This window comes from Oryza sativa, chromosome 3 (assembly GCF_034140825.1).
Source record: "Oryza sativa Japonica Group chromosome 3, ASM3414082v1".
In the NCBI taxonomy this organism is placed as follows: Eukaryota; Viridiplantae; Streptophyta; class Magnoliopsida; order Poales; family Poaceae; genus Oryza; species Oryza sativa.
The window spans coordinates 22470256-22582417 of NC_089037.1; the positions used below are offsets into that span (position 1 = coordinate 22470256).

Here is a 112162-nt window from a genome sequence, read left to right on the forward strand (position 1 = left end):
TCTTATTTGATATTTTTTTTGAAAAAAGTAACAAAACATAATTCATGCATAAAGGATTATTAATGTTTTATCATCTAACAATAGTAAAAATACTAATCATAAAAAAATTTCAAATAAAACAAACAATTAAAGTTGGACACGGAAACTCATAACTACGTTTATAATTGAGAAAATCCATAAAATGACATCGACAAGCACCCTAATCCCAAAAATGCCATCTACAAAGCCAACTTACTAGAAATGCCATTGCACAAGCCTCTTTCTCCCAAAAATGCCATCACCGTCAACTCCAAACCGTTAGAACCGTTATTTTTTTTTAATAATGACCATTTTGCCCTCGGTGCAAAATATACCCAGTTCACTGTCAAAGAAAAAAAATTATAACCTAACCCTACCGCTACCGATCCCAATCCCCTGATCCAGCGTTCTGCCGATCCCAATCCCCGGCGGCGTCTCGGCGAGGGCGGGTTGGTGGCGGTGCCCGTGGCATCTCTATGCTAGCGGTCCACGGGTGCGGCGCGGTAGGGCACGGCGAGGAAGACTAGGGCAGCGGCACGGCAGGGCGCCGCGAGAAGGTCCACGGCGATGGTGGCGTGGCAGGGTGCGGCGAGGAGGAGCAGGGCGGCGACGCGGCAGGACGCGGCAAGGAGGAGCAGGGCGGTGGCGGGGCAGGGCGCTGCGAGGAGGTCCACGGCGACGAGGTCCAAGGCGGCGCGAAGGTCACAGGATGTGGCGCGGGGGCCGTAGGCGCTAGCGAGGGGGAGGAGAGGCCCACAGCTAAAGTCGCTGAGGTCACTGAGGTCGCCGAGGAGGCTGCAGTCCTAGCAGGTGGTGCAACTCTCTGATTTGAATTTTTCCCCTTTTGTTCGATTTCATTTGAAGACTTTGCCGGCAAGGAGGGGAAATCCCGATCCGGCGAGGAGGCCCGGCGGCTGCTCAGCGACGGCGGCTCGGCAGTGGTCCACGGCGGTGGCACCGCTATGCCGGCGGTCCACGGGGGCGGCGCGGCAGGGGAGCACAGGGCGGCGTCGCAGAGAGGAGGCCAAGGACGGCGGTGCGGCGAGGAGGCCCAGGGCGCGGCGAGGAGGCCCGTGGCGCTGGCGCGGCAGGGAGCGGCGAGGAGGCCCGTGGCGGCGGCGCTGCAGGGCACGTCGACGTGGTTCACGGCGGTGCGACGGTCGCAGCCTGCAGCGCGGGGGCCGTAGATGAGCAAAGCCCCATTGGTGCCGGCGAGGAGGGTAAATTTGTTTTTGCTTCTTTTGATGAATTTGAAATCTGCAAGAGATGAACTTTGTGCGTGGATAGTAGGTTGATTCAGTTGTCCTTCTGTTTCCTGATTATTGATAGCAAAATTTCTGAAGGAATTGCGATGGCAAAATGTGTGAAATTATTTTGTGAATTTAATTCTGAAATAATTTGATTGATAACAAAATAACGATGTCTGTGAATTTAGTTGTGGACAGAAAAAATATGCATGAATGCAAAATAATATTGTGTGAGCAAATAATATAGAATGATGATGTGTGTGCAAATGGATGCCTAGGGTAAGATTGTCTTTTCATATAACTTAATGGAGATGAGTTAACAATACTTATGGTGTGATAGTATTTTTGGGAGAAAGAGGTTCGTGCAATGGTATTTTTAGGAAGTTGTCTTTGTCGATGATATTTCTGGAATTAGAATGCTTGTCAATAGTATTTTATAGATTTTCTCTATAAAATTAGACGGAGTGAGTAAGACAAGCAGTACTTTAGGGAGATAAGTGAAATTTAAATGGTGGTTGGACAACTAATTTGGGAACAGGTAGCCAACAGGCGGCAAACGACAGGGGCAGCCATCAATTCCTCTGGCCGCTCCCTCCAACAGCAGCACGCGTCTGCATGCGTGACAGATTCTCGGCAGCGAAGCAAGCAACTGATCGGTCTGTCGCTAACAATTAATCTCGCTAATTAAGAACCGATCGATTTGTCCCCGTCCATTTATTTGTCCAAACGGCAGGTTACCATTTAAGGTAAGGTAAGGGTGATCAACTGATCGATCATTACTAATCCCGTGTATACTTGGAGAAAATCAAGCATCCACATTGTTGTATCGTATTACTGAGGATAAACACTTACACTACAGAAGTAATTTTTTCAAACGGTTAAAATGAATTATGTCAGGTGCATTCACCAGCCGCCTGGGAGTAGCTTTACGTGAAAATGATGATTATCACGGGTGGGCATGACGACCGCATACGAAAAATCAATTTTCGCAGGTGACTATTTAAGACGACTGACTAGGGTAATGATTTTTATGAAAAAAATAAAAGAGTGAATTTTACTTTGGATTACCTTTTTTATTACTGACGTTCCTTTTTACCACCATCTAACAAATAGTTTCACTTGGGACCGGATAATCTTACCTTTACTTTGGACCATCTCGACTATCTTCTCGCATATGAACGATGTCGAGTACGTCGCCTTCTGTTTGTCGATGAACTCCCACAGCTATACTTAGACTATTGCTTTGGCATATAACAAGTTGATGCAGATAGATAAAATAGTTGAGGGTGGCCCAAAGTGCCACAAAGGTAAATTTACCCGGTTCAAATTGAAAATATTTTATTAAAGAATGGTCCAAACTGAAACAAATAAAAGGCGACCCAAAGTAAAATTTACTCAAAATAAAATCACCTAATCCTTGCCGCTCCCTATAACCCTAGCTCTCTAGTCAAAATCCACATCCACATGATAATCATCACACACAGAACCAGAACAAAACATAAACTTCATCACAGATACAGTCATCTACATCCAGAACATGAACTTGAACTAGAATCACAAACAAACATGAACTTGAAACAAATCCATGCGTAGTGATCCGGCTGCTGCCTCCACCACCGCATGGAGCCGCCAGTCCGCCACCTCCACCTCCCCCGTGAGGCGACGACACGCATGGCAATGGGAGGTGTGGAGGTGGATCTGCCACCACCACCTCCACTGGGAGGCGATGAGATGGCCGGGAGGCGGCTCTGAAGAGGCCCGTGTCGTCTCCCTTTGCCAATGCAGTCATCGCACCTCCCCTTTTGCCACCACCACGACGGATTCACCTTCCCTATAACCGCCATCGCCAGAACGACAAGGAAGGGGGAGAGGCCGCACTAGATCCGCCACCTCTGGGCTAGCAGGAGACAGATCGCTGTGGTCGGGGCCCTCCTCGACAGATTTTTCCCTCCTGTTGTCATCGGAGGGAGAGGCACCACTAATGCCATAGCTACCTACCTCTACCATCGCCGCCAATCTCTGACGCCATCATCGAAAGAGAGAAGGTGAGTAGACTAAAGTGAGGAGGGAGAGAGAACTGAGGGGATAAGAGAGGACGGGGTGAGGGTTATCTTATGTAGTCACGGGCGGGCAGGTTGTGGTCCTGTATTTCCTAAGTGGGCCTCTTAGGTTTAAAAAATATGATTTTTCACATGTGGTTGTCTTAAGAGTGTCACTTGTAAAAGCAAGCCGTAAAAATACGCCTACTTTTACAAGCGGACCTGTTAAGATGACCGTATATGAAAATCATTTTTTGTAAGTGAGCCTTGACCGGACACCTCTTACATATTTTTGCAAACGAATGCCTTTCTAGCCCGTTGGTAAAAATACGGGGGTTCATAAAAATCTTTTTTGTGGTAGTGAAAGTTCGAATTACCCCATTAAATTGTTGCATTAGTTTGATTTACCCCATGAACTACATTCAATATCAGACATCATTCTCTAATTTTTGGCACCAAACGATTTAACCCCTTGAGCATTATTTTTTTATGGTTTTGGTCCAAGTTAGCACACATGGCACCAATGTGGCAATTCCCAGTCAAATAATAATAATAAATTTATAGCACCCACTTGTCATCACCTTCTTCCTCCCCATCTCTCTCCCCCTCCAACGGCGATCCGGCCTCCTCGACACAAAGATCAGCAATGGCTAGTTTGTTGCCATCCTATTCACCATCGACCTTCTTCTTCTTCTTCTTCTTCTTCTTCTTCTTCTTCTTCTCTCTCTCTCTCTCTCTCTCTCTTGATCTCGATGGTGGTTGCACACCAAGGAACGCAAGCTAGGCAAGCGATGATGAGGTTGAGGGTGGGTGGGGAGGAGGACACGCGATCGTGTGGAGTTAGTGAATGTGACTCATGGTGGCGGAGCTAGTGGAGGAGCGCGACACCAAGGTACAAGAGGTGATGCGTGGCGACGGAGCTAGCGGAGGCTAGTGGTGTAAGGTCATGGAGCTTGTCATCGGTCGTGCGGCCTCCACTGTGAGCTTGAAGCCGCCCATGCTACCTCCACAGTGAGTTCACCGTCACCCGCGCTGAGTCCTCTGCGAGTTGGCTCTGATTGCTACAAGAGCCAACAACTAGTCTTGCCATTCTCCACGGTTAGGGATGGCAATCGGGCGCGACGGGCACGGGAAGTGCCTATCCATACCCATGCCTGTGAGATTATTTGTGCCCGTGGGTATACCCATTACTACATGACGGGTAAGGATGGTTGCCCATGCCCATTGCCCGCGGGCGCCTTATGCCCACGGACGTGCCCGTTTACCCGCCACAACAAAAGCAGTGGAACAAAAAGTCTACAAGCTACTAAGTTCGAATCGAACTTAAAACATCAAATATTCTCCGCCTCGGTGTCGTGTCTCTCCTCTGGCAGCGATAGAGTAAGAGGAGAGAAATAATAAGGGAAATAAAAGGGAAACCGTAGAAAAGAAAGAACGTGGCTTATGTATTCTAGTGGATTTTGCTCCTAGCCTACATGTAAGTTAGATTTCGCGGATAAACGGGCAAAGCGGGCATGGGTAGTGATTACCTATACCCATGCCCATTTACCCATCGGGCATAGCTTTTGACCCAATAAGATACCCATGGGTATAAAATGGAGAACAAACCCAACCCTAATAGGGATTTTACCCGCAGGTAAACGGGCAAACGGGCACAATTGCCATCCCTATCCACGGCCCTCCGCCACCTTATTATTTTAAGGGGGTAGCCCCGTGATGGAAAATTCAAGATCCAACAACGGTTGGGGTAAGAACATGGATATGGAGTAAAATATAAGGAGTAAAAAAATATGTGTTGTTGTAATTCAATAGGTAAATTACACTACAAGAGTAAAAGTTCAGGAGATAATTCAGATTAGTTTTTCTCTATCATTAATTTCTAATCGATTATGTGACTTAGCCGCTAATCTTTTTTAGACAAGTGTTAGGACACAACCACATGGGTGTGTGTAGGACATGGATGTGTCACGTGTGCATTTGCATTGTACTTCCGCGCTATCCTTTCTTCATCGATGGCTCAAATGCTTTTGTTGGTCCAAAAAAAGCATTTTCCTTTTCTCTACCTCGAATGGGATCTTTTTATCAATCTACAACATCTACCTGGAGGATAACGACACGGATGATGGATCTCTCTCATCACAAAGACGTGAACAACAGACCTCCTCCATCCACATCAAGGATACTAGCCAGGATTATATTAGCTTTGAGTTTATGTCAGAACTAGCCTAAAAGATGAACTAATGATACACCATATCACGATTCAAAATGTTCATCTCTAATGGAGTTAATGTTATGCAAATTGCAATCACATTCTTCTTGGAGAGGTATTGAGTTGCACGTGAGATGTGTAGTACTTTCCATGTCTCTATTAGGATTTTTTTTTACTATTTGCCATACAAATTCCTCACCCATAGTTTGTCGAGGCGGGGCCCTAAATCCAAGGGGGGATGAGGGAAGGTTGAAAGTTTCACCTGTGGGCCCCCGAAAATTGTGAAATGTGCTCTAAATAGTTAATAGTTCACTCCAAAAGAAACCCACCAAGGCCCGTGCAGTGGAGGAGTAACCATACAAGTATCAAGAAAACCCTAGGCCTTCGATTGATCCCTTAATCGCACGTGGCACGCTGCCAAGCAATGCTTCTACTTCTCATGACTCAGCTCGCAAGCCACGAATTGCTCATCGTCGCAGTCCTCCGCTAGCTGTGCTCAGCACATATTCATATAATCTCTCCTCATAGCAAGCCCTCTATTGCAGCTGGTCCGCACTGGCGCATGCCGCCTCTTGCCTCCCTCCCGGTGCCCCTTGCTCCAACCTCCCACTCATCGCCGGCTGCCTCCTTCCACCTCCCATCGGTATCGTCTGTTTGCTCACTTCCCACCCGGCGTCCTCCTGCATCTCACTTGCACCAACAGCTGTTGGGCTACTCACTGATTCCATACCAAAGGTAATAATTTTTTTGGTTAGGTTTAATTTCCATATATTTGAAAAGGATACTACAACTTGAGTTTTTGTGTGTTTTCAATTTCATAAGTGGGATTAAAGGAAAAGAAAGGAAGTGCAAAAGCATGCATGGAAAATAAAAAAATGTTGATTTGGGGACCAAGTGACGGCCTTATACAAGTCTTCCTTGGTGCCACCACGTCATCCATGGCTGAAGCAAAGAAAGAGTTCAAGCAGGCCATGTTATGAAATCTAGATCGACCTACAAAAGACAATTGTGACTTTGAATGACCACATACAAGCTCTATTTTAGGTCCTTGAGTACTTGATGCAAATCTGTTGGAGTCCTCTTTTCAATGGACCACCTTAGAACCAAATTTCATATAACTCAACCGTAATGGAGGAAACAAAGTGTTGTACCACCAATCATGGGTCTACGGGCTTATGACTTCGTCTGAAACCCCAGAGGAGTGTGCCTAACCCGGTGAAGTATGGCCCTAGGGACTCGTTGGTAGTCCTCACACCTCCTTAAATAGCTAGATACCCTTTCAGGGTTTCTCGGGTTTTGTTTAGATTATAGTTTAGTCATTACTACTTTCTTTGTAATTGTGTGTTTTGGCCAGATCATCTAGTTACTCGATTTCTGAAACCACCTTTGGGAGTGTTTTATTCGTCATGAGCTTTAATTCCTATTTGCAATTTAGACTGTGTTTATCTTGTTCTTGCTTGTTTTTCGATTTTTTTGTAGGAACAAGGTATCAGGGGCGGGCCCAGAATTTTAAGGTTGGGTATTCAAAATAAAGAGGGGGAAATATTTCTACACTCAAAAATCCTAATAATTGGCTTATATAATAGGCAAAATTTATTACAGGACACTCAAAAAACGTGTAATTGGCTGTGAGACATCGCAAAAACGTGACGCGGCTGATAGACACTACAAAAATTATGTAATTAGCTGTAGGACACCGGAGGCAATATTTTATAATTTCCGAGTCAAAAGAGGTAAGAAATTTTTCAAAATGGCGAGATTGCCCCTGGCACCTCACCTCTCCTCTCCAGCTCGCTCGCCTGTCACGGAGCGCCGCCGCTGCCTCTCGACCGCGGGCGCCTCCTGCTCCCACAGCGCCAGCTTGCCGCTACCGCCGTTGTCACGAAGCGCCGCCGCCGCCTCGCGCGCGACCGCCTCCGCCTTGCCTCCGCCTAGCCTTGCGTCCTGCAGGAGAGCAGCTGGATGAGGCGGTGCCAGAGCTCGAGCCGCTCCGTGTGTGAGACCTGATCCGCATGGACGACAAAACGCAGTACATCGCCAACTACAGCATCGGCGACCCGCCGCAGCCGGCGGAGGCCATCGTCGACACCGGCAGCGACCTCATCTAGACGCAGTGCTCCGCCTGCCGCCTTCCCGCCACCGGTGGCTGCTTCCCTCGTTACCTCCCCTACTACAACTCCTCCCTGTCGCGCACCGTCCGGGCGGTGCCGTGCGACGACGGCGCCCTGTGCGGCGTCGCGCCAGAGAAGGCAAGGTGCGCGCGCGGCAGCGACGACGTGTGCGTGGTCGTGGCAACCTACGGCGCCGGCGTAGAGCTCAGCGTTCTGGGCACTGACGCGTTCACGTTCCCGTCGTCGGGGACGACGGTGACCCTCGCCTTCGGCTGCGTTAGCCAGACGAGGATCTCGCGCCGGGAGCGCTCAACGGCGCCTCCGGCATCATCGAGCTCGACAGCCAGCTCAACTCCAAGTTCTCCTACTTCCTGACACCCTACTTCAGAGACACCATCAGCCCGAGCCACCTATTCGTCGGTGACGGCGGCGCGGCCTGGGCGCTGGCGGCGGCGCTCCGGTTACATCCGTGCGGCACCATCTGTATCCTCAGCTCCTCGCTCAACACGACGTGGATCCTTTCACGGCAGTAGTTCACCACCTGCACAGCAACACAATGCCACGGAATCAGTCAAATTAATCCTGAGGTTGGCTGCGCCACCAGTGACCAATCCGGACGTTTCGGATCGTTCCAAGCACATGCTTACCTCGGCGTTGCCGTGGCCATCGAAAACGCTGAAGAGGTGGGCCGGCAGCCGGAGTGCGTCGGCGTCGAGGCCCAGCCCGTCCAGGTCGCGCACCTGCGCCGGTTAGTGAGCAGCCGCACCGGCACGTCCGCGAACCGCGGCACGGCGGCGCACGCGTCCTTCATCTCCGCGCTGCGGCCGCGCGTCGACGCGTGGCCCCACACTGGCGCGCAGTCCATCAACTAAACGCTCCTCTACCCCGCCCCCGCCGCCGCCAGCACCCAGGCCGACACGATGCGAGATTCGGCGTCTGGGGTCGTGGTCAACATGTTCAACGCCTTCGAGGCGTCAGAGCTGGGCAAGATCGAGGCCAAGCTGTCCAAGTCAACCTTCGCCGTCGGGCCGCTGCACAAGCTCACCACGGTGAGGACGGCGGCGGAACAGTACCGCCATTTCGTGTGCCTATACGGTCCGGACCGCGCCTGGCTGGACGCGCACCCGCCGCGCTCCATGCTGTACGTGAGCGAGCTGGAGAGGAGAGGTGAGGTGCCAGGGGCAATCTTGTCATTTTAAAAAATTTCTCACCTCTTTTGACTCGAAAATTATAAAATATTGTATCCGGTGTCCTACAGCTAATTACGCAATTTTTGTAGTGTCTATCAGCCGCGTCACGTTTTTACGATGTCATAGCTAATTACACGTTTTTTGAGTATCCTTTAGCAAATTTTGCCTATATAATATCACAAACTAATAAGACATATATAACACAAAATTGAGCATAAGTTCATGTATATAGAATTTTTGGTTGGGTAAAATGGAGTGAATCAATTGTGCTAATGGGCCAACAAAGAAGGGGAGGACACGGCCTAAAAAGGATGGTTTCTTTGCTTGATGGGTTGTTTGATGTCTTTTCTTTAAATTTTTTAATATACATATAAAATATATAGTATATATATATCTATTTTTTTGCCAAAATTCTTGGGTATTTAATTTGAATACCCTTGAATTGTTGTAGGCCTGCCCCTGCAAGGTATATCTGTTTTTGTAAAATCAACAACCCATAGAGAGATGTATTAGTCACTAAAGCGCAATACAACATCTAACATCTAGTACGATTATAGTTTGGTCATCAACTTCTCTCTCTCAAATAATAGTTATCTTTAGCTCACTGTAAGGTCGGGCCACCCCTACTCATATCACAAACCCGAAGGATGGTAAGGGTGGTGGTGTGTAGGAGTGACGGCATGGGCTTGAAGGTGGCAAGCACCTCCTCCATTGTCGCATGGATCTAGCGTACGCACCCACTATGATCGGCCTGTCACCACCCCTCATCATCATTGATTCATCTCCTACCTTCTCATCCTGGTATAGAGAGGGAAATGGGTTGGGGAAGCGAGTCAGAGAAGAAGGGCAATAGTAGTGCCATGTCAACAAAGTGGCAAAAATAGAAAAGAAAATAGCGGGACCAATGCTTATCTTAACTACTTAATCTGGTAACTTTCCGATCGTTCTAATATGCTTATGTCCGTCTCAATCCTCTTTTGCTCCCTTCGTTTGTCCCAACACTTGCAAGGTGTTTTTTCCTCACACGTTATCCCCACATGAAGCGTTTCCTTTGCATTCTCTGAATCGGAGACAGGAAAGCAAGATGTGTTCATTAAGTGATAACAACACAATAATTCAATAATCAATCTTATAAAAGAACTTCCCAAAATTAGAGTTTCATAGCTTGAATACAACCAATGAAGCAAATCGGATACACCACACCACAAGACAAGAACAATAAACAAAGCCAATAAAAGACAAAAGTTGAAGCATAAACACATGAACAGATTCAAAAAAAACTCTTTAAAAAACCCAATCTTTGGCCTACCTCGCAGCAAACACATGAACAAATCCAAAAACCCCTTAAAAACCCCAATCTTTGGCCTGCCTCGCGGCAAACCAATAGCGATTGTAATCCCCATGGCGAGCAAATTGGAAAAGCACAAAAGAGGCAAAGATCCCCATGAAAACCACAAATTTTCAAGAAGGACAGATCCTCTCACAACCAAGGCATTCAGGGAGAAGGAAAGACTGCGACCTATTGTTTTCTTCTAGCCATCTCGCCGTGGTGGGGAAAGAAGAATCATGGGAAGCTCGAGGTCAAGTGAGTGCGAGATGAAGGGAAGTAAAAGAAGGAAAACCGGATTCAGGTGATCTGATGGCCACGAGCTCGACTTGAAGGACGGCTCGGCAACACCACTACCCCTTCCTTCCAGCGGAGAAGCTTCAATGAGGAACACGTGGGAACGCGTGGCAAGTAGTAGGTGTTTTCCTACTCCATTTAGAGTGGAGGCTTGAAGGCTGGAGCACATGGATGATTTCAAAATATAAAGAATTTTAGGATTGAACACAAGTATTAAGGAAGTTGATGAAATTTAATTGAAAAATGTTACGATTGGTTAAAATGAGAAAGTAGATGAAAATGTAGCCGCGATGAAGCATCCAGTTATCCACTCGATTACTCGTGATTTGGAGGCAGAGATTAATCTATGCCCATTGCAATTAACCCGTCGCCTGTGATCCTTTTCTTTTTTTCCCCCTTGGTCTTGGGAGATAAGAAAATGATAAGTAGCCTTGTGGGATGGGAGGGACCAACTACTGAAGGATCTGAGCCATAGATCGGCAATCGGGAGCACGTATGGTCCCTTCTCCCTCTCCAAATCAGCTTGTGTTCCACATATGGAACTTCTGAATACTACTGATTAGTTCGCATAAATAATTAACTTTCACACAAGAAAGTATGGAGAGTTAGGAACGAAAATACCCTTTTATGCTAACTAAGTACACAGCCAATAATGATGCATGTTTACTCCTTTTCTGTACCAGCCAGATAACTGTCAAACAATCAATTCAGGCATTTTGCATAAAAAAGCTATCTTCTCCTTTGAAGCTAATGTCTGTATGAACTATGAACATAGCGCAACAGTTCTGAGTCAAAGTCATTATCTACAACATTATCTTCACAAGATGAATGGACCACGGTTTATCAGAGATCTGTGTGAAGTAAGAACAGAGCAAAGGATCACTGATCGACCATAAGTGAATCAGCCTATCAAAGATCAGAGCTACAAAACTGATTGCCATTTGATTTCTATTTCCTTCACAGTAAGCAGTCAAGAAGAATCAATTGGATTTCCAACAGGTAGTGACTGCTATGATAATAGGAGTTAATCTGTAGTAAGGAATCTATCTTGCCTTTGAATCAAAAAATAACATCCGTGATTGTAGTTAGCCTCATTCCTGTACCTCCAACCAAGGTGGATGGTCCTCCACCTTGGTCTGTGGAGGAAGGGGCTTCCAGCCTGGTTTCTCATCCCAGTACATGTCATAATATATGTGCCCTATTTCACGGAGCTGCACACAGCACCATAGGCCCACATATCTCTTTACTCGATTCCGAAATTTCGTGTCCACAGCCTGGTTTAAACAATAAAGTTACTATGCATCCTTTTATTCAGAACTAGCACAAAATTGTTGAAGACTGGAAGCTTACTGCATCAGAAAAACCTCCGAAGGCGTTAACCATAGATGAGAACTGTAAGATTTTGATATCCTTATATGGTTTGAATATATCCAAAAGCTGAAAAAAAAATAGCAACTTCAGAATATGATTTTTCCATAAGATACCAAAAGATAAAGCAGACCTTGCAATAGGCAATGGCTGCTACTAGGAGTATAGGAATCCTACTCTATGTTCCACAGGGTATGCCGTTTCCTCTTATCTGAGGTGTGTATATGTCTCGATATACCTTTATGTTTAGTGATTTTTAATGACGGGTGTGTTCGGATGTGATTGCTGCAGCGGCTTTCAACTACTGCGGCTGCAGCAGCTGCAGCAGCAATTGCAGCTGATCAAGGCATGATACCTCTTGTCTGGTGACTTGTTGGCTTGTCGCACACATATTTCTTAATAAAATTGGAGTCTTGTCTCAAATAAAATGTTCATGTTTGCGAACTTCAAAATTACAGCATTAATTCTGAGTTTGCATGATATGCCTTTTGCTCCAGTTCTCACTTTAGCTTGAGTTTCCTTTTTCTAAAAATCCTATAATCTGGGTACTAGTATAGTTCCCTCATGTTGTGACAAATAAGTATCCTCTAATCTAAATGTTGTATATTTGTATGCATGACCACATGAGAGATAAATTAGGCATGCATAATGTGCAAACAATGCCATTTACCGTTTGTTCTGTGCTATTCCTTGGTAAGAGAACAGGCGCGCCTTTATTGGTTCTATTAGTTGTTGAGCATCTGGTGCTATGCTCATTGCAGAGCTCAACCTCAAGAAATGATTCTTTGACCTATGCAAGATGCAAAACAATAATTATTAGAAGGCAAACCCACCTTTCTTACTACCAAATATTCATAGTGAATTGTTAAAACAAGTACAATAATAACATTACCTGTTTAGGCAATGATGGATTCTCAAGAAACGAGTATTCTCTAAAATCAATGTGTGGGCCAAACTCCTCCTTAGGTAAGTCCTTTAGCATAACATGTACCTGTAGAATTAAATCATCGTAGTAGGAATGTTAGCTTCATACTGGATCCACCTGTGGACTTCTCTGGCCTGTTTATTATGTAGTGCAAAATACAAGACAACTTTATTTGTGTTGCTGACCAGTTGGTATGAAACGCCATCATTAACACTATTCTATCTGCTTATAAATATCTAGCATTTCACCAAAGCTTTGTTCACATATTTGTCCTTTTCAACTTCCCTATGCAAATTTCCCACAGTATCCATGCTCATTTTACCCACAAAAAACCATAAGTTGACCACACATCATTTGTTATTCCTGTGATGGTAATCCGGTGGTACTTTTGCTATATTTATGAAAAATATTAATGGCCCGATATGTCAATTTTTATCTGCACATTGCCACATTCTGAGGGTGGTTGCAAAATAATGAATAACGCATATCAGTACAGTAACCAGATCAGCAATAATATGTTGAAAAGAAGTTTTCAGTACATAGCACTGTGGTCTGGTCTAAACTCCAAACCACCAAAGCTTGGACAATAAAAAGCATGGCAAGCTTCAGCCACCTGCCACCTGGATACATCTAAAAAAAATGACATCTAAAATTCTAAAACTACAGAGAATTTCCAAAAATCTAAGGTATGCTGACACATATAACATGAAATCCCAGTTATATAATTTACTTTAACTTCACTAACCATATATACTTTTGAAAAAAAAAATGTGATGAATTTCCTACAAAATATGATTCATACAACTAAGGAAACTATTTCTCTAACCAACTAATAGTATGTCATATAATATGAAAAATAGTAAATAATGTTATGATAACAGAAATGAAAAAAATTCCCAGTGTAATCACCTCAAAAACATGATCCATTGGACAGAGGAAAGGTTGTCTGGTCATTGTTCCTTCCAAAACTCCAGGATGTCCAAACCACATCCTATCAAGCCTGCACCATAATGGAGGCATTACCTAAAAGTACAAACAGTAGTCAGAAATTGGGTGTCCACAAGTTTGAGCACAATACATCGAACAGCGTAATTCTGCTCTCAAACACCTCCAGAAGTTATCTAAGATAAAAACTTATCCTCAAAAAAGCAAGCATGAAGCACCTACCATACATTACTACTCAACACCTCAATACTCACTAATTAGCTGCAGCTTACTCATTTAAGGATAAATGCACTTTTGCAAGTTGTAAATTTTGTATCAAATTAAGATGGTGCACACATCATCAGTAAAGACAAAATTAACATCTAAAAGATAAGAACATATTAATAATCATTTCAACCTTTTAACATATAGAAAGTTTATGGAAAGAGATCACATTCAAGAAATCGAATTGCAGGTTAAATCAATCTCAACTAAATGTTTACACTTAATGATCTGCATGTCCACTACCTCACAATCACGAATAGTAAGTGTGTAGTATTCACACTACCATCATGGAGTTCAAATCAAACTAGAAAAAGAATAGAAATTCCACTGACCAGGGTCCTCTTTAATAGGGAAGCAATAGCGAGTGCAGTTCTTATTTGCTTCAACTGAAAATTTTCAAGCACATGACTAATCAGGAAAAAGAAAAGGAATAACCATCAATAACAGAAGTGCAGCCACAAATTTGCAGAAATATATGTGTAGCTGCAGATACCTGGTAATTGACCAATGCAAAATGAGATTTAACAGTATGAGCGCCATCTAACAGCAAGCTTTTAGGAATGTTGGGTCTAAATGATAGGAAACCTCCTGCATCATAATACCAGGTAAATTATGGACATGATGAAAAAAAGTAGTAAGTAAAGATTGTAGGATTCAAATCCGAATAATGTTATATGCATGAAAATAATTTCATGTGACCATCTTTTCATTCTTGGATCATATATGGCTACAGCCTACATGGTTTGTTTAACAGTGCTCCATTGGTAATTCTGAGATAACCCATACAGACGAAACATTTTAACACTAGGGTACATCATGGTCTTCAAACATAAAATCAGAAGGCATTTGTACACTAGAACACATCATGATCTTTAAACATGAAGTCATGAACCTCTGTCCCAAAGAAGTTCCGTCATGATAGGGTCAGAGAATAAACATACCTGGTGAGTCATAGTATGATGGCTGATCAAAGAAAAGCATTGCTTCACGCAATCTATGACGCTTTCCCACAGTACCTGCATACTGGAAAGTAGTATGCACAGCATATGGTTCTAGCCGAAGCTGCTGATACATGCCCTGGCAACTCAAGAAAAAAATACATTTCAGGTATAAACAACCCAAGAAAATTACAGAGAATTTTAGACGAAAGGGACAGTATAAACAAGATGCACAAAGTGTGTGAAACAAAAGAACAAGAACCAAACATATGCAGGACAACAAAGATAAAAAATGCAATTGCTAACTAACTGAAAATTTACTCACCAAAGAAAAATTTTGACATGCAAGATATTTAATTTGCCAATTTCAAACAAATAAGAGCAACTACCTGCACAAAATATGTATGACCACTACAGAATATACTTGCTGGTAGGACTCCAAGCTTCAGTTTCCCATCATAAGAATATACAAGTTCATCTTCTCCAACAACCGGGTATCCAAATTTTTTGTGTATAAGGTCATTAAAAGCATTCTGGTCCCACAACGTATCATCAGATAAGAGTAAGTCTTTCCAATCTTTTGCCAGCCTCTTAGCTGGTTCAGTGGGTCGCCAATGGAAAATACCGATATTGTATGCACCAGTAACTGTGCATAAGAAAGGGGGGGGGAAGGCAATATGTTAGGTTCAAATAGTAACTGCAATTGATGGTAAACAGAACAAAAAATCTTATTATACAGGTAAACAGGGAAAAAAAATATTATACAGGCAAACAGAAAATATTGGAGCAGATTTTTTAAAACATCAGAAAAATACAGTAACAAGAACATTAGTTCACATCAGGTTCTAATTCTCTAGGATTTGCTATTGCTGATACATATTGGAAGCTATATTCTACAGCAATTGTCTTCACCAACAGAAGTCCAATTCCAGAGTCATTCCACTGTAAATATTTAAAAATTAGTTCTATTCTCATAAGTTGAACTAAAATTAATTCCAAACTTTCAGAATTTAGTATCAAAAGGTCAAGAAAATTCATCTCAGTATTGTGCAGTTCTGATTTCCTGATCTTACAGCAGGGCAATGATTATTGTAGATAGATTAGCACTGGGAAATATCGAAAAATAGAGAATGCATCACACCATCTATCTCGTCACAACATATGACTTAGATAAGGTGCATTATTGCAAAGTGTAGATAATTCACCTTCCCTCCAGTTCTCCAGGCTGTCATCGGTGACCGTGGGAATGACCTGGTCGCTGGACGTGAGGAGATCCGCGTCAGGGTAGCGGGCGAGGTAGGGCAGCGGGTTCTTGAGCCACACCATGTCCGTGTCGCACATGAGCAGCTCGTAGCCGAAGGGCAGGAGCGCGTTGATGAGCAGCACCTTCTCCCTGCCCATCTTGTGGAAGGTGGGCGAGCCCCAGACGGCGTCCTCGGTGGCCATCCTGCTGCCCATGTCGAAGACGGGGACGCCCCTGAGGTAGAGCTCCCGGAGCAGCTTGGTGTCCATGGCGCCGACGAGGAGGCTGTCGACGCCGAGGTCCGTGAGGTGGCGCACCCAGGTGAGGATGAAGTCGAGGAAGGCGTGGTTGCCGAAGGTGACGACAATGGCGCCGCCGCGGGCGCGGGCGCCCACCATCTCGCGGGTGAGGCGGAACGCGCGCGGCGCGGGCATCCGCTCCCTCCGCGGCGGGGGCTTCCAGATGGGCCGATTGTACATGGTCTCCGGCTGCGCCACACCGGAGACTGCGCCCGAGAGGTTGGCGGCGGCGGCGGACGCGGGAGGGATGGGGAGCGGGGGCGCGGCGAGCGAGGAGAAGGAGGAGAGGAGGAAGAAGAGCGCGGAGACGGCGAACCCGCCGATGACGGCGCCGTAGATCCCGACGAAGACCGGCTTGGTCGAGTCGGCGGGGCACCACGGCGCCATCTCGCCGGCCGGCGGCGGCGGATCGTGGTCGCCGGAGAGGCAAGGTCAGCGGCTCACCGCTGCCATTGTCGGGAAAGGGGACTAGGGGAGGTGGGGTTTGAGACGAGACGGGAGTGGGCGGCGCCGGCGGGTCGGGGGGCCCACCTGGCGGTGGCTGCACGGTAAGACCTTACTACCGATGATCCCGTTACGGTGAAGGAATCACGATGGAAAAAGCACGCTCCCGTTTCGCTCGCCACTGTCGTGCGGGGCCCACTTGACAGTGAAAGCAAGTAGGGAGTGGATTTGTGTCTTCATTTCCACATGTTCATCCGTTGTAGTAGAGTATGACTGTCAACTCAATCAAGTACACTGTACGAGTGGTGTGTTTATGTAGGGCAAATGGCAATGTCCAAGCGTACGAAAAGGGAAAGATAAATGGATATTCATCTATGGGTGTGTTTGGAAGAGATTTTTTTGGCAGCAGCTGCGGCTGCAGTAGTTTAAAACGGCTGTAATCTGTAGCAGCAAAAATGGCTGTCAAACGAGGTCTATTTCTCTGTGCAGCTATGCTTCAAACGTCAAATAGGGTAATTTTAAGCTTGTCTAATCATCACGGTTTGCGCATTGAACGATTGAGAAATTCTTTTCTTTTTAGAAATATAATACAAACGCAGACATCCACAATGCGCGTACACTCACCCCTATGAGCACGCGCGTATAACCTACCTCTAAGCACTTCTGGAAGATTGGATTAGCATATCTTGAGATTAACAAAGTCACCACGAACCGGCGCCTCATTGTCGCCTATTACTGAAAGAACAATTAGCCATAAATACGAGCACCCGTGTTAAATCTAAATTTTAACTCTGGTGAGCTAGTTTCACCACAAGAAACCTAACCAGTTAAGATACGCTCACTTCGTGAAAACCTAGATAAATTTGGTGCGTCGTGGAATATAGTTTTCACCTAAAATATTGTTTTCTTTGAGCGGAATTTTGTTCATATTTCAGTACTAGTATCTTCTGTGGGCCAATTATTAGAGCTTATTAATATCTTTACGTTAAAAATACTCTTGAAAATAAGTTCTAGTTTTTAAAGTCCTTTTGAAGTAAATAACTATATTTATAATAATTAAAAAAACAGCCCTACAAAAATTCCCCATGTCATCTAAAACTAATCTAAATTCAAGCCAAAGTTGAAAAATGCACGATATTGAAACTTAAAAGTTGAATATTGTCTGGTTTAGAGTTAATTTTAGTGTTATTACATTTTTTTAAAACAAATATTTAGGATTGTAAATGAACTTAATTTTGTCATTTATGTCTTACCTGGTATACATTGAGATATACACCAAAATATTCGTGTTATTAGAGGGAGGGGAAATTTGCCAAGATTGATATGGACTCACTTCATTCACAAATTATCATCATATAAATTTTTCAGTGTTATTCAGAAATGATCAGTATATTTGGTACTTCCTACATGTGACTTTTTGTTTTCCTGTGCAGTATAAAATAATCAGTTGCATGTATTGTTCAATGTACTAACTAATTGTAATTGTGGTGCATGACTGCATGCATGCAAGCAATATCATTGGCGCATATTGCCCTTGAAGCATATATATAGGACACAAGAAATGGTGTTGCATGTTAATCGATGTCAATTTAAGTGACATGTGTAAGTGTGATGGTATCGATACACAAACCATATATGCTGATCATTTGTGAATAGTGGAAGTACAATTTATCAAGGATTTGTCCTTTTGCCACCACATTAAAAAAAAACAGAAAGTTCTAACTAGCTAGGTACTACATCTCTTTTCTAACTAGATACCAAGGGAGCTGCCAGAGATTTCTGTCGGGATAAGGTAGTAGCACTTTGTAAATGACCACCATCGAGCCATTCAGACACGCATAGATGAAGAAGATTTTAGCAATATCGTACAAACAGATTGGAACAGTCTATTCCTTAGACAGCTCTAGTTTTTTGTCTCCCATTTCTCATTCTGTTTGATGTGGAAAATTTGCAACAAGTCTTGTGGCTTTGTTCATCCGCAGATGATGCAAACCGGAATTTTAATTAAATTATCTGAAAAGCTACAAATTTTTTTTTGAATTTTATTTGTGCAATTTAAGAAATTCTAAACAAACATGGATGGACCGTGTCATTGTAGATTACTAGTTATCGTGCACATGTAAGGCATGTTTTGGTATTATGTACAATAAAAAAAATAGAATAATAAATGTACCTTTTTTATATAGAGCACTCCATACAAATTCTAAAGGTAAAAAAAGAGTATCATAGACCCTAGTAAAAAGCATGTGTTATGTGTACTCCTGGAGTGCCAAGCTGTGCACCATGTAAATTACTACGGGAGAAGCAAAGCAGCAAACCTTGTGTCCAAGATTGTGGATCTAATTCTAGACAATTCATTCAACATAGGAATAAATGTTTTTTCAAGAAGGTCCTCAGACCTACCCCGTAGCTTATATTGAAAGCCACAACGACAGGTTCGCTGGGATTACAAGGTTTACATGAGCTCAGAGCAAAAGGGAAGTCTCACATGGTCACACATCCCGACCAGCTAGGGTCACTTAAAGGATAGACAAACTAAACAAAAAGGGGTAAGAACTCCCATAGCAGAAATTGACAACTCTTACTTTAACACGGACTTCAAACTTTTTTTGGTAGGAAAAACATCATCCAACTCTTGATCTTGGTCGCAGCCTTGCTATTGCCCCTTCAGACGTGCCACCAGAGCCTCCATCTGCTTCTCCTTGGGGAAGGAGAGGTTTCCACTACATCAGTTGAGAAATAATTTGAAAAAGTTAAATTAGAAGGGAGTAAGCAATGTTATCTCTAAACACCATATCATTCCTCGTTAGCCACCAGGTTCACACAATTGCAGCTAATCAGCAAAGACACAACAAATTTTGTACAAATTTAAGGGAAAGAAAATTGTTCACCAGTTTGTTTTATTCGTTATTGTCCCCCAAAAAAATTGTAATAGATCTCTGATAGAAGAAATAGAGGCTTATATCATTTTATTTTGGTCTTAACCCAATTGTTAAAAAAATTACAGTTAGCATGATTGAAAACGACATTCTTGTATGTTTTTTCAGAAATGAATCTTAGCAGGATACCCAATTAAAGCTCACTAATCCCATGCCTTGAACTGCATATGGTAACATGCATGCTCCATGTCCCATGCAACACGCTGCATCTGGCTGACTATACAAAAGGACAATATGAAATTTGTTAAAAAAGTGTTTTTTAAATAGCACAAATAGAAGAGGCACAATCATCTGTTGTTACTCTGCAGTTGCTGCTAAATAGCCCTTCTGATTCCTGTACATAGCTTCAGATCCATTAAGCTTCATTTTTTATTCAGTACAAAAACGATTTTGAAAGAACACTTTAGATAGAAACATTGGTTTATCCCATGCGGCCTCTCGCCAAAGCTGAGTCGTGTAGCCAAAAAGATTGACCGTACAGAAAAACATGGTCACAAAGGTGATGTTTTGCGGCAAAGGGAAATTTAAAATGTTTAAAGAAGATAGTGTCACCAGAGATATGTTGCATCATAAAGTAAATCAGAGAAAAAAAACTTACAGCAATTCACACAAAATGAATACAATTTCCTCTTTTAGACTCCAAAAATTCTTAATGCTTTTTCTGCACTTCACGTTTGCTCAATCTTTCAACACACAAGCTCTTTGAACATGGCTCTGAAGCTGAAGCACTCACTTCGCTGTGCAAAACAGGAGAAAGTGCTTTAGCAAATCACTGGGCAACAGTACATCCACATAGGAGGCCATTAGAGCAACTTTGCACATAAGGGATCAATAGATGTGTATATTCCTAAGCATTGTTGTTGGCACCCAGCTTGAACCAACTATTGTGCTAATTTAGCCAAAAAAGGATTGATCCTTGGGAATCAAAAAGTCTATCAGGCTTGATAGGTTTGTCTGAATTAGTCGAGGGTGCAGACTGCAAGTTACATGATGTTATGATGTTGAGGTGAGATCGATTTAAATTAATAATGAGACACAACCTGTCCTGAGTCAACTGCTTCTGAAATTCATCCTCCGTCACTGCAGAGAAGGGCAGTACCACCTGAATAGTTGGAGTTGGCAAATCACCTGCATATACACTTATTTTTTTATTAGCCAAATAAAATCTTAATTGACAACAAGCACAGTACCATTAGAATCAGAAATGCCATAATCATGCCTTGGCTGCTCCTTCGATGTGAATAAATCAAACTTTGAGAACAACATGAATATAATATGGTTACCTACCTTTTTTCGAGGCCAAGTTATACTGGCCGCCGCAGCTGCCGTTCTCCTTCTTAGGAAGGTTGAACCCAGTATCACACTGCAAACCACTCAATTCCCCTAATCAAACACCATACGCCACCAACATCAGATAAAAATCTTTAGAGAAGGGGAGGAACATCACCTGAACTCCTGAACATGACAAGGTCATCCATCGTGTAGATGCGCTAGATCCGGCAACATCGCCATATACTGCAAGTACCAAGTAGAGAGGGCGGGGCCATGGCGGTGTCCAAGCAATGTGCCATCACCACCGACCTTGCATTCACACGCAAGCACCACCTCCTCTACCTGACGTGGCGGCGTGCACTGTGGGAGTCGAACTCATGAGGTGCCTGAGGTGTTGAGGGATGGCCTTGGTTCCTCCTCCACCTGACGTGACGTGGTACCGTAGGCGGTGGGACAGCTGTAGCAGTGCATATACACTGGATCTCCTCTTCTCCACTGCCCGACGACGGCAGTGAGGCGAAGACTTTGATCCAAGGACGACGGCTCTCGATCCAAATCCAACAGCGCCTGCGTGCAGGGAAGGGGAGCTGGCGACGGACGCCGCTGCGGGATACGGGTGGTGGAAGGCGACAACGGCGGGGGAAGGGCGAGGGCATGAGGGGCTGAGGGGATGATATACTTGCCTTGGCAGTTATTGCGACGATGCGGGGATTGCGCCATCAAGGAGGCGAGATTGACGATGGCGATGGGGATGAGAATGGGGATGGGGCTTTGGGTGGATGATGCAGCGATGGATTTCTGGCCGATGATTTCACCGAGCCGATTGACGGATGGAGAAGTGGTGGATCGAGGCGGAGCGAGTAGAAGCGGCGCGTGTTGGCGGCGGCGGCGGCGACGCCGGAAGGGGACGACCCTCCGAAGGCGGCGAACGGGGAATGCGAGGAGGAAGAGGGCGGAGGAGGAGGAGCGCCGGCGGGAGCAGCGGTGGGGCGAGGAGAATCGGCGCGTGATGGCAGCGGCAGCAAAAGCGCTGGGGAGGAGCGCGAGTCCCGCGTGTTCAGCGCACGCTCATCGCGCGAGGAGGAGGAAGCGGACGGATAGGAGAGATGGCGGACGGACGATCTGGATCAGGAGAGACGCAGATGAACGGTAGTGATTGATTCGGATGATTTCACCAGTAGGATTGGAGGGGGCAACTCCTCTTTTTTATATTAGTATAGATATAGAAGTATAGATGTGCAATACTGTGATCACTTAGCTACCGTGGAGAGAAATGGATATTTTGTTAAAAAGTAAGAGAAGTTCTACACATGATTAAGCATTAATCATTATAAACTTGAAAAAAGAGATTAATTTGATTTGTTCAAACATCTTCTATATAAAACTTTTTTTACTAGAAAAAACACACCATTTAGTAGTTTAAAAGTGTGCTAATGAAAAACAAGTAAGTTAAAGTTTGGATTCGAAGGAAAAAATTCGAAATTAATCTTTTTTTTAAGTTTATAACGATTAATGATTAATTAATAATATGTTAATGAGTTTTATCCTTTTATGCGTACGATGAATCTTTCTTCAAACTCGCTAGAAGAAAGCAGTCTTACTACAACATACTCTATATATCGAACATATTATTTTCAAAATTTTCTAAAGCACACAAAATATAATCTGAAAGGGGTTGTAAAACCAGCTCTCTCATTGTGAGATATTTGTACGCAAAAGGCCAGATATTTTAGCGGCGAAGGAGATCTTTCCCGCTACAGGGCAAAAGCTAAAGCGCCTAACAATGTACTTGAGCCTCGCGTTCTCTTGTCCCATAGCGAAGAAAACAGAGGCGGCTGGCAAGAAAAATGAAAAAATAACAAAAAAAAAGAGGGAAAAAAATCAAGGCAGAAGAATACTCATCCAATCCAACCACACGCCCCGGCCAGCTCGTCGTCGCCACCTCACCACCACACACGCGCAGCCAAGCCCCTCACCTCACCTCACCTCTCCATCCACGATAATATCATGATCCATCCTTATATATGCCTCCTTCGCAAACTCACTTCGGATTCTCTTCTCTTTCTTTCATCAGCTATCACAATTCACAAGTGTAGACTGTAGGATGGCCACGCTCTCTTCCTGCAGCCGCCTGAGCACCGGCGGCGGCGCCGTCCAGCGCCGTCCCCGGCGGCCGGCAAGCGCTGCGACCATCACCTGCCACCGGAGCTCCTCCTCCTCCTCGTCGGCCAGGGTAGTCCGCACAGGCGCCGCCGCGGCGCCTGCCGCGGCCACGGCGCCCGCCGTGCCGCAGACCAACGAGTGAGTAACTCACAAACTGAGCTCTCCCCTTTAATTTGTGGCTGATGAAAAAGTTGTGTTGATTTAAAAAAAAAAATTGGTTGTTGCAGGTGCTCGCTTCCGACATGGGCGGAGTTCGAGCTGGGCAAGGCGCCGGTCTACTGGAAGACCATGAACGGTCTTCCTCCATCGGCTGTAAGTTTAATTTCTTCACAAAAAGAAATACTTTCACTCATCATACATGTAACAACTACTCCTTCTGATTTATATTATAAATCATTTTGATTTTTTTTTCCTAATCATTTTTTTAAAAAAATTTGACTATGTTTTTTTAAAATAATTACCAACATGTACACCGAATTAGTTTCATTAAAATTAACATTTGATATATTTTGATAATATGTTTGTTTTGGGTTAAGAATTTTGTTATATTTTCAAACTTTAAAAAATAATAAGAAAAAGAAAGTCAAAAGCAACTTATAATATGGAACAGCGGTAGTACTAGCAACCTGGCAGATTCATCATGGAAATAGTAGCTAATTAAGCTGCCGCTGTGTTCTTACCAGGGAGAGGGCCTGATCCTTTTCTACAACCCGGCAGCGACCAAGATGACCCCCAACGCTCAGTTTGGCATCGCGTTTAATGGTAATTGAGCACCCTCTTAATTCTCCTTTTCACCCACCCAGTGTCCGGGAAAAATTCAGGCTACAAATTGGTTTGATCTGAATCTGATTCAGGAGTTGATAACTGAGACTTTATTTGCTGCAGGTGGTTTTAACCAGCCGATCATGTGCGGTGGTGAGCCGAGGCAGATGACGCTGCAAGAGAGGGGATCAGCTGATCCTCCCATATACACCATCAGGATACGTGTGCCGCAGCATGGTCAGCAGCTGATTGTTTTGTTTCGTTGAAGATATGAATGATTCGCCTGCAATTTCTCATTAACTTAAATTAAGCTTTTGCATCATGCTGACACCATATGTTCAAGTGATCGTTACTAGTACTGTATGTATGTAATAGCATGTTGTCATCTGAGTGGCCATGGATTCGTTACTAGTACTGTATGTATGTAATAGCATGTTGTCATCGGAGTGAGATTTTGTCTGGTTGGTTTTGCACTCGCAGCCATGACCCTCGTCTTCTCCTTCACAAACGGGGTGGATTGGGATGGACCGTACACCCTCAAGTTCAGGGTCCCCAAGCCATGGCTCAACAAGCCCTTGAGCTTCTTCAACGAGGTAAAATTTTGCTCCGAGTTCGTGTTGTTTTCAATCAAACAAGCTTGATTTGTACCTTGAATCCAATTTTATTGTTAATTACCATTTCTTGATAGCTTATGCACTGGAAAAGTTGAAACTCCTCTTTGGATCAGTGTTAACTTTTAGAATGCACCTTTTGTGCTAATAAAGAGAGTTATTTTAAAAATTATCTGTGACGACGATGCAGGGTCTAGCAGACGAACTGAACAGAGAAGGGGCATGCGACAGAGCCATCTTCCCAGACGAAAACGTTGTCATCACAAGCTGCGAGATGGGCAGCTACTACGAAGAGGGGGTAAAACTTTTAACCTTTATCTCAAATTCATGATTAATCCTAGCCAGTTCTGAACCGTTGCTGCATCCCCTGGCACTGGCAGGGAGATCGCTGCAAGCTGGACATTGTGTCAGGGTGCATGGATCCAAACTCGCACATGTTTGATCCACTCGCCACCGTGGATGACGGATCATGCCCAATGGATTCCGATTCCGAGGAATGAACTGAACTACAGTCTCAGCGAGTTTTATTAGCAAGGAGAAGCTGTAATTAGTGGCCACTGTTGTTCAATGTAAAAAGAAAGAAGCGACACGGTATGATGTACAAGAAAGCACAGATGTGTGATAGAATGGTATTAGGGAATGATGTGTGCTGCATTTGGTGAAAAGAATACACAACTGTAGGCCTCATACAAATGTGGTTGTTAATTTGTGACAGAACTACTCTGAATTTAATAGAGATCAACCTATACAAATACCATCAAAGAAAGTGTCGGCACGTGACCAAAAGTTCCAAAAACACGGGATAACTCCTGATTAAACAAGGAGAAAAAAAAATTATTTTCTGATTTATCTATATAGCCTTCAGTTCAGAGTTTGATACTTATACTGGAAAAGTGGAAATGGACCCAGAACACGAATCAACCGGAATTTAAGTTCAGTTCCAGCACAATTCCAGGCATCCGCCCGTTTGTCTGATGTCTACGTACTGCAAAAATGTCGCTCATGTCTGCTAGACGACTACCAAATTAGGCCAAGAAAAAAAAAACCAAGCATTAAGCCTTGAACATTCACAGGACAAAGTCTGCAAATGGTCCAAGCAAACTGATGCAACCATGCAAATTTCAGTCACAGTTACACTGCGGAAAGAAGGCATACATGTCAAGGCAACATGGCATGCCATCATCACGCCAGTTCACTGATACAGCATCCAGTCATAATGGAGTTGCACAGACCATATTACTACAAGGGCAAAGTCAACTTGCAGCACATTGCTGTTCGTTTTGAGTAGCCTCAGTCACAGCTTAGCCGCCTCCAACCTGGCGTTTCCAGGAGTCCTCCACAATAAGCTCGTCAACGCCCCAGTCCTCATAGCTATATTTGAACACACAGTAAACTATTATAATGAGGTTACAAAATCAGGAAACACATAAATGTCTTTTATTCAAATCTCACCTTCCGTCAGGTAAGTACCGCCTAATTGTGAATGGGATCTTGCGTGCTCTCAGCTCTTTCATGGCAATCTAATTTGCACAAAGACAATAGTTTAGCATAGCAAGTAATTTGAAAGATAGAATAAAATCAACTGACAATTTCTGACAGAAAGAGAGAAGAAATCTAAGTAGTATTTATAATGAGTTGTTGATAAGTGCAGTCAACATTCATCTCATCTTGGTTTTGTGGGAGTACTCTACCAAAATATTTCAGTTACCATGCCTAAAACATACCAAAATAATTTTTTATCCGGGAAAAGCAATCTAAGACCCTTGTGGAATTCTAAAAACATGTGAAAATTTTTCATGACATGGAGGAAGAGGGACACGTGTAAACATACAAAATTTTAAGATTGAGAACAATATGGGAGTCAACAAAAATTGTATTCATATTCCGGAAGAATTGATTTCTTCTATCTCTTCCTTTTCTCTGTCCATCATGATAACAAAGTTTGGCATGAACAAAGAAAACCCGGCACCTGCCTTTTCCTTTTCCTAGAATTTTTAAAACCTCCGGTTAACTCTTCCGATTTAGATATAATAAACCTTCTAGAAGTTGGAATAAGGATGGAACTAATGCGTATGAAAGTCCCACTTCAGGGATAGCAGTGGCATATTTACCAGCCAGCAGCCATATAATATATCAAGTGTTACAACAAAACCAATCTTTGGTATTGGACTATCAAACACTAAAACATAATACAGAATTAATCAATTGCCACTTGTTCTCCACATAAACTAGATCAATTTCATGATATTTGAAATGCCATGAAAAACAATGTATAAGAGCCCTGACTAATAACTTCTGTCTGGGTAGAAGAACTAATTCAAATAGACAAGTCAGGGTGCTTGTCAACATTTGTCCTATCTGTTTTTATATTGTGGAAACAAATCACAGAATCACAAGGCTACCAAATAATAGTATCTAGAGCCTTGATGAAAGAAATATGTGTACAAATACAACCTTGTGCATACTAGTATAATTGCAGACGAAAACTTATTGTCAGTCACATATTTAGATTTCAAGCTGACTCGGCGTGGCAGCCCTCCATGACGAAAAAAAGACATTCTATTGATTGAATTGCTGGCCTATGTCTATACACAATTACATACAGCTATCAAACATGTGTACTTTGTTGAATTATATATTCAAACGTTAATTTTATTAATTAGTTGGCAGTCAGGTGTTGTATGCCTAAACAAGAAAATTCCATTGTTCATTTTCATTCTTCATGATGGAAACAGATGTTTATTGTAAAAGGTTATTTAAGTTGTACAATATAAGCTTGGTATATGGAACTGGCAAAAATCAAAATAATGAATATGTAGAGGTTATCGCTTGTTTGAACAAATACCTATTGCATGTATAGTTTGGAAAAATAGAATTTACCTCAAGAGGATCAGTTTCTCCCTCAAGCTCAACCATAACTGGAGCATTCATGCTATAAAACAACAGCAAGGGTTATTAATACTGTATGGTAAACTATTAGCCATCAAATTGGCAATACTGTGCAATATGATATATAGAAACATACCTTATCTGTAATGCACGTGTACCCAGGATGCGGGCACGCTCATACTTTGTCATATACTTTGACGTTTTGCGTGGGCGCTGAGTTTTTTCTTGTTCCTTATCTTCAGCCTCTGCCCCTACAACCTCATCAGGGCCATCCTCGTTATTCTCAGGTTCCTCTTCAGCCCCTTCCTATTATTGAACAGAACTCCATCAGTTCTTTTCCATTAACAGATAACATCACTGCATGAGGATAGCAATGTGTGTACCTCAATCTCAGGTTCTGGTGGCTCATCCTCATACCTGCAGAGGAAAATACAATGCCATTCCTAAATCAATATCCAACAAAACAATCCTTTAAAATGACATATAACAATCAGTGCTTCAGCAATCATATAGTTGTGCAAGGATAATGGTAGATATCTCACTAGGATGAAATGTAAAAGAAATTCAAAATTTTCACTTCTACCAACACTAATGAACATAACTTTGGTCTGTGTAATTTAGTAATTACACTAAAATTGAATATTCCTGAGAAAATGGACATATAACTAACTAATTCATATGTTTTAACCGCCAAGCCACCACAGTAAATTAAGCAGAAAAGAATGAAACCACACATTCTTGTTCCAATTAGAAGCAAGATGTTAGAGATCCTCTAAGTTTTTAGCTAGCGTGACAAAGTTAGGATTCCATATTAGTACAATGACCATCTATCTTAATATGTAATAGATTTTTTCCATTTTTATCTTTCATTTTTCTCCTTGTTTTCCTTATATGCATATATATTTTTCCCCTTTCTTTATACTGCTGCATAAATGATTTGCACCAAGCCTCCTATTACATCAATTGCATAGCTCCCCTGACCTATATCGGTCTAGCCAATCCCTTCATGTCCATGTCACCATAGAAAGGAGCAAGCAGGAGGTACGCATGAGAACCCCCCATCCCCGACTGCGTTCAATGTTCTTTTCTCTCAAACAAAGCGGTATAGAATCATCAATGAAAATTCCCATAATTGGTGAGCGGGATTGTCGCATTAACCCAATTGATTCATCCAAGCAAACCTAAATTTCAAAGAACCTGCTAAACCTAACCATAACCAAACAAGCAGGGAAACAGAATATCACTCTTTACAGTATCCCCTTCTGTTGCTGACAAACTAATCTCAGACAACTTCTAAGAGCCATTACTCGACTCAACGAACGAAACATGCCCTAAGAATAATACTCGACTCAACGATCAAAACATGCCCCAAGAATAAACTCCAAAGACACCTTTTACCCGTGAAGACCAGTACGCATCCAACATTAACACCTCTCGTTTTCCAAAAACCAATCGAGTGAATCGCGGCAATCGCCATAACTAGCTTCGACTCGAATCAACGAACCCACCACCCCAAATGCTCCCCATGGCGATGAGGAGCGCCAACGAATCACCCAGCACAGACTCCTACCGGCGCAACATGTTACACAGAGAGCTGGTTCGACCGGTCTGGGATTAGAAATTTATTAGAACAGGCGATGCCTATCGAAACCCTAGATTGGATTCCCATGATCATACGGAAAAAGGACTAGAGAGAGTGAGATAGTAGAGAGTAAGGCAAACCCCATGTCCATGTCGTTGTAGTCGTCGTCCGCCATGGCTTCCGCCGCCTCTGATTCCGGCCGCTACAATCGCTAGGGTTTCGCCGCACGGCGGCCAAGCGGTGCTCGACAGGGAGAAAGGGGGCAAATGGGACTCTGGGAGAGCGCAACGGACGGCCCACCAGCCCGGGAAAAAGAACGGGGACAATCCCCGGAGAATCGTAGAAGGATCTGGACCGTATGATCCGTATCTGCAGAAATTTCAAAATATGGCATTCAATGCGCCCTGCAGAATTTATCAGTCTATCCGTTGTTTTCAGACTATGACATTAGGAATTTAGGATACGAATTTTTTTCGTTCTACGCCACTTTGTCCGCCAGCGTCGGTTGCGTCGTCCTAGTCCACCAACCGCGCTCGCGTAAGCCACAAGTCATTGTTCGTCTGTTCACCACTCGTATCAGTCGAGTCACCCTCTGTCCGCTGGCGTCATCGTTGTCGACATCCATCATCTGCATCGCCATCCATCTGTGGCACCGTCATCGTCTGTTTGCCACCATCACTGTGTCGCTATAGTCCATCCATCTGTGGCACCGTCATCGTCTGTTTGCCACCATCACTGTGTCGCTATAGTCCTCTGCAACGCCAGTTGTGCCAGGACACCATCGTCCTCTTCCTGCTACATTGCGGGCCTACCTCGAACCAAAACCTACGTGCGCTTTTGCCGTCGTTTGCCTATGATGGATTTTGGCATCCATCCGGACCTGGATTGGTTGATTCATCAACTGATGACGTCATCTTACATGCTTAGTTTGCTTGGATTGCTTCTCTTTCTTATCTCGCCCCTTTATATTTCCCTCTTTAACTTTTTCCTTGCTAATCAAATTTGGACAACGCCGGCAGCACCGACGGATGAACGACGGCAACACCGGGCGGATTAACAAGGATGGGGCAACCTATGCTGGTAGATGGAGTGGCACATAATGAAGAAAATTCGCAGCCTAGTGTTGTATTCTAAAAGAAAAGTAAATTGGGTGGCAAATTCTAAAAGAAGTGTGTATTGGTGATGAATTCTAAAACTTTGTTTGTTGGATTTAAGCTCAGTTCTAGTGAGCAGTACTCCCCTTTCTCCGAAATATAGATATTTCTAGATAATTTTGGAGGGATTAAGGAGTGAAGGCGAAAAAATCATAGCACCCTTCAGAGTTGTTCGGAGAATCAACATGCTGCAGCGCTGCACCTACAACTACAGCCAGGGGCGGATCTATAGTACTAGGACCGGTGTCAGGCGACACCGACGATTTTCGGCAAAACCTATAGCAAAACTGCTTATTCATATGTTATAACACTGTGATCTAAATATAATTAGTATACTATGACACCGATAGACACGTTATGACACCAATGAATCGATTTTCTGGATCCGCTACTAACTACAGCGGCTACAGGAGGATGGGCTGTTCCCTGCTGCAACAAAATAGTTGGGCTTTGCAACACAGCCCAAACCGCTACATCATGGGATACTAAACAACCCCTTCATTGATGCACGTAGGACTTATAGTCTACAGAAAATAGGGTGGTTGATGGGTTAAAAGAGAGCTATAAATAGTTATATATGGGGTAAATTTGAATCCTAAAAATTAGTTATATATTAAGATGGAGGGAGTAGCAGTTACCTTTAATTTCCACTTGCATGTAAAATGAGGTAAGCCATTAGCTTATGATTAATTGAATATTGATTACTACAAACTTAAAAATTGTGTTTATTTGAATTTTTTTAAAAAAACTATTATATAGAAAAGATTTATTTGAAAATGTGCTTAAAAAAGAGAAAGTTACAACTGCTAAACAAGAAAACAAACAACGCGTTAGGGTTTTTAGTTAATTTGTAGTGATTTAGAATTTTATATTTTCACAAACAAAATAATTCATTCAAATTAATATTATGAATGTAAACACAAATCTAGATATAGATTTATAAATCTAAGAATATCCAACTTCAATAATATTGGCTAGAGCTGTTTCAAATAGGGACAATGTGGGTAGAATTTTGTTCGTCAATTCGTTCCATTAAAAAAATAAAAAAAATTCTTTGTTAATTTCCTCTAGGTTTGCTAAATGATTCCTTACCGTTGTCTATTTAATTAGTGTTTTTTACTGGCTCTGTTATTTTAGCATTTTAATCTCTATTTTATTTCCTGAACGTATTTATATCCGAATCTAATGTGCAAACATACTCGAACACATTCAAATCGGGCTCGGCTTTAATTTTTAGTGTAAAACGATTTACGTATGAAAACTTGGTATATATTAACTTTTCCTAAAAAGACGATTCTAGACCACGCTTGCACAAACAGCCCATTTCAATTTGGTTCTAACATTTACATGAAAATTTAAACAAATGTGGGTTAAAAAATACGGTTTGCTGAGATGAAAAACGCGCCTAGCTAGGTTGGTACATGGGTTGATTTGAGTTTCAAAATTATTATGGCACGTGACGCATGGGTTGATTTTGAGTCCAACTCCATATCTATACATAGTTACAAGCCTACAACGTGTTCACAGGCCTATTCAGAAGTCTTCCTGGATAACAGTACGTGAGCTGGTTGCGTATTTGTAGACAGCTAACGAGCATGTATTAGACGTACCTTTTTTTTTTTTCTTGAATACCCAAAAGATCCGTTTATCATTATATTAAAATAAGAGAGGGTATAACCCCGAGTACAAAACAAGATACACCCTTATTAAATTATAACAACCATATGTGCCACAAGCTCGACAATGAACACAACTAAAAAACGGCCACAACCACAAACCCGACTATAAAACTAACCACCCGGCTCTCGAGCAAGCTATAAGAATAGCTCCAAGGCCCAGCCAAACAACACAGCCATTCTTTTGCCTTGGCAACAAAGACCACCTGCTAAGTTAGCAGCAACCCCCTAAATGACACATTAATTTCACCAAAATGACTACAAATTGAGCCCGTATTGCACTGGGTCATTAGTTGCCTCATTGGTCTTGTTTCATAACTCCTCCCTTTTTCACCATCAGGCCATTAGAATGACTATAGACGTACCACATTTACACATTTTCTCCTCTTTTAGTATGACAGGCATTTTCCTTGACAATAGGTGCTATTCTCAAACATCGTAAAGATATGGCTCCTAGTTAGGGTGGACAATGGATGAAACTAAATATTATTTGAGGGCACAAATAAATAAATTAAATATTAAAAAGTTGAAAAATGTCCCATAATAAACGTCGATGAAAAAATTTTTTGTGAAAACTGTAAAGCTAGGAACTTGGGAAGTGTGGCGGTATGCCAACCATCTGTTAGCTCACAAGAACGGGGCCTCTGTTGCCGGATTTGGATTTTACCATAGCTACTAGTCCTGCTTAGAATGATTCTAAACTTGAATTTAATATTTGAAATTCAAATTTGTATTTAAACTCACATCCTTCTTCCCCGTTAACTAGGAGTACTGATTTTTGGAAACTGAATATTGTACCAGTATAAGCAGTAGTGCATTATTACAGTTTTTGGCAGGATTTCTTATATATTTATTTAACAAAGTTCGATAAAAAAAATTAAATGAAAGCACACCTCTAACAAATTTGCCAAGAGTGGTACGGTTTGAAATGACATTGATCTTAACAACCCCGTATTTCTTACTAGGTGATTCTCCGTATTTTGCTGTGGAAATTACTAAGTAATTTTTAGAGTGAAGTGCATGGATAGTCACTAAACTTGAGCAGGTATGTCACTTAGGTCCCTATTTTTGAGTCCCTCAACTTGTCTTAGGTGCCATATAGGTCCAAACGAGCTCTAACCCACTTCGTGAGATGACGTGGCATGCCATGGTGACACTTACGTGTCAGTGCGATCCACATGTCAGTCACATAGAAAAAATAAAATTTAAAAAGAGAGGAGAGAGAGTGAGAGAGAGAGAGAGAGAGGAGAAAATAATGTTTTTAATTTTGAAAAATAAATGAAAAAGGAGAGGAGAAAAAATATGTTCTTAATTTTTTTCTATATGTGATTGATATATGGTTTCTACTGACACGTAGGCACCACCATAGCATATGCCACGTCACCACCATGGCATGCCACGTCAGTACACGGAGCGGGTTGGAGCCCGTTTGGACCTATATGACACATGAGATAAGTTGAGGGACACAAAAATGTATTTTGAGAGTTCTAGGACCTAGATGACACACCCACAGAAGTTTATGGACCTCCAATGCACTTTACTCAATAATCGAGCTAAGAGTGAAACGGATATTAGTTTGCCAAACTGAAAGTGCATCTAGGACCCCTCATTTGTTTTGGTGTTAATGACAACACAATTAGAGGATAACTAATGCTTTTTGTTGAGATGTATGCAAGGATGAAAAAGGAGTGGAACTTAAGCATAGAAAGCTTTGTGGCAATTTGTGTGGTAATCACCTCTCTAAACCTTGTGTATCATGTGTTCTTGAGTATTGGGATGCCATACTATTAAGAGGGATACCACATGCATATAATTGGTAGAACACTAGTGCTCAAAATCCTTTCTTTGAAGTGTTCCTGTTTTATTCCTGTCGGACTATCCGATCTTGATCAGACTATCCGATGCTCAGACTATCCGAAATTTCACAGAACTTTGCCCTCTGTCTTTGGTCTTAGTGTTGGTCATAAAATATCGGACTATCCGATATAAGGTCGGACTATCCGATACATCGGACTATCTGAAATTTCTCAGAACTTCACTCTCGGTTTTGAATTGCTTTTTATTCCTCTTGAGTGAATTTCAAATCAGACTATCCGATGTGATCGGAGTATCCGATGACCCAGAGACTCCAAAACTCAATGGAACTTGAGTCTATGTGAGAGGATGAAATTCATGACTCAAAAATAACGGAATATCCGATATGACATCGGACTATCCGATCGATCGGATTGTCCGAAATTCTCCAGAATTTCGTTCTCTGTCTTTGGCTTGCTGGGGGGGGTCAAAAACATCGGATTATCCGATGTCACCTCGGACTTTCCGAGGTGGGATGAAAAGATTCCCTTCCCAACGGCCACATTTTGGGGGATCTATAAATACCCCCCACCTAACCCTTTTCTAGGGTTACCCAACTCATTCATTCACATTCACTTTAGGGTTGAGCTTGGTGCTAAGGTGCTTTGGATCTTTGAACTCTTCCTCCCTCACTCAAATCCCTCCTTGTTCTTTGTGTGGTGGATCTTGGTGGTTGTGGATTTGGTGTTTGAGGGCCTAGTGTGTGTTTCACTCGATCTTGAGCACTAGGGTTTGACCAAGAGTTGTGTGGTGTTTGTTATTCTTGGAGGTTGAGGACTCCTAGACGGCTAGGTGTCACTCCCGAGCCACCGATCTACGTGTGGTTGGCCGGGAGAAGTTTGTGAAGGTTGGATCTCACCTCCACAAGGAAAGAGATACCCCTTAGTGGAAGAAGGAGTGCTTAGTGCAACCTCTTGAGGAAAGGGTTAGCAAAGACCCGGCTCTTAGTGAGCTCCTCAACGGAGAGTAATATCCCCTCAAAGATTTGAACTCCGGGAACAACTCCGTGAACTTCATTGTTGGTGATATCTCTTCATCTTCTCTTTAGCTTTGCTTAATTGTGCTGCTATAGATCTATTCGCTGTTTGCGCTATACTCTTGTTTGTGTGCTAGATCTGCTTGTTGTGACTCTTTAGTGGATCAGACAGTCTGATCCAACATCAGACTATCTGATATTTTCGGATAGTCTGACTGTGGATCAGACTTTCCGACCCTAACTCAGTTTTAGCTTCCGTATAAAGTTTTAAATTAGCCTATTCACCCCCTCTCTAGGCCTAATTGACCCTTTCACAAACTATGTTCAAAGAGAAATAAATTTAAGACCGATAGGAGATTACAGATGAAATATGATATCTCGCGCTTTGATTATATGGATAAATATATGTTAAGTATTATAAAAATCATTCATATTTATGTTGAAAATATTGTGAAAATAATATGAAAAGGTGATTATTTGATATGCTTAAATATTGATTTGTAGAATTCGATGAATTGTAGATGATGTTGCATGCATGAGCTTTGTTTATAATTATTGCTAGTAGATGATGAAGTAGAATTATTGCTTGTAGATGATGAAGTAGCATATTTACATCTTAAATTTTAGACCTATTAAGTTACAACTATATAGAAAATAGAAAGTATAGATTTGCTCGTGCAAAAGAAAAATCTAGGAATATATCACGCTTAGTTATCTGGATGTATATTATTCCAATTTTTAAATTTATGCTAGTGTGCGGATGACGGTTCACCCATATAGGAGTATATTCTTTTCGAAACTTTTCCTATATATATTTTTTACAATGTACTGTACACTTGCATAATACAGCTCGTATTACAATATCCGTATGTGGCAACAGTTTTGAGTTACTGATAAAGAAGCAGACAGAACAAGGATATGCATATATATAAACAAATTACATAACATTTATTGCAAAATAAACGGAGAAAAACAAAACTAGTAACCTCAGCTATGTTCCTCTACAATTTAACCTCGGAATTATATATACATCCTTGCTGGTGCCAATTGGCGCCAACAAGTCTGGTAAAATGTCCTACGAACTACTCCTTTCTGCCGGTTCTTATGTTTCCTCCTTCCTAAGAAATTATTTCAGCCCTATCTTCCTCAAGTCCACGAACTAGCAAGCTGTTCAATGATCCAATGGAGAGATAACTCATATATCTATTTATCCAGTTTTAGATTATCGCAGAGATGGCCAAGTTCAGGCCTGGCCTCCATCCATGATGCAAATGTTGGCTCACGCAAAGATGAACAGTAGAGGTAGGATCGGAAGGTGATCAGGAAGAAGTACCGCCTGCAGTTAAACAGTTGAAATCATAATATTAATAATTTGGAAACATATTGGGAAGAGATTGACCATCTGGAACTGGAAACATATACTCCTAGGACACAGCCTATAGGATACTGTAAACATGTAGGACCGACCGTCTAGGATACTGCTACACCCAAACACAATGCTATACATATAGCTTGTATTTATTCAGCTCAGAAAAACCCAACATATTTCTTCAAAGAAAATGTCTCTTAGATTTTTTGTTACATTCCACAGGACAAGTGCTTTCCCCTTAATTTTGTGCAGTGTCATTCTTTTTGATCAAGCAACTGTTTAGCATTTAACTAAACCGAGCAACCTCCTGAAGTGACTATATCTTGGGTGCCCAAAAACTAACACTATTTTGATCTAAATATGAATACTTGTGCAATTTGTTTTCTAGTTTTTAAATTTTAGAAACTATGCTATATTTGTAGACATCCACTGCACGCATGCAGAGTGCTTAGTGTTGAAGAAATACACTTAAAGAAAGTGGTGGTTTTTGATCAGCCAAGTCGAGATTCCTTTTTCAATCCCTGAATATGAGTTCTCTAATGCATTCAAACTGCATATGAATAAAGTATCGTGATCAATTTTTTATGCGTGATTGTTCATATAACTGTTATGCTATCTACATACGAACTATGAAAATTGCAGTAAATACAGTAAGTACTTTGCATGATGCATAGAAGATTCTCATGAAATGGAGTGTGCACTCCGAATAAATTGCCGAAGCAGGACAAACTCTATCCATTAACAAATTTGCATAGTCAATTACTCAATACAAATGTAAATGCAAGGGGCGTGCACATTTAAACTACTGTGGCTTTTCTAAGCATGAAGAGAAAGCAGTGTAATCGAGAAAATCCTATATGAAAATTACCTCAAAGCTTTAGTGCCCATATCCATTAGATATGACCATGTCTCATCATCATCAAGTGAACAATCTTGCAGTGCCTTTCTGTAATGCATAATATCCTCCCGCAAATGCCCAGCACCAACACACCTTCATGAGAGATTGGTTTTCAGAATATGCATAGCAATAATCACACGAGTAACATCTATGACTAAACTAATATAAGTTCCCCGTTAGTTCATAACTATGATTCATTGATTAATTTACATAAATGCCTGAATGAAGTAAAAACCTGCACAATACCTGTCAATAACAGTGTCAACCTCTTCTTTGCATTTTGGGCCATGTACCAGTACCCTTGTAAGGTTTAATATGTCACGGTAGTCACCTTGCTTGAGAGCTATATCAGCTGATGTTTTGATAGACACACTTTTTGTAAGAGAAGTTGATATGAAGTGTGTTTCTGCTGTTTGTTCCATGATGAACTTTTCATCTGCTCCCAGTCCCAGGCATGTAATGGCCATTGCATAAGCAACACCACCATATCCTGTGTGTGAAATAAAGAGGTAGTACCTAGCATTCCTGTAGAGAAGCAAATCATTCTTATAGCCTGCAACTGAGTAACACAATTTGTCAAGCTATATCAAGTTGTGGATTAGGGCACATACTCATCAACCGACGATTGTATTGCATCTACATCAGAAGCTAATGCTTCTCTTTCCCTGGTGAGAGGTATTCTTTTGTAGTCGATACAGTACCCCTGATTTCTCAGTACACTATATACTTCAGCCGGTGTCATCACATCCTCCGTACCTATATGTTCCCAAAAACCTACAACACTACTTTGGCCTGTTGACGAGTTAAATTCTTCTTGGTGCAGAAGTAGCCGACCACCTTGTTGTTTAACTTCGGAGAGTATATCCTCCTTTAGTCTTGCCTCTATGTTTTCAACCTGCATAGAAGATCATTTAAGGTTTGCCATGAAAATAATATTTACATTATTGGAGGAAACTCACCATTGGCCCACTTATGCCAACATGCTTAAGAGTATCAACAGGCTGATCTAGTTCTCTCAAAACAAAAGGTGTTCCCTTGATGTAAACAACCACTTCCTCCCTAAGATCCGTGACAACCACCTTTTGAGGAATGCTTCTCCCAGTATCTTTAGAGCCCAAATATGACAGAACTTCTTTTGCTCCATCAACAGTTGGTGTCGCCATGCTATACACAGGGTATCCATCAACCTGAAAGGAATATTAAAAAATATAATAAGGTACATGACTAAGTAATCCTTTATTATAAAATCAGTTTTCTAAAAGTGAAACTTCCATTTAGTACATGCACTACCTCTGTTGCCAGAAGAAATGCAACTACTAATTTTCTTTACAACTAGTATAAGTAGCACACAGAAGTGAGAAATAGTATAGGTTTTCACACCCACTGCACGTAAATGAAATGAATGTTTAATCCAGAATTTCATGATGTGGCTCTGACATCAAACATCTTGAAATGCAAACATTACCAATCTTTTGGCTAACATCATCGCTCTTTATTGAGATAATGTAATAGCCATCTGTTCACAAGTATTTCTTTGAAACTGGATAATAAAAACAAATCTCAGTGGGATTAGGTTGGAATTGGTAGCATTTATTTTATTAGAAGTGATTTTCTTACTTCATCACAAGAACCATTGAAATGAGCCATGACAGTTATAGCAGTTCAACTGTGGTGTTGCATGATGTTAACTAGGATCAGCCTCACATTCTAGTGGGAGCATTGCATAGGCACTAGCTTGATGCAAGTTCATTTAGCAAACAGTAGCCAATAGGGATGGACATAGAAGAATGCAAGCAAATCGCATGATCCTGGCCTGACCCATGCTGTGGCTTTGGAATTGGATGGTGCAAAGGCAAGGTGGTGCAGGAGGGACAAATTACGACGAGCATGATGCTGTAAAAACCACCAGGGCAAAATTCATCCCGTTCCTTTTCGCAAACAAAAGTTTGCACTTTGGCTCTAGACTCTAGAGTCATCTAGAAATGGAATTGTACAACTCATACATCACCCATGATTGGGATGGTAAGCTGACCTTTACAGCTGGGAGGATTCGGTGAAAAGTAATGGAACAAGAACGATATTGTCCATAAATTAACACTTAAACACTGGAAGCATGAAGAGCGAAAATTCCCAGAATTTGGACTTTGAAGTGCAGGTGCTACCAAACTAATCTTTTGTCTACATCACTAAGACATGAAAGCTCTACTAAAGTCATGTGTCATATAAGATATAACATGAGTAAATTACGCTGGCGATATCTGAATTTGTGAGGTGGGGGTAAGTACACAAACTTATAAAGTGTTCATTTTGGTGTAAGAAGTGTAGTGCATGCAAACCAACTAACCAAGGCCAAAACGGCATACCGTAGCTAATCTTGATGAAATGGGTGATGATTAGGGCGCCATGTCATGGCCCACGTGCACATGTAAGGACCGTGTGTTACATGTTATATCAAATAACTCCTTGTTTTTGGCTTTTTTGTCCTTCATCTATTCCTATCCATACATTCTTCAATTATTTCTATACAATGTACTATTTTATTGTACAACCATCATGCATTATCATACGGTTGATTGAACATGTATGTTCCTATGACTCTTCCTCATTTATACATCTGCATGGCATCCTAATCACTGTCCAACTCCACAAAATTAACCATGGTGTGCAGCTTGGCTTTATTCGCATGGACTACATAAGTTCATGTACTAGAATGGGCATTTTGCAAGTCTGTAAACTAAATTGCAAATCAAATGGTCGAATGATAGAAGATCATAAAGAAGGCCAAACAAACAAATAAACTATTGCAATAGCATGCTTCCACCAAAGCTGATGCTCCATCAAAACATACTAAAAATATCTTTGCCACTGTTAGTGTTAAGCAGGAGGCACAACATCAAAGCTCCAAAATTTGGAAATCCTGTTTGTTACTGAGGCAGAAATATTGATGACTCAATTATGTTTTTGCAGAAATAACTGCACCATGGAGTGTAGACAGAAATATTTGTTCGCTACTACCAATTACCTATGATGGGTCAGAAAGTTCGAATGGCAGAGTTTAATTGGCAGAATTGATCAATAACATGAATAACTAGATTAAAAAATGCATATGCATTGAATAGGCAACTATTAAATGCAAATTTTTGTTACAAATAAAAATACCTTGAAAACTTGTGGTGCACCACAGAAGTTAATAGTGCTTGACCTTTTCTGTCCAGGAAAGAAGTACATTTTGAGTATTGATCCCTTTCCCAAAACAGAACCATTACGAGCTTTGACAATGGCTTCCATCATTACGTCACCTTGTGAAGGCTGAAAAGATGCTTTGGATTCATCCTACAAATAGTAAATTATAACTAATGGTGCCATTTCCTCAAAGGTGCAAAAATGATATTTTTGGTTAGAAGAGATGAGGATATTTACATTAACAGTGAAAAAACGCCCAGGTCGTAACCGTATGCTCCATTTCATGCTTTGGATCTCTGGCCTCTGGTGTATCCATGCTTTAAATGACATCTTTGCCTCTCCTTGCCCGCAGAAACCATCAAATGCTTCACTCCAAAGATATGCTGAGAATGCAACTAATTTCAAGTACCTCTCCAAATATTCAGCACCACGATTTAATGCAACCCTCTTAACTCTTTGCTCCACATGCTGTTGGTTAATTACTTTTGTGTACTGCAAAACAGCCTGGCGAATATTCTGTAAAGCCGAGCATTTGTCAATAACATTATCCAAAGTTTGTCTACACTCGATTCCGTTGTCAAATAATCTTGTAATCTTCCGCAAAACAAGTATGTCATCAATTCCAAATCTAGGATGTTGTTCTGTCACAGTATGAGGTCTTGGTGAACTTGAATTAAGGTGACCATTGTGATCCGTTGTTTCTTCTCCACTTGAGTAACCCAATTCATTTGGATCTTCATGGTTATATTCACAAGCTGGCAATCTAATAGGTCTGCCATGATCAATTCGCAATCTCAGCAGACAAGCAATCACAGTACCTGTAGTTGTTCTTCCCCTGCCCATCTACAAAAATCAGTAAGTTAAACTCAACCTTTGTAGCCTTTCATATAATTCAAGAGTTGCCTAACATAGAATTCTGGACTAATAAAACAAATGAAGTGCAGTACCTGGCAATTAAAAACAAATGCAGTATCCTTGTGAGCAGCTGCCACATTTAAGGTTATTGTGTCAAAATCTGAACTTTTGGGGGCTTTGCCATCAGTGATTGGCACTCGAGCATACTTGATTGGAAGACCTTCAGACTCCAGAAGTTTGTACACCTCCAATGGAGTCAGGACAGCTTCATTATTTACATTTTCCCATGCATCAAATATCTCACCATTGTCAGTTTCATGAATAACCATTATGGCCCCACTATAGCGTTCCGCTTCCCGTAAAATATCCTCCTTCAAACGAGCTTCCATTCGTTCCACCCTATCACGATCAATTCCCTGGTGTTGGTGCATTGTGTATCATTTAGACCAACAGAACAGTTTTGGGAATAAGCTCAACAGAGCACATGCTTCAAGTATTAGTTTATTAAGCACAACGAAACACAATAGTAGACAAGTATACAAATTCCAAAAACTGAACAAAGAACTAAAGTTTTCATAAAACCAGAATTAGAACAAGTCCTTTGGACAGTTACTTCAGATTAAAAGTTAAGTAGTTAAAAGAAACAAATATAGTTAGCTTAGCTATGGATATTAATATTCAAAATAACTTATGAGAGTTTTCCCATTGGTGCACTCTGATACATCAGGAAGGAAAAAAATTACAAGTCTATGTTAGATCAGGTGCAAAATTAACCTAGGGTTAGAGCAAATAATCTTGAGCATCCACTATGTTACAAATCTGTCAAAGCAACCAGACATGATGCATACCGTGTACTCCAGCATATTCTTGTATGGTCTTTCCACTTCACGTAGTACAAATGGCTTCCCATTTATATAAATAACTGGTTCTTCTCTCATATTATGCCACAGAATTGGTCGCCCTCCCTTGCTTGTACTAATACGCTGAATAACAGCTCGAATGCCATCAACAGTAGGGTTTGCAACACCATAAACCGGAAATTCAGGAATTTCCCTAAAATTAGGTGCACCCTCCACTCTTTCGGGTAAATGAAGGTTGTGACAACCTGGGCAGTGGTCACTTTTTAACACAGTTTGGCGTCCAAGAACTTCTCCATTTCTCATGGCAGCAACAATATCCATCTCATGAGGGCGTCCATCAGCATATTCAACAATTTTTGCAAGAGAGGGTTTCGAACTTGAATAACCAAGAGCGCCCATTGGATCTCTCCTCAACAGCCTGAAATTATCAAAATGTAAAAATATGAGTTTACTGGTTATGCCAAAAGACAAAAAGTTACTGATGCTCTTACTAAAATGGATAATTTTATACGGTGTCCTTGAATATGCATCATCATACACACTTTCCAGTGTTTTAAAAGCATGCAGAGTGTATGGTGGAAATAGAGTAATATAACCTTTCTGCTCTTTACCCTTTGACATTGTATGATTATAACATGAAATTTGCATCAGGACTCCACATGCAATGCATGGCTCATATGGAATCATGAAATGCCTTTGTACTCATGTGCTGCTACACGCTATAGTGGCTAAAGCAGGTTTCCGTGAAGCAACAACCATATGAAACAAAGCTATAGAAGCCAGTACATGTAGCCACACCACCTTGTCCTCTATGAAAACAATGACCTTTTAAACTTTAAGTAAGATTTCAGTTTACAGTTAAATAGGTGCATATGCACTATGTGCATAAAATCCATTTCCCAATATTTATATGGTATATTCATGCCTAGAAGATCCTTGTGATGAATGGTAAAATGCAAAATGCCTAAGTTGGAGAAGGGATCTGTTTTATCCTTCATTTCCTCCCTTATTTTTGAAGGACAGATATGGGAACACATCAAAGAACGAAGATGAGAGCACTTCTCTAGTGTCATGTATACAAAAAACCGTTTTAATATTAGGGTTCGCACAGTAAATTGACTGATTACATTTAATTAAAACAAACGCGGTAATTCTTCAAATACACACAGTAAATACGCTGTAATATTGAGCTATAAATCCATACCACTTATTGATCTCCAATATAAATTTCACAAATTACTCCTGGATTTTGTTTTCTTTTAATGTGGTAATCCTGTGCATGCTATAGACTAACTCCTGAACCACAAACTTCACCAATGTTGTGATTTCTCATGTGGTGCAAGGAATGGGTTGTCAAATTAAGGTTGAGGCCTTGTGACAGCTCTTGCTGTTATGAAGAGCTCAATAAATACAAAGTGTGAGAAGCAAAGATAAACATGGTCTCTGGTTACTGTAGTGATTTTCATATATCAATCATATCATATCATATAACTTGGATGAGATACGGCAGAAGTTATGATGATGACTCAGAAAGAGAGCATAGTACACTCATCAAGACAACTGTTAAAATCGAAAGTGTGCAAAGTATGACCTTTTTATCCATGCTTAAATTATCTCTTCATAAAGTTGAATTTGTAATGAATTAACCAATTTTCAAAAAGTTAGTCATGTCAATATTCATATTTTCAATGCCATATAGACTCGATAATAAAACTACCATTGTTGTTTAAGTAAAATTGTTTGTTCCAACTTGCATGTTGATCAAGAGCTAAAAGATTAGCTCATCTTTTACTATTTACTTCCAGTTCTCCAAGCCATAAAGAGGTGAGTTCAAATTAATTTGGATAAAACCATGATGGTAATGCTTATCGAAGATTACAAAAACACACACAATACTTTGAGAAAGATATTAGAGAAGGGAAAAGGAATAGGCAATGAGCCTAGCTCCATGAAATAGCCAACGACTACTTTTTCAATCCATGGTTTTGACACCAGGATGACCTGATTCAAGAAATGTCAGTGACTAATATTTCTTGGACACAAAGGCTGCCTAGTATTAATGCCTGTGTACCCTAGTAATTAGTCCAAACAAAATATTGAAGAAGCATTGAGATCTTATCTAAAACAAGATCTAAAATGAAAGTCCAGAATGTGTTACAAGGAAAGTAAGTACATATTGGTACACTGAATATAAGAATTCCACCTTACTTGTGAATAGTATAGTGATATAAAACAAAATGGACATGTTAATTTTTAAGAGCTCATCTCATGTATAAAAAACAGAACCATGTTTAGCCTGCATACACTCTTACAAGCTGTACATGGTACTATTTTTATAGTAAGGTGCCACGGCTCACCTTCGAAGAATGCTGTACAGTTCAGGCCTTGCTCTCATCCAATCAGAAAAACTAACTTCTTCTGAAAAGTTTGATTGTTGAGCAGAGCACACTGAATGAACATAGACAGCAAAGCATATGAGGAAGTAATAACGTTCCAAGTACTCAACAAAGAAGGAAAGTGATGCCTCCCGTTTCATCTCATCAGGTTGTCGAAGAATACTATTGCGGTATGTAGCAATAGCCTCTCTTAAGTTCTGCCATAGTCACAACAAGTCATAACAACAAATATATTAATATAGCTGTATTAAGTTAGTATCATGAAGAGCATAAAATGGTATACCTGCATCGTGTCACATTTATCAATAACTTTGTCAACTTGCCTTTTTCCTTCAACACCACCCTGAACAAATGAAATCAAAAAATGACCACACTAAGTGTCTAATGTAAAAGGGATATGAATTAACAGATCCAGGATATTACCTCCAGAACTCGTACCAAGCTCCTAATGACAGAATATTCTCCTCTGAGGATAGCTTCTTCTGAGCTAGGCATATAGTCATCTACATCATTTCCAGAATGGAAGACTTTCCCGATTGAACTTGTCCTAGGGATACCTGCAGCCAATAGCACCCGGCACAACTCAATATAAGAAAATTCAAACACGAACCTACAGGCACAAAATGTAAGAATATAATGCAAAAGATATCTATGATGTGCATTTAGTAGATTTGTACTCAGTAAATACAAAATCACCACATGATGGTTCAAAATAGGCAACAGTCTGTATGGAGAATTCTGTTTATCAATCAATTGTACATATAGGTAGAAGAAGCAACAATATCACCAATCAAATTACAGTCTGTACTTACCTGATGATCCTATCCGGTTCAGATAAATCAATGTTGCTATAACCATACCAGTGGTTGTCCTTCCCCTCCCCATTTGACAATTAAATATGATTTCAGTTTCTATATCAACTTGGGAGATTCGGCGTACCTGTTAGAAACAGTGGAGTTCAATGTTATGCAACTATCATATGAACCAAATTTCAGTATACCATATTAATCACAAGGAGTCTATAGATGATTGAACCCTGGTAAATGTGGATCCTATCAACTGTGCAAATTAGTTTAAACCTTTTCCAACTAAACATAAAAGCTCGCACATAGGGAAACAACAGTAACATGCAGAACTAACAGTTCAAAAAAAGCATACAGAACTAACCAGATTGTCAAAATCTCCTTCTTTTGGGGCCTTTTCATCAGTAATAGGAACACGCTCATAATCTACAAGGTATCCTTGATGCTGCAACTCCTCATATACCTATACAAAGGAAACAAATTCTCAAAGGGACTAAAAATAATAAAACAATATAACCAAACCTTGAATCTATTCTTACCTCAAGAGGGGTCTTGACTGTATCAGTTACCACTGACTCCCACTGGTCCACCATCTGACCATTTGGCAGCTCATCAGTGACGAGGATCTTATTACCATATCTGCTCCATCAAATATTCAGGTAAAACAAACAAACAAACCTCTTAAGAGTAAATACGGGTAGAAAACAATATTGGCAGCCGACGTACCGTGAAGCTTCCTGAAGAATATCTTCTTTCAGGCGAAACTCCATCTGTTCCACTCTTTCCCGGTTAATTCCCTACAGTAGTAGTACATATACCAAAAAAAAAAGTTAAAATGGAAAAATAAAATGATAATAGAACAATAGTAACTTCATGTGGAATCAAAGTTGTTTTGAAGGGATAGGCCTTCTCAATATGGTTCATGTTTCTATAGCCTTGAAAACATATCTAGAATTACCCAAATCAAAATGAGATTTAACAGGAAAAGCATTCCAAGTCTGCAATAGCACTAATGCATCATCATTCCTTTAAGAAACAGAGCTATATATTTTCCTGGGTCTCAGGACATCTGTATCATAACTTCTGCTGTGGATGTTTAGCAAGAAAAAATATTTTTGGTTTAACACCTTCATGGACTTCTCATACAAAAACAAGAAACATAGAGACATACTGCATACACACTCTAGGCATGACTAGAAAAATTCAAGACAAACATCAAAGAATACCGTATATTCAAGGTTTGAGAAGGGCCTTTCAACATCTCGCAGAACAAAAGGGCGACCATTGATGTAGATAACCTGTACAACATTGGTGGAAATTACAACTTACTAAGTTCCTTTTTTGTCAAACATAAAATAAAAAAGATATAAGGTACTACTCTATCCTATTATAGGGAGAAGTAGTATTTGTTGTAACAAGGAAAGGGTGTAACCTGTTCAAAGGACACTTACTGCAAGCTAAGCAAACTGGTCCAGAACTCACTTGAAATTTGAAATTTACATACTGTTAAGGCATGCATGTCAAGTTATGTAATTTCCATAAGTACATATTACTTAGAAACCTTTTCATATATTTTTTTAAGAAAAATACACACCCTCTTCTCTATGTTTTTTTATTTATTTATGCCTACCTACTGAGAATTGGAAACGGATGTTCTAGACAGTTCAAAATCCATTGTTCATTCCAAGTTTCCAACCTTTTGTAGTTTTGAAGTGGTGAGCATAATTTAATGTTCTTATGCTAGAGATGCTTAATTTTCTATCAGTGACCAGTGTTCTTACCGGCTCCTCGCGAAGACTATGCCATAGAACCTGGGTTTGTTTTCCTTTCTTTTGTGCTCCAATGTGATTTAACACATTTACAATTCCCTTCATTGTCGGCATTGCAACACCATGAACTCGTAAAGAACCCGCCTGAAAAACAGTTGGCAACAGTGAGTAAATGACAGAAAATTATAGATGATTGAGAACCCAGGCTGTTGCTGAATCTTTACTGGATAAAAAGGACACAAGAAAATTACAAATTGGAGAACACATTTTGTAGGACTATTCATTCAAGAGTTTATAATAAACACGTCAGATGGATTGTTTAGTTCATACAAAGTTCCATGCGGCCTTCACATTGTTTTTCTTTAAATGTTATATCTTCTATCATCGAAGACTATGATGCCTTAGCAGAAACAGCCCAGATAGATATGCATTGGAAGTGTTAATGCTCATGTTCATCAGTGTGATCAACAAAAATCATCAAGAAATCCAAATGCAATTTGCATAGCATTAAGTGTTAACATTCTTGTACTAATTTATTTTGAGATTTACATTTACTATTCTGAAAACAAGTAAAGGCACTTCCGGAAAGAACACCAAAATTATCATAGGATGCGCACATAAGAATCGGTCATGCTGCACAAGGTTACCGATAAAGCAGACAATCAGCGCACAAAACATGTAAGAGACATAAACAGGCAAGGCAGGTTTCTTCCGTGGTCGTGAAGATTGGAGCCAAAAATTGCTGCAGATTCCCGTCGCGAACGCATGGAATGGGGGGGCCAGGGAAACCAAGGAATTCGCGGCGCGCGGCGGACTGATCCGGAAACCATCCAGATTATTACTAGATTAGGAACGAGGAGCAACGCACCTGGCGATAATTGGGCGCGCCGTCGATTTGCGGCGAGAGGCGCTTGTTCTGGCAGCCGGGGAAGTGGTCGCTCTTGAGGATGGTCTTCTTCCCGAGCACCGAGCCTCCCCTCGTGCTGATGACCTGCTCCGGCGCCACCTGCTCCTCCACCGCCTCCATCCGCCACTCCTCTCAATTCCACGCGCACCCCTCTCCGTCAGCCCCTGCGCCGCGGCGCATGCAACCAGCACAACAAGATAAGCGTAGGCGGCGGCGGCGGCGGCGAGAAGCGTAGGCGGCGGCGGAGGAGGAGGCGGAAGGCGATAACGCGGCGAGATGGGAGGATGCGGGGAGCGGGCGGCCAATAGGCGAGGCGAGACGAGGCGAGGAGATGAAACGCGGAGGCGAAAGGGGACGGTTGGGGTAGCGAGGCCTTGCCTTATAGGAGTACTACGAGTTGGCCGCAGGCCGCAGCTGCAGGAGAGGCATGTGGCGATGGGGATGGATAGATAGGCTAGGCAGCAGTGCAGTGCAGTACAGGCTCTCTCTGTCCCTATCTCTATCTTCTTCTTCTCTCTCCCTGGCTGCTTGCCATGTGTTGCAGTACAAGTTTAGTACTGCTACTGCTGATGCTGCTACTCCAGTTTCCGGATTTGCGATTTTTGCTCTTCTTCCTCCTCCTGGCCACACGAGATACGCGTGCCTGATTAAGAACGGCTACTAATCATCAAGTTGTGTGTTAGTAGTTTGTTAGTTTATTACTACTACTACTAATTAACTCCCTGTGTGTTCATTGATTAGTAGTGATTATAACAAGGTAGGACGACTAGTTGGGTGTATGTGAAACCGAGAGCCGTTTTCGACGAGATTGCAAAAGGGATCTCGAGTTCGAGATCGCGTACTAAAAAGCAGCGGTCGGTGGCAGAAAGTCCAAACCAAACCCCCGCCTTTTCTCCATCCTCGTTTATCGATAGCCACCACCGCCGTGGGCATATTCCCGGGCCTTTTCGGGTTGGCTGCCGCGCTCCCGCGTGATCTGCTCGCGGGCGACAGAGGGGAAAACGGCATATCCGGGCGGTGCCGCGGCCGTGCGCGCGGCATATCCGCCCACCGTGGCCGTGGCGTGCGGGGCCAGGTCAGGTCAGGTCACGGCGCGTGATCTGGGCCCGGGCCCCGCGGATGGGGGAACTGATCCGGTGGTGGCGCCCCCGCGCGCGGCTGGTGCTAATTCCGGGGGGCGCGTCACGACACGGCGCCGCGTCAGCGTGCGGGCGCGCGTGCATGGCTTGCTTGGTTGGTTGTTCGGTTTCGCTTGCTCACGTTTTCCTCCTTGCGCTTTTCGGATTGTGACGGGCGACTTCCCCGGACCGGCCGTCCGGCCCCATCATCCTTCTTCTCGGGCCTGTTGTTTAATGGACAGACGATTTGCGTCCTACTGTACAATCCCGTTTACTAATATATAAAAAGTGCTCCATTTCAACTAGTATGGTGGTGTTTGAATCTTACGAAGATAAAGACGAAGATAAAAATTAAGTGTTTCACGTAAAACGAGGTGGTAATAACATATAATTAATTGAGTTTTAATTATTATAAACTTGAAAAATGGATTAATCTGATATTATAGAACAACTTTCATATAGAAAATTTTCGCACGAAACACACTGTTTATCAGTTTGAAAAGCGTACCACGAAAATCCAAAACTTTATCCACTGCTTGTAGTGGAAACGAACTTATAAGAGCAGGTACAATAGCATACTATTAGCCATATTTTAATGAGATAAAAGATGAGAGAGAAGGCAGTGGGCTATAGATTTGTAGCCAGCTGCAGCACGGACTCCAAGACGCAGTGTGTGTATGACAGGTGGGACCATATATTAATAGTATAGTAAGTAACTATTGTATTAATTGGCTATTACATTGGCTATAGATGAATTGGAGCTAATAGTGGGCTATACTATTAAACTTACTCTAAGGCTGTGTTCAGAATACTCTTCTACTCCCTCGTTTTGTGTGCGTGTTTTCCCAATTGCTAAGAGGTGGAATAATATGTTTTTTTAAAAAAGGTCTATAGAAAAGATGCTTTGAAAAATCATATTGATTCATTTTTATTTTTAACTTATACGTAACTAGTTACCCTCTCCGTTTAAAAAAAAAACAAACCTTGAACAGGATGTGACACATCCTACCACTAGAATACTCCCTGCATTCTATAATATAAGACACAACTACTTTTAAAAATTGTTTTCATAATATAAGACATGCATGCATGCATGTCATTAACTAGCACACATTTTCCACTAAAATATTATTATTTAAATCCTCCACCATCAAGATCTCTAATTTTATTAGGTGCATGCGTTCTATTTATTAGGTAATCTAAACGATGAGGTGATAATAATTATTTCTTGATCTTTAGGTTAAGGGTGGTTATGTCTTATATTTTGAAATAGAGGAAGTATGTCACAACATGTTCTAGTTTTAGTTTTGTTTTTCATGAGACGGAGGAAGTATATGCTGATTATTTTTTTAAAAAAATACATAATTTTTTAAAATAAGATGGATGGCCAAACGTTAGATAAAAACCCAAAAAATAAAATCTTTATGGGAAGAAAGGAGTAATTAGGCTGCGTTCAGGAGGAGGGGCTGGGAACCCCTCCTCTTTGGCACGCAAAACGATGTTCACATTAACACGTGATTAATTAAGTATTAGCTATTTTTTTTTAAAAAAAGATCAATATAATTTTTTAAGCAACTTTCGTATAGAAACTTTTTTGTAAAATAAAATTTGAAAAGCGTGCATGCAGAAAACGATGGTGGGGAGTTGGGAGTTCCCAGCAAAGAACGCAGCCAAAAGTTATCTTGTTCTCTATGCGGGATGAATGTGTTAGGTTCACATGCATGCAACTAGCAAGACCCGTACGATCGACCGGCAATCCGGCATGGACAACAACAAGCTTGATGGACAGTGAGGCATCAAAGCTTGATGGACCGTGATGCGAGCTGCATGATCGATCAATAATAGGACCAAAAAACACACGCTGAATAATGTTTTTCCACGAGGAGATGAGACAGCCTTCGTAACCGTGAAGGAAAGAGCCAACCGCGAATCCGCAATGTGCTGCGTGTCAGAGAGGCCACTGGGATCGAATTATGGACAAGAACGCTTTTTCTATGGCCCTAGCTACGGATGGAGCTTGCACCACAAGTTCTGCACCGACAAATGAGATCTCCACTTCTCCGGCCACTACACTTGGCAGTTGGCACCTTTCTCCTGTCCCCACGCCCAGAAAAGCAAGTGCAAGTCCTTCCCTGTATTAACAATTATAGACTTTGGGGTAATCAATGTGCACGAATAATTTGTTATGATTAATAACCTATCCTAAGAGCACCCGCAATGGTAAAGTAAGTTGCTATCTATAAAACATGTACATCTCAGCAATAGACTAGATTAATAGTAAACCACTTCAATGGTATGTCTACAACGGTATCTATAGCTCTCTAATCCATTGTCTCGTTTTTCTCTATAGACTATCTCCAGGTTAGTAGATAGTTTTGCTCTCTCTCTTCATTTAATCTCTTCCAAGTAGAAAAATATGCTGACATGGATCTCTTGTAGAGAGCCTATAGATAATCATTGCGGGTGCCCTAAACAGTTAACACTTTTTATGGCTAAACCAAATGTGTTAGTAAAATAATTGGTTGGTTTGAGGGCCTTTTATAGGGTGGTCACTTAACTCAAAAAGGCCTAGTATTAATTAATTAGAACACTCTGATTAAGACTGATCCTGATTTGCATATATACTAGAATATTGTAATAGTGGAGATCAGTATATCATCACTGACATAAATTACAACAACCATGTATAGGTGCTATTACAAAAGATTGCTAGTTGGACATACGAAGATTAGCATTTGTTCTCTGCCGATGAAGCATCTATGTTCCACTCAACAAAAGGTAGAACATTTAGATTAAGAATATTGGAATTGGACATCTTTAATTGGAAAGGATATAGAGCTTAATTGCAATTGTACATAGAAGTGAATTCCACCTCAACAAGGGTGAGGATGTGCGCATCCATATGAACTACCAACTATTCCTCTCTTTTTTTCCCCTCCCTGTCCACGTACCCAAGCACTCATCTATCTCTCCAACATCCCATCAGGCGTTCACAATTTCATGAGATCTCACTCAAATTTTACATATTTCGAGCATCTCAAGCAAGTTTGGAATGAGATCTTGAGGTTCATTTCAAATGTTTTTGTTCAGAATTTTGTGGGGTTCTTTTTCGAAATTAGCAAAAACAAATTAATGTCTTGTTGAGGCTCCATATTCTCAAGTTTCGAATAAAAATCTGGATGGTTTGAGGAGATGTAGATTCTTGAAGAAGCTATAGCTGATAGAAACTCTCTCAAACAGGGCTATATACCTAACTTTATTCTTCTTAACAGATCTTTTATACATAGTACATTTGTGGTATTCACATCTCTTAAAGGTGCAACTGCTACAAGCTCCCACAGTGTTATATACTAACTTCATTCTCTTTAATAGAACCTCTTCAATTAGCATTTTATACATGGTATGTGAGTGGTTTAAGCCACTGCTATGTCCCTTGACCATCTACTACTCAAATGCCAACTTTACACTTTATTATTTTTGAATGTCTACTTTTGATATTTCCATTCTTCAATTCTGTTTGTAAGCATATATTTGCAAAGTTGTTTATCACCACCATAAAATCCTGTAACAATGCGTGGGGTATCAATCTAGTTTATCTTACAGTAATGAACCCAACGACTCATGGATACATCTATATTGAATAAATACACGAATCTTTTAAAAAGGGGTCTTTTATCCAATATGATTTCTCATTCTCCTTAATAAGGTGGTGTTTACATCCAGGGACTTAACTTTAGTCCCTATCTTTAGACACTAATTTAGAGTATTAAATATAGACTACTTACAAAACTAATTACATAAATAAAAGCTAATTCACGAGACAAATTTTTTAAGCATAATTAATCTATAATTAGAGAATGTTTACTGTAGCATCACATAGGCTAATCATGGATTAATTAGGCTCATTAGATTCGTCTCGCAAATTAGTCCAAGATTATGGATGGGTTTTATTAATAGTCTACGTTTAATATTTATAATTAATTTTCAAACATCCGATATGATAGGGACTTAAAAGTTTTAGTCCCATCTAAACAGGGCCTAAGCCTTTTATTGGCGCGTGATATGTTGTAGTGTACTACGTGAGAAGCTGGCAAGATCAACAGCCCCAAACGTTCCACTTATTTGGGAAATAAGCTAAACAACATATTTGTAATTATATGTGTTCGTAATGTCTAAAAGCAAAGGCTTAAAAAATAAACTTCGATAAAAACAACCTCAAAATCAACTCCAAATTTAAGATTAAAAATTTAAATTTTAGCTGATAAGCATAAGAAAAAGATGAGAGGCTGCAATACTACAGGTCGCTGCTATCAGCATCACATCGATTAATTTGCACATTCCCTGACCGGAGCAGACGTTCGACATTCTTCAGTCGGCCAACCAATGTTCTCCAACCAAATCAATTGGTTTTGCAGAAATAAACATTAATTTACTGAACAGGGAATTGTGCGTCAAAATTCCAACAACGTAGCATCATCTTTCCAGCTCCACCCATTCCAAAATCAATCAAAATTCAAGACCGCAAATAACGCGCTATCATTTTCAAGTAAGGCCACAGAAATTGCACAAACTTAAGTCATCTTATAAGTTACGCTTGATATCTTTGCAGCGAGATTAACTGTTTGCTTAACTGACCACCAATGTTCTCCAAAAATAAAGTACAATAGGACATGGAAACCTCACATGCACAATTAAAACAAAATTATAAGTTTCCTTCAAATCCTCCATCTCGAGGGCCAATTGAAATCCTCTCAGTCAGCATTCAGTCTGCTTTAATCTGCAGCATAGAAGTACAGTTAGCACAATGGCATTTGACAAAGGGCGGGCAAAATTCTACAGTTGAGGGATATTCCAGTCTTTTCCTTCCAAAATCTACAGATGCATGACAAAAAAACTTTACAGTACTTGTTCTTTTGGAACGAGATACTGTGAAATGTTTCACATACCATTCAATAGACAAACTTGCATCCTAAATCATGTCCAATGCAAATATAGTTTCTCCCAACCAAACATTGACATAATGGTATGTTGAAATAGTGAGGCACATTTCATTCATTTATGACCATAGTTCGACACAACCCCCAACCAAACATTGACATAATGGTATGTTGAAAATAGTGAGGCACATTTCATTCATTTATGACCATAGTTCGACACAATTGAATCAGTGCTGATTGAATAAGCGCATGAAACCCTGAGCTTTACAAAGTTCTGTTATACGCATAATGCTACATTGCTACTAGCCCTAAAAAAGTGCATGGTTTTTATTATTGTCCTGGATATTTAACATTTTAGAGAACATGTACAATATGAAAATTCATAAATGCTTAAAAGGGCAAAAAACATAAAGAATTACTTTGTGATATAGAAGTATATGGACGTACCCTTCTGACAGGTTCCTGCTTTGTGGACATATCTAATCTTGAGGCTTCATAGCCGGGAATAGAAGAACTTCCTGAATTTGCATCAAAAGAGCATTTTAAATACCTCAACTGAATAAAGACCAAATAAAAAATGCCAGGAACAAAAGTACAAATGAAGAAATAATTAGACCTTGATATTCTGAGAATCAGTCAGCAACATTGTAAGGCGATCAATTCCCAATCCCCAACCACCAGTCGGTGGTAGGCCATACTCAAGGGCTGTGCAGAATGTTTCATCCAATGCCATAGCTTCATCATCACCAGATTGACGATCCTGGCACATAATATACGTAAGAACATGTACAGTTTTTCAGCAAGCCACATAGGAAGCTAGGGAAACACCATGCAACAATAAATCTGCCACTGGTGTAAGGGTCCATACTCTGTTTGTCTGTTTGACACTTCATATCCCACCCTTCCAATGACTTACCACTACTTTTAACAATGCAAACACAAGTGTGTGTATATATATGATGGATCCAAAACTCCCAAGCATAATGAGTACGCTGGTTAAAATGATGGACCAAAATATACCACATATGGGAGTAGGTTGGTTTCCAACAATTATATACTATGCAAAGCTATTTAGATGTTCCAAAATACCAAAAATAACTCGAAGCTTGGGAGCAGGCTGGTACCAAAGAAAAATATACAATTTGCAAATGTTCACAAAATCTAACAAGTACCTTTAGTTGTTCCTCAAACCGTTGCCTCTGAACAACAGGATCATTTAACTCTGTATATGCATTGCACACCTAAAAAATGGATTTCATAACACTGTAAGGAAACAGAAAGGAGGACAAGTATGAAAGTATCAATGAAGACTTAGTATATACCTCATGCTTGTTAACAAAGAGCTCAAACCTCTCAGTCAATCCAGGTCGAGACCTATGCCACTTTGCCAATGGACTCATTATCTCTGGATGGTTGATAATAAACGTGGGATTCACACATGTCTCCTCCAAGAAATGGCCAACTAGCTGTTAGAGCAGAGCATATACCTTATTAATTTGGCTAAGGAATACCAAAAGGGAAACAAAAGCAAAAGGTATATTAAAATTTAAGCAAATAGCTTCAGGTTGGATTTTGCAATATACCCCAGATCTTTTATTTGTTTGTGAGCTAATGTGAAAATGTTCAGAAATGTACTGTACATTATGGAAGCAACAAAAAGGATTACACCGGACATTCTTCTTCATATCAAAGTGGCTAGCTTATCATATATGTAAATAAGATATTATAAGATAGCAAAATCACCTAACGAAAATCATATCAAAATACAGTGTAAAAAGAATGTGTAGTGGGTAAAGAAACAACCTTATCAAGCAACCGTGTTGTAGTCTGGGGAGGTGGGCATTTGACATCATATTTGGCACAGGCATCTATCAAATACTTGTTTGCTTCATCACTTGAGAGATCTTTAGGTATATTGAGTTTAGCCATAGCCTCTAATTCTTCAATCATGTCTATCTTTCTGCAGCAAGGTAAAGGCAAAGTAACATTGTAGCAACTGAACATTACCAGTTAAAAGTGCATATAGAGCAATACATGTAATCCAAATACATCCCAATGTCTCTACCTGAAGGGAGGTGTGAAATCAATCTCTATTGGTGGTTTCTCAACTCCGTTAGCATGATATTTAATCTTGTAGCCACCTGTCAACTCCTTAACCATACCTGTCAACCATAAAATCAGATCATTAGATAAAATGAACAGGCTGCTTCATGTTGATTTCAGTAAAAACAAGATAGGACGGCAAAAAAATGATATGACAGAACAATAGCAAATCATGAATTGCCTACGGAACAAGGAAAATGCATTTAGGTCATTTTGCAGTTGCATACAAAATTGACATGAAGATACTATTACTTCCTAAAATAAAAAGAAAAAAAAGATGTTTCAGAGACATCAAGAGATAATCACCAGATAACATGGTTTCAGTAAGCTCTATCAAGTCATTGTAATCTGCATATGCCATATAAAATTCACATGTTGTGAATTCAGGATTGTGCGTCAGGTCAATTCCTTCATTCCTGAACTGCTTCCCAATTTCATAAACACGATCCAGCCCCCCAACAACCAATTCCTTCAGATAGAGCTCAGGAGCAATACGCATATAAAGCCTCATGTTTAACTCATTATGATGTGTGACAAAAGGCCTTGCAGCTGCTCCACCTGCAATCATGTTCATCATTGGAGTCTCCACCTAGAAAAGACATAGAATATTCAGATTTGAAGGACTGGAAGAATATACAAAAGAAGAATAACAGAATAGATTGCACAGGCCCACCTCTAAAAAGTCAAGACCATCAAGAAATTTCCGAATAAAAGAGACAACTTTTGATCTTGTCTTGAAAATATGCCTCACTTCATGGTTTACCATGAGATCAAGATATCGTTGACGATATCGGGTTTCCTGATATCACAAGACAAACAATTGATAATCAAATCGCTACTAAGCACCAAAGGCAACAAGACAGATATATAATTGATAATCACTGAGTGATCAAGCTACTTAAAGCAACCTGCACCAAATTTATGATTTGCTCATGTAAATTAGAAATGCAGATTTTTAAATAGAATGAATGCATGAGATAGTCAATAAAATTGGACAGATTTCTATTAGCATGCCAAATATGGCATTCATGTCAGCAAATGAGTTCACTAATTTTAAGAACATTGCAAATCTCTCTTAATGGACTAGACATGCGCCACCTATCCACTTGTTCAGATAGAATCTGATCCCATGATTAGTTCATCCACCTGAATCTAACTTTGCACTAAATTGCATAGCTGCCTCAATCTAAATTTAAATGATTTTGTTGTGCATACAACAAAGCGGATCACATATGCACATCCAGAACCTTAAAATCCGCCTAGATATTTGTTAATTATGATTAATCACACTACCGACAATGTATTTACTTGCTGACAAAGAACTCACAGTAATTAGCATTTACATAGACAAGAGAGGTCAATCAATAATTATACGGAGAATGAACAAACCTGGTCCCTCAAAACATACTTTTCGATGTTCCTACCCATTCCTGGAGCCCATGGAGTGGGAACAGCACTTCCCTCACTCTTCTGTAAAGATGTATACAATACATGTAAATGATCATGTAGACTACATTTCAACAAATATAATTAGCATAAGAACTTGGAAGGAAAGCAAAGGGTCAATGGTTGGGTGTACACGAAATATTTTGATATCTCAGAAGCTTGGCATGCTGGACTCAGCAGTTGGGTGTTTTGCAGTTCAATCGTGCATGCAAAATGCCAACGTTCAATCCTAGCATCAAGTCAAGCAAGCATGGCTCACTATATACTACACACATGCAAGTGCAGGACACGCCCATACTCCATGAGGTGATGGACAAATTATGCATTTATCTATGCCTCTACTAGTCCTAGAATGCGTAGCACGTAACAAATGCATAAACAGGTGTGAGTGAGTGTCTGTATTGCATTGCACTTGAGAAAAGAAGCTAGGCAAATATGAGGTGCATTTGTGGGTTTAATCAAATGACCTGTCTGGGGTCTGCAAACCAGAATAATGGCTGTTGTGCTTTCTTGTGCTGCTAATGTGTATGTGACACCCAGAAAAAGAGAAGGCATCGCTACGCAAAATGTCTTTAGTTTCAGTCATAATTATTTGGGTCAAGTCCGATTTACCCCCTCAACTATCACAGAAGTACGACTTACCCCCCTTAACTACGAAACCAGATATTGGACACCCCTAAACTATTCAATCCGGATACTTAACCCCCCTGGGGCTCTTTTTTAGGTGGTTTCGATCTAAAGCTATCACACATGACAGTCCAATATGAGGGAGGAGGTGCATCATCAGCAACATGCTTCTCCCTCTCCATGGGACCCAGCAATCAGTGGCATGCACTTCTTCCTCTATCCTTTCTGTTCCAATCTCTACCCAAGCCTGTGTAAGCACTAGCTCACCTGCAGCCCTCAAGATCCACAAGACGGTTGTTGTCATACGTACATGTAATCAAGCTAGATAGTTCTGAAAAATCACTCTTTGAAAAAAAAAAACTCCAAGAAATCAAAGCTGCTCTCTCATTCGCACATGTAATGAAGCGGAGGTGGTCTGTGACGACCATGAGACAGCCGGGGAGGACAAGCTGCCGTCCCCGGCGTCCCCGCTCCACGGCCTTCGGAGCCAGAGTGTCTCCGTCCTTGCTGGTGCTTCAGCTCCCTGGCAGTGGCGGCTAGCTGCACCTGCTGCTGTGCAGCTGCCATGGTGGCATACTCCGGCAGGGGCAAACATATGCTCCCCACAACCACCACGAACTGTTGCACGGGCACACTGATGGAGGCGAGGCGGTGCCAGCGCTGCTATGTCCCGTCGAGCACTCAAGCTCGGCCGTCTCAAGCAGGCCGGAGCACTGCTTTGAGGCGCTTGTCCATGGACTTCCTCCGAAGCAAGGAGCACTGAGACTAACGAGGCAAAGGATCTGGCAGTTTGCAGCCCATGCCTAATGTGAGAAATGGGAGAATGGGCGGAAGAAGACAACTAGGTGGATGACAATGTGGGCTAACATATTTTTTCCTAAAAACAATTGATTGTTTTTCTGACTGGGTTGCCACATGGTCAGATTATTGCCACCTGTCTGCCACATAGGACAAAACCACCTAGATTATGTTTAGGAAGGTAATTCGTACGGTTCCAAAATTTTAGGGGTGTCAAATGTCCGGTTCTATAGTTAGAGAGAGAGAGGGGGGATGGGGGTAAATCAGACTTAACTCTAGTTATTTTATGGTCTCTATGTTAGTATGTACAGATTTAAATATAAAAGTTCAGATTAATATGAAGTAAATTGCTCTGAGATATTAGGTATATCATCTGGAAACATCTCTTCCTAAAAAAATCTGATTCTCACCTGTCGAGGCATCATATGAAGGCATGGGGAGAGCACAACAATTTTCTTTGGGAATATACTGAGCTCCCCTCTCTTGCTCTTTCCTGGTATTCATCAAAATTGAGAAGTCGTCATTATCAGACACAGTAAAACAATATAAGAATTTCCAGTAACCATCAAACTATTTATACTCCTAATTGTTTTAAAACAAACAAACTGTACAATCAAGTATGGGCATAAGCTACAAATAAAGTTTAAGTTATTTATTAAATAAAATTACAAACTCAATCAGATAAGGATCCATGTACTCAAAATGTCCTATTGGCATTCCAACTGAAAGAATATAAGTACCTACTTAATTTTGATGTTGGAACATCTGACTATGTAATAATTTCAAAATGAACTTGAATAGATGCTTACAAACCTGGATAACCACATACACCAACAATATCACCTCGTTTCAGAGTAGAGTGAAACTTAATGAATTCATTATCTTCCAACTCTGAGGTCCTATATCAGGTAAAATCAGTTAAATCATTAGTTTACTTTTTATGAGACCGACAACAGTAGGCAGTAACCGGCGTAGTACTTAAACATGAGCGAAATGATAGCCACTAGATAACAACGATAGCCACAGAACCGTTAGTCAAAATAACAAAAAAGAATGCACCTTTTTGTTTGTTTAAACATTATAACTAATAGAAAATTGCAAGTCAGCAAGCCCCCAGACTTTATGAGATATGGATTGTATGCAACCTCGTGTATTTTACACTTTTACTATGTACAAGCATACATACTGTTATGTGCATAATCATGAAGCATATTACCCAAGTTGGGAAAGCATGCAAAAATAACAAGAAGAAAAATTCTAAGCATTAACATGTACAAAACAAGAAGAAAACCCAACTATGTAAAAGAAGGGGGGTTTTGTGCATAATGTGATTATTGCCAATACGGACCACACATAAGTAGCCAGCTATGCCAAGCATGAGTAGCACCCGGCGTACTATTGACACATTTGCAGGAAGATAATAAGCTACAGAAACCTTGCTCTAAATCTATGACATTCATCACAATCCATGGCCTAGCATATGTTTATAAAGTTGCAGTGAGAATTCTTTGGCAATAAACTTTATGAAATTCACCAATGTTGAAAAATATATTTAACTGATACAAACTTTATGAAATTCACCAACATTAAAAAATAGATTTAACTGATATGAAAATTAACCAAAGGATGCATTTTAGTCAGGCATATCTGCACATAGTGAGATTTTAGTGAAATGCTGAAAGTGTCTGGGAACAAACCAGCTAAATGGCATAAAAGGTAAGCAATACAGTTGAACAGACAAAGTTTTACCTGGCATCAGCAAAAACTTGAACTTTCTCACCACCACCATAAAGATCATAAAATAAGAGCTTGGAAGATTGCGCTCTCTTGGTCATGATCCTCCCTTTAATAAAAAATAATAATAAATACAAATCCCACCCAAATGTATCTCTAATCAACTACACTATCATATCTAGTCAAAGAGAACGAAAAATACCTGCTAGGCACTCGGTGACGTCAACAAGCTTATCCCCAACATTCATGCTCTTGTATTTCTCAATATAATCGGCTACGGTAATATTAGCCAGGAACTTATGGGGATAGGGGTTTACACCCGTGGCCTTGAGTGAATCAAGTGCCTTGAGGCGATTCTCATAATATTGCTGCAGCAAGAAACACATGTCTGAATTTTCCTAAACAAAAGAATTCAATACAACAAATAGCACAGCAGCACCAAAGGGGCATCAATATCACATACAGTGGGATCCATTTCCTCATCGTCGGCGGCAGATTCCTTCGGGGGCTCTCCACTAGCAGCTGCTGTTGCAGCGGCCTACAAAATTTTTTTTAAAAAAGGGTGTATATATATTTAGAGCTTAGCAATCATGATATGGAAAACTCTTTCTCACACCCTAGCTGCAGAGGTATATCCGTATCTAACAAGAGCAAAGAGTGTTGCTTGTCACATTGGCATCATCTACAAATGAACGCATCCAAAACTCGCTCCATAAAAACAACACTGGAAAAAAATCGGCAAAGGTTAAGAAGTTCAAACTGCTTCACCTTCTTCTTCTTCTCTTCCTCCTTCAACCGGCGCTCCTCCTCCTGCTTCTTCCTTTTCTCCTCCCTCTTCTTGGCACTGCACCCGCCACAAAACTCATATTAAACAAAAGCCACACTACGGAGGAAAAAAAAACAATAAGAAGAAATGCCGGCTGCGTGCGCGATGAGAAAGCGCACTTCTTCGAGAGCTGCTGCGGCTCCTCGCCGCAGCCCGCGGAGAGACCCGCCAGCTTCTCCTCCAGGCCCGACGAGCCCGACTCCGCCATGCCGCGCCGGTCTCCTAGGTTTTCCACTGAATCGAAAGAGATCGAGGAGATGAGGCTCGCGAAGCGGAGGCGCAAGGGAGAAGGGGGGTTTAGCTAGGGTTAGGCGACGCTGCCGCCGCCGCCGCCGCGACGTCACGGAATAAAAAGCCCTGGATTCTCACTTTCTCACATGGACTAGGCCCACGAAACCTGCTTTAAATGGGCCTGGATTAGACTACGCGGGCCTGGCCCATGAAATGCGCTTTGCTTGGGCGAATCGCAAGGCGATTACGCCGTGGACGAGACGAGTGAGAGGAGGAGAGCGGCCATGGCGGGGCGGAGTGGCGGCGGCGGCGGCGGGAGCTCCGGGAAGAGCGGGACGGGGAGGATGGTGTCGCTGCAGGAGTTCGTCTCGTCCATGGCGCCTCTCATAGACCTGGAGAAGGTTCCGTACTCCGATCCCCCATCGCTTTTCTTTCGCTGTTTGGTTCGGAAGGTGGAACGGATGGTAGTGGTGGTGGGTGGTGACGCGTCTGTGGTGTGGTTGCGCAGGCGGCGGAGATATCGGCGGAGTCGGCGACGAGCTCGAAGACCCTCGAGAGGAGGGGTTGCGTCATGGCCAACCTCAAGTGCACCGACGCCCAGGTTGATTTGCTTCCATTTTGCTGCTTGCTTGCTTGCCCATCGGTGCCAATGTGTCATCGAGGCGTGGTGCTAATCTTGTTCTGGCCTTGTTGGACCTGCTTGGTGCGTAGAGTAGACGGGGCTGATGGGGAAGACGCTCCTGGAGTTCCAACCCAACAAGGGCGACGTGCTTCCACCTCACAAGGTGAGGTTACCTTTGCCCTCCTGTCGTATTGTTGTTATTGCTCGCTGTGATAAAATTCTGGTTAGGAATTTATTTGTGGTATGTGAGAGCGGTTTGTTTCAGAACAATTGTCGCTTCAGGTATTGCCGTCGAAACTCACACTTGCAGTATTTCTGCCATTTGTTTAGTAATTGTGAACAAGTAATGTTGTTGTTAACTGATAGTTTCAGTGAAATATTAGATTCGTTTGTAAAGTTCATTATGAATTGCATCACGTGTATTATTGATTTTGTTGAGATTGGCAGGAGTTGATACATGAAAAGCTCATGCATGTTTCTTAATTTACCGGACACTGATTCAAAGAAATTTGTATTTTACTTCACCATTGCTAATGCCCACTTATGTTTTTCTTCTCTAGTTTGGAACACACGATGTGGTTGCTCTGAAGCCAAATAAGGCAGATGCTGGATCTGCTGCTCTTGGGCAAGGTGTAGTTTATCGCTTGAAGGTACCTAACTATCATCTAAGGGCTGTTGACTATTTAAAGTCTTTGCTTCTGAATTAGGAGAAATGACTGTAATTTGAACAAACAGGATTCTTCCATTACTGTTGCCTTTGATGACATTCCTGAAGATGGATTAAATAGCCCTCTCCGCCTTGAAAAGCTTGCAAATGAGGTATATTTTCCATGCTGTTTTCATTACTATTTGCAAATGACATTCCATTACTGTTTTCTTCTCTACTATATTTTCCATGCTCTCTCTTACAACTTTCTGATTAGAAATTTTATAGCCTCCAAGTAACCATAATAGTATAATTGTATCATAATTCCTCTTTGCTTTTTTTTTATCTCCATGTATGTATTTCTATATATCTTCATTATTGCCCCTTGTCCTCCAGCATTGCCTTACAATTCATTGGACCCTAAATTTTGCATCTTAATGCTCTTCTAGGTGACATACCGCAGGATGAAGGATGCACTAGTTCAACTTAGTAAGGGCATTCAAACAGGCCCTTCAGCAAACCTTATTCCTGTTTTGTTTGGAGAAAACCCACCTATGAGTTCCAAGGATGTTGCGAAGTTCAGTCCATTTAACAAGAATTTGGATGAGTCACAGGTTACAATTTGATTTATTTTTTTCAACTGCTTTTTTTTGGCTTGTTGCATAATTATGTTTCAGTTAAGTTCTTATCTAAATAAGGAGAAGAGAAGCCATAAGTACTTGGGGCCTGGAGAAATTTATCAGAACAGTATGATCTACAATAGAATTTTCCAGTGCAATCACTTTGTTCTGCTGATACTATTTCAAGTATCAGTAGAATTTGTATTTTTAACTTATTAAGTACCAGAGGAAGATCTGAAATTTATTGAATGGCAGACACTCATGATTTTAAGAAAATAAAAGAACATATGGAACTAGGCAAATAACGCTAACACCAGCACCTGCAGTTTCAGACTGTGGACATTCCATCACTTTTGGCATTACAACTTACAACCAAATGTGTCAACACCGTCATCGATTACATATAATTCTTGCACCTGCTAATACTGGCTTTGGAAGACCTCATCCTGAGTAGTAGCATATATTTGCAATACTTCTGTTAATGGTGTTGCTTTTGCTTCGGTGAACTCCACAGCTAATTATGCTGGCACTGGTGTTTGGCCTCCACATTTTTTATTTTCTTTGCTAGAAATTGATTGTTTAATAAAAATAAAAAAATTACAATTGATGCCTTTTGTCTTTACCATGTATATCTACTTGTTATGTTCTTTTTTGTATCGCCTTCAAATACCAGTTTCAATATGTATTCAAATGAAATAAATTTCCTTTTTGTGGGGCCCATATCTTTGTTCTGCAGAAAGATGCTATCTCGAAGGCCCTCAGGTCAAGGGATGTTTTCTTGCTTCATGGACCTCCTGGCACTGGGAAGACAACAACTATCATTGAGATAATATTGCAGGAGGTGAAACGTGGATCAAAGATTCTTGCTTGTGCTGCTTCTAACATCGCCGTGGATAACATTGTTGAGCGACTCTCCCGATATAGGTTGCTAACAAAATTTTGAAATACCTTTTTAACTCGAACTTTCTATTCCCCCATCTATCTTGGTAATGTTGACCATTTACCTCATTCAACCAATAATAACTGAGAAAATTCTCCCTATCCTGTCAAAATAAAAGATGTGATATTGGTTAATGTGACATGTTGTTATTGACATTTTTCTAGAACCAAATTGGTGAGGTTAGGCCATCCTGCTCGATTACTACCCCAAGTGTTGGACAGTGCTCTTGACGCACAGGTATAGCTTACTCTGAGTGCTTCCTTTTCTCCTCTACTGAGGATTATTAGGATAAATATTCATGAAGGTTATGTTCCATAATTATTTCATCAGAGTTGCTTTGTCTCTTTCAATTTTCAACTGTTATATTTATTCAAATACCTTGTTAAAGTGTACCCGCCTACGCCTTATGTGACATCTGTAACATCTGCATGACATTCTCTTTATGCCCAAGTTAAAATGGGATAGATTTTCTTATGAATTACAGTTCCACCTGTATTATCTATGATCCATTCATGCATTCACATAACTTAACTGTACTTAATCTGCTTACTATTTCTAATGAACCAGGTATTGCGAGCAGATAACAGCAGCTTAGCAGGAGATATTCGCAAAGAAATGAAGGTAATCATTTACTACATAATTCTTAGGTTCCTATTATTAAATGGCAAGACCCTGCTTTACATGGCATATTATTTTGGCATTTCAGGAACCATCTAATTAGAAGCTGTCATGTTTAGATGATAGTAATGAAACTGCAATTTCAATAATGTTTTCCATTGTAGTTAAATGTTTCTTGATTTGTTCTCTTTTCATCTTTTAGGTGCTTAATAGCAAATTGCTGAAAGCTAAGGATAAGAATACAAAAAGGGACATCAGGAAAGAGCTCAGAACCCTTGCCAAAGAAGAGAGAAAACGACAACAGCTTGCTGTTGCTGATGTGATAAAAAATGCAGATGTTGTACTGTCGACTTTGACTGGTGCATCTTCCAAAAAGCTAGATGGTATTACATTTGATTTGGTCATTATTGATGAAGCTGCTCAGGCACTTGAGATGGCATGTTGGATAGCCTTATTGAAGGTTAATACTAACTTATGACTAGTTTTTTTTTTCATGTTGCTGCACGTTTTGAGAATGATGATTGCTGTAAACAGTCATCAAAGGTTCTCGTATTATTTATGCTTTTTTGAGTAGCACAATAAAGATAGCATGTACTGTTTCACAAACTCCCACCTTTAACTTTAAGCTTAAAATATGTCTTAACCAAGCCAGCAGTTGAGCATGATCACACGGGTTCAATTTTAAAAGTGCATGGTATAATGAGAACGAGATGCTGCATTAGGTGTCCATTTTAGAGCAAAAGGAAGGATTATGAGAGAAGTTGGGAAAACTAAATGATTTCCTTGGAAGATAGCTAAACTTAATTTCAATAGGTGGTTACACGTACTTGAATTCATTCTATCAATCTTGTATGGATGTATGTAAACTCTAACAAGTTCTCATGACCCCTGTGGGGCTCCTTCACACTCCACAAGTTGGCTTCTCTGATTATGCCAGTGAACAATTTCATCACCTATTTGATTGCTTGTGTTTGTCATGATTCAGCATGCACAGCGCGTAGGTTAAATGGTCATCATACTGTACTTATTGAGATCTGTCATAGGGCTCCTCAGTTCTTTTGTTTTTGTATGCAGGGTCCAAGATGTGTGCTTGCTGGAGACCATCTTCAACTTCCTCCGACTATCCAAAGTGCTGAGGCTGAGAAGAAGGGGATGGGAAAGACACTCTTTGAACGCCTTACTGAAGCTTATGGAGATCAAATTACATCCATGCTCACTATCCAGTACAGAATGCATGAGCTCATAATGAATTGGTCATCTAAAGAACTTTATAATAACAAGGTGCACTTCCCATTGGTGTTTTTACACTAGCCACCTATTAGTAACTTGTTTTCACTAGCCACCTATTAGTAACTTGTTTTCAGCCTCTCTCTTTAGTCCATAACTTTCCTCATGTTGTTATTTCTTTGTTTCTTGTACTTAGATCAAAGCTCATAACTTTTCTCATGTTGTTATTTCTTTGTTTCTTGTACTTAGATCAAAGCTCATTCTAGTGTTGCTGATCATATGCTCTATGACATTGAAGAAGTGAAAAGATCTTCTTCCACAGAGCCGACTATCATACTAATTGACACTACTGGGTTAGTATTCTCCAATGCTTGGCCTATTCAATGTGTTCATTCTTTTAGTCATTTATGGGTTGAACTTGAACCTTGGCAATTTTGCTTCCCTCGTTGCTTTCTTTCCCTCACTCAATAGTGTTGGCTTCCTCTATAAAAGAGTGTCGGCTTCCTCTATATTTCCCTCACTCAATAGTGTTGGCTTCCTCTATAAAAGAGTGTTGGCTTCCTCTATAAAAGATAGGACTACCGAATTCACTTCAAAGGGTTATCTCATACTTGAAGACAATAATTGGGCAGAAGTAATACTTCAAATTTGTAGCCATCATTTGACTGATGAATAAAAGATATCTGTTTTTTTAAAAGAAATGATGTGATGACCAACATCAATGTTTGTTAGATACACTTCTAACAGTCTCAAGTAATCATTTAGGTGTGACATGGAAGAAGTAAAAGATGAGGAGGAGAGCACTATGAATGAGGGTGAGGCTGCAGTATCCATTGCTCATGCCAAGCTGCTTGTTGAGAGTGGTGTCCGTGCATCTGATATTGGAATAATTACACCTTATGCTGCACAGGTTTGCTCCTATATGCTCTGAATATTATCAAATCAATATACAGTGATGAGCTTAATAAAACAAAACAAAATAAACGTTTATAGGACTTATGGGTTGGCTCCTTCATGATGTTGAAGTTTATAGGACTGACTCATTGAATGGTGTAATCCCGTAGGTAACCTGTCTGAAGATGATGAGAAACAAAGATACTAAACTGAAGGACTTGGAGATATCGACAGTTGATGGGTTCCAGGGTAGGGAGAAAGAAGCCATCATCATTTCAATGGTCAGATCCAACTCAAAGAAAGAGGTAAGCTCCCTTCCATGATCCTCCTTGGTGAGTGGATATCCTATGTAAAATATTCAGCTTTACAAACATGAATATTATACATGGATGAGGATTTGATTGCTGCTGCACAGTTGATCCATCAAATTAGCATCTGGGGAGACTTCAACTTATTTTAGAAAAATGTTTAATAGAATAGAGCGAATCAGTATCGATATGATGTGAACGATCTGTAGATATATGTGCATGCCATGCAAAATATCTCATTATTGACATAAGGACGAAATATCATTTTTAAAATAAAAGGACTGTCTGATTGAACTACTGAAATAAGAATTCACAATTATATTACCTGGATACTAAGGAAACCTTATCTATTTGCAAATTTCAGGTCGGATTCTTAAGTGATCATAGACGAATGAATGTTGCTGTAACACGAGCCAGAAGGCAGTGCTGCCTAGTGTGCGATGTAGAGACCGTAAGCAACGACAAATTCTTGAAACGCTTGGTTGAGTACTTTGAGGAGAACGGGGAGTACTTGAGTGCATCAGAATACCAGAGCTGATGACTTGGGGTGTTAACCCTTAACCGTGATAGCCCGTGCTTATCGCAAAGATAGTGAAGAGATATATCCAAACGATGCTTGTGATAGGAACATCGTGCACTTCAAACTGGTGCAATATGGCCAATGGAGATACTGTCATTCGACTTTTATAGATTGGAAACAGATCGCTGTGAGACTGAACAGATAATTAGCTCAGGAGTGGATCAATTTCGTCTTGACTGGCCCTGTTCTGGTCTCTTCTTCTGTGGCTTATGGAAATGAAACCTCAGTTATGTGTTTTTATATGTCCGTTCTTTCAGCTGATGTACAATGATAGAAGACTAATTTTATTCATCCATGTGCAAATCTACCATAGTTTTTTGCATGGAGTTTTGAAACTTGGGTCCACAAAAATAGTAATAATAGGATAGGAGGTTGACTGTACTGAACTTCGCATGATAATTAATCTGTATCTCATCCATCTTGCTTATTTTCACAATGTCGCCCAAAATACCAAATGGCATCTCTTCAGCATAGATTTAGTTTGTGCCATATCCATACCATTGTGGATGTCTTGAGAAAAGCGATGATTTATCGATGGAGCAAGTAGAAGAGAACCGCATGCGATGCCCATTCTAAAGTTAAACTGGTAAAGTAACATCATGGAATGGAGGGAGTACTGAAGGAACAAGAGAATATGCCTAGTGTCAGGTGTGTAGAAGGATTCCTGCTTTGAGGGAAGATTCGCAAGAAGATACCTATGCAAAGCACAATCCGTGAAATAAAGCGCAGCGCCAAACCTTTTCTCCTTTTCTTTTTTCTTTCTTTTTGGCAGTTTTAGTTTCCAGAAATGTTTTAGATGGTGAACTCCAGGAATTACCGGTTTGGTACCAAAATAAAAACTTTTTTTGGTGTACCAAAAATCTCTAACTTAAGATAAAATTTAAGATAAACGATGATGGTGAGTCTCGAGCCTACACATGACTAAAATTACCCATATATGCTATCGTAGTCTACACATCACTAATGTTGTGTTCGTTTCGTATAGTTGGGAACACATGTCCTCCGCACGGAAAACGGAGCAGTCCATTAACGCGTAATTAATATAAGTATTAGCTTTTTTTAAAAAAAAATGGATCAATATGATTTTCTTTAAGCAACTTTCATATAGAAATTTTTTTTCAAAAAAAACGCATCATTTAGCAGTTTGAAAAGCATGCGTGCGGAAAATGAGGGAGATGGGTTGGGAACACTGATAAACGAACTCAGCATAAATTGACCACTCTTATTCTCGACATTGTCATCATCACCAGCTCTATCACCGATATTTCGAATGTAAAAGAATTTATGTTTTTAACTCGAGACACCACATAGTTCACATCAATCATGGGCGTATAACTTGTTTTTATCATGCGACTGCTATTTTCTATTATTTAATGAAAATCCAGAAAGGAATAGAGGCCATTATATCCTTCATCGTCTGTTGCCACTGCCTGCAGTAGAGCTTTCTTAATTGCGACTCTTTCAACCTTGGCTTCATGCCCTATATGGGCAAGCAATGAGACTACGCTAAACCGACGATGCAGCAAGAATGGATTAGTGCACACATCAATACAATCAAGGAACTTCTAAGTTATCGGTGTAGGCACGGAATAGAGACTCATTGAAAAAGGTGTGGGCCACCATTGGTTGGCATATGCTGTTGCATATCAGCACAACCAGGCTGATGCTTATCAGCATAAGCTTTTCTATCATCTCATGCTACAGTCCAAGGAGCCAACCGATGAGGTCAGTCGTGACAATGGGAAGGTGGCGAGAGAGAGAGGAAGCGGGGAACAATATTTATAATTTTGATGAAATTCGGTCTGGATTACACTGGATTGAAAACATAAACCGTTTGGTTTATAAACCGTTTGGTTTATCGGTCAAATAAAAAAATCAAACTAAAATTTTAGATAAGATTTTGTTCAAATTTTATCGGTTTTTGTTGGAACTATGATGAGGGCATAATCGTCTATTCCTTTCCAGATTTTGATTCCAAGAGAACTGAAAAATAGGCTGGAAAGAGCTTTCTCTTCCAGAAATACCCCAAGCTCAATTTTCTTCTCTACACAACCGAAAGGTGGAGCGTTGGCGAAGGACCAACCAATTTCCTCTCTCTAATCGCCGCGGCGGGGGATAGATTGGGAGTGAGCGCGTATGGCGGAGGAGCAGTTCCTCGCCGTCGCGGTGGACGCCGCCAAGAACGCCGGCGAGGTATGCCCTCTCCTGAACCACTCGATTCCTCCCTTGCCCCCTCCTCCCTGTGCACGATTCCTCGTGTTTTTCTTTTTCCTTGTCCGTTCTTGATTTCCTGGTGCTTCTCCGCAGATCATCCGCAAGGGCTTCTACCAGACCAAGAACGTGGAGCACAAGGGCCAGGTCTCTCTTCCTTCTTCCACGGTTCCACCGATCTCATCGCATTCCTTTTCCCCATAGCTGATGGAGTTTGGTTTGCCCTGGATTGGAATTTGGGGTTTCTTGGTGACCGTGGCTGCATTGCAACTGCAGGTGGATTTGGTGACGGAGACGGACAAGGCCTGCGAGGACCTCATCTTCAACCACCTCCGGAAGCACTACCCGGACCACAAGTTCATCGGCGAGGAGACGTCCGCGGCGCTCGGCGCCACCGCGGACCTCACCGACGACCCGACCTGGATCGTCGACCCCCTCGATGGCACCACCAATTTCGTCCATGGGTAATTATTAGCTTCTGTTTCTATCCCCATTATACCACCTTCTTTCTTTTTTTTAATGAACATTGGGTATGTCAATCACATTGCAGCTTCCCTTTTGTTTGCGTCTCGATCGGTCTCACCGTCGGGAAAATTCCTACTGTTGGAGTTGTGTACAACCCCATCATGAATGAGGTAAAAGTGACATGTGAAGCATTTACATCGCAATTGGATTGAAGGACATAGGCTATTTCCTTCTATGTACCAATATGTAAAAATCACAGCTTATTTGTCTCTATAGGATTTATATTCTTATTGTTCATATGCCGACTTAGTTTTGTAGTCTAATTTCATGTTACCTTTTCATTTAGCTTTTCACAGCTGTTCGTGGAAAAGGTGCCTTCCTCAATGGTTCTCCAATCAAAAGTAAGTGCTATATTTTGGTTAATTGGGTCCTGATGTGTTGACATTCAATAGAAGCAACATATTGAACTTAGACAGTTTCCTTCTCTGCTGAGCAGCTTCATCTCAAAACGAGCTGGTGAAGGCTCTTCTGGTAACAGAGGTAAGTGATACCATCAAGAGTCAATTTTATTACATGTAAAGAAATTTAATTTGTATTGATGATGCATATGCGTAGAAAAATCAATAGGATTTCATCTCAACCATGTTGTTCTAAATTATTTTGTTGCTTCATTTCACTAATCAGTATAAGCCGTCTTCTGAATAGCTTAAGATTTGGCCGCTACTGTCTTTCCTAGAAAACATCATCGAACAATGTTTGATCGTGTTAACGTGCACTTTGCTTGTTGAATGGTGATATTTCACAACTACTTTTCTAGCAGATGTATAGCTTATGCTTTACTGATGCAAATACTGACAGCATGTACATGACCATGCATACACTCTTTTGAACTAGCATGGAGATTTCATCTAGATATTTGGAACCCCCACACCTGCATACAGACCCGAAAGAAATTCTTGAAAATATTATTATTTTCTGAACTTTAAAGAGTTTGGACACAATCTAACCAAAAGTTAACTCCATGTGACTCAATGTTTTTGGGATTTGTGATCCATTCCAACTTGATTTAATTCAATATTCCACACTCAAGTAATTATGTTGGTTGAGATGACCATAACCTTATCGATTAAATACTAATCTAATCATGTCAACTGGATTTTGTGGAATACCACATTATCTCTTAAAACAATAGTTGAAATATTTATGGTAACATATTAATTGATTCTTAAACATTGGCTAAGTTGCCCATTTCGGGCTTCCTGTTGGAGTGTGATATTCTTTTTTTTCCTGGGGCTGTCCAATTCATATTGATATATCAATATGAATGTATAACACATGCTACACTGGATGCAATTAGTTTCTTGTGAGCCTCTTTCGTACTTGATCAATCATCAGTGACAAACTTCATTGATTCTGAAACTTGATTTACTTACAATGGAAATGAGAGTTCTAGTTTCTATTTCTTGAATCATTTTCATATAAAAGTTTTACATCATAATATTAGTGAAAATATTTGATCAATAACCTTGTGCCAATTGAGCAGGTTGGAACCAAAAGAGATAAGGCCACTCTGGATGATACAACAAACAGAATCAACAAGTTACTATTCAAGGTAAGCCTTATAAGTTATACACCAATATTTTCATGACATACAATTATAGTTCAACAGATCGGTGCACTAAAATGGTATATTTCATTATTTCAGATTAGATCTATACGGATGTGTGGCTCGTTGGCCTTGAACATGTGTGGAGTTGCCTGTGGTAGGCTTGATTTGTGTTATGAGATTGGATTTGGTGGCCCCTGGTATGATTAATTTAATTACTACAAATGCAGTGTCTTATGAAAAATATAAACTATCTAAACATATTTTATTGTCAATTCTTCACTCTAGGGATGTGGCCGCTGGAGCTCTGATTCTTCGGGAAGCTGGTGGTTTTGTTTTTGATCCGTAAGTTACACTGTTTAGTCAATGTCATAGTAGAATCAGGCAGCGTGAGTATCTATTATTAATTGTTTGTTCCATTCTGGCTTGTAGGAGTGGTGGGGAGTTTGATCTGATGGCACGAAGAATGGCAGGATCAAACAGCTATCTGAAGGATCAATTCATCAAAGAATTGGGAGATACAAGTTGAACAACATATTCCTCAACATGAAGTAGAATAAGAATATAAGATCGCCCTGCCAATTTTATTGGGGCAAATTTTCTTTCTAGTGGTTCTGCATAAACAGCATGCCTGTTGCGGAAAAGTTTTGGACGCAGTATGGCATTGTATTGTTTGAAACTTTTTTTTTTTTGGCACTACTATCCGGTGTTACTTCGGAAACTAGTGCATCGAAGATTCGAAGTAGCTTAATCAGAATTTTGAACCGAATGTTCAGATGGATTGTGCAATGTGCATTTCCCCCATGATTTCGTCTCCTATGCACATTATGTGGAAGATGTTCCAAAATAATATTATCAGTTATAACCAGGGGCATGTGTATAAACAAATGTGTTTCAAAAAAATCCTGGCTATAACAAGGTAGCATGTCCAAATTCGTAGTATTAAATTCGTAGTATTAGGAAATGTTTTATTTTGTTCAGTTTTTTATATTTTGGGATGTAGGAAGTAGCACAGTAGTATGATCCTACCGATCCTAGTCTTGATGGGAATTGGGAAATAATGGAATTTGGTTGCAACTTGTAAGAACGAAGGATGCTAACTAAGTACTCTTGATGGGAAATATTGGAATTCGGTTGCAACTAGGAAGAATGAAGGATCGTATACCTCTGTGGCAGTGGATCCAGTTGACGGTTGCAAGAGGAAGATGCTTAGCTGTGTGGCAAACTGGCAATGGATGCTAGTAGCTCTGTAGCATTGGTTACAATTGCTCACTTTTCACTAGATGTTGGCAGTACCAACAGCCAAGCAAAGGGAGGCAAAGTTGCCAGCGTTGGGGATCAGGCGTACGGTTTCTTCAAGGGGCCATGGCGGCTGCGGCGCCGAGTTCGGTGGTAGCCGGACTCGTGTCCGGGCTAGGGCTGGCGCGCTCCTCGTTAACGCCCAGCGACGGCCGCTCTCCTTCCCTCTCGCCCCTGCATCCGCCATGGCCCGCGGCCCCGCGGCTCGTCTGTAGGAGCAGCGGAGCCCGGCCCCCCAGGGAGAGAGCCGTGGCCGCCGCCGCCGCCGCCGCAAATTCTCCGCGGCAGCAGCAGCAGCTAGGAGAGCATGAGCATGAGGAGGCTGTGGCAGCGGCGGCCATGGAGCCGGAGAGGAGCAGTCCCCATGAGGTCACCGTCCTTTCTTTCTCCTTGGTTTGGCGATTGATTGATTGGTTGGTCCCGTGCAGGTGAGGGAGGAGATAGCGAGGTGCTTCGATCTCGTGCGCCGCCTCGGCCGTGGCGCCGTCTACCTCGGCTCCTCCAGGGTGCCGCCCACCCATCCCCATTACCTCCATGCCGCCGAGCTCTCAAGGGAGGCAAGCACTTTGCTAGCTGTTCCTCTTCCTTTACTGTCTCTTGCAAGTTACACCACCCTAATCTTTTCAGCTCACACATTAAGCTTGTGTTACATCTTATCTTATTCATGCATATTTTCACGGCCTTTTCGCCAGAAACACACTAATGTAAATTGGTCAACAAACTGGTAGATAAACATCACGCTGCACTAGATTTCGTGCGATTGCTATGACCATCTGTATGTCTAAGTGATGCTGAACTTTCATCACATTACAACAGATAGCTAGGCTGCTGGACTGCACCACATGGTCCGGAGCTGGTCCAGGTTTCATGGATGCTGCCACCCAAGGCGCTCTTGAGGCGGGCAAACCGGTCGGTGGCTTCAAGATTGGCAAGGAGGCGGGTGAATGGACAACCTCCAATTTTCATCCTTACCTGCCATCAGAGTCATATCTCACCTGCAGGTAGCTGGATCGCGGTCGCTTAACTTCAGATTGATTTGAGTGTGTGTCATCGATGCATCATGCATGGGAATCAATTTGGGCTATTCTCCTGGATTTCAGGTTCTTCTCTGCAAGGAAGCATGGGTTAGTTGATGCCGCGGTGCGGAACTGCCCTACCGATAGAACTGCCATCATTGCATTACCTGGTGGGATAGGGACGCTGGATGAGCTTTTCGAGATGATGGCGCTAATTCAACTGGAGCGGATCGGTTCCACGCTTCCAGTCCCATTCTTGCTCCTCAATTATGATTCTTACTACTCCAAACTATTGGACTTTCTGAATGACTGCGAGGAGTGGGGAACCGTTGCTCCGGGAGAAGTAGCATCTCTTTGGAAGGTTTGCAATGGGAATCATGAAGCTTTGGAGTACCTGGCACAGTTCTACAATGTACCTCTTGCTGAAAGAAATTACTGCATATCACCACAGTTGAAGCAGCAGGCAACTTCATAGGCCACAAGTTGACGATTCAGGTTTTTCTCAAGAAATCTTGGAGCAAACTTATTCCGTTTAGTTGATCATTGTAGTACCCCCTACCATTTTAAATTGAATTAGCAAACGTCAAATACAAAAAACAGAGGGAGTACAACCTTTTCACCCCAGTTCTTGAAATAAACTTGTACAGTTGAATTTCAGTCTGAATATCTGATGAACATCAAGGATGATGCAATCAAAGTTTCAGTTACTCAGTGAATTCAAATCTCATATTGGTTCTCAAGAAGTTTTATTTCTTCTCTTGCTCAGCACTTTCTACAATATAATCCTTAACCTGCTACACAAGTGTTTGTTATCTCACAGGGCACAACACACAACGTATGCAACCATAAGAGAATCAACAAGTATGCAAACTCAATGAGATACAAATGACAAAAAAAGTACAATTCTCATACAACAGTTATTGGTTCAAATATTACCCAACCAGAAGGGCATTTGAATAACAATCATATATTCGTATTGGTGTACCTGAACAAACATAAGAAATAGACCAAAGAAAAGCGCGTTTCCTAATTGTCAACCAGGCTCAATTGACAGATCCTCGAGCGAAGCAATCATTCAGACTCATTCATATGCAGATGTAAACGCAGCACGCCAAGATTGATCATCGTCGCATGTAGAAGTGGCATGGTTGTTGTACTCCGGTACATCCTCGCTCTCCTGCCGGTAGAATCCCCCCAGTGCTGACTCCGGCAGCCGGCTGTCCGCAAGGAAGTGCTTCATCGTCTCCATCTCCATCTCGTGCTTCTTCTTCATCTTCTCCAGCTGCTTCTTGAGCTTGTCGTTCTCCTGCTGCATCGCTGCACTCCTCTCCTGCAAATCCAAAGCGAGCAAATCAAATTGTTATCTGTGTACTTGTAGTGTTCAGCAGAACATAGTTTAAGCAAGCAAATTGAATTGTTATCTGTGTCTTTGAACAAACCTTTTCTTGTGTGGATGCCTCCTCTGCCTCTCTCAATCTTACAAGAAGTTCTCCAGCAGCATGGACAGCTTCAGCTGTGTCGCGAAGCTGAATGCGGAGCCTTCTGTTCTGCTCTTTCAGCTGCGCTCTTTCCTTTTCACGGTCAATCCTCACTGTGGACAGCTCTGCTGCAAGGGCAGCAGCGAAAGCCGTCCCGCAGCCCTTCCTGCCTGCCTTGGCAGCTGCCCTCTTCACCTCTGAGATACCTTCCATCACACGGCGGTGCCTCTCAAGAAGATCATTGTACATCTCCTGGAGCTCGGCGTAATGTTCAATTATCCTGGCGTGGCCGTAGATGGCTCGTTGGAGGGCATCATCCAGTTCTGCAGTGCACTTCTTTTCATTGCTAAGCTCCATCTCTGTTTTCTCTGCAAGCATCCGATTTGATTCAAGATCAACTCTCAGCTCTTCAGTTAGGCATATCCATTTGCTTTCAGACTCCATCCATTTCTCCCTTTCTCTGTCTAGCTCATATTCTTGGTCTGTGCTGCCATTCCTCAAATGTTCCAGAAGGCTGACATTTGTGGATTCACCTGCTTGTTGTTTCAGTTGATCCTTCAACCTCTGAATTTCACTAAGAAGTTCTTCCCTGTCATTCACATTCAGCTCACCATGTTGTTCACCAACCTTGGCTTCATCCACTAGTTCTTTTGTAGGTTCCGTACCATCTGAATTTTGAGCATCTTCTGAACACTTCTTATATTGGTCAACCTGCAATGTAACATTGAAAATGTCAGGAAATGGTATCATGCCTGAAGCATACTATTCCTTAGTTCACCATGCTTCGTACCAAATTGCTCAGCTCCTTGATCTTATCGGCCTGTTCTTCACATAAAGCTTCAAGTTCAGTCTGTCTCTTTGAAGCAATTGTTGATGCGGTGATGTCGTCCTGGATGAAGAAAATGTTTTAGTACATGGAAAAACAAGAATATGGGTAGAAGTTTGCCATCACGTAATATACCTTAACTTCTGGTACCACACTGGTGGCTATTACAATCTGCTTTTCTGCATTTATATTATCTTTTTGGTTCCCATCAGTGTCGATCGCTTTTTTGCAGGATGAACAAAGAGCAGAAGATGTTGCTCCTTTCCTCTCTGGTGATGCCAGAACTCCTGAACTGACTTTTGCAACTGATTGACGGGGGTTCAGTGCAAAATGATCAAATGAAAGGCCAACAAATGATTTTCTTGGGCCTTGGTTCTGTTCATGGTACTCCATAATGTGCAAGCCCCGTTGGAGACTTGCAGCCAGTGAATCAGTTGGGCTAAGCTTGCTTGACTGTAAAGAAGAACGAACTGCACTTTTTCTGGACACTTCATCACCGGGACAATCAGATACACTAAGTTTGCTTGGTGACAGCCCTGGTGAGGTAATGCTTTTTCTAGCCTTGTTGTGAATCTTTGGAGAAGAACATAACGTAGGGTCTTGCATTGGTGACAGGTGCGGGGAGGCACTAACTGATAGAAAAGATTTCCTGTCAGACACAAGGTCTTGATCAACTTTTGTACTGGACAACACTTCATGCTCTTCCTGAATCGGGTCTTCACAATCATCTATTACAGGCTGATCATCTTCCTCACTTGTTTTTGGATTCCCCTTAGAGCAAGGAGTGTCATCACCACTCTCTGCATCCATGAAGTCATCGAAAGTGTCTTCAGATGAGGAATGAAGCTTTCTTATTTGGTCACGCAGTTCTTGTACATCCTCTTCATCCACATCCATCTCTTCCTCTGAATCAACTTCTATGTGAGGCAAGATTAGAGAGCGATTGAGACTGACTCGCAAATTATGCAGGCTTTCACGGGCATTCTGTGCACTGAAATACCCATTCTTGCAGGGTTCAGTGTCTCCAGATTTTGTTCGTATGAGCTCGTCCTGCAAGTGATAGAACAATTAGCAAGTGTCTGTAAATTGTTGCCACTTTTATCTGCTGCTGAGGAAATACCTTCAACTGACGTATTTGATCGCTCAAACCATTAACATCATCTTCTGATATCTCATTTACTACAGCCTTGTTTGACATGAGCTTCGCTCTCTCACCGAACCGTAGCGTGCTTAAAGTTGTAGTTCTGCACCTGCATTTGCCAGTCACAGGACTCTATGTCAACTTAAGAGAATGTAAATGGCATAGTGAAGTACATAAGGTAATGAACAGAAAATACCTGTGTTCTGAAGAAATGGAACACAAGAATGTAACCCTTGAATTTCCACCTAGTGTATCCTTCAGCACATGCGTCAAACAGGATTGCTTGTGGGGAGAGTCATCTTTCTGGGTCTCTGGTGCTTCTGATAGAATATTGACGAGTTTCCTGAAGTAACAATGTAAGTCAGTCTTCTGCTTTACTACATGTTTTTATTCTTATCACTATATGTTTATAATATATTTCTCCAAAGAAAGCAATTATCACTATATGCAAACAGATTATGAGGGAGAAATCGGTGAACATGAAAAAGAAACATTGAAGAAATTTTACTGATGAATTTTCATGAGACATCAAAATTCCTGCCAAACAAGCCATCTTATAAATTTACATACCCAAGCTTTGACAAGGACTTCTTAACATATCTTTCTTCTCTTGTACAGTGCTTGTTGCCACCATCAAGTTCATCATTATCAGGACCAGCAAGATCAACGAAGGTAATTCTGCTGGTCCGTGAGCTGCTGAAGCCATTTGAGAAACCCTGTAATTTGGTTGAACAAAGTAAATTCCCAATATAATGACAACATGTATATTTGCTGATCAATTAGTGAACTTAAAAAACAGAATAGAATAGACCAAAGAGCAGACTGATTTTCTAAATGCTATAATACTGACATTATTATTGCAATAATAGAAGTTAAATATAGCTGGCTATGAGGTCTCCAAATAACAGAAGAAATAAGAGAGGTTTAATTTACCTTGCTCCATGCTTCAATGACACAACTGAATATCACATGAGAACGTGAACTCTTCAAGTTCATACTCGTAGTACCAACTTTTCTGTTTGAAAGGCCCTGTAAAGAAAAGCAAGCTCAGACAAGCAATCAATAATTCTGGAGGAGAAGGTAGTGGGGTTCAGTTGTTAGAAGTACAACATGAAACAAATAGTTTTGAGTGAGCATGATACAAGTACTAATATATGCGATCTAAACAAGCTCAAGCAGAAGTCCTGGTTGTGATACTCATCTATGCAGAGGTGAAATGAAAAGCAAAGAAACCCTAATTTTAAAAGCAAAATAGAATGGACAATTTCTTTCTGCTGCTGATGTGAAGCAACATAGATCAAAATTGTCCCACTGATTTGAAGTATAGTAGAAGCAATTTCTTGGGTTGGTTTTATTGGATAACTCCGTGCCATAAAAGAATAAAGATGATTTTCGGAACAACTTGACCAGTGCCCATAAGTTAGCACCAGCTAAGCAAAATGTTTTGGATCTTAACGAAACAATCATGTAAATAGCTGTAAATAACTTCCAACATTTTTTCACATAATGCTGACTTCAAGCTACAAATCCCTAGCTATGTTTTCTGACAGAAATCTGCAAATTAGTGCAGCAACTTCCTGAACAAATCTGTAAAGCATCACAGTCTACAAGTAGACAGATAATGCAGTGAGGTGGAAGTCATTTTGATCATACCTTCATCAAGATCTGATTGACGTCCTCAACCGTTGACACATACTCATCGGTCAAGTTCTCAACATGGATACCATTGCCAGCATTCTCTCTTATCTAAAATAACGGAGTTGGATAAGTTTACTGCAATCCATAAGCATACGCCAAATGCAGAGTTAGTTTCTTGCTCAAGATTAGAATATACCTGAAGGTTACGCTGAGATGGATCCAACAGGTCATTAATCTGCTCATTATGTACCTGGAAAGCATAGAGCAAAATTTGCACCATGTCAGATCTGGAAACATAGTTTAAAAGCTGAACTTCAGGGAAAACAAAAACACGCATCTATAGATGCATTTTTCAGTTCAATTGAGAACGAGCAGATGAGTCACTACTCACCTCAAGAAATGAGCACCGGCATTGGTAGCTTGTCTGCTTCTCCGGTGAGCTCTCTTGCCTCTGCACCAGGAAAGAACAGCATTGAGACCACAAGGAAATCACAGGTTTAATCAAATTTCTACAAAACCAGACGGCAGAAAATGCCTTACGCCTTGGATTTGAGCGAAGAGGTTCTGGAAGACGCGAGGAACGACGCCCCTGTCGGCGTGGTCTGAGCTGCTGTCAACCATGGCCGCGAGGGCACCGAACATGGTGTACGTCTTCCCTGTGCCGCTCTAACCACAATTCCAACACACAAAAGCAAAGTTTCAGAAGCAGTAACGCAGAAAGAAGAAAAAAAAAACATAACTCCAAACTGAACAGGAAGGATGAATCAGAGGAGGTACCTGGCCGTAGCACACGAGGGAGGAGTTGAATCCAGCGAGGGCGCTCTCGATCATGGGCACGCCAATCAGATCGAAAGCATCCGCCTGCCAGGGAACACCAAGATTCATCACAGGATTCGTTCAAGAGCACCTGGAATTGGAGGAATGGGAATAATGCAAACCTGAGAGGCTCTGTCGTCGAGGAAGCCATCGACGGCGAACGACCGATCGCCGACGGCGACGGAGCAGGGGGAGGTCTTGCGGACGAAGAACAGATCCTTGCCGTCCACCGGCCGGCTCACCGTCGGCCGCACCCGGACCACCACCTGCACACGACCTCTCGCGCATCAGGAGAGGCTCACAACTTGGTAGGAAAGGGATTTCCGGCGAGCCGGCGAACTTTACCTTCACGGCGGGTGCCTCGTTGGCGGGCGCAGAAGCCTGCTCCCCCTCGGCGGCGGCCTTCGAGGGAGGAGCAGCGCTGGTCGGGACGGGCTTCGACGACCGCGGCGACGCGCCCGGCGCCGCCGAGGAGTTCTTGGCGGCGGGGGACATCGGCGGCGAGGCGGCGGCCAGGTTTGGGTGGAGGTTCTCCTGGTCGGCGTCGGCGGCGGCGACAGCGCCTGCCCGCGGCGAGGACACGGCGAAGGCGGAGAGTGACCGCGACGCCTGCCGCTTCAGGTTCCGCCTCAGCATCTCCATTGCTCCTCTGCTGCTTCACGGCGAGATCGAAATCGAGATGGTTGAGGGGAGAGAGAGAGATCGAAGAAGAGGAAGGAGACAAGTGAGAGGAGAGGAGACGACGGCGAGGAGGCGGCCGCGCGGTGGCTTGTAGTAGGATGCAGATGCGATGATTGGTTTGCCCGTTGGGATTCAAAATAATTTGAAACCGGATGCGCGGGGGGGGGGGGGGGGGGGGGGATGCGCTCGATCACGGGATGGACGGTTAGATGATTGCCGCGTCAGTGGGGGCTGCCTCTTCTAGCGTGGACACTGGACAGCGCGTCCAAACTAGCCGTTGGGGAGCGGGGGTAAAAAAAAAAAAAGGCCAAACCGGCTATGCGTCCGAGGTAAGGAAAGATAGGCGCCCAATCATAGGCGATTATTTGGTTTAGAAATTACGGTTAATTGTGTCATCATAATCATAAATTTACAGGTTTGAAAAAAATCAATACTATTTACAAAATTATACAATGCCATTATAATTTAACAGGTCTTCGAGATATACCATCGATTTCCCCTTCACCGTAATTTCTAAATTTTTCAAATCAAATTGACATCGTCTTCTTCCTCCCCTCTTTTCTTCCTCCTACCCATTTCTCTTTTCATCTCACCCCTCCTCTCTCTTCCACTGGAATGGTTGCACTATCCTCTCCACCGACGAGCACCATTGGGGGACGGAGATGGAAACATTTCTCTCGCTCGAGTTCCCCATCGATGAGCCCCATAGATTCGGTGTAACATCCTTAAATTTTAAACTAAAATTTGACAGCATCATGCTGGCTTTTGACTAGATTAGTAAAATTTAAAAGTTTATTTGAATTTCTTTTGATCTTTATTTTGGTTCAAGTATTACTTCTTTAGAACCCTATTAACTTACCCTAATTAATTCCCCTTATCCTAGACCTTGGTGAATTTGAGCAAATTTTCTCAAATTTCAAACTTTAGATTATTTCTTTAGTTTACCCTTGTATTAGTGAGAGTTTGCTATACTCTAAAACCCTAGTGAAACCCTTCCAAACTTATGATTAAATTCATTCTCTTCTAGGAGAAATATTCAAAATTTCTTAAAAACACTGTTCACAAATCCTTTGCAAAGTCTAGATTTGGTCCTTGGGGACCACAACCCACTCAAAAACCATGGTTCACTTTGCCTTCTCCTCTCCTTTGATTGCGCTACCCTGGCATCCGACTTCGCCGCATGCCGAGCCGCCGCGCGTCGGCTTCGGGGCCGTTCGCGCGTGCCTGACCGCCTTGGCGCGCCGCTAGCCGTTCGACGCCCTCAGACCACCGCCGCCGCACCAATCGTGATGAAGACGAAGTTAGGACGACCTCCGCCGCAAGTTACCGCCGCTCGACGCCGTGCACGCCCGTCCAAAGCCGCCGCCGAGTCCGAGTTTGCTTCTACCCGGGGTGAATCGCGCCAAGTCTTGCCGCACGGTTAGATTGAAGATAAACGACGGCTTCCCCTATCACAATTCAAACCAACCATCGCCGTGCCGACCATTTTAACCCTCGCCGCCGCCGCGCGTCGAGCTCGGATTGGCGCCAACACGTCGCCAGCCGTTTTCACCCGCGGTCAAGTCAATCCTTCGCCAGTAAGAATTCGAACATGGCCTCCCGCCACTCAAATTAATCTTGCCCTCCCTCTCACAGCCCTCTGCCACCCCTGCCATGCCTAATTTCTGAGCTCATTAATGGCGTTGATGGCGCCCGAGCTCATCCGCTTCCCCTGGCCCTATAAATAGGACCCCAATCCCTTTCTTGTCCATCATCGATCATCATCAACCATAACCCCACAACCCCGAAGCTCTACTTTGCCAATCCATACCATCAACCACTTCCGCTCGTCGGTGAACACCTTGTGCGCGATCGACTTCATGCCCCTCCATCCACCCTCCACCCTAACTAATTCATAGAACACCTATATTCAATCATGTTCTAGCATACTAAACCCTAACCGAAGCTTTGCATCGAGTTTCACCTCGTCGCACTGAGCCGAGCACCGCCGCCCCTGCTCTGCTCTATTCTTCGCCGCCAAGAAGTTTTTTCGACCGTAATCCGTTGTTTCAACCGATCTCGGTGAGTTCTTCCGTTTTAACCATCTACATACTCCCTAGAGTCCATTTTTGCAATCGGTTTGCACTGCCATACTTCCCTCTTGGCTGCCAACGTGAGCTCGACCGCCGCCAATGGAGGCGCTCGTCGGCAGATGCCTTCCACACCTTGCCGAAGGTCGGCAAGCTACCTAAACCCTTCTAAGTACCTCTTAGATGCTCTAGGAACCCTCCTTGAGCTATGCCTAACTCTTACCACCCCGATCACCTTCACGGCCTATCTATGTCACCGCCGCCCTAGCCGCTAGCCCACCCACACATCAAAATAACCCCTCCACCGCTACTCGCCGTCGCCGGAGAACCCTAGCTACCTCCCCTCCTCGGCCGCAACCCCTTTCCCCCTCTATCACCGCCGAAATCCCTAACCCTAGCGCAACCGGCTGTATTTGGGGAACGGCTGGAGGTTGAAGAAGAGAAGAGAGAGAGAGACTGACATGTGGGACCCGCTCACAGTGCCATTTCATATTTAGTTTGATTTTCAAACTTTAGAAGTCCATATCTTTTAAAATATAGATCCAATTCCAATGAAACTTGGACCAAAATTCTTCTAAAATCATTCTTTATCTTTTGAGACACTTTTGTTATTTTTCTATTTTATTTTATTTTTCCTATTTTTGGATTTTATTTGAATCCATTTTGAATTTGAATTTTATATGTCTAACCCTAGGTGTTGAGGATTCTTCTGACACACTAGATAATACCAGTCAATCTCAAGACATCAAGCAAGTCAAGTTACTATTTACCTTTTGATCATTTAAGCCTGTATTTTACAAATTATTTATTTATAGCTCTTCTATTCAACACTCTATTTTATATGCATAATTTAATTATAGAAACCCAGATAATTTAGTATTGCTTATTTTGCTTACAATCTAGTTAAAATATCTTACACTTAGATTGGGACAATACGTTAGAATTGGATGATTTCCAGGTGGATAGTACTATCTCGATCGATATAGTTACTACCAGGTACTTATGTCAAACGAACGGGTACGACCGCAGTTTCTAGAATGGGAACAGACCTAGTTATTATGTTATTTAGCAATGCGGTACCTCTATATAGTGGTTCTTATTTTTATTTTTAAGTCCTCGAGCAGGAGGCAACTATAGCCGCGAAGGGAAAATTTCACCATTACCATGTACATGTAAATGGTTTGTGATACTCGAGTATAATTATAAGTATAATGTTAATTCTAAACCCTGATCGAGATGACGTGGTGTCATATGATCAGTTCCCCTTAAATACCCCGGGAACGCCAGAACTCCTCTCGCTGCTGTTAACGTCACATTCAGAGCGTATGAGGATATAAGTTCATGGAACAGGTACCACAATTGTTAATAACCTAATACTGGGCCATGACTAAGCTAATGAATATTGGCAAGTCGTGGACTGCGGGTAAAGCGTACATCTGCTGCAGTAGAATATTTATGAAACTATTCGAATAGCTGTACTCGCGGAATTGAGTACCGGGACTCATATGGTACCCTGGTTAGAAACCTAAAGTCTACATATTTACAAACTTTTGCTTTAATACTTCCAGATTGTTTATTATTGCCTTTTGCAAAGAACTCTACTCTATACCAATGCATAACATGTTTCCATGGTAACTTGCTGGGTATTGTGAATACTCACCCTTCTCTTATAACCCCTTTTTCAGATTTGGGTCAAGAGGAGGACCCCTATGATTATTACTATGATGACCCTGATAACTTAGAAAATCCCGAGAGGTTATACCTCCCTAGTTAGAATGTATAAAAACTTCCGCTGTGTAATAGTCTTACTTATGTTTAATTATGTGAGTACCTATTATTGTAAAACCCTTAGTATTGTAAACTTTAACGTATGCAATGAAGAACCAGCTATATTGTATGTATCAATATTTACTGATCCAGGGATTGATACATTAATCTCAGTCGGATCCAAGTCATTAGTTTTGGGACCCGATATTCGGTCTTCGAGGTAGCCTGGGATTCGAGTGATGAGGACCGATGGAGGGCAACGGGATCCGTGGAGAGGCAGAGGTGGATGACAACGGGGAAGGAACCGTGGGAGATGGTGCCCTAGCGACGGTGACATCAAAGATGAGTCATCCCATGGGAGGAGCAACCATGGAGGGCGACGACAACATTGACTAGCACGGAGCCGATGGAATGTCATCGAGAGACCAGGGGACGGAGTCATCGTGGACTCGTGGTGCACATCCCCTTCGAAGACCAGCCCCGTTGCTGGTGCCCTGGAGTTCAGCTCGAGCCGAGGAACCTCAACTCACTCCAGTCATTGCTTCTCTTTCACGTTCTCCCCGCGCGTCTCTCTTTTGGATCCTAGCCTGCCGCCCTCCACCCAACACCCTCCGGTGAGGAGGTTGAGTTCGCCGTGGCCAACGACGGTGCGATGCACATTGCCTGCACTGCCGTCACACGCCCTGATGCCGTGCGAGACAACGTGGTGATAGGAGAGAGAGAGAAAGGAGAAGAAGATGATGTAGGAAGAAGATGAGGGCAATTTAGTCAGAAAATGGAAATTTCAACGAAGGGGTAAGCAATGGTACATCTCAAAGGTATGTTAAATTGTAATGACATGCATTCAATTTTATGAATAGTAATGGTATTTTTCCAAACCTGCAATTTTATAATGCCATAGATCCAATTAACCTTTGAAAATAATAGAAGAAAAATCAAGAGTAAATTGCACTAACGGTCCTTAAACTTGTAAGCATGTTTCACCTAGGTCCATGAACTTAAAAATCGCGCATTGAGATCCTCTAACTTGGTTCATTGTATGTATCATTCCGGTCTAAAACCTCGTTTGACCGTGGTCTTGCCCATGCGTGTCATGCCACGTGGACGATGACTTGGCAAAATATCCCCTTTCCCCATTCTTTTCTCTTCTTCCACCACTCCTCCACCACTGGATATATCAGCGGCGATGGCAGGCAAGCAGCAGCGAGAGAGATGGCGCTAGCCACCACCGGTGGCGGGGTTGGCCCGACAGCGGAGTGAAGGCTCGAGGCTGGAGCTGACGATGACAACCGCGAGCTCCCTGCTCTCTCCCATCGTTGTTGACGAGACCGTGTCGGCGGTCAAGGAGGCTGCCGTCGCCGTTGCTTCTTCAAATCCGACGGCCCCCACTTCAAATCTACTCAAGTGGCATCAGCGCTCGTTCGAGGTGTGGGGCTAGCGATGAGGACGAGATGGAGCCGTGGCGGGCTAGCCTCTTGAGGTGGAGCGGCAGCGTGGCCTCGAGATCCTCACCGCCGGCTTCCTCTCCCCTCTTCCCGCACCATGGAGGCCATCGAGGAGGCCGTGGGCATCCCAAGCTGCTGACACTGGCCGAGATTGGTGATGTGAGCGAATAGGAATGCAGCCGTGTTCCTCTGCGGAGATAGCGGATCGATGGGGACGGCCGCGCCATGGCCTCGTCGGCTGCGGTCCCCCACGACGATGACAAGCGGAAGGGTGGGGCTTGGGAGGAGGCTGAGCTCAGGAGGCTCCTCAAGCAGCTGGGGATCCTCTCTTCCCCTCCTCTCCGGTAGGCCGGTGAGCTCCTCCCGCCACTGGCTCCCGATGAGCAAGGCCGCTGTCACGAGCGGTCTCAGTGGCGGACCCGGCTGCGGCAACAGGAGGTGGTGTGCCCTCTTGTGCAGACACTGGCTAACGGGTGACGGTGGTTGTGTGCTGGAGGCAAATGGTCGCCGTCGCCATCGGTAGAGCAGATAAGAAAGGAAGGGGAACGAAGGAGGAAGAAGATAAAAGGAGGGGAAGGAAAAAAAAAGGTGAAAAGGGAAAATTTTGCTATGTTATTGTCCACGTGGCATACCACGTGGGTAAGACCATGGTCAAATAAGTCTTTGGACCTGAATGATACAATAAACTAAGTTAAAGGATCTCAATGCGTGATTTGTAAGTTCATGGAACTAGGTAAAACCCACTTACAAGTTTAAAGACCGTTGGTGCAATTTACTCAAAAATCAACTATGCTAGGTTAGAGTTCCCGATTGGTAGCCGTAGACAACTGAACAAATCATGGATACAACTTTAATTCATGGAGTAGTAGTCTAAAAGCTAATGTTACAAATAGACTATGCTAGCTTAACCGGTTAGGTTTCTTGTGATGAAAACCATTTCACCTGATATGGGTGCTTATATTTACGGGTAATTATTTTTCTAGTAGTAGCTAGTAGGTGATACACGTGTAGTTAGGGAGGCACCTATAGTGATTTCGTCAATCTTAAAATATTCTAGCACAATTTGTCGGAGGTGCTCACCGATGGTGACTTCCTTAATCGTCTTTTATATGTGTTCATAGGGGTAGGATGTGCATGTGTATAGGTAAATGTGGTCAAAATTCATTTGCAAAATATCAAGAATTTAGCAAATTAAATATTCCACGGGCCAGGTCCAACCGAGCTAATCCAAAGGGAAAAAGTATATCGAAGGTCCTTTATGTTGTCATCGGATTATAAAATCGTCCTCCAAATACAAAACTAATATATGGCATCCCTAATCTTACAAAACCGAATCACTTTAGGCAGTTTTAACTCCGGTTCCGACGTGGCAGCTGAGTAAACATCAGACCCACGTGGACCCCACATGTCAGCCTCTTCTCTTCCCCCCTTTTTCTTTTCTTTCTTCTCTTTTTTTTTTCTCTTTTCTCCTTTGTTGCTTGCGTGTTTTGACCGAGGGAGAGAGGACCACCGGGGATTGAAGGGAAAACGACGTGCAACAGGGAGCGGCGCGGCTGGCGGCCGGCAGGGTAGGGCAGCGGCATAGCATGTCCACGATCTTGCGCCTCCCGCCCACCACCATGCTTCGGATTGTCTCTGATACGAGGCCGACGAAGGAAAAGCCATCGTAGAGGATAAAGAGGGCCGAGGGCGGGGAAGGCGATGGAGGCGGCCCTGGGGCAAAAGTCAGCGAAGTGGGGCAGCCCTTGAGGAGGATGTGGCACGCGGCCGGGAAGTGGAGCACGCTGGGGACGCAGCAAAGAGGTTTCGGATGGCTCCGCGAAGTTTCCCATCGCCGCCGTAAGTTGCTCATAGGTGAACACCCCCTTGACCGGAAATGGTGGGGCTGCGCTGCTGCTATGGGGATTCGACTGCGTCGGTCGAGGCATCTCCTCCGGCGGCGACACCGACCTCGATCTGGCGGTGACATCGACTCGACGCCGGCGGCTAAGGTGTGGAGGGCGTCTCGACCTCAATCAAGCCGACGCCAATCTCCGCCGCTCCTTCCTCGTCGGCCGCGCTGACATCTTCCCCACCACATCGATGATGCCACCGCCGCCGCATCGGCCCTCATCTCTGCCGCGCTCCTCCCCCGCCAATCGTTGGCCGCACCGGCCCTCCCCTCCGCCGTGCTGCCCGCACCACCGTGCGTCGCCGCCTCACCCCGATGACGACACGTGATCACGGCAATGGTGCCGCACGGCACACGGAGGAGGAGGGAAGGTAGACGACCGCCGCGGCCATCCGCGCGACGGCAGCTATCGGCAACGCCGTTTGTCGCATGTACCTCCTCTTCGCCGCGCTCCTCCCCCGCCAGCCGCCGGCCACGCCGACCCTCCTCCCCACCGCATCAAAGACGCTGTCGCCATGACGAAATGTGATGTACTTTTTCCAATCCAAAATCCGGGCTGAAATGTAGCCTGCCAGACCAATCGTGGGAAGCGGCCCAGAAAGGCCTAGGCCCAGTCAAGGCAGCTGATCCTTCAAATCAAATCTAATCCACCACAAACGACTCCAATTCTAATCGTGATGAATTGTGCCCTAATCCTGATCCTATCCGCCTCGGACTGTTCGCGGCCGCGTGCGTATATATAAACCGCGTCGGCTTCCCACCGGCCGCAGCAAGAATCGATCGCGATGGAGATTATGCAACAGCTCGCCGCCGCCGCCACCGCCACCGCCACCGCCACGGCAACGCCCCTGTGCCTTCCTGAACCCCCTCCGACGGCGATGACGACGGCGCAGGTGGAGGCCGCCATCGCGACGCTGCACGGCAAGAAGCAGGGCCTCCGCGAGGCCTACGACAGCCTCGTCCTCCACTCGCCCATCCCCCTCCCCTTCCGCTGGTCCGACCTCGACTCCCACCTCTCCTCCCTCCAGTCCTCCATCCACGCCCGCTTCAGCCAGCTGCAGGCCCTCCAGGCTTCCCGCCCCGCGCCCCCCGCCGCCGCCGCCGCGAGCCACGACGAGGACGTCGAGATGGAGGACGTCCAGGAACAGGGAGAGGACGAGGTGATGGCGCCTCCGTCTACGGTGCAGGTCAAGGAGGAGCCTGTGGAGGCGGCGGCATGCGCGTCGAATACCGCCGGCGAGCGTGCCGGTGTCGGGCAAGATGGGTTCGTTCGACCCGGCGGGATGGCGGCGGCGAAGATGGCGTCTCCGTCAAAGGTGCAGGTCAAGGAGGAACCCGTGGAGGTGAGTCCATCTCCTCCGGCCGGCGCCACGGGTCTTACGGCGGCGGCATGCGCGAGCATGGACGCCCCGAGACTAACCGACGTCTGCAAGCGCGCCGGCGGTGGCGGCGGCCAAGGTTTGTGCGCGCGAAACGGTAGTGGTACAGCGCAGTCACCCCCGATCCCTAGTTGCCCTGTGCTCCAGCAGCAGCACACGGCCGGCGCCCCGAACGGCAGCCACCCTGTGCTACGGCAACACGCCGCTAACGCCATGAACGCCGGCCACTCGGCCGCGTTCCGGCCGCAGCAGCACATGGGTAAACCCCGGGACACGTGTGACTTGCGGAAGGCCGCCGCACCGAACACCGGAGATCGCCTGCCGCTGCAATGGCGGCAGCAGCGCGTGCACGCTAATCTCACGTGCCCCTTGCCGCCACCGGTGGTCGCGGGCTCCTCCTCCTCGCCGCCACAGCAGCGCGTGGGCGTGTTCCCCTCGCCAACGCCGCAGATCGTGGGCTCCTCGCCGCCGCCGCCATCACAGGCGCGCGTGGGAGAGGCTAATGTAACGAACCCATCGCGGCAGCAGTTCACAGCTAGCGCGCCACACGCGGGCGATGGCCAGCTCCAGAAGCGGCCGCCGTGGCAGCGGCTGCAGCGCGTGGGCGTGGCTAATCCCATGAACGCCGGTGACCTGCCGCCCCAGAAGCCGCACTTCACGGCCAACGCAAGAAACGCCGGAGAACACCCGTTCCAGGAGCAGCAGCAGCCGCCGCCCGTGGCCAAACCCACGGACGCCGCCGCCGGTGACCTGCTTCCTCAGCAGAAGCAGTTGATGGCCAACGCACCAAACGCCGGAGAACACTTGCTCCCGGAGCAACAGAAGCAGCAGCCCGTGACAGCTGCAAAACCCGCGAACGCGCCGCCTCTGCAGCACGCGGCGAACGCCACCAACCCAGCCGTTCTCCGGCGGCAGCGGCAGCGGCAGTGGGTTCGACTTCGACCACCGACCGCCACTAACCTGCCGCAAACGAAGCAGGAGCAGCATCATCTGTTCATGGCTGACGACGGCGCCAACGCCCGCAATCCCCTGTCGCCGCCGCCGCCGTGCGGCATGGCCAAACCCCCCAACTCCGGTGACCCGCTGACGGATCAGAACAATCAGCAGCTCATGGCGAACACCCACTCTGCCCCTACACCGGTTTCCACACCATTGGTTGCATCGAACCAGAGTGAATCATCAGCCATGACGACGACGACGACGACGAACAGCAACCAAAACTCCGGCGGCGGTCGCACCGGCCCGCAACCCGTAGCGGCCGGCGCTGCTCCAAATCCGGCCGGCAACCAGCAGCAAGGGCAGCGGAAAGGTGGTGCAAACAGGCGAGGCGGACGAGGCCAAGGCAACAAGAACAACAACGTTGCTAATACCAATATTAGCAACATGAGCAAGGTGATTGGCAAGGGCAACAAGGGGCAGGGCAATGGAAACCCCCAGCTCAACAAGAATGGGAACCCCCAGTTCAACAAGAACGTGCCGGGTGATCATCACCAGAAGAACAAGAATGCAGGGCAGCTTTGCTACAGGTGCGGGTGCAGGGGGCACTGGTCGCGCATCTGCCGCACTCCTGAGCATCTGGTGAAGCTTTATCAGCAGGACAGAAAGGCCAAACTGCAAGCAGGAGCGAATACGAATACGGTTTATGTGGGAGCCATGACGGATTAGGGGTTATAAGATGGGTACATTGATTATATATCTTTGTGCGTGTAGCATACCCATTTTCGAGTTATCTTAATGTTATCGTACTAGACATGCTTTTCGTGTTTCCTACAGCATTTCCCCCCCTCAAATTCTTAGTTACAGTTATGTTATCGGTTTTTATGTTAGATCTATATTCTAGTATCATTTTATTCTGGTAAAATTTGATATAAGACATCATAGTGTTGTGTCATTTGCCATAACACACTTAAAAAAAATGTTTGTTTGTTTGTTTTTGTGTGTGTCCCCTGGCCACATGACACTTTGTTTTGGTGGTAATGTGCTAAAACACTACAACTACTCCATCCAGTTCAAATTACTTGTGATTCTACATATGTCCAAAGTTGAATATATCTATCTTTCACAATCAATTTTGAAATTCATACATTCTTATGACATGCAAATTACATATTACTCCTATGAAAGTATTTTTCATGATGCATCTAAAAGCATAAATTTTATGATGTTTGACCATATAAACTTCTAGACTCCATGGCTCCGAATCTCCTTCCGGTGCCCTACGTCTCAGGGGATTACACACGGTGGCCTCCACCCTTGCCGACAACTACTGGGTAAGGGACATCCGTGGCGCCCTCATTGTCCTTGTCATCTCCCAATTCTTGATGGTCTAGGATGTGGGTGCTTCCTACCTAGCTCTCTCCGGGAACTGGAGACTGTCTTGTATGGTGTTGGACGGGCAACCAGTGCTACTCAGCCCGCTCGCCCTATCATGCTTTATTGCTGGGCAACTCCCCTTTCCTTGCACCGAACTGCTGTGGCAGGCTGAGGGCCCTGCCAAGTGCAAGTTGTTACTTTGGCTTGCATTCCAGCAACGCTGCTGGATGGCAGACCTTCTGCAGAAGCGTGGCATTGACGGCCACTCGGCCTGCCCCTTTTGCGCGAAGAAACTTGAAACGCCGAATCACATCCTTCTCGATTGTGTGTTCGCTCACCAAGTCTAGCTGGCCTGGGCTCGCTCCTTCCCGTGGCGACACTCTTCAGGGCTGGTGGTCATATGCTAGGGTCTACTTGCCTGAGCACCTTCACAAGGGCTTCGACTTTCTGTTCCTATCCTGACAGCTTTGGAAGGAGTGGAACGTCAGGGTTTTTGATTCTTCCCTTTCGCTGGTCTAGGTGGTGTTGGGGTCCATCCTCCAAGAGGACCATCTCTGGTCTTTAGCTAGTGCCGCTTTGTTTGGGGATTTGTTGGGAGGATAGGGGGTTCCTTTTCGCATCTTTCCCTCTGTCTAGGAGCAACAGCTTTAGTTTTATCTTTTCCTTTTTGTTTGCCCCTGCAGTCCCTTCCTTGTAACTTGGCAAGAGCCGGTCCGGCCCATTGCGTTGTAATGTCAAATTCTAGAAATTAATGGTCAAAAGTACAAATATTTGACTTAGGACAAGATTAAAACAACAACTAATTTGAAACGAAGGTCAGTATTATTTTTAACATGTTTCGGCTCAACTAGAGAAATAAATTTTTGGAAAGGACGCTTTTATCACCATGGCGTGTAGCAGCGAAGCAGCCTCATGGAGGTCGAGATCAACATTGACATTACAATTTAAAGAAAGTCATTTGCTGATATTTTGCTGATACTTACAATAGACTTTGCAGGAGAAGAATGCAAAAAGAAATATGCCCAACAATACTGATGGTGCCCAGAGTTTCATTTCATAAAAAGATTGTGCCATAATTTACTTCCATACCGAGCCAGCTCTTCTGAATCCTTTGGCCACAGCTTTGTATTCAGACTGTATTTGATCGAGAGACTGTTGGTTCTTTTTATAGCAGCAGGAAATCAAGTTGGTTCCAAGGCATAGGCGCACTACATGTCCATTGATTAATCTGCGTTTCGTAAAAAAAAAAAAAGCCAAAGAGTTAATCTGTGATCAGAAATACCAGCCCAGTCAGCGTTTGAACAGGCTGCCTTCTCTGAATAGTAAGCCTAGCACAAGCTATAATCTTTAGAGATCAGCAAGATCAGTTATGTAGCCGACCAGTACAGTAACTTGTAAACACTGAAATACTTTTATTAACTGAGTAATTCTGAGTATTTTAATATCTCAGATCCTGAATGTCTGAAACCACAAAGTCCACAATACTTAGCTAATAACTTGTCTGAACATGACATATGATGATAGGAGCTGCAATGCAATCAGTTTGGCAAATTGCATACCAATCCTCTGTAGCAGATCATTCATAATTTGGTATAGGAGTATATACTTCTTTTGGGTCAAGTTCACAGTTCACACCACCTCCAGGTTTGCGTATTTGTTTCAAAGCCCAGAATATATGACAGCTTCCCTGTAGCCTTGAGGGCAAACAGCCAAACATGGCTGTAATTTGCTGAATTAGTGCAGTGTCAGATTCTGCATATTTTTTTTCAGAAACTGGGCATATTCTGTAGATGAAGTAACAATAACAATATGATTCACATAGACAAGGTCACAAGGATATAAGTGGTGACAGCATATTGATGGAAGATAAAGAGAGAAGTTTCAGTTTTGGTTTGTGTAAAGCCCAACTCCTGCAACTCAGTATCCAGTTTATTTCCATACAACTCATCTAGTTTCCATAGGTGTGTTGAGTGAGCAGGACCAATGAAACCAGGTGGTTATTGCATATATACATCTTCACAAAGGTCACACAGCAGAAAAGAAGAAACTATAGCATAAATTTTGGCTAAAGATCAGCCATGCAAAACTACTGCTGGCGATAATATTAGTCACTGTAGCAGGTCTGACAACCGGACTAAAGGTGTCGTCAACAGGAAGAGGATTTTGATGCCTCTAGGGGATATCCTCTCGTTGTTTACATGTCACTCAAATGGTTATAAAAAAATTGGAAAAAAAAATTAAGAAGATGTATTAATATGTGATATATCACTCCACAAACATGCAAGTAAAAATTCAACTTCTACATCTCGCAACGAAAAAAACAAATTTGACTCTGAATATACATTAACTAGCTGCGGTTCAATTTGTTTTTTTCGTTACGAGATGTAGAAGTTGAATTTGAACTTGTATATTTGTGAAGTGTTATATCACATGTTAATACACCTTTCTAATTTTTTTCAAATTTTTTATAACCATTTAAGTGACATACAAAGAACGAGGGGATATCCCCTCGAGGGATTAAAACAGTTTCCCTCGTCAACACATCATAGTCCACACTGTATCCATGGCTTCTTAGCGGATAACGCACATTATTCTGCAGTCTTTGTCTGCTCCTCACACAATACAGGTTTACGTGCAGGTTGGTTGTCTGAAGATGAAGTCGTTGCTGATAAGGTAAGTTGCAGTTAGCAAGGCCTCATCCGAAAAGCGAACAGGAAGAGATGTGCTAGAAGAGTTAGCCTAGTCTATGCAATGTGTATGTGGGCAACACACACTGACACACGATGTGAATCTGTGCAAGTTTCAGAAAGAATTTGTGCAATCTTCAGGTCAACATCGAACCATCAGTCTGAATTGAGCAGATTTTACTATTTAGAAATCTCTGAACATATGTTTGAAACTGAAATTGAATGAACGTACACTCAATGCTCAACATCAGACCTATTCTTGAAGAGATATCTGGATCCATGTGAATCTGCTAAAATCATCAATATCAGTATGTCTGGTCCCTTCTATTTTATTAGAGAGAATCCATTATATGCCACTGACTTTGTCAGACGTCTATAATTTATCACTGACTTTGTCACATTCTACAATATGCCATCGACCTTTGCTTAACTTTTACGATTTATCATCGTTGTCCGGTTAGCCTCCGTTCGCACTGTTCATTTTTGTCCAAATGACCAAAATACCCCTAGAACAAAAATTTCCAAAATTTGGATAAAATTATCAAAATATCATATTATTAACATAAGCTTGTAAGCATCCAAAATTTGGCCAAAAACTTAAAATCTGACATTTCAGAATTTTTATCCAAAATTTGAAAGTTTTTGTCCTAGGGGTATTTTTGGTCATTTTGACAAATTTATACAGTACTAACGAAGACTATCCGGATGGCGATGGTAAATCGTAGAAGTTAAGCAAAAGTCGATGGCATATTGTAGAACGTGATAAAGTCAGTGGCAAATCGTAGACGTGTGATAAAGTCAGTGGCATATAATAGATTATCTCATTTTATTACTGTCCTCTGAAGTAAACAAAACAATTGTGTCCCGGTAGCACAACAGGGTCCTGTTTGAAAATACTGTAAGCAACTCTAATAGTGTCCTGTTTAGTAATCATGGATACAATCCTTCAAAGATTCAGGAATTGGCATGCATCAGAGAGGCACCTTCAGTATGGACAAAATGCTCTTAACATCTTCTCCATAACATAGCGACCCTCTATCAATATCTCAAGGCATGCAGTCAGCTTTGCAAAACTTCAGTGAGTGAAAGCATTTGCAAGTTGAAGATCAGTTTCTTTTCTTTTCCACAATTTCTGCATATTTACCTCCCTGATTAATTTCTTCAGTCCCAATCAGCATTGATACAGCAGCTGTCATTGGTCAGAGACTGCAATTCAAGATATTGGCACTTGTTGATAAATAAATTTACTCTATAAGTAACATCCGAATTAAAAAAAAAAAAGGACATTGCCCCTTCAGTTTGATTGTCTTCAAACTTAACAGCACTTGCCCATCAATTTTCTTCTTTTACAAATAATTCCTTCAAAAATAAGAAGGCGTATGACCAGCACCAGTTTAAATCAAATTCCTAACAAGTATCCCCAAAAGTATCCCCAAAAAAGAAGCCCGCTGCTCGCGCGGCAGCGCGCGTGAGACAGACGCTGTCTCACGCTGACGTCAGCGCCCCCAATAAATTCAAATCCCACCTTACTGGAAACATCCCACGCGCGCATCCTCCTCTCCTCTCCTCTCGACCAAGATTTCCCCCAAAACCCTAGAAATCCCCAGGCGGCGGCGCGGCGCGGCGCGCGATCGGGAGTTCCAGGCGACGATGGCGGGCGCGGATGGGCTCCCTCCCGGCCTCAGGTTCGACCCCAGCGACGACGAGCTCGTCTCCCGCTACCTCCTCCGTCGCATCCAGCAGAAGCCCCTCCCGCTCGACGGCGTCATCGTGGATGCCGATCCCCTGAGCGTGCCGCCATGGACGCCTCTTGCGGATCACACCCGAGGCGACGAGGCCTTCTTCTTCGCGGGGGCACGCGCCAAGAATGGCAAGGGAAAGCGACAGAAGCGAACCGTGGAGGGCGGAGGGTTCTGGCAGGGGCAGCGGATGGCCGTGGATGGCGAGCGGCTGGTCGTCCCAGGCGACGGTGGAGGCGGCGTCGACGGCAGCGGCGGCGGCGGCCTGGAGATCACGTGGCGCAAGTATGTGCTGAGCTTCTTCGCCGAGGGTGAACAGGGCAGCTCGGGCTGGGTTATGCACGAGTACGCCGTCACGTCGTCGGCTGACCTCGCCTCGTCGCCGCTCCGGCTGTACCGCGTCAGGTTCAGAAGCGCAAGAGGGAGCCGCAGTGTCTGGACTCCCACGATGATGAAGACGGCGGCGATCAAGAACGCGCGGCTCCCCGGCGCGGCGTGGCTCTTCCTGCAGCCGACGGCACCGACCAGGGCTCCTATGGCGTGATCGACGGGGAACCTTCGCTGGTGTCACATTGTCTTCCCGATCAGATCGTTCCCCCAGCAGAAGAAGCTGATGCCACTGCTGGTGCAGTCGACGAGGAGCGCTGGTCGCCACCACAGCCCGCTTCCCCTACTGCTGCTCTGGTGAAGCAGAACTCCTACGACCTGATGGTCATTTCGTCACTGCTGTTTTCTGATCTTCCCGACAGAATCGATGACGATGACCTGTCTGTGTCGCAAACAGAGGGCACCGAGCTGTCCGAGCAGGGCTCCTCCGGCGTGATCGACGACGATTATTGGCGGGTGTTCCATGGACTTTCCGACCTGATCGCGCTGCCAGCATAGGAAGCCGATGCCACCGGTGGTGCAGAGAGAGAAGAGATCGCTCTGCTCGACGAGGAGCGCTGCCCGCAACCACAGCCCGCTCCTCCTACTGATGCTCTAGTGCCACCACTGCAGGGCCAGAACTCCTACGACGTGATGGCCGATTCGTCACTGCTATTTGCTGATCTTCCCGGGAGAATCGATGACGATGAGCTACAGCGATCTCTGCGTGTGTCGGACATGCCTGACCTGTTCTTGTCGCAGACAGAGGAAGCCGGTGCCGGTGGTGGTGGTGGCGCAGCTCCAGTGCTGAACAAGCAGAGTAACTCCTCACCTTTGGGCGTCATGGACAGCGAGGTGCCGATTGTGTTGTCTGATCTAGAGTTCCCAGAGAGCATTGATGAAGTGCTTAGCTACATTGACTTCGCCACGGATGACTGCCTCGATTTCGACATGGACGAGCTGTTTTCCGATATGCCAGCAGACTAGCGCCCTGCAGAGAGCAAGTGATCAACGCTGACATTGTCCTCTTAGCAAGAGATCAGTTCTTATTCCTCTGTAGTGCAGTACTGCAGTCTGTGCAGCGGCTAGAAGTTTAGGAGTTTTGTGAATCTGTCCTGGAATTACCTGTATTTATTAGTTCATTAGTTGAATTAAATGTAACATGTGATTTATTAGTTGAGATTGCTGTTGATTGGTATGAATTCAATGTAAGTAACATCCATGTACAATGAGTGGTGCACATTCAATAAAGCTCTGTCATTCAAATTCAGAACAGAGTACATTAGTTTATACTGAAAGTCTGAAACTCAGGTTTTGTTCTCCTACACTGTATGGATATAAGCGACCAACATGATGTGATCCCTTCAGGACACAGCATGGATGTAATCCTTCACAAATTGACAACATGCTCCAAAAGAGCATTTTTCAGATTCACCATGAGCAATGCTTATAAAACATGCACCGTTGCTACTGAATTATTGACTGCAGTGATACATGCAACAAAAAGACCCATCATCACTCATCACAGGCATTTCGACCTCAATGGATGACATATGAATATATGATACGATTTCAGATAATATAGAACAAACATTCAGACCATATCCTTTTATTTGCACTAGCGATGTCACCTATAACATGAGTGCCACCGGCACCCTGGCATTTTTCTTGCATCGAATTACAGAACCAACATGCTAGCTGCAGAACAGAGCTGCAGTTCCCTTAAATTATGTCAGATACCAGGATGTATATTGACAATGCAAGTTCATCTTACATTATATTTACATTTACTAAAGACTGCACAAAAGGAAAACATGTAGCATATTCAAGAATCTACAACAACTTTGTTGGCCCCAATGCAAGAGATAATGATTCCTTCAAAACTGAACTGCAAACTGAGGTCCTGTGGAAGTGCTGGTTCTTGAAACAGAATGAGAAAAATTCTGGTGGATCCTATCCTCTTACCACATCTAGTACCAGCAGTGGTTTTACATTGTACAGGGATATGCTCCACTTGGTCTCATGTATCTTACCAGCAGCACTTGTGCTGAGTTTTTTTTATATGAAGAAGGTTCAATATGTTGAGATTTGCGTGTCGAAAAGCCATATTATTGTGCACCTTCCACAGATTGTGGGAGCAGGCGGCAAAGCATACAGACAAGCCAGGTTGAAGGTGATCCTGAGATGTTTCTGCCAGGTTGAAGGTGTCAACATATTGTCGGATATTTTTGCTGATTGTTGCTTGCTTGTATAGATCTGCAGGTTCAGTTGCCCAGGCAGAAACTGCAGTGAGGGTCCGATGACCGTTGTTTGTGGACTCTGTTTCCATTAGTGTTTAGTCTGTCACTAAAGACTAGCCACATGAAAATTATGCAAGTATTTGGGATTGGTTTGTCCCAAGTTTGGCTGGGGGACGGGAATCAGAAGACTGGAGGACTGAAGATCATACCAGACGCTGGTTGCTTTTGTTTCAATCTGGGCACAAAAATGTAATCTGTCAACTTGGGTAGTTTTGTTTTGGCTGGCTCAGGGTTCATAGAATAGATTTTGAGGGTGTGGTCTGTTTCAGTAATTGCCTGTTCACTCTGTCTGTCCCAGACCCTCTATGCCTAGCCCTCTCTCTTGCTGTCTCTTTTTTTTTTTAACCTCTTCTTCCTTTTATTTGTAAGAACTCTGATTGTCATTTCTGGTAATGGAAATGGGGGCCATGCAGCCCTTGATAAAAAAAAAGAAAGATAAAGACTGCCAGTTTCTATAGTGTGCCGTGATACTGATATGTGTGCAGATTATAAGCCGCGGCTGTTGTGGTTCCTGCGGAGGTAAGGATGAAGGCCCTCTCATCTGGTCTCTCATGTTGAAGTTGGTGATCAGCTAAGGTGTCCATAAGGAATTGAAGTTCAAGCTGAGCTTGTCTGGATACTGAATTGGACTGTGCGTAAATCAATGGCCCACATATTGTTTATGAACTGGGAAGATACTGGGCAATTGATGTTTGTGGGAAAGGTGGCGAGCATTCGGAAAGATGTATGAAAGCAACCTGCTTCAGTCCAGTGATCTCTCCAGAATTGAACTGACTGGCCATTACCCACTGAGACCTTTGTTGAAGCACTCACTGATTCCACCACCCCACAGATTGTCTTCCAAACTGGTGTATCATCTGATCTTGTTTTTAACAGCATCTGACCCTACAAATATTGAGATTGTAGCCACTGTAAACAAGGATTGGATGAACCGGAGAGCAGTTCATGCAGCTCAGCAAGGTTCATTGATTTACAAGTATCTTCCCAGTTCATTGACCAAAATATGAACTGAAGTATTGTCTACAATTAAACAAACATAAAGCCATATTAAGGGTAAGACAGTAGACAAAAAAATAGTTGTTAGAATTTGAATAAATTGAACATCTAAGGCAGAAGAAGCCACACCCCCACTAATTCAATTCACTGATAAAACTGAAGCATTACCATCATGGGATGGCCAGTAGTTCATCTTGCTCGCTTTGTGGTATCATGGAGGATGAGACTATGATCCATTTAGCCAAAGCGTGTCAATTCTTCATCAATAGACGGCAAATCGTATTCTCATAATTTGGCCTGGATAGAAAGATCCAATTGGCACAATCTGTCCAACAAAGATTGGTGGTATGCACCGGTAAGGGAGCAATCCAAAGAAGATAGAAGATTAATCCATGGATAACTAATTAGGACCTGACAGAATGTATAGAAAGAAAGGGCTCGAATAATGTTTCAACAACATATTATTATTAGGGAGGAGATTAGCTAGGGGGAATAAAACTAGGAACGAATATTTCTAGCTGTTATTTTTCTTAGTTGTTGCATCTATTTCTTCCAAATTGTAACTAAGAACCTCTATGACTGTGTATGTTTCTTTCTGTTCTTCTTAATTGAATAGGCAGAGCTCCTGCTGTTTTTTATTTTTAGAAGGGAAAATCATATGATGGTTTCCAACATGATAACAAAATGCAGTACCAATTAACTAGTGCACGATCTAGCAAGGCCAGGTTTTCCCAAGGTAACAGTAGGCTGGAAACGAAGGGGAGGCTACCTTTCGGAGAGCGCTGGGGTTGGGTGCATTGCTTGACAACCCACCATGGTTGTTCAAGCTCCAATTGTTCACCGCCAGAGACCTTGCCCCTTCCAGTCCGTAGAGTTGGAGAAGGACAGGGCGGCACTGGCGGTCCGGCGCTGTGGTTGGAGCAGAGAGGGTTGGACTCGATGGACAGCGAGGTCCCGTCTGCGCCGCACCATTCCCGCCGCCGCTAGGTCGATGCGCGGCGAGCCGCCGGCCCGCCGCGTCGCACCACACCGCGCTGCCATGAGCTAGAGTGGTGTATCCACCCCTCAGAAGTTAGAATCCAGGATGGTCACGCTGTCTCTCGTCCCGGTGGCGCTCTCCCCTCGAGCGGTGCGGTGCAGACTGCGGAGGACGGCGCGCCGGCGCGGTGGCTCACTGGCAGGGGGGTTAACGACGAGTGGCTTCTTGTCCGTGGAGTCATGTTTCTATGGGCTTTTCATGGACCGGGCCCAAACAAATAAAAAATGAAGGAATAAGTTCACTATGGGTTCCTCAAATTATCGTTGAGTCTGAAATTTGTCCCTGGACCGCAAAACCGCATACAATGTATCCCCCAACTTTACAAAACCAATGCAAACGAGGTCCCTCAACAATATTGTCTCCAGATTTGATTGACATGACACATACGTGGCTCTTTTGATTAGGTTTTTGTCTCACGTGACATTGACATGACGCATACACGACAGTTTGGTCCAATCTGAACATGTTCTTTGGGCATCCACAATGTGCATGTAAAAATGACCTTAGGATTAAAGTAATATTTATGTTCTCACTTTATGCATTGGGAGAAAATAAAAGGAGAAAAAGTTGCTATGGACAACCTTAAGCTTAAGGCTACGCCATAAGGAATAAAAAAAAATCATTTTATACCTTTGTAACATCCATATTGGTTTTTGAATCCTGCATATTAAAGGTTAAAAATATTTTTTTATGTGGGTCCTACCTTAAGGTTGAGAAAAGATCATAAACATTGTAGCATATGTTATAAGTGAAAGACCATATGATTGTGGGTCCCACCTTATGGTCTATATCTCTACTATTATAAAAATTGAAGATGTTTTTTTATACTTTGGTACGTTATTCGTGTATGAGTCGGTTTCTAAGTTCGTTCGTTTTTGGAAATACATATCCGTATTTGAGTCGGTTTTTAAATTCATTCTCTTTTGGAATTACAAAAGGAGTTGTATAAGAAATCTCTTAAAAAAACTCGCATGCTAACCTGATATGATCAGACTTCTAACTGCAGCTCATAATTTTCTAAAAGCATATATATGCGAATTCCCACAGAGAATTTCACTTTAACTAAAACGTATAATGATAATAGATTAAAATAGCTTGCAACGCACGGGTATTTGTTCTACTGCACTTAAACATTGAGGATGTCCTTAAGGCACCAAGATAGTGCTTTTTTTTTCATTAATGGACCGTGTAACTGCGGTAAATAAGTAATTCTGTCCCGCGCGGAGGTGGTGTGGCGGGAGATGCTGGTGGCGAGTTGAGCCCGTGGCATAGCAGCCTCACGACGGAGGCTACGAGGTTGGCCTTCATGGCCCTCACCGGCGCTCGTGCCGCAGTGCACGGGAACACAACTTTGGCGATCAAGCACCTTTGCGGTGGTTCTTCCTGGCACCGGCGTGGCGGGATCTTGTTGCCCATTGACTCCATGGAAAGGTTGCAGTTCCGTTACTGGTTCAAGTATATACTGCCTCTTTATTTTTATTTTAATGTATGATGCCATTGATTTTTTTTTCAACTTTGACCATTCGTAATTTTCAAAAGAATATGTAATTATCATTTATTTTATTGTGACTTGATTCATCATCAAATGTTATTTAAGCGTGGTATAAATATTTTCATATTTACACAAAATTTTTAAATAAAACGTATGGTCAAACGATAATAAAAAAGTCAACGGTGTCATACATTAAAATCGGAGGGAGTAACATGCATGTAGGGGGAGAAATCGTAAGGTAGAACCCACATAGCAAATCGAGTTAATTAGATCATGTTATTATAAATTTATCTATTTTGAAAAATATCATCATCATTCATTTATTTGAAAAGATGCCACCACAAACCTCCCAAAATCATATCCATGCCATGCCATATGTCTGAGTGTTTTGAAGCGTTTTTTGTCCATCTTTATTTCATATTTTGACCAAATTGCCCCCATGTTCCTCCATCCATTTGCATTCATGTCGAAACATGAATTCGGCAATAATAAAAGGGATAGCGCACGAGATCTAAAAGTGGATGGATGCGGAGACAAAGGATTTAGACAGGTTCAGGCCCTCTCAATGAGAGGTAATACCCTACTCCTGATTGGGGATTTGAATCCGCCGGGTGTATTAGATCTGACGATCATATGTGCTCATGCCCCCTAGAGGGCCTCCTGCCCACCTTATATAGGATGTGGGGCAAGATTACAAGATACAAACCTTAACCAATACGGTATCGGTTTCCTAAATCTAGTTTACAATATTATCAAACCAGGACTTTAGGCCGTTCCATAATATACAAGGAAACGTAATACCCAAGTCATGATCTGTTACATATTCTATAGATATAAGTTATCCCCTATATCTAGTCGGATAACCATGCCGTGTGGGTATGGGGTACCCATAATCTCCACAGTAGCCCCTGAGACCTTCACAGTCAAAAAGATAATCTTCTCTTGAACTAGATTATTCCAAAGCCAAGTGCTTTAACCATCTTTGCCATAATCTCCCGAATACTTTTACCAAATCCAAAGATTGTGAAGGGCTGAAAAATAATTGAATGTAAATTTATGTGCATCGAGTAGATGCACCTAATAGGTGTAGCCCCCGACCATGTGGTTAGTTGAACAAACCAAGCATATAGTCAAGGAATAAATAATCCAACCAACCGAGTGGTTTTTAATAATTATAGTCAACCAAGTGACTTGATATCAATATATAGCATATGCGGTGCGAATCCCCAAATAACATAGCCCAGATGATATACCGACTGCTTTGTAAAAATTGATGCGAGCAACCTAAAGTTGACTACATCATTGAAAATTCACATAGCAAAACAGCTATAAAAAAGCTTGAATGCTGTGAATAAAGAAATTTCCAAAGTATTGGGCATAAGCCATGCGCACACTGCTTCAACAGATGTGCTTAAGTCCCTAAAAGACACATGGTTTTACCACGCCTGGAAATATACGGCATATGTGGTGTAAAATCCGAGTAAATAAACTCATAAAGGATTTACCAACCGCCTAGAAAATGACCATAATATATAATCAGCCTAAGCCATAATATTGGTCAATAAAAATGCACACTTACGTGGCAAAAAGCAATGATATTGTATCCAATCAATTGCTTAAAAACCCAAACATCACCTTGACTTATATAAAAAAGTCAGCGGGGCAACTATATAAAGCTTTGCTGTTTGATACCTTTTAAGATGCATTGTACCAACTCCTAAAAAGTTGAGTAACTGCGGTATAAAAGGATTTTAAGGTATTGGGCACTTGATCACGCGCACTTTGGCCTAAGCAAAAAGTGCCTAAGTCCTTAAAAGAACGTGATAGGCCACACCTGAAAATATGGGCTGCAGACATATTAGGCCTAGACCAAAAAATATGCCTTCGACACCCTTTAAAGGATGACGCATGTAACATGCTCCCGAGTAATAAATCTTCCGGGTGATATAGACCAAGTGTAGCTCATATGAATAGCTTCTGATCTAAGTGATTATCCCTTATGGGATACTCCAAAATAGATATAACAATTGAATCCCGACTGGCGCAAGTATTCGGTTGATAACCCTTACAGGGAATAATAAATAGTCCAGTCTTTGAGCATAGAAAATAGACCCATGATTATGAATTCATGTTGCATGTATCCGGAACAAGTCCAAATTGGAGGTATGATACTTGTGTTTGAGCTAGTAAGCCCCTGAGCATATAGCTTGTCCTTCTGTCGTAGTCACAATTGTCCATTGATGGTAGCTGGCGCAGTTGGCATAGAGACAAGACGACCAATATAGAGATAATATTGTCTACCAGAGGTGGCAAAAATATTGATGGTAGTGAAGATAGTGATACCAATCTAAAGTGATGAAGTTGCACAGCCGTGGAGGCGAAGAAACCAGTCGGCAGCAGTCAGGTCAGCCAGCAATGAATATGAAGGTGCCCAGTGATAAAGTTGTGTAGCCATGGCAACGAAATAATCAGTCGGTGACAGACGAGACAGCTGGTGAAGAAGATAAAGATGCCCATTAGTGGCGACATAATAAGCCATCCGTGAAGGCGAGGATACCAGTCGGTGGTGACGAAAGCAAGCCGACAGTGAAGATGTAGACACGCATCAAAGGCGATGACGAAATCCACCAATCATGAAGATGAAGAAAATAGTCGGCGACGACAAACACAACCGACAGTAATGATGATAAGCAGCAACAGAGATGATCGACTATGAGGACGAAGTTGCCCATCAAACAGCAGTAGAATAGGCTATGTTGAAGAGGCTTGGCAGGATATTGATAAAGATGACGATGTCGGTGATCCAGTCAATAGCAGTGTAGCAACCAATGATAATGACGAATACGCTCACCAGCGTTTGCATAGTAGGTCAACCGTGAAGGTGAAATAACAAGCCGGCAATAACGGAAGCAACCGGAGGCGAAGACGTAGTCATCCATTAGCAACGGCAGAGATGTCAGAGCCGATGAAGTAGAGGTGTTGGTGATGAAGTCAGTGACAATAATCCATCAAACTGTTGAGAAGATATCAAAGCTCAAGTAATTTTCTTGATGTGTGTATAACGAAGATTGATGTAACACCCCTTGATTTGTAAAGATGGTAGTAGAACTTGGAGTTGTAGCTGTTGCAGATGCTTCACTTGAAGGAAAGTAAATGTTGTTGTCCAACTCATCGAAACTGAGCTGATTGGTTGATAACTCTAAACTCCCGGACATGTAGATAGAATCTCAAACTTGATACTTGAAAATTTTGGAGTAGATTGTGGCGGCGTAGAGAAGCCAAAATTACCAGTGAAATCATTGGAGTTGCTGAAGTAGAACACTTGCTCTGAAGCGAAGACAAAACTTATAACTCTCGAAGTAGATTCCATAGAACTCGTTGGCTGATTTGAGAGTCTTGTATTTGTATAGCCCCCGACTCTTTGGTTAGTTGGGAAATAACTGAACATAGAGTCGAGAACTGCAGCTTCTTGTCATCGAGTAGTCATTGCAATCAAAAGTGAAGATGCATGTTGAAGATGTCCGAGTAAAAATATTGAAGATTTGAACACCACTTGTTGTAGTAAAATAATACGGCATCATATTTGGTGACGTATGCCGAGGTGTCGAAGCTCTTGTAGACGTCGTGGCTGGTGAAGTAGCAAAACTTGCGAAGTAGCGGCAATTGAGTTGGCCGGTGCCGAAGATAATAAAGATGAAGTCCCTCCACCATGGTGACAAAGTTGCAAAGGCGTGATGAAGTGAACACGAGTCAACAGCAACATAAGCAAACCGGTAGCGAAGACGCGTGGTTGTGAAGATAAAAACACCAGTTGGCGGCGGCATAACCAGTCGGCAACGGAAGAAGTAGAATGATGATGAAAACGAAGACGTTCTTTAACAGCGGCAAAATAGGCCAGCCATGAAAGTGAAGACACCATGGGTGGCGCCGAAGGCAAACCGGCGATGATGATGACGCCAGTCAATGATGACGAAGACGCGCAGCCGTGGAGGTGAACAAGCCAGTAGGCGTCAAACAAGGCGGCCAGCAATGAAAACGATGACGTCCATCAGTAGTGGTAGCAATATAAACCAGCAGTGGAGGCGACGACACTAATCAGCAGCAGATGAGACGACCGGCGGTGAAGACGATAAGGCCAATCAACACTGGAAGAATCATGCAGCCATGGAAGTGAAGAAACCGGTCGGCAGCAGACGCAGACAACTTGTGTTGAAGATGATGACACCTATTAGCGGTGGCAGCGACATGGCTGGCCGTGAAGACGATATCACCAGTTGTCGTCATACGAGGCAGCTGGTCGGTGAAGACGTAGACGCCCAACAACGGCGGCATAATAGGCCAGCCGTGCAGGCGGAGACACCAGTCGGCGGCAGCGAAGGCGAGCTGGTCAGTGAAGACGAAGACGCCCAACAACGGTGGCAGAATAGGCCAACCGTGTAGGCGGAAACACCAGTCGGCGGCAGCGAAGGCACGCCGGCGGTGAAGACATAGACGCCCAACAACAGCGGCATAATAGACCAGCCGTGTAGGCGAAGACACCAGTCGGCGACGGTGAAGGCAAGCCGGTCGGTGAAGACGTAAATGCCCAACAATGGCAGCATAATAGGCCAGCCGTGCAGGCGGAGACACCAGTCGGCGGCGGCGAAGGCAAGCCGGTCTGTGAAGATGTAGACACCCAACAACGGCGGCATAATAGGCCAGCCGTGCAGGCGGTGACACCAGTCGGCAGCGGCGAAGGCAAGCCGGCGGTGAAGATGTAGACGTCTAACGACGGTGGTGTGACCAACCAACCGTATAGACGAAGACACCAGTCGGCGGTGACGACTGCAAGCCTGTGGTGATGTTCTGACTAATCCATTCCTGGAGTGTAAGAGATAAGCTTAAAGCCATGAATCCTTTTTATGCATATCTGGATCTGGATCCTGCAGAACAAATATATAGGATGAGTAGTATCTGATGCAAATATAATACTCGAGGAAAATTTAAGTATTTTAAAATGTTTATAAATATATATTTCTCCTATTGTCAATTTTGATTTCCCCGAGCAGATGACTCCTTACGTTTAAACACTCTGCCCGACTAGTCATAGCCCCCAAACATTGGGAGTCGGCCTAGGCACTTCCCAAACATGCATATGAGTGACATGAGTTCGTCATTAGTGGAACAAAGTTTCATGGATCAGAGTTTACTACTTAGGTACTTTTGCAATTATTAAGAGTAGAAAATAAATTATCTTATCTCTATGCTTTTGATTTCTTCCGAGTAATACTTAGCACCTTGCGTTACTCGGTCCATTCAACGAGCCCCCGGGTGCTAGGAATCGGCCCAAAGGCAACTATCCATCGACAAACCAAACGGAAAGTATAGGAAGATAGAACTCCATAACTCGATAGGCACTTTTGTACTCAGATTATGTCGCAAGCAATCAAGATAAATATTATGAAAATTGTTTAAAAAATATGATATAACATCTATAGCCCTCGACTCACTAGTCAACGGCGAACCAGTTGATATAGTGAGGCAGAGGAAAAGAAAAATATCATATAAAGAAAATTAATGATGACTTAGCTTTGTAATATTCCCCTTGATGATGGCAGAGGTGGCCAATGTGGGAACAAAGTCGTCCGTCAATAACAATGAAGACACCAGTCGGCGGCGAAAGAAGGCGGTCGACGGTGAAAGCGAAGATGCCCACCAACGGCGTCATAATAGACCAGCCATGTAGGCAGAGACACCAGTCGGTGGCGGCAAAGGCAAACCGGTTGGTGAAGACGTAGATGCCCATGAACGGTGGTGTGACCAACCAACCGTATAGGCGAGGACACCAGTCGGTGGCGACAGAGACAGGCCGGTGAAGTCGTAGACGCCCAACAATGGCGGCATAATAGGCCAGCCGTGTAGGCAGAAACACCAGTCGGTGGCGATGGAGGTAGGCTGGCGGTGAGGTCATGGACGCCCAATAACGACGGCATAATAGGCCAGCCATGTAGGCGGAGACACCAATCAGCGGCGGCGAAGGCAAGCCGGTTGGTGAATATGTGGACGCCCACCAACAGCGGCATAATAGGCCAGCCGTGTAGGCGGAGACACCAATCGGCGGCGGCGAAGGCAAGCCGGTTGGTGAGGATGTGGACGCCCAACAACAGCGGCATAATAGGCCAGCCGTGTAGGCGGAAACACCAGTCGGCAGCGGACGAGACGGCCGGGCGGTGAAGACGTAGACGCCCATCAACAGCGGCATAATAGACCAGCCGTGTAGGTCGAGGCACCAGTCGGCGGCGGCGAAGGCAAGCCGGCTGTGAAGATGAAGATGCCTAGCAATGGTTGGAAAATGCTAGGATATGTCCTCACACATGTTTGCTCCCAATCTGCTCGCACGCGTGTATATATGTGCATACGGCAGAGTGCAAATTATGAGTGTGAGCAGCTCGCTCCAGCCAGATCAGGGCGACGTCAGCCGGATGGATAGGCCAACGATGATCTCACATGCAAAAAATACCCAATATATTAATCAGACTGATTAGGAATAGCAATTAGCAATAACGTATAGATATTATATGCTATATATATTGATGTATGCATGCAGCATATACGCATACTAATTTGCATGTCCATGCATCTGAAAGTATTGCACTCCACTGTGCTTGCATCTGCCCCTGTAACCAACAGTCCTTCAGCATGATGCCGTCGTCGGAGGTAATCATGGAGCCGTCAAACGCCAGTATATGCACGCGAGAGAAAACGAAGAATCAAAGGGCAGATCAATCTATGATTAAAAAAATCATAATTATAATAATAGATTGGAACGATAAATTAGCCGATGCCGGATAGCAGTTTTTATCCATGCATGCATGTGTTTATGCGTGTAGATGCAGAGCCGATCCTTGCGTGTCCAAGTGCATGTGCGGACGGATGATTGCTATCCCGGCGAGTAGCTGTCTTCACACGGCTGATAGATGGCTGCGGTGGATGACGCACTGCTACACGCCTCCGCCGAGGCGCCGAGTCCGCGTCGAACTCGAAGCGTCCAGTTTGATCTCAGCAATCAATCTCACCGAGCATAACAGAAAACGGCGATGACGACGACGACTGGATCGGAGGCTCGATTGCTATCCGGTGCGTGTGAACATCCATCGCTCCAGCATGCCTGTCCAGATAGCAGTGGTGACTCCCGTGGCCGACCTCCATGCAGAGCAGTACGATCAAGCAGGGTTGTGCAGGCTGGTAGCTGGAGACGTGGCCGATGATCTCTTGGATACAGATGATTTTTTTTGGCTACGGACTGTATAGCAGCTCCAGCCGGCATCTTGGCGAGCTGCATCTTGAGGATTCACCACCATTGGTGACGTCGGAGATTGGAGTGATCCAACTTGCTGAGGTTGATTTTCCTTGCTAGATTGAATCTGATTCGGCGCCTTCTAATTGGTTCCATCTCACTTCTCGTAGATAACTCGACGCACCCCTACCTAGCGCGCCAACTGTCGAAACATGAATTCAACAATAATAAAAGGGGGTAGCGCACGAGATCTAAAAGTGGATGGATGCGGAGACAAAGGATTTAGACAGGTTCAGTCCCTCTCAATGAGAGGTAATACCCTACTCATGTTTGGGGATTTGAATCCACCGGGTGTATTAGATCTGACGATCATATGTGCTCATGCCCCCTAGAGGGCCAGAACTTTAGGCCGTTCCATAATATACAAGAAAACGTAATACCCAAGTCATGATCTGTTACATATTCTATAGATATAAGTTATCCCCTATATCCAGTCGGATAACCATGCCGTGTGGGTATGGGGTACCCATAATCTCCACAATTCATGAAAAATAATACGGAAAGGTAAAATTCCAAACTTTTGCATACACGGGCAAAAACATCCGTACAATTCGACAAACTAATTTGTTTCAAATTGCAAACAATACGCACCAAATCTGGGTAAAAATTACACATAGGACAAAAAAAAAAGAAAAGAGGAAAAGAAAGGAGCTGGCATGGAGGTCTGCCATCGACGACCACCGCCCGACCTCGCTGCCGCAGGACACACCATCCCCGACCTGGCAACCTCGATATTGCTGAATCTGTTCACACCGTTGCCGAACCAGCGGCTTGTCGTCGTCCCCACTACCAGGCGCACCTCGCCTGCCGGACTTGCAGACCATATGCAAACCCAGCCTTCGTTGCCGCCGTCGTCGCACTTGTAGAAGGAAACATGGGTGTTTTGGTCTTTACAGAAATACGGTAGATAAAAACGCATCAAAATGTCAAAATGTGTTGCAGCCGTATGGCATGGCAGGGATAGGATTTTGGAAGGTTTAGGTCTTGTTCGGTTTAGAGCGGATTGAAGAGAATTGGAGGGGATTGAGAGGAAATAATTCCACACCGCAATAGATGTGGAATAAATTCCCTTCAATCCTCCCTCACAGGGATCAACCGAACAAGGCCCAAATAATTTATAATATTATTATCAAAACAGACAAATTTGCAGTGGCATTAGAGCAAGTTTAATAGTATAGCCCACTACTAACTCCAAATCATTTATAGCCAATGTAATAGCCAATTCATACAATAGTTGTTCACTATACTATTAATACCTGGTCCACCTGTCATACACACGTTACGTCTTTGAGTCCATACTGCAGTTGGCTACAGATCTGTAGCTCGCTGCTCTTTTCTCACTCTTTCTTTATCTCTTTAAAATATGTTTATAGCTGGTTTATAGCATGCTATTGTATCTGCTCTTAGTGCAATTAACCCAAGAAGAGATGGGAGAGATTAGGGATGAAAACGGAGCGGATAGTTTCCGTCCATTCTGGAGAGAAACGAATACGGATACCTTCAGATCGGATAGTTCGGATACAAATACGGATATTTCCTCCCGGATACGGATATGAATATGATATCGGGGTTTTCGTCGGATACGAATAGTAATTTGGATATCCAGTGAACAGTGCTATTCGGATATCTATAGAAGTCATGAGACATACCTCATTTGTTTACAACTCTAGACCTTCAATATACCTTTTTAGATTTTAATAGTAGTTCATCTCTTAACACTAGCCCACAATATTAATATTATTTAAATTTTAAAAATATTTATAAATTATACTATATTTTATATAAAATGAGGTAATTATATATTTTGATATTTGTTTCTATTAGAAGTTGAGTTGGTCTTCGTGTTCCGAGAAAAAAATTGTTTCCATATTCGTGTCCGATCATATTCGATTCTTATTCTTATTCGAGATAATCCATATTTGTTTCCGTATTCGAGCTATCCGTATTCGTTTTTGTATCCGGTAAAAAAAATATGAAAACGAATACAGTATGAGCATTATCCGTTCGTATCCGCTCCGTTTTCATCCCTAGGAGAGATGGGGGTGCCAGTGCCCGGCCAAAGAGGAGAAAGCAGAGAAGACCGTGACGTGATTTTCTTGTTATCGCATT

General features: G+C 42.9%; 10 protein-coding genes and 1 pseudogene across 16 annotated transcripts; 6 read left to right on the top strand and 5 right to left on the bottom strand.

The window, feature by feature from the left end:
• Positions 1 to 11077: 11077 nt before the first annotated feature.
• On the bottom strand, positions 11078 to 16874 carry LOC4333340 (arabinosyltransferase XEG113). Of its 2 annotated transcripts, XM_015777849.3 has the most exons (11): positions 16084 to 16874; positions 15268 to 15524; positions 14882 to 15017; positions 14434 to 14528; positions 14273 to 14326; positions 13641 to 13754; positions 12699 to 12797; positions 12477 to 12596; positions 11789 to 11875; positions 11491 to 11712; positions 11078 to 11289 (listed from the first exon to the last, which is right to left on the bottom strand). In XM_015777849.3, exons 1-10 carry the CDS (start codon positions 16805 to 16807, stop codon positions 11530 to 11532), a joined length of 1869 nt encoding a protein of 622 aa, XP_015633335.1. In that variant the 5' UTR covers positions 16808 to 16874; the 3' UTR covers positions 11078 to 11289; positions 11491 to 11529. The 2 variants fall into 2 exon arrangements, with proteins under 2 accessions (XP_015633335.1, XP_015633333.1); XM_015777847.3 differs by having other exon boundaries at positions 11078 to 11712.
• Positions 16875 to 23123: 6249 nt separating this feature from the next.
• LOC4333342 (protein POST-ILLUMINATION CHLOROPHYLL FLUORESCENCE INCREASE, chloroplastic) lies at positions 23124 to 25377 on the top strand. Its single transcript, XM_015776240.3, has 7 exons — positions 23124 to 23376; positions 23466 to 23550; positions 23922 to 24000; positions 24124 to 24237; positions 24481 to 24593; positions 24802 to 24909; positions 24992 to 25377. The coding sequence occupies exons 1-7, from the start codon at positions 23180 to 23182 to the stop codon at positions 25109 to 25111; spliced, it is 816 nt and encodes a 271-aa protein (XP_015631726.1). The 5' UTR covers positions 23124 to 23179; the 3' UTR covers positions 25112 to 25377.
• A 322-nt stretch (positions 25378 to 25699) lies between these two features.
• On the bottom strand, positions 25700 to 29358 carry LOC4333343 (DNA-directed RNA polymerases II, IV and V subunit 6A). Its single transcript, XM_015776241.3, has 6 exons — positions 29223 to 29358; positions 27884 to 27917; positions 27637 to 27806; positions 27492 to 27543; positions 26064 to 26131; positions 25700 to 25982 (listed from the first exon to the last, which is right to left on the bottom strand). The coding sequence occupies exons 1-6, from the start codon at positions 29255 to 29257 to the stop codon at positions 25913 to 25915; spliced, it is 429 nt and encodes a 142-aa protein (XP_015631727.1). The 5' UTR covers positions 29258 to 29358; the 3' UTR covers positions 25700 to 25912.
• A 6278-nt stretch (positions 29359 to 35636) lies between these two features.
• LOC4333344 (uncharacterized) lies at positions 35637 to 48128 on the bottom strand. The gene is made up of 19 exons (XM_015776253.3): positions 47744 to 48128; positions 46888 to 47019; positions 46333 to 46404; positions 45833 to 45903; positions 45646 to 45745; positions 45471 to 45569; positions 45116 to 45242; positions 44727 to 44860; positions 44587 to 44646; positions 44265 to 44500; positions 41896 to 42325; positions 41140 to 41463; positions 40430 to 41035; positions 40169 to 40342; positions 37969 to 38196; positions 37621 to 37904; positions 37256 to 37534; positions 36980 to 37102; positions 35637 to 36078 (listed from the first exon to the last, which is right to left on the bottom strand). The coding sequence occupies exons 1-19, from the start codon at positions 47900 to 47902 to the stop codon at positions 35946 to 35948; spliced, it is 3771 nt and encodes a 1256-aa protein (XP_015631739.1). The 5' UTR covers positions 47903 to 48128; the 3' UTR covers positions 35637 to 35945.
• A 5220-nt stretch (positions 48129 to 53348) lies between these two features.
• On the bottom strand, positions 53349 to 61693 carry LOC4333345 (lysine--tRNA ligase-like). Its single transcript, NM_001418356.1, has 17 exons — positions 61491 to 61693; positions 61314 to 61389; positions 61009 to 61083; positions 60748 to 60913; positions 60561 to 60654; positions 59625 to 59710; positions 59222 to 59304; positions 57330 to 57410; positions 56614 to 56739; positions 56247 to 56529; positions 55903 to 55999; positions 55641 to 55797; positions 55160 to 55303; positions 55010 to 55078; positions 54454 to 54597; positions 54285 to 54355; positions 53349 to 53677 (listed from the first exon to the last, which is right to left on the bottom strand). Exons 1-16 carry the CDS (start codon positions 61577 to 61579, stop codon positions 54317 to 54319), a joined length of 1809 nt encoding a protein of 602 aa, NP_001405285.1. The 5' UTR covers positions 61580 to 61693; the 3' UTR covers positions 53349 to 53677; positions 54285 to 54316.
• Positions 61694 to 61810: 117 nt separating this feature from the next.
• On the top strand, positions 61811 to 68297 carry LOC4333346 (uncharacterized). Of its 2 annotated transcripts, none has more exons than XM_015775979.3 (15): positions 61811 to 62003; positions 62111 to 62203; positions 62314 to 62387; positions 62785 to 62874; positions 62960 to 63043; positions 63320 to 63484; positions 64227 to 64414; positions 64595 to 64667; positions 64998 to 65051; positions 65251 to 65508; positions 66123 to 66329; positions 66525 to 66628; positions 67041 to 67185; positions 67340 to 67474; positions 67842 to 68297. In XM_015775979.3, the coding sequence occupies exons 3-15, from the start codon at positions 62328 to 62330 to the stop codon at positions 68013 to 68015; spliced, it is 1737 nt and encodes a 578-aa protein (XP_015631465.1). In that variant the 5' UTR covers positions 61811 to 62003; positions 62111 to 62203; positions 62314 to 62327; the 3' UTR covers positions 68016 to 68297. The 2 variants fall into 2 exon arrangements, with proteins under 2 accessions (XP_015631465.1, XP_015631464.1); XM_015775978.3 differs by having other exon boundaries at positions 62319 to 62387.
• A 1840-nt stretch (positions 68298 to 70137) lies between these two features.
• LOC4333347 (inositol monophosphatase 3) lies at positions 70138 to 73143 on the top strand. Its single transcript, XM_015776300.3, has 10 exons — positions 70138 to 70250; positions 70365 to 70415; positions 70545 to 70732; positions 70819 to 70903; positions 71080 to 71134; positions 71230 to 71273; positions 72277 to 72345; positions 72439 to 72539; positions 72628 to 72684; positions 72772 to 73143. The coding sequence occupies exons 1-10, from the start codon at positions 70194 to 70196 to the stop codon at positions 72866 to 72868; spliced, it is 804 nt and encodes a 267-aa protein (XP_015631786.1). The 5' UTR covers positions 70138 to 70193; the 3' UTR covers positions 72869 to 73143.
• Positions 73144 to 73427: 284 nt separating this feature from the next.
• Positions 73428 to 78111, top strand: LOC4333348 (uncharacterized). Of its 5 annotated transcripts, none has more exons than XR_010739775.1 (6): positions 73652 to 74007; positions 74067 to 74195; positions 74455 to 74639; positions 74739 to 75149; positions 77191 to 77502; positions 77574 to 78092. XR_010739775.1 is itself a non-coding variant. In XM_015776299.3 (5 exons), exons 1-4 carry the CDS (start codon positions 73705 to 73707, stop codon positions 75127 to 75129), a joined length of 1008 nt encoding a protein of 335 aa, XP_015631785.1. In that variant the 5' UTR covers positions 73652 to 73704; the 3' UTR covers positions 75130 to 75149; positions 75750 to 76082. The 5 variants fall into 5 exon arrangements, 2 of the variants coding, with proteins under 2 accessions (NP_001405289.1, XP_015631785.1); XR_010739776.1 differs by having other exon boundaries at positions 77191 to 77497; NR_184737.1 differs by having other exon boundaries at positions 73428 to 74195; positions 77574 to 78111.
• Positions 75517 to 81297, bottom strand: LOC4333349 (kinesin-like protein KIN-12C). The gene is made up of 15 exons (NM_001418361.1): positions 80899 to 81297; positions 80676 to 80819; positions 80515 to 80598; positions 80278 to 80403; positions 80129 to 80188; positions 79934 to 79987; positions 79753 to 79845; positions 79033 to 79128; positions 78670 to 78815; positions 78296 to 78442; positions 78079 to 78208; positions 77094 to 78008; positions 76923 to 77021; positions 76094 to 76843; positions 75517 to 75984 (listed from the first exon to the last, which is right to left on the bottom strand). Exons 1-15 carry the CDS (start codon positions 81193 to 81195, stop codon positions 75736 to 75738), a joined length of 3390 nt encoding a protein of 1129 aa, NP_001405290.1. The 5' UTR covers positions 81196 to 81297; the 3' UTR covers positions 75517 to 75735.
• A 7877-nt stretch (positions 81298 to 89174) lies between these two features.
• Positions 89175 to 91656, top strand: LOC9268542 (transcriptional regulator DEF1). Its single transcript, XM_015774885.3, has one exon. The coding sequence runs from the start codon at positions 89192 to 89194 to the stop codon at positions 91448 to 91450; it is 2259 nt and encodes a 752-aa protein (XP_015630371.1). The 5' UTR covers positions 89175 to 89191; the 3' UTR covers positions 91451 to 91656.
• Positions 91657 to 96332: 4676 nt separating this feature from the next.
• LOC107277743 (uncharacterized) lies at positions 96333 to 97951 on the top strand (annotated as a pseudogene).
• The last annotated feature ends 14211 nt before the right edge of the window (positions 97952 to 112162 follow it).

Bases quoted from the DNA above. Each gene is read 5' to 3' on its own strand.
- LOC4333340 (XM_015777849.3), bottom strand. From the start codon at position 16,807: ATGGCGCCGTGGTGCCCCGCCGACTCGACCAAGCCGGTCTTCGTCGGG. The intron at 14,529-14,881 runs GTATGTTTATTC...ATTATGATGCAG, and splicing joins ATCATACTATGACTCACCAG to GAGGTTTCCTATCATTTAGA. The intron at 13,755-14,272 runs GTCAGTGGAATT...TTGTACTTTTAG, and splicing joins CCCTATTAAAGAGGACCCTG to GTAATGCCTCCATTATGGTG.
- LOC4333342 (XM_015776240.3), top strand. From the start codon at position 23,180: ATGGCCACGCTCTCTTCCTGCAGCCGCCTGAGCACCGGCGGCGGCGCC. The intron at 23,551-23,921 runs GTAAGTTTAATT...TGTTCTTACCAG, and splicing joins ACGGTCTTCCTCCATCGGCT to GGAGAGGGCCTGATCCTTTT. The intron at 24,238-24,480 runs GTCAGCAGCTGA...TTGCACTCGCAG, and splicing joins GATACGTGTGCCGCAGCATG to CCATGACCCTCGTCTTCTCC.
- LOC4333343 (XM_015776241.3), bottom strand. From the start codon at position 29,257: ATGGCGGACGACGACTACAACGACATGGACATGGG. The intron at 27,918-29,222 runs GTTTGCCTTACT...TTTCCTCTGCAG, and splicing joins TACAACGACATGGACATGGG to GTATGAGGATGAGCCACCAG. The intron at 26,132-27,491 runs GTAAATTCTATT...TGTGCAAATTAG, and splicing joins GAGAAACTGATCCTCTTGAG to ATTGCCATGAAAGAGCTGAG.
- LOC4333344 (XM_015776253.3), bottom strand. From the start codon at position 47,902: ATGGAGGCGGTGGAGGAGCAGGTGGCGCCGGAGCAGGTCATCAGCACG. The intron at 45,904-46,332 runs GTATTCTTTGAT...CTACTACTGTAG, and splicing joins TCTCAAACCTTGAATATACG to GGAATTAACCGGGAAAGAGT. The intron at 41,036-41,139 runs GTACTGCACTTC...TGATTTTTGTAG, and splicing joins CATTTGTTTTTAATTGCCAG to ATGGGCAGGGGAAGAACAAC.
- LOC4333345 (NM_001418356.1), bottom strand. From the start codon at position 61,579: ATGGCGGAGTCGGGCTCGTCGGGCCTGGAGGAGAAGCTGGCGGGTCTC. The intron at 55,798-55,902 runs GTAGAGACATTG...ACCTTGCTGCAG, and splicing joins GATTTCACACCTCCCTTCAG to AAAGATAGACATGATTGAAG. The intron at 55,079-55,159 runs GTATATACTAAG...TCCATTTTTTAG, and splicing joins TCTTTGTTAACAAGCATGAG to GTGTGCAATGCATATACAGA.
- LOC4333346 (XM_015775978.3), top strand. From the start codon at position 61,887: ATGGCGGGGCGGAGTGGCGGCGGCGGCGGCGGGAGCTCCGGGAAGAGC. The intron at 65,052-65,250 runs GTAATCATTTAC...TTCATCTTTTAG, and splicing joins ATATTCGCAAAGAAATGAAG to GTGCTTAATAGCAAATTGCT. The intron at 67,475-67,841 runs GTAAGCTCCCTT...TGCAAATTTCAG, and splicing joins GATCCAACTCAAAGAAAGAG to GTCGGATTCTTAAGTGATCA.
- LOC4333347 (XM_015776300.3), top strand. From the start codon at position 70,194: ATGGCGGAGGAGCAGTTCCTCGCCGTCGCGGTGGACGCCGCCAAGAAC. The intron at 71,274-72,276 runs GTAAGTGATACC...CCAATTGAGCAG, and splicing joins AGGCTCTTCTGGTAACAGAG to GTTGGAACCAAAAGAGATAA. The intron at 72,685-72,771 runs GTAAGTTACACT...TCTGGCTTGTAG, and splicing joins GGTGGTTTTGTTTTTGATCC to GAGTGGTGGGGAGTTTGATC.
- LOC4333348 (NM_001418360.1), top strand. From the start codon at position 73,705: ATGGCGGCTGCGGCGCCGAGTTCGGTGGTAGCCGGACTCGTGTCCGGG. The intron at 74,008-74,066 runs GTCACCGTCCTT...GGTCCCGTGCAG, and splicing joins AGAGGAGCAGTCCCCATGAG to GTGAGGGAGGAGATAGCGAG. The intron at 74,640-74,738 runs GTAGCTGGATCG...CCTGGATTTCAG, and splicing joins GAGTCATATCTCACCTGCAG to GTTCTTCTCTGCAAGGAAGC.
- LOC4333349 (NM_001418361.1), bottom strand. From the start codon at position 81,195: ATGGAGATGCTGAGGCGGAACCTGAAGCGGCAGGCGTCGCGGTCACTC. The intron at 79,129-79,752 runs GTATGATCAAAA...TTTTCTTTACAG, and splicing joins TCAATCAGATCTTGATGAAG to GGCCTTTCAAACAGAAAAGT. The intron at 78,443-78,669 runs GTATGTAAATTT...TTGTTACTTCAG, and splicing joins AAGTCCTTGTCAAAGCTTGG to GAAACTCGTCAATATTCTAT.
- LOC9268542 (XM_015774885.3), top strand. From the start codon at position 89,192: ATGGAGATTATGCAACAGCTCGCCGCCGCCGCCACCGCCACCGCCACC.